Genomic DNA, 141952 nt, shown 5'->3' on the forward strand with positions numbered 1-141952 from the left:
AGAGGAAGCGAGCCCCAGACAAGCCCCCACCCCTGGCTGTGGGGACTTTGCAGCACGGCCTCTAGGCGTCAGCCCCTGCCCCCAGGGGCTCCCCGCGGCCAGGGCCAGGGCAGCCCTCAGCTCTGCACCGGGCCTGGGGGTGGGCAGCCAGAGGCTCATGCTCGAGGCCCCACACGGGCTGGAAGGACAGAGTGGGGCAGTTAAAGACCCAGGACACCCCCCAGCTGCTGAGTCCCACGCTGGGGAGCCAAGACGGGGTGCTGGGCTGCGGAGGAGCAGGGGGAAGAAAGGGGGGGAGGCGGTGCCCGCGACCTGCCAGCAGAGTCATGGGGTGACGCACTGGGCTTTACACCGGCGTGACGGCGACATGCAGAACAGCCCAGGCCTGCAGGGTGCAGCGCTGGCGGGGCCAGACACCCCGTCTCGCAAAGCACGGCCAACGCTCCTCGCGGCAGGGGGCTCAGGCCCCCCCGGCACTGGCAGCACCTCGCAGGCCGGGCTTGGGAGAACAGCCAGGCTCGAGCCATGCGGGGGCCAGGGCTGGGGTCAGCCCAGGGGAGCCTAGCTCCTGCCCCTGGCCTCAGGGTGACTAAAGAGCGGCCCTGGCCCTCCAGCACTTGGGGGAGCAGCCCCCCCTCCCCCTCGGCCATGCCAGGAGCCAGGGGCCGAGGCTGCCCCACCCAGCCTGCCTGGGAGGCCACAGACGGGCGGCACCTCAGTGGCAGGCCAGCTGCAAGGGGGCGGGAAGCTGGGACTCCAGGGCAAACAGTGCCAAGCCCCAGCCAGCTCTGCCCCGCTCCCTCTGTGGCCAGCAGGGCCAGGGGGCAAGGCGGGAGGAACTGCCCCCTCCGCGCCAGAGCTCAGCAGGGTGTTAGGAGTCATGGCTTGAGTGATCTCGTGCCCCAGGTTAATGATACACACGGGTGGGGGGCAGGGGGGACAGGGCTGTATTTACAAGGACACACAAATCCAGCATGTCAGAGCCTGCCGGTGCAGCGTGGCCACCCGCCCGGCTCCGGCCAGCTTCCCTGCAGCTCTCGCGGCCCCACTGCTGGGGGCAGGAAGCAGCGTCACCCCCAAGGCTTGCCGGCAGCGCAGGGGTGTGGGGGCAGGCAGTGCTGGGAAGGGAACGGCTCCGGCTGGAATCCTTCCCCAGGCAAGGCCCCTCCCTGCCCGGCTCCCACAGTCTGACGACACGGCCCGGTGCTGACCCAGCCGGCCGCACTGCGCCGACGGGGCTCATGGCTTCTTCACCTTCTTGATGGAGGAGGAGCTGGAAGCCGACTCCCGGCGTTTTCTCTGCTCCAGGGGAGAAGGGAAACAAAAGAGAAGCAGGGTCAGCGGGGTCGGAGCACTGAGCCCACGAGCAAACGCACCCATCTGGCTCAGAGCTGCTGCGGCCTGGGGGCTAGCCCAGTGGGAGCCACGCCATGCCACGAGCTGGGGCCCGGAGCCCCCCAGGAGAGGACGCTCTCTCCTTGAGCGCACAGCAGATCGGGCCTAGAGGCTACTGCCCAGAGCCAGACGTGAGATCACCGTTCACCGAGCCCCAGCGTGCAGCTGAGCCCACTCGTGGCAGGCAGAAAATTCCCCTCCGAAGGGACACAGGCTCCCGGCTGGCAGCCCCAACGCAGGGCATGCTGCATGACAGCAGGCACGTTCTGCGTGGTGCCCAGCCCTGTGGCCGATGCAGCCCAGACGGGAGGGAGAGGCACGCCGTATCCTGCTGAAATCAGAACTGGAGGGCACAAGTGTGTGACGGGAGAGCTGAGCGCTCAGCTACGGAGCGCTCCCAGCTGGGCAGAGGCAGTGCCGCCCACACCCGGACAGGGCCCAGTCCCCTGGGGACAGCGGGCACAAAGGCAGCTAGCGAGACTCCTGCAGTCCAGGAGCAGGGACCCGGCAGACTGCACGGAAGCCTGGTGCAGCCGGGCTCCCCCCAAAGGCCACTGCTCCTCGGGGCTACACAGGCCATGCGTGCCAGAGCTGGCGGGGAATCGCACCTGGCAGACACTCCGCCCCGAACCCCCGTGTGCGTGGGGGACTCCGCAGGGGCAGTCTGCACCGCTCAGCGTTAAAGCCACACTCATGGGGATTTCCTCAGAGACCTCGGCTCGGCTGCCTCTTAAGGCTCCATTTTCAGAGAAATACCAGGGCCCAAGAACTCGCCCAACGGCGTGAATAGAAGCCCTATAAAAAATCCAATCAAATCCTTGGCAATTGAGAGGCCCACAGGTACTTTTAAAACCAAACCCCAGCCCGCAAACAAAGGAGCCAGGGCTTGGCGGCTTCGTGGGCAGGGCATGGAATTGATGGGGAAGAGCGTGTGATCATCTGTATATGGCAAAAGACCCATCTTTCAAATGTGTCACAAATCCATATTAATCACCCTCCTCTTGCCGTCCGTGGCACGGCTCCTCCAGTTGCCTTGGGCAACATTGGGAACGGTCTGGTTAAAAAAACGGTTTACATTATAATTTACACAAGCCTACAAGTCTAGTTGCTTTGAATAGCAAGGAAGGGTTTGAAAAGGGTAAACACACAGCCTGGAATAGATGTAACGTCTATATAAATATATAACAAGGCAGATATTATAACTCCATCTGGAAAGAGAGAATGATTGATCTTAACAATGTAACTTCTAGCTTTCAAACCGGCTCAGAAAACAAGAAGTCAGCAGGAGTTCAGATAAAGGAAGCTTAAAAGTCAAATAATTCCGACTCTGAACCCGAGACTTCTTACACTCAAGGTCTTTTCCTTTCCCCATTAATGGGCTGACTTGTGAGCTCGGGAACAAAGCCAGGAATTCTGAGAGTCAACTCATTACGGATCAGTGAGTGGAGTCTGAGTCGCACAATTCAAAGCTTCTAATCTGGAGTAACTGGCTGAACTTCTGCTTGGAACTAATTTGTTCCGAGTTCGGCTCACCTTTCACCTCCCCAAGGCCTGCAGGAAAGTCCCTCCTGGGTCAGCAACGCGCTGCACTGGGGGACCCTGGTTTGGCTTTCATGGCCAGAGCTGGACGCCACCCCACCACGGAGGACAGCCAGGCTGGAGCGGTAGGGAGGACCTAAGGGATATGGCAGGGCTGCCCTGGTACCAGGCTTCCCACCAGCTTGACTCAGCGTCTCGCCACATAGCACCGTGCAGGACAGGCTGCTGCCCCTGCCCTGCCCCCCCCCCAAAGAGCAGAGCGCTCCTGCAACGTGCTCCCCTGAGCTAACCCGCAGCAGCTTCCGCTTGGCTGGCAAACTCTGACCCGGGCAGTTGCAGGGCTGGCAGGGAAGAGAGGCCAAGGACAGGCTGCTTCCCATGGGACACCAGGGCAAGACCACCCCAGCATTGTCACGTGGGTGGAGGGGTGGGACTCCCAACAGGATTCCTGCAGCCCCCTCCCCTCCCTCTGCAACGCACAGGAGAGTGGAGCCGGTGTCTCCCGGAGAGCGAAGGCCCTGCCTGGGCCAAGCTCCCACGTCTCACAGCTGAGAGCAGGGTCATGGGCAACAGTGGGGGACGGCAGCACTAGCCCCAGGGGTCCCTCAATGTAGCCAGCACTGGGCTCTCAGCCCGGTTCCCAAGCTCGGCGGCGCTGCCAGGCTCCTTGTGAACACTCAGCGCCAACAGGGGCCTTCCCAAGGCAGAAGGGTGGCCCTGGGAAGACGGTGCCAGGCTGGGAGTCAGGGCTGGGCTCTGCCACCGACCTCCTGAGCACGTCGCTCCCTGGGCCTCAGTTCCCCAAGCTGCCACATGGGGACGGTAACAAGTAGCCCCCAGGGAGGTGCTGGTTTGGGGGCTCAATCCATGCTGCGGGACCATGCCTCCCCCTGCGCTCATGCAGCCCCTTCGGAGCAGGTCCCTGATCCTGGGAAGGGCCCTCGGACGCTACTGGAATACAAACATTAGGCGATAGTAAGGCCGGCTGGTACCTGTAACACCCTCCAGCCACGCAGCAGGCCCTGCCCCAGGCTGGCTCAGCCCTTCGTCTGCCCCAGGGGCTCTGCTGGCTCTGCCTGGAGGGTGCTGTCCTGCCAGGAGCGGGAGGCTGCCCGGTGTCCCTGGCAGAGCCCGTCTGCGTGGCCAGGCTCCGGTATCTCCAGCATGGTGCCGAACCCTGCTCTGCTGGCGGCTGGTTATTCCTGTGCCCCAGCAGCCCCCGAGCACGCATGCTGCCAGGGAGTGGGCTGGCAGCGGTGGGGATGGGAGACAGACACGGGGGCAGCTCTGGTGAAGCACTGGGTGCGCCTTCGCCCAGTGCACCTGCAGCCAGCCAGCCGGCCGGGGAGCAGGAACACAAGCCTGCTCTTCCCCCAGATACCCCTCAGCTGGGATTTAATTTTTTCCCCTCCAAAGGTAGCATAAAATGGTCACAGTGTGAATGCGCTTGACCTTTTGTCTTGGACTAATCTAATTGTGTCGTCTTTGTGTAATCAGCCGGTAAAGGTCAGAGCTGTATTTAACATGGGGGGCCCTTTAGGTACCGAATTTGCCTTGCAGTGAATTAACTTGATTATATTTCTTTCAAATATGCCAGAGACCAGGTCATTTTAACCCTCTCCATGCTGCCGGCCTCGCCTCTTTGTTTGCAATTCCAGGCAGAGGCACCAAGGCAGAATATGGCTGGAGACACACAAACCCACCCACCCGCCCCCCCACTATCCGCACTCTTGTGAGGACTCCGGGGACAGCGAGTGTGCTGTGAATCTGCCTGGAATGGCTGCAGCCTCGCCCTTCCCGGACCCCAGGGAGGGTCGAGATTTCACGCTCCCGCAAAGATTGAACGCAGCCAAGAAATTCAGAAGTCTCCTCTGCAAACATGAGCCTGCCTCAGCGGAACGCTGCCTTACAACTCCAGATTGTCACGAGAGAACAGGACATTACTCAAGTCCAGATGAATGTGTCACCTCTGTCGTTGACAGATAAGGTGTTCTCAATACCCCGGACTACATTCACCATTTGGAAAAGGGAAGGGCCGGGCCGCTCCCGGGGCAGAGTATCTACAGCACTCTGTGCCCGGGGCGGGTTTCCATCAGGGAGCTTCGCCAAGTCAGACAGCGCTCGGGGCTGCACAGGGTAGGCCAGGCTTGTCCTTTGGGGGTGGGACAGCTGGGGACCCCCCAGGGACATACTGTTCACAGCTCTCCGCACTGGGGGGCAGCTGCGGGGAGACAGGGGCCACCCCATTTGCTCAGCCCCCGCCAGGGCATGCGCCTAACTTTCGGCTTTCCTGGGGCGTTTGGCACCCTGGGTCTCCTGTCCCAGCACTTTCACAGGCCCCTCCCCTCCGGTCTTCAGGCCCCTCCCTCCTGCCCGGGTGTCACTGGAGCTCACCAGCAGGCGAACTCCTCCACGGCCCACAGCTCATGTCACCAGGTCCCACTCGCCTCCCTTTGCTCCTCCTCCCTCACAGGGCTGTATCTTGCAGGGGACAGGTAGGTACCATCCTCACTCCTGCCTCTGCCAGCTCCCTGCAATGCCCCCCACGTAGGGAGCAGGAACCACTGCCGGCCCACACGTGCCACCAAGGGCAGTGCCAGGCACGGGGTGGGCACACCAAGAGCAGACTTGGAGCCTCGGCTAAAGGGAGCACTGTGCTCCCGCCAGCACTCACCCCCGGAGGGAGAGACGGCAAAGCCCCCAGCAGGGCTCAGAATGCAATCCCTGGCGCAGACCTGAGGGGGGACCCACCTCCAGACACCCCCATCTGCCTACTCACCGAGTTCGGGGTCAGTGGTGCTCCAACCACATCGATGATCTGGTCCTTAGAGTCTCCCTTGCCCTCCTCTGCGCTGAGCCCAGCCTGCCCATCTGCACGGGCCCCCTCCATGCCAACGGGGCCCAGGCTGCCCGCCTTGGCCAGCGCCTCGTGCCGGTGACGCAGCATCTGCAGCTCATACTCGCAGTTGGCAAAGGCCTGCTTGAGCTCATAGAGCAGCACCAGGTCGCTCCGCAGCTCGTTGAACATCTGCACGATCTCCTCCGTCGGCATGGGGCTGAGATCTGGGGGAGCAAAGGGAGCTCAGAGCTGGAGACCCTGGCCAATCCAGCCCTGGGAGGGGGGAGACACCCCAGATCCCATGCCCACGCCCACTGCTGGGGCCTCATTCCCAGCAGTTACCAGGGCCGGAGAGCTCTGAGGGCTCTGGCCAAGGGGTCAAAAAGCAACCTAGCCAGCTTGGGGCCCGGGAGCCTTTCCCCTCTGGGACGCTGGTTCAAACCCAACTCCAGGCAGGAGGGCTTGGCCGTGGCTTCCACCTCGGACCTGCGAGCCGAGTTTGGGTCTTGACAATACAAACCCCAGCTGGTCCCCTTGTTGGTAGAGGCCCAGGAATGATGTCCCCTCTTCCTCCAGGGCAGGACTGAGGCCATTGGCCTGGCCTGGATGCTGCCTCTGCTACTGCCCGTCACAGCCCTGTGTTAAAGCCGTGTCTCCCACATCACCACCCCATACCTAAATCCCACCCCTAGAGGGACAGGTCCCTGCTATGAAGAGCTCACGATTTCAGAAGAGCAATGCCTGAGGTGGGGGAGAAAATCCACACGCAGATCCCTCTCCACGCAGCATTGGCTGCGTGCCGGGCTCCCAACCCGGCTCCTTCCCCCGGCACCGCGCTAACCTGGCGTGTGGCCATGCCGGAGCGCACAAAGGGCAGTAGGAACACTCCTACCTTAGAGGGGGAAGGCAGAGGTGCAGAACCTCTGCCATGCACTGGCCCAGGCAGCTCCCAAGGCTACCCCGAGAGCTCAGGTGGCACGGCCGTTCTGGAGCGGGAGCCATGTTCTGCTCCAACATCACAGGCCCAGAAACAACAAGGCTCAGCCAGCTTCCAGCAGCTCCTCTGTTGCAATGGGGCCTTCGCTACCTGCCCTGAGAGACTCTGCATGCTGGGCCACTGGGCAGCAGCCAAGGACTGTCCCTGGCCATCGCTCCTTCTCCTGCCCTGAAGCTGTCTGAAGCCTGTGACCCCACCCCCAGCACCCCTCATGTCCTCTCATTCCTAGAGTACCTCACAGCCCCCCCCAGCTTTCCCTAGGTTAGCATCTGCTCTTTTAAGCCGGAAAAACAACTGACACACCTTGATTCTGTGGGCAGGATGGGGAGCTTTGTCGTGCCCCCATGGGGATTCTATACCAGCCTGGCAGCGCTAGTGTGGCATGGGGGGGACCCTGTGACAAGGGCCTTTAGCGCTGCCCATTGCCAACGCTGCTTCTGAGGCATTATGACAGGCCACAGACGACAAAGTCTGAACACTAACAATGGCTAGGCCATGTAGTTACTGAGCGTGCTCAGCGATCTCTGCCAAACCTCAGAAACTTTGCTGTTTTGGGGGGTGGAACATTGCATGCTGGGCTCCGGCATCCCTTTGAGTGCACCTGTAAATGGATTTCAGCAGCCAGGCGCAGCACAGAACTCTGTGCGCTGCGCTCCGGCCACCCCTAGTGATGAGGGCGCATTGTATGTGCCAAGCGAACGTGCCTCTCTGCTGTGAAGCACCAGAGTTCAAGAGTGAGGGACGGGTGTTTACTCGCCGCTCAGTGGTGGCCCGCCGGAGAGTCACCCAGCAGGCCAGCTACAAAACGGAGCTGCACAGCCCCAGAGGCATTCTGGACTTGCCACCAGGAGCAGTAAATTAGGAGGAAAGTAAGCTTGAAAGCGAGCCACGGCAACCCTGAACAATGCACATGCCATGGCCACTAGCACACTTAGCAGGCACGGCTGAGACTGGCCTCCTCAGGGCTGTGCTTCTGCTCTTGATGGTTAAAAAAGCCCAAAACAAGAGAGACAAAGGCCCTTTTAAACCAGTTTTCTTCTTGGAGGGAGGAAAAAAACCCTGTGCATCTTGTTCTGGCTTTTGCCCTTTTTTAAAAAAAACTAAAATATTATTTTAAAACCCATTCACATACTGTTATTTAAGAAACCGGCTGTATTACTAGGGGAAAAAATAGCCCATCTAGACTACAAAGGCTTGTGCTGTGTGTCTCTTTCTCTCTAGCATGCCCCCTTTACTCACCTACTCCTAGTTCCATCAGCATCTGCTCCAGGGCTTTAATCTTCTTCTGTCCCACCGAGCTTGGCAGTTTCATCTGGAACACAAAGGTAACAGAGCCACACAGCTCTGAGTTAGCCCTCACTCACAGCCATCTAGTTCAAAAGGCAAGAGAGCTTTTCTTTTTATAGTGCAGGGGGAAAAAAAAGAAAGGAAGCGAGAGAAAGGAAAATCAAGTGGTAGAAGAGGGAGCCAGGGGCTGAAAGTTTTCAGACTAGGTCTGAGGGCAGGTATTGAAAAGCCTGGTCGTGAGGGCTTTTATTTTCCCTTGTGTGTGTGTGCAAGACGTGCTGTTTTACAGCTTCCACATGTCACTGAATTAACAACAAAAGTTCTTCTTAGCTTCAAACCCTCTCCCGTAGCGCCTGGCCCATCAAAGGGCTCATTTACACAGCAGCTAATGTGCAATGCTGCCCTACTTTATTCGCTTTAGCTGCCTTGATTAGACTCATGCGCTAACAGACTCACTTCTCGTTGTCCCTGCTGAGCCCCAGACCTGTGGGATTCATTTACAGAGCGGGCTTTATAACAAAGGGAGAGACAGAGAGCACAGTTACTTGACTGGAGGAAGTGTGAACACACATTTACATTGGAGCTAAGGGGCTAGGGGAGTGAGAAATCATCAGATGTGAGCTATGAAAGGGAATGCAAGTGGGCCGCAGGAGGAACAATGCATACACTTAGCAGGGTCTCATCTGCATTCCCTTTGGGCTCTAGCTGCTCACACCAGACCAGCCCAAACACGCCGGGCGAGCAGGGCCGCCCAGAGGGGCCGGGGGGGGGGGGGCAAGTGGGGCAATATGCCCCAGGCCCTGGGCCCCACAGGGGCCCCCACGAGAATATAGTATTCTATAGTGTCTTCGGTGGTGGGTCCTTCAGTGCCGCCGAACACACCCAGAGGGAGTGAAGGACCTGCCACCAAAATGCCGCCAAAGACTCAGAGCACCGCCAGGTGAGTAAAAATTAAAAAGGCACTTAGTTAATTAAAGGGCCGCCAAAATTGCTTTGCCCCAGGTCCCCTGAATCCTCTGGGCAGCCCTGCAGGCAAGAACGGGATTCCAGCACCACACGCCAAGGGGCCAGCCACATTCTCAGTTGGGGGAGTTTTGCTCTCACAGAAAAGGAAGCTGAGAAGTCCATAGCACCTCCTATGCCTTGTCAATAGCTAGGTGACCAGCCAGGATGGGCACGGCCCCCACAACGCAATGCATGCTTCCCACCCAGACCACTGCGAGTTGTGTCCAGAAGGGACCAGCTACCGTGGGGACAGGGAGCTCCATCTCCATGCTCTGCCCGAGGTTGTCAACAGGCAGAATGATTCAATGATGTGCTAGGGACCATGAAATAATCAGGGCTATCAACACACACACCAGCAGGGTAGGCAGCTAGGACACTGGACTGGGGTTCACTTCCCAGACTGGGTGTGACACCTGCACCAGACTGGGTGTGACACCTATTGAGAGTCACCCGTGCCCTGGAGAATCCTTCCCTAATTTAGGGACCCACATCAGTCAGGAGTGTGGGGCTTGCAGACACTACGATGATGCGTATTGTCACATAGCAACAAGGAGGGCCACGTGCAACTGGCTGAAACAGCTCAGACCAATGCACAGGATGAAAAGTTACACGTTAACTTTAAAAAGGGGGAGGAAAGGAGGACTTGTGGCACCTTAGAGACTAACTTCATGATGAAGTGAGCTCTAGCTCATGAAAGCTTATGCTCAAATAAATTTGTTAGTCTCTAAGGTGCCACAAGTCCTCCTCTTTTTTTTTTTTTTTTTTTTTTTTGCGGATACAGACTAACACGCTGCTACTCTGAAACCTTTAAAAAGGGGAATGACACCAGGACAGGGACACTAGTTAGATGGAAATTAAATAGAGGAGTCACAGGGTAAAAAGCCTGCAAGCAGCAGGGAGACTCCGTAAAACCACCAGAGAGAGGCTCAAAATCAATTACACCCCGAATCAAAAAAAGACGGTCGAGTGCCAAAAGAACGGCACCATGGCTGAACTGCAGAGTCACGGGGGCCATTAAAGGCAAAAAGGCATCTTTTAAAATTTGGAAATCCAACCCTAGAGAAGATAATAGGAAGGAACACAACCTCTGGCAAGTACAATATAATCAGCCAGGCCAAGAAAGAATCTGAGAAGCAACTTGCTAAAGACACAGAATCTAACAGGAAACAAAAATTAAATACCTGAGAAGCAGGAAACCAGCCCAATAGGCAACGGGATCACTAGCCAACAAAGGTGCTAAAGGAGCACTCAAGGAAGAGAAGGCCATGGCAGAGAACCTAATGAATTCTTTGCAGCAGTCTTCACTACAGAGGATGTGAGGGAGATTCCAACATCGGGGCTGTCCTTATTGGGTGACAAATCTGAAGTACTGTCCCAAATTGATGTGTCATTAGAAGAAGTTTTAGAACTAACTGATAAACTAAACAGCAATAAGTCACTAGGACCAGATGGTATTCAGCCTAGAGGTCTGAAGGAACTCAGATATGAAATTGCAGAACCACTAACTGTGATATGTAACCAAATCGCTTAAATCGGACTGTACCAGATGTCTGGAGCGTAGCTAATGTAATAATGATTTTTAAAAAGGCCTCCAGAGGCAATCCTGGCAATTATAGGGCGGTAACCTTAACTTCAGTACCAGGAAAACTGGTAGAAGCTATAGTAAAGAACAGAACAATCAGACACATAGATGAACATGATTTACTGGCGAAGAGTCAACGTGGCTTTTGTAAAGGTTAGTTAGGCCTCACCAATCTTTTGGATTCTTTCAGGAAGTCAACAAGGATGTGGACAAGGGGGATCCAGTGGATATAATGTACTTGGATTTTCAGAAAGCCTTTGACAAGGTCCCTCAATAATGGCTCTTAAGAAAACTAGGTAGCCATGGGATAAGAGGGAAGGACTTCTCATGGATCAGTAACTGGATGAAAGACAGGAAACAAAAGGTAGGAAGAATTGGTCAGTTTTCACAGAGGAGAGCAGTAAATAGCAGGGTCGCCCAGGACCTGGGACCTGTGCTGTTCAATGTATTCATAAATGACCTAAAAAAAAAAAGGGGTGAACAGTGAAGTAGCAAAATTTGCAGGCGATACAAAACCATTCAAGATCGTTAAGTCCAAAGCAGACTGTGAAGAGTTACAAAGGGATCTCACAAAACTGGGTGACTGGGCAACAAAATGGCAGATGAAATTCAACATTGATAAGTGCAAAGTAATACATACAGGAAAAAAATAATGCAAAATATATATATATGATCGGTTCTAAATGAGCTGTTACCACTCAAGAAACAAAATACTGGAGTCACCATGGATAGTTCTACACAAACTTCAGCTCAGCGAGCAGCAGTGGTCAAAAACAAAATGTTAGGAACTATTAGGAAAGGGACAGAACATAAGTCAGAAAATATCACATCTCTGGAGTGCCCACACCTCAAATACTGTGTCCAGTTCTGGTTGTTGCACCCCAAAAAGGATATAGTGAAACTGGAAAAGGTCCAGAGAAGGGCAACAAAGATGATCCATCTGAGGAGAGACTAAAAGGGTTAAGGCTGTTTAGCTTAGAAAAGGGACGACTAAGGGGGGATATGACAGAGGTCTATAAAATCATGACTGGTGCAGAGAAAGTGTATAGAGAAGTGTTTTTTACCCTTTCCCACAACACAAAAACCAGGAGACACCCAATGAAATTAGCAGGCAGCAGTTTAATACGAACAAGAGAAGGACTTTTTCACACATTGCACAGCTAACCTGTGGAACTCATTGCCATGGGATGTTGCGAAGGCCAAAAGTACAACTGGGTTTTAAAGAACTGGAGAAGTTCCTGGAGGCTAGGGTCATTGATGGCTATTAGCCAAGAGGGTCAGGGATGTAACCCCATGCTCGGGATGACCCTAAGCCTCTGATTATCAGAAGCTAGGAGGGGTAGATGGGGTGGATCACTCCAGAATTGCCCTGTTCTATACACTCCCCCTGAAGCTCTGATACAGGGCACTGTTGGAGACAGGGTACTGGGCTAGATGGACCATGGTCTGACCCAGTGTGGCCGCTCTTATGTTCTTATGATCCTTCAATCATGAATCTACAGATCTGGCAGTGGGTCAGTCTGGAAGGAGGGCTCCAGCTGGGTGGCCTGGGGGCACGGGGTTTAAGGAACAGTTATATTTAACCATCTGGACGTGAACAGAACCCCAATGAAGCTTGTAGAAGACACTCAACTGGAATGAGTTGCAAACCTCAGCGAGGATAAAAAATGTAGGGGAAGGGAACCTAGAGAGGTTAGAGACAGGAAATAACAGAGTGAGCAGCTACTACATGTAAGACAAAGTAATCCACAAACCCATATCCTCTGGGAAGTGGGTATAGCCGAGACACATGCTGTGGTCAGAGAGGCCGAACACTGGACAGGAGTTTGTAGTGCTAGACGGCAGCTCAAAAGGCCAGTGTCACTTTGAGGCTGCATGCACCGAAGGGTCAGATCTCGGAGCTGGGAGGGGTCAGTTCCTCTTTCCGCAGTTCTGTGGGGTGTCCTGCAGGCCCCACGCTGCTGAAGAGACATCGGCCAATGGGAGGGAGCTCAGAAAAGAGCTACACAAATGATTAGGTAACATGAAGGAAAGGAAGATGAAAGGAGCCAAACACATCTCGTTCGTCTGGGAGACGACAAGCAGGGAACCCCACTACAGCCGGCAAGTGTGGGACTAGTCTGAAAGCCAAGGAGGGAGAGCAATTATTCAGTGTGCTTCACACAGGCCGAACAAGAAGGGACAGGGAGGGCTGGCAGACTGCCCAGCAGGAAGATGTTCCCAACCGCAGGATGGATGAAGCTGTAGAACAGAGGAAGTGGGGTATATCCCATCACTTGGGAGCTTTAAAACGAGGTGAGACAACTGGAAAACACTGTGTAGGGGCCAATCCCCCCCAGGGAGATGGGCTGGAAGATCTAAGAGGTCTTTGCGACCCCTAACTCCCATGACAGGAAGTGTTTACGAAGAACCCATCGCCAAGGAATTGCAATTCTTTCCCTCTGTTTTCTCTCTCGACACAGAGTTCTGTAGCTACGCATTTTCCACCTCATGGGAGCCCTGGGCACAAGGCCTCAGTCTCTCCTCTAAGGCCTGCACTGGGGCCACCATCTCTCTAGCCAAGACAGGACTCCTCTGCAAGCGTGCCACACTCATGCTGAGCTCCACGCCAGCTGGCTGCACTCCTGACCCAGGCAGTCCCACAGGATAGCTGTCACCGCACAGTGCAGCCCTGGCCTGGCTGGTTCTAGGGACACGCCATAAGGAGCAGGAGCTTTTCTATAAGCAGCAACCTGGTGCCCTATCAGCAGCTCCGCTGACTGTTCTGGCAAGGCCTTCGACTGTAACTACACATGCTCCTGGCCAGAGGGTGCCTGGGAGCACTCAACAGCTTCACGCTGTCAAGCTCTTCAGTCAAAGCTATTGGGGGGTTAGAGGGTGGCACCAGTGGACCCAGACCTTCCTGAAAAAGGCGCACAAGAGGAGCAGGGCTGCTTGGGTTTGCTTAGGCTAAACACACATCAATTAAGCTTCCCTTTAATTCTGGGGGAGGATCTGCTCTGTGAACAGCAAGGCTTCATCGGCGTCTCAAAGCAAGAGTATATTTTAATTTTACCATCATTAAGAAAATGTTATGATTTATGTGGCTGCTGTCAAACTAATATCTTTAAAATTTAGCTGGCTAAGCCAATTCATCTTTAAGACTGATGAAGGTTGATTGCTCTCTATGCAAAATGTATTAAAACTAAATGAGGAGTCTATTACTCACACGCCGCTGATAATCTGTTAGGTTGGCTCCGTTAGCTACGCTGTCTCCTAGCGGGGGAAAGCGCTGGTACCTGGTGTGAAGGCAAGCGGGAACACGCATGAGCCAGCTCTGGTTTGGCTTAAACAGCCGTGGATTTTAAGCAGACACTGCTTTGTGAGAGCTGCATCACCCAAAACAATCTGGAAGGCCAAAGAGAGACGGCAGCACTCCCACCAAGCGCTAGTGACCAGGAGACATGCTGAGATTGAGGACAAAAGGACAGGCGTCAGTCTGGCTCGCTGCTGAGCCTGCGGCAATAGGGTCAAACCCCGCTCCAGGTCTTGGATTTATGCCCAGTTGTGAGAGGTGCATCTTTAACCCGAATCTGCAGACCTCACGGGTCCCAGCATGCAATGCTGCATCCCGAATTGGAGAGCTGGGCTGCTTGGCTCACAGTAGAGCACTGCATGCTGGGATATGTGGCATCTGAAGATCACACCCTCTGTATTAAAGAGGAGGGTGCTGAGCGCCATTGGCAGGCCTGACCCTTGAGCTCCTGATGAGTTACCAATGTGGCCCCGGGCTGAGCAAGGCTTGGGCACCGCCCCTGCAGAACACGGACGAGAAGTATGTCCCTACTCGAGTTTAAAGGGAGAATTCCCAGAGAGCAATGACAGCTTCCTAGGTGAGTGGCAGTTGCCCTTTTCGTTCCCTCTTCAGAGGAAGCGGTTCTTGTTATTTATTATTTGTAAGGTCCCCCATCACAACAGCCGGGAATAGATTGCTCTAGTCACAAAACTGATTAGCTGGGATTTTGGAGGTTAATATATTTTGGATGCTTTCCTCCTCCGACAGCATCTCCTTATAGCTCTTTTTGCAACACAGCCCGGGCTTATAATTACACCAACATCGCTTTTGATTTAAGGACTGCAATTCTTTGTCCTTGCTATAAACAACCTGTGCTAAGCGCATGAACTGGGTGTATCAAGAGAAAAATAAATAAAGGGCAACACATCAACGTGTCACTCAAAGCCGCGCAGCTACGGTACCCACCCCTCCCAAGACAGAAACAAGGGCGCTTGGCCTGGGCCCCCAGTTGCTGAGCAGGCAATGTGCCTGGCCCTGGATCTGCCTACAGGAGGGCATGCTGGGCAGTAAGTGGGCTATGCAATGAACAGAGAGAACCAAGCTCACTTTCGTAGCCCAGGTCCTTGCTGGAGCAGTCCCTTGAGTTGGTAGGGGAGAGGCCTGTCCAAACCTGGGCACCGAAAGACTTTGACCTTGGCCTCAAAGCTGAGCACCTGAGGGCAACAGAGTCACCTGCACCTCGATTTAGGGCTGAGCCACACCTACCCAGAAACTCACTGATTCAGGCCGATTACTACGAGACCTACTGCAGATTAACAAATTTTTCCAATTAGTGATGAAACACACAAAACATGGTAACAAAGAGGCAAGGACGCAGCCTGGCAAAACAGATTCAATTCATTTGAGTTTTCTGCGTTGTTTAGTTTTCCCAATTTATGATAATACATCAGAGCAGACCAGTAAACTTCTTGGAGTATCGCTTGGAGAATAATGAAGTCTTAGTAACATGAGACCTCACCACAGAGTGCCCAGGGATTACATCGGTGCTGGGAAGTGGTTACAGACTGCTGTCTGCTTGGGGTCTGTACAGAGCATTAACAAGTTTACGGATTAACAAGGAAGGACTCAGCAAGGTCCTGCTCAGGATGATTATATCTTATTGGATGCTCTGCCATTGCCTGCTATAAACTTAGGACTTTCGTTATGAACCTGCCATTTTCAGAACCTCATAACTTTCTCAAAAACTCAACTTCTGGGGCTGAAATTTCCATGCTTGGTCTCTCACTAAAATGGTTTTGGTTTGTTTTTTAAAGTTTGAGTAGCATTTATTAAGTCATTTCACACAAGTTGTTCCCTGTTTTAATTCAATATTAGGACACACTTTTCCTCACGCTGAGTTTTGCCATTATAAACCCTCAGCATTGCTAGCCCTGAGGACTATGCCCTTCTATGCCCTTCCACCATTTTGCAAAGTAAGTTACAAGCATTTAAAGATTCAGTTGTGGCACACCGCTCCTAATGCGACAGACACCGGGCCCTCATTAGCACTGCAGGTGGCCTCCACAGGAGGTTTCAATGCAGAAAACTTTCCCGTAGCCAGCTTTTCAGTGTGAGAATGAGTTGCTGCGCGGACATCTTTCTACTCCTGCAGAGCCTGGAGTTTGCAGGAGGAGGGGACCAAAGCTGCACGAGTCCCTGCTCTTTTGTTCTGGGTGGCGTAGGAGGAGTGTAAGGGCAGCCTCTCCCATGGGGTGCAGGAGCAGGTAGCTCCCTTTCTCCCACAGCTTGAAGGAACCGCAGGAGGAACCTAGCAAATCTGGAATTTTAAACAACAGGGAAATTAAAATACAAAAATGTACAATTATGGGACGGAGCATTTAACTCAAGAAGGGAGGAAATGAAGACTGAATATGCAATCTGACCTTGGCCTCCTTGTGTGCATACATTATAAGGTTTTAATTAAACAATCACATTCTATTTCTCAAATAAAATGACACTTTTTTCCCCCGTACAGCCTCAGATCCACCATGCAGAATCCTGTCGTTCTGCCCAGTGATGTGGGTGAGCCAGAATAACAGAGTTCAGGAAGGTCATTTAAATGATGAGACAACAGCAAACATACTTGAATGTCATTTGTACTATCTGTTGGCACATAGGATAGTTTACAATTAAATTACAGTATGATCTCTCAGTAACTACGCATCAGTATTGGTGATGCTCAATACAATACCACCTGGGGTAAATAGGCTACTATTCAGTATACTAATGTTCTTAGAAACAAACTTGTGAGTGCTGATTTATGGAAATGATTATTTTACAGTTTCCTTGGCTTGAAGGTAAATTATTGCTAACTTTCAAATCAGCAGTGAAAAAGTATAAATTCTGTACACCACAAATTCTTCTAGGAAATGAAGGAAAAGGTTTTACTAGCGAGATTTCCTTTCAGAGATTGCAAAATCTTTCTCAAGGGTGAGAGACACACTCGGAACCAAGGAAAGAGGAAGTTAGCTCAGCTTCCAAACAACAGATATGGAAAAAAACAAGAAATAAAAAAATACCTTTGAGATAGATGACACTGCATTGTCCTGATACATGGTTTGAGTAACTACAATCAATTAGAAAACTGCGCTAGTGTAACTATCTCCAAAGGAAATGTTTTGTTTCAATGTACAATACTTCTGGTGACTACATTATTAACAACGGATGCTTTATAAATAATTCATAGTGTACCCCAATGGAGTAAATGGAGGGAAGAGATGTATACTACATGATGATAACTTACTGTAAGAATAAAAATATACAGTACAAGATGCTACAGACTTGTAGCAAAGGTTGAAACAAAGCAATCATTATCTGAGAAATAACGTGATCATGACACAAAAGACCAACAACAGAACAACAGGATTACGGCTGCACACTCAGCCTTAACTTGGGCAATTCTTGACTTCAACACAGGAACTGCCAGACTGGATCAGGCCAGTGATCCACTAGTCCAGTATCCTGTCTCTGACCAGGGTTCGTACCTGACGCTTCAGAGGCAGGCACAACAAATCTTGCAGTAGGATGTTATGGAATAAACGACTGATATTCTCCCTAACCATGTCAGGGACAGACCTTGCCAGTTCTAGATTGCCTGACCCTGAAGCAGAAATGTGTACATCAATTCCATGTTGTTTTAATCCTTGCTATTGTAACTCTGCATGATCTCATTATCCACATAACATTCAACCCTTTTCGTATTTCCTTTTAGCAATTTTAAATTGCCTGCCTTTCAATTTCATTGACTGTCCCCCCTTGCTCTTGTATTCTGAGCAAAGATGAACAGAAGAACTTGCTCTACCTTCTCTAGCCCATTCAATATTTTATATCCCTTTATCTATCACCTCTTAAAAAAAAAAAAAAAGAAAAACTCCCAAATTTTCCACTCCTTATTGTGACATTCAGGTACGTTTTAGATACATACAGGTATTAAGAATGCATGCACACTTCCACACATCCCTTACTAGTTATACTATATATAAATATTACTCCTGGGGGAATTCTGCATCACTGCGCATGCACAGAATTCATGTCCCCCACAGATTTCTTTGCTTCCCCACAGAAAAATGACTTTCTGACAGGGAAGCTTCAAAAGCAGTTACGCACCACTCCCTAGCAGAGCAGGTACATTGTTTCAGGCACCCAGAGCAGCTGGCAGAGACGTAAATCACCTCAGGGCTGGGAACACCCCAGCTAGTGGCTTCGACCGTGAGCCGTGATCAGCTGGGCTGGAGGCGGGAGAGGACAGGACTTCCTCTTCCCCTGCAAGGAGTGGCTGGGTCTGTGTCAGACCCACCCCCAGAAACCTCCCCCAGCTGCAGGAAGCTCAGCATCCTCCCCAGCCTCCTGCCCCCATCACTCCTCAGCTGCGTGGGGAGGGGTGACTGTATGGGGAGCTGCTCCCCCATCCACCCAAACCCTGGGCATCCAGACTTCCCATACACAGACACCCTTGCCAAGCCTCACCCCATACATCCTGAAACCCCCTTCATACCCAAACCCCACTCCATCGAATCTCAACCCCTGCATCTGGAGCCTCCTGCCTCTGGGCCCCTATTCCTGCACCCAGACCACCCCTCACTGAGCTCCCTGCACTCAACCTCCCACCCTGACGAGCTCCATCTCCCTGCACCCAGACTCACCCTGCAAAGACCTCCACACCCAGACCCCTGCACTGAGCCCCAACCACTTTCACCTGGAAGCCCCTGAACAGTCCCATCACATCTGCACCTGGAACCCCCCCTCCCAACAAGCCTCTGTGCATCCAGATCTCCCCCACACCTAGACCCCTCACAGAGCTGCCTGCACCCAGACTGTCCCACACAAAACCCTCTCACCTGGATCCCCCCACACTGAGCCCTTCCACACTTGGATCCTGCCTGGTTGAACCTACCTGCCCCACACGTGGTGCATCTGGCACAGCAGGGCAGGGTCCCAGGGCGTTTCTGGGACAGGCCCAGGCCTTGTGCTGCGTCAGGATCGGGTACAGCATCACCACTGAATCCGTGTCCCTGGGATGGGGGTGGGGGTGGGGAGGCTGCAGGGTGATCTTCCACCTTTGTATAGCCAGTGGCCTGTGCTCCCCACTGCCGTGCTGGAGCCTCTGCATTTATTTATTGACAAATAAAACTTGCAGAATTTTAAAATATTGTGCGCAGAATTTTAAATTTTTTTGGCGCAAAATGCCCTCAGGAGTAGTATAATACATCCACTGGCATATTCCACAGACATGAATTTGGATCAACCTGCATAACTTGCTCAGGCCCTCACCACTCATGGATAATGTGAATGCCACAAATTCAAACCAACACCCCATCATAGCACCAGGTCCATCCTGCATTTTTCCCCTGTAAAGAGTAATGTCTTTCCCCTAGGAAGAGTAATGCAGCATGCAGCCAGGATTTGCACCCAGTGATTTCCCTACAGGAGAGGTGCTAGGAGAAGCGACAGGAACATTTCAGCTATCTGATCCATAGGACGTTTCAGACTTGGAAACATATGCTTTCCTGCCTGATACGGATGTGCTGATTACCATCAGCTTATCTTACCAAGATGCCTCGGAGTGCAATCAATACTAAACAAATAAATTATTAATTGCGTCAAGTAATTAAATTTATCAAATCCAAATAAATATAACTGATATTTTATGTCGCTGCTTTCCAAGCTCAGGCTCTGAAGGGACTATATTGATCAAGGGTGGGGAGACAGATGTTTCACATGTTAGCAGCTGATGAGGTCTGGGTTTGCATTAATGTCATGCAAGAAGCAGAGTCAAGAGCCTCTGATGGAGAGTAAACAGGCAGCGTCTTGGCCATTTAATTGTGGGTCAGATCAAATATGAAGAATAAACATTATAAAAGACATGCATACAAACCCCCTCCCCCTGCCCCGATCTTTCACGGGAAGCCTCATTCATCTTGGAGATGTGGCAGAAACCCAACCCCTGCCCCCAAAGAAAAAAAACAACCACAGTAAATTGTAACTCATTAATCAGTGCTAAGAAAATGCTCAGCTGGCTAGTAAATATTTAAAAGCCAGTGAGGGCGAATATTTGAATCAATGGGAACTAAAGCTGTGTTCAAAGTTTTTCTTCCCCTATTTCTTTTTTAATTGGCCTGACCAGCAATTTGTCTACAAGATTCTAGTTAGCGGGTAGCAAGTCAGCTTGCTGGCTGGAAGCCTCGTTTGGAGGGAAATGCCCGGCTGTGAACTAAACGAGAGAGCTTGAGAGTCCCTCAGAGCATTCTGCGGATCTGAGCGCTCAGAGAACTCCTTTTCATCCCAGGGTTTTGCTTTGTCCCCAAAGGAGACTACACATAATTCTTTCTCTTCCAGCCAGCTGGCCCCCCTCACATACACTTAACAACAGGACAATAGCACCAACTCAGTCCCCCAGCACGTGGGACAGGGCTGTACGCTCCCACCCTTCCTCCTAGCCAGTGGCCAAGTGATCTGTTACCGCGGAGGCCCACTGCGGCATTAAAACAACAACTTGTCATTCCTAGACAAAACTGTTATCGTGGAGTTAAGGCTGAGAGCACAGATAAACAATATAGGGTAAAATACATGACAGAGATTTTGTAATTATCCCCAAACCAAGCACAATAAACCCAGGAAATTCAGAGTTAGAGGTTAAGCTTGAAAGCAATCCAAACCCTCTAAGGTATGGAAATGCAGTTACGACACCCAAACCACCTTAACTCTGCCCTGCAGCGACACCATGTAATAACCATATGATTAAAATTAAGGCTTGTTAGTGCTTTGGGGCCTGGAAAAGTGTCCAAGGATTTTTAAAGGCACATTCTAGTTTTTCTTCTCTTTTCTCTCATAGCGTCGCACCCCCAAGCCCCAGTTTCCTTCTCTCCTGTCTTCCCACTTCTCCCTGCACACGCACCCCACCCATGCCTCGTTTCCTCTGCAGCCTAAAATCCCCCTCCGAGGAATTCACAACGAATCGCCCTTTTTCAAAATGTCCACCCGGTTCCAGTTGTTCTCAATGGGACTGATGCTACAGGCTGCCCTCAGTTAGGACACCCTCTTTTAACATGACCTCGGACTCCATGCTGCCCTCATTCAGGATGGTAGCTCCAGACACCAGGAAACAGCAAGAAACTCTGTGAGGAGAAGGTGACAGGAGACCATCTCTGCCTATGGCCTCCGTCCCACTGAGAACAATAGGGGCTTGGAGCCAGTGTGAATGAAGGCAGCTTGTGGGATTCCCTGACGATTATTCTTCAGCCTCTGAGAAGGAGAAACGATCAGCTATGAAGAATAATGGCAATAAGTGAACACTGATCCTAAAACAAAAATCTTTATATGCAGGTGATGCACAAGATTTCAGTGACCTTCAACTAGATGGGAAGTTTGAAAAGTCTGTGTCATTCTATTATTACGACCACGAAAGACAAATCAAATCCAACACTGGAGACTTATGTTCTTCAAGGACCAGGTTAACATTAATTTTAAGTAACTAAACAATTAGTTTCAATTAACGGATGAATTCTCAGCAATCCGTTCTACAGCCAAAGAGTAAGTGCTGTCATTTTGAGGAGGATCGGGGCATTTTTCATACAAAACAAAGAAGTTGAACCCCTGCTCTGAGTGCAAAATTCAACTTAGCCTTAACTGTGAAGTAGCAACTGGTGCCTAATAAAACATAACATAAAAGTTACATCTGACTGTAAACAACAATACCTAGGTCTGATACAGCTCTTCTCACAGAACCCTGTAGGAGCAGCCAGGCTTACCAAGCAAGAGGACTGGGTGAAGGGAGAGACCACAGGGGAAAATCCCTTACACCCAGCCTTGCCAGTAAATACTGGAGCTTCGAGTGCTTTGTACAAACGCTGCCCCTCGCACCAGAGCGGCTGCTCCCCCTTGTCATGTTCGTGCTGTGGGGTGTGTCCAGGGCCTGGCTGAGAGCGGTGTACAGAGCAGAGAACTCAAACCCCCAGGTCAGCAGAATTTGCAATTCCACGTTCATGCTACTTAGCACTGTTACAGTGCCTTACAGGTTCAACCGCGCCGCACACGTCAGCTCGTGAATCCTCAGCCCTCCCAAGCGAGGGGGGTGAGTCCCTTAGCCCCATTTTACACATAGGAAAACTCAACCAAAGAGGTTCAAGTCAGTGGGTGAAGGCAGCAAAGGGAGTCCGTTTCAGAGCTGGAATCAGGACTCAGAAATGCCCAACTCCCACGTTCCACTCCTTCACCTCGACAGCCCTGCCCTCCCTATCCAGCTGGAGCCCACAGCACCCGTTGCCATTCACGTGGGCCTCCCATCCAGCTATTTGGCCTGAAGAAAGTGGCTGGCTCTGCCAGATGGTTCTGTCACCAACATGTTGTTGCTCAGCTTTGCTTCCAGTTAAAAAAAAAAATCCAGCCACCCCTTATTCGTTTTCAAAATCCAGCTCAATCTCCGTAAATGACTCTATTTATCTTGGTGCCGGAGAACGCATCTGCCATGTCTCCATGAATCTTCACACATGTATCGCCGCTCCAAGCCCACGTACCAGAGACTGTGACCACCCGACTGCTTTGCAAAGCTGAGGGCAGTGGCAGTTCCTCAAGAAATGGGATCCCCACAGCTTGCACGCCCCTCAGTAGCCTGACTGAGCAAAGCCACAGCTAACACACACACAGCCCATGGGCGCTGGCACAATTCCCCAGAGACTGCACTCTGCTTCCCAGTGCATTTCGTGCAGGGGCTGAACATCTCCTGACATCAAAGGAGCATCCCCTGGAGCAGACCAGAAAATTTACCAGGCTAGACAAAGTATCTGCTTGCCCACCATCACCATGACGACAATGAAGTAACTAAGGGTGTTTTTTACTTGCCTATACAAAAAGATGCTCTTTTCCCAGCAAATGGGATTTTGTAAGGCTGATATCGAGGCCCCTGAGAACAGTCAGTCACACAAGTGGGTTACCTGGATCAATACTCCCCAGTCTCATGCTAGGAGAGAGATGTCGACTCGTGCACATAAAACAAGGCCAGGGTTTATTACTTGTTCACCCTGAGGGGAAAACAGGCACCTGGAGCTTTTCAAACCAATATTTAGTGAAGTTAAAAAAAAAAAAAAACGTACCTGTGACAGACCAACGTGTGCAAGTCACAACAGGAGAATCTGCCCTTCCGGACATCTTACAGCAATGATTTAACATCTACACTCTAGAAGGCGTATTACATTTGGCTGCAGGCTCTGTTTGGGCCAGGCAGCTCCCCTTGGCTTTGCTGGGCGTGTCTGACTGCTCAGGTGACAACGACCAGTTACGAGACACCGGCAGGGTCAGGCGTTCGCATACAAGAGGGTCTTTGGCTTTCGAAAGTAAAGCAGAACTGGCCTATAGCTCAAACACAGCCAGCGTTCCTGGCTACAGCCCACACTGCTGCTGGAGACCAGACTCTGCTTATGTTAGAGGCAAGATCTTGATTTTCCACAGCTGTAAAAGTTGAACAGATAAGAGGAGAGAGACAGGGAGAAAGATATTAACAGCGGCCCCAAAGGGCCAGGGCAGCAGCCTACCCTCTGGCTCCGCAGCGTGACACCTGCAGATTTGAAGTCGGGAAACTTGATGCCAGCAGTCTCAGGAACAGCCTGAAAGAGATTGAGACAGGATGTGTTGACGGAGGAAACGCACGGGGTGACACAGAGGCTATCTGAAGGGGAAACACCATTTCCTGACACATAGCTACCTGCCAGAGCTGAGGGAAAGGAAAATCCCAAGCAAACCCCATAGAAACCACTGAGGAAAATACTCAGCTCCAAGACACCTTTGGAAAACACAAAGCCACCTTTGTGCAATGCTTTCCACTGAGTCAGCCAGTCACCAGAGAGGGCGTGAACCCCAACCAATGCACCTCCAATGGATGAATGTGGCCACATGACCAGGGTCTAATTTAAGGCCCTACTCAGCAGCTGAAGGCACTCAGCACTCACAGGATCTGGCCTTTCCACTGCAAGCCTTATGGGGCAGGAGCCAGGCATTCTATGATTTGTACAGTTCCGAGCACCCTCCTGTGGCTCCCTATATAATAAGGACTGTTCTCCTTCATTGAGGCCTGCATTTTACTACGTATTAAGTCACTCATTTACAGCTTTCCCTTTCCCTTTCTGTCCTCATGCTCTGACCACAGCTTGCCTCTCTGTATTGCTTGGAAGGTGCTCACTGATGAACAGGACACCTGATTTAGCAGGAGAGGTTTGGTTGGGTGTTTTTTTTTAAATGCAACCCTGGAGAATGCTGTGTGACTTATCAGAGCATTCAGTGAACTGCCTTTTTAAACGACAACTATGCCAATCTGAAGATATTAGTGGGAATAAAATCCCTGCAAGATCCTTTCATGTTGGGCTTTCACCCTTTCTGCCCAAATGACAAGCTCCAGAGCTGTATTCTGCTTCCCTTAAAATCCCTCTAAAGTTTCAGATGGAGAAATCTCTCTTCTCTCCCTTGAAAGTCACCAGGATATTGAGTCACTTCCATAGACAGCAGCCACATTTCTATGCTGGAGGCAACTGCATTTCACAAGCAGGTGCATGATCCCCAGACATACAATCTGCTAGGCCCTCTGGGGTGAACAAGTGCGACAGAACCACTAAGGCTCAATGGGAAATACACCTGTAGGATATGATCTGGTGGTTTGTGTGCTCTCCCTGTCAACCACGTCTCTCTCCTGCTCACTCGTATGCTCCCCCAAAGGAAGAGCCATCTCAAAGTCCTGGCTGCCCCAGCCACACAATCAGTCACGCTGCTCTCTAACCTCATTTCTCAGAGGCTCTCCAGTTTATTTTTGCTATTGTTCCTGGATTGAGACTACAATGACAGCAACTCAACTCCCCAGGTTTCCTGCTAACAGTCACCATCTGAGTCAGAACTCTGCAATGTGCTGTACAATGCATCTCACCTCTTGCCCCTGCCCGGCCAGCACAGCACCGTGCTGCATGGGCAACGGGCATGCCAGGCAGTAACGGCACTCACAGTTAGCCCTAAGCAGGGAGTATTTGACTCAATAACTGGGTGACACACAGGCCAAATAATCAATCTCTAAAGGCCCCAGGCACTGTTTCTAAATGTCGTTTCTAAATACAGGGGTGGCCAAAGTGGGCCCCAGGGGCCATACAAACCCATCGAGTTGTACCAGCCACTTTCATCTTTGGTAGGTACAGCCTACAGCTTGGATTCTGATCGGAGCACAGTGGGTGGGGGACCTGTAGTGTCCAGACCACACTCAAGACAATGTGCCCTGCTCCATTTCACACAGCGTGGCCCTCAACCAGGCACCCTGGGGCAGCGGGGATAAAACCAAGTGTCTTGCTCAGCCGATTCAGCTCTGACTGCGCTGAGTGCATAAGCAATTAACGGGGTTCTCCTGCCTCGCACGCCTGTACAAGCTGTAAACGCTTCAACCTCAATTGACTCTTTGGTAAATGATTTTCCTTTGTTGGAATGATGCTGATGCAGCTCTCGATTCAAATTCTTAGTTAAAATGCAATTTTTGTTAACGTTTCCCTGCTAGAGTTGGTAATTGACTCCTAATGGACTCTGTCATGGTTGAAATGACGCTCATGTAACAACAGAGACCGCCTCCCTGCCTGCCCTGCCACACGTACCTGGGAATGTACATGCAGCCAGACACCAATCCGCAGCCGCCACTCAGGGGGACGCAGACCAAACCAGCTGGGAGCTTTAAATGCCTTTGATGCCATTTCCCATCACCACCCCTGTTCTGCTCCCACCACTTCCGGGTTCTCTCCCCTCCAACGCAGGATGCTCAGGCAGTGGGCGAGCTGTGCTCTGCCAGCCCAGGGAAGCTCACACCACACTGCCCTGGCTTTTTGGGTCACTTTATTCATGGCCCAGAGATCCCCTTTTTGGAGCAAGAAGGTGCCTGGTGAGTAGCTGGGCAAGCACCACGAAGCAACAATAGCCAGCAGTGCCCTTCTCCTACCTGCATCCGCCCCTGCTTCAGCTAGATGAGACCAGTCCTGGCTGCGGACAGTGGGGCAGCAATTCCCAGCCATCGGGTGGCTCGGCTAGCTGGCACCATGTTCGGTGCGATTTCATAATTCAATTAACCCCTAGCATTTTACAAACATGAACTGATTTAGCATCAGGGCCCCTCCTGGGAGTAGAGTAAGTAGCATCACCCCCATCTTACCTGGGGAAACTGAGGCACAAAGAGGGGGAGCCAACTGCCCAAAGCCACAGAGCAGGTCAATGGCAGAGCTGAATTGAAACCCACAAATCTGGGCTCCCTAGTTTCTAGACCACAGTGCTACCGAAAATATACCTTTCTTTGGGCCCAGGCAGCAGCCTCCCCCTACCCAGCTGAAGCCCAGCACCTGGCACTGGCAGGACAAGACCGGTCCTGGGAGGAGAACTCAGGGAATAAACGTTACCCAGTGACAGCAAAGACAAGAAATGTTTACAGGCTTCTCTGTCTCCTTCTTCTGGGGCAGCTTCTTCTTGGGAGCCTTGCGCTCCGCTCGCCTCTGCTCGGTGGTGGTGTCGGCAGCGGTGATGAGTTTCTGCAGGTCTTGGGTTCTCTTCTCTCTCTCTTTCTTCCTGGCTTCAATTTTCCGGAGCTCCTGGATCAGATATTCCTCTTCTGCCACCTGCCGGCCAGAGCGAGGAAAGGCGGTTAGAGCAGCCGAGGTGGCAAAGCAAGGCAAGGGGGCCACCTACCGACTGCAGCTCTGCTCCCACGCCAGTCCCCACACTGGCCCTGCACACAGGTTTTAGCTTCCTTGCCTTACCCAGCCCAGGCACCCAACACTGCAATTCCAGGAGGCATTCAGGGCCCAGTGGGTGGCTGCTAGATCCCACCCTGGGCCCAAGTTACTCCCCTGACAAGCCCGATCCCTTGGTTTTCCCTTGAGGAAGAGAACTCAATGTGACACGTTCTGCAGGGCTGCTTGGTCAAACAGGGGGACGAGAGTACCGTGGGTCAGCACCCTTGGCTGCTGGAAAGGCAGCACCTTGCATCACCCCAGTGACTCCTGTTGCCCTGCACTGATGGGTGTCCGATCCAAACCCCCATGGGCCAAGGAAAAACAACAGGACTGGGATAAACGGAGGGGCAGAAAGTCGGGTGAGTAACTGGAGGGGATTGCTCTCTCTCACCAGCTCCCTGGGAACACGGAAGAGCTGTCCTGGCAGCTCCTGACCTGGAAGCACTGGGACCATCTGCAGCTAGCTACCATTAATTAGCCAAAGAGGAAGAGCGGAGTCTCATGTGCAACATTACAGTCCCCAGTGTACTCCAGCAGGACTGGCACTCCTACCAAAGAACCCAGGATTCGGCGCTCCTGCCTGCTGCCGTTACGGCTAGGTACTGCCTGCACTCCCCAGAAGTCTGAGACACCTGGGAGGAAGCCCAGCGAACACACACCCTCGAGAGAGTTCAGAGGCTGCCAGGGATCTCACTATGTTTCAGCCCTTAGACCCAGGAAAACAAGGCTCGGGCCATGGCCTGTGCTAAAGGCTGGAACCCCGTGCTGGGTATTCGGCCGCCTACTGCCTTAGAGCAGCCATTGTCAATTTGTGAGCCCCAAAGAAGCTGTTGCTAGAGATCAGAACCCCGCTTCCCTCCCTTCTCCCCAACCTTCTGCCAAATAACTGTGCCAAATCATTGCCTCACTGCGCTCGGCCTGTCTCATGCAGCCACCCGTTACTCGTCAAACACACAAGCTGTAAGCCCTTGGGGGACAGGGGCCACATCTTGGTGCAGTGTTTGTGCTGCGCCTAGCACAACGGGACCCTGAGGCATGCCTGGGGCCCGTAGGAGCTACAGTAATACAGATAAGGACTAAATCCTACAGGGCTTCCTTTGTGGCAACTGCCGCAAGGCCTTGCAGGCTGCACTGGGGAAGTATGATTGACAGTGGAGATCGTGTGGGAAGGGGAGGCCCGGCTGAGTTACCTGCTCTGGAGTCCTGTTGTACAGCCTCTCCAGCTGCTCCTTCCTACGTCTCTCATGGCCGGCATCAAAGACGGGGATTTTCAGGTCGGTGCCTGGAGCAGCGCGGACATTGGCCAGCTTGGCGCAGATGTGGTAGTACCGTTCCTTCAGGTCCTCCACTGACCTTTTCTGTGGAATATCCCACAAAACAGATAACGTTACAAAGAGGGCTGAAGGAAACCTAGCTCCCAGTCTTTGGGGGAAGGAGGCCATGCCTCCAGAAGCAAGGCTAGGGAGAAGGAATAGCAGAGCGTGGAGAGGCCCGTCCCTCCTGACTGGCCCAGTTTCTGTGAGGGTCTGTGCAGGTTGCCAACCGCTGTTATAAGCACCTTTTACTAAGTGCCTGCCACTGCTGCTGTCTCAGGGTTATAGAAAAGGGCTGGAAGTGAAGAGACCTGGGTTCCAGCCTTGACAGTCACTGACTCATGGTGTAACTGGGAGAGTGCCTGCACCGTGCCTCAGTTTCCCTATCTCTAACATGAGATGATGATACTGTTCCTCCTTTATAACGTGCTTTCAGATCCTCCAGGCAGGTACTATAGCCCTACATCGCCAGTGTTATTCCTGTCACGCTGCTCTTTCTCTCTCCTGCCAGCAAAGGCTGGCACATGCAGAGGGGGCTCAAAGCTTTCTCCTGGCGGCCCACAAGAGAAAGCCGTTCTCAGAAGCTCCTATGCAGAAAATGGGGCCTGGTGTCTGAGCTCCCAGCCACAGGCCCAGATTTCACATGGAGCACGTGATAAACGCCTTGGGGCCCCATGACAAAGAGCGCTAGTGATTCACTCTCTGTGCTGTATTGTACCGAATGAGGTCTGAACGGTGTGTGATACAGGGGTGCAAGATGCAAGTTTCCCTGGATTCCCCTGCCTGGCTGGACCCAGGGCAAGGAGAGCCCGGGCTGCCTCAACCGCCCTTTGTGCTTTGTTGTAAAGCTAATACTCTGTCCTGCTACCGCACCCTTCATCAGAGCATCTCACAGGCTGACACAAGCTTCAGAACCAGGCAGGGACTCGGTTTCCCCCAGAATGCTCCCCTACCTCAAGGGAAACAGGTTGGGCAGGAGTTAGTGGAGAGGACTAAAAGTCAGGACTCCTGGGTTCTATTCTCAGCTCGGTGACTTGCTCCTTGCTTCACAGGCCTGACAAAGACTCGCGCAAGGTCATGGCGCAAGCCAGTGGCACTTACTGGAGAAGAACCCAGGATGCTGGCCTTTCACTGAACACTAGATGATCTTCCTGCCCAGAGGTGAGACTCGAACCCATAAGTCCTGACCTCCAGGCCTCTGCACTCCCCACCAGTTCAGCCTGCCTCTCTTTCAGTGCCTGGTGAGTTGGTTTCCTGGCAGGGACAATTTTCTCAAGGGATTCTGAGTTCCTAATAAAATGCAACAGGGAACCGATGTGAGTCGTGGCGGATTTAATTATAAACAAAACGAGCAGTAATACCCTGTGCTGGAAATTCAATATTCCTCCCTGCCAATAATTCATTCTTTTCCCCTAATTAAGTTGATACAAAGGATAATTTGCTCCTCGCCACGCGGCAGGCTCAGCACACCTCCCAGCTGCGCATTCCTGGCACTCACCTTGAACTGCTGGTGGTCGTAGCGATCATGGATCACCACAAAGCGCAAGTCGAACCTGCGGGAGAGGTCGAAGAGGTGATCTGTCTCCACCTTGGTCCAGGCGTCGTCATGCAGGTACATCTGATACTCCTGCTCCGAGTACACAGGCACCTGCACCGTCTGCACAGGGCGAGAGAAGGGAGGTGGCTCACACATCGGGCTGCCCCGCCCCCAGTAGCTGGGGCCTCTCTCGAACTGCCCTACAGGCAGCAGAGATAGAGCAAACCAAAACCACAGGGCACAGATGGGCAAAGGGGTCATGAGTCTTTGCCCAACTGGTCCCCTTACCCACCCAACTGCACCTCCTGTGGACACTAACCATGACCCAAGGCAGCCATTGCCACAATGGAGCTACGGGGCCAAGTGAAAGGGGTCATGTGGGGTCCTCTGGCCCAGCCCACCAGGGTTTATTTGGTAATTATCTCTGTGCATTTCCAATGTGCCCACTGCCACCGTATCCAAGCACCAAGAGGTCCAGAAAACCTGCCCTGGCCTCCCAGCAGGGTCTCACTTCCACCAGCCCCTCACTTTCAAAGGCCCAGCCAAGGGGAAGTGTACAACCAAGAGGGACCTCTCCGAGAGGTCAAAGTCAGGGTCTCAGACATTATGCTCTGGGGATCATTCTCCTCCCAGACCAACCGTGTTCCCCATTTCACCTGCTCTCCTAGAGGGAACTACATGGCCAGGCAGTGGTCACCAGGCCCTAGCCTGGAAGCCCTGACTCAGGCTAGCCAAGGGCCTGAAAGCAAACAACCTCGTGTTTGCAGCTACCCTCCTCCCCATTCCACAAAGCCCTTCCAGCCCAGTCCTTCCTGCCTCCAGCAGCGGCACCTGGGCATTAACTGTGACCTACCAAACAAGGAATCCTCCGGTGCTGTCATATATTCCCCCCAGCAGACTGTGAGCTCCTCCTACAGGCAGCACCTGGCCCTGTATTCCCCCGGCACAAAGGTCTGAAGGTTGGATGTGGTGCAGTTATGGGCCACCAACCCAGCTGCCACTTGCTCTCTTCCCCACCAACACTGGTCCTTTGCGAGCGGACAGCTGGCCCTCACTCCTGTGTCAACCCCGAGTCCCCAGACACCGTCAGGGCAGGGAGCACAAAGCCAACACCGGGCTCAGTCCAGCCTGCTTTGCAAGGGTTGGACACTGGACGCCAGCACATCACAGGCATCACACGGATGCTCAGAGAGCAACAGAAGAGCCTGCTGAAGTCACAACACATGGTAACGCAATGGGATGAGGGTACAGCCTGCATCCTAGGGAAAAAGCTGCTCCTTTAATCCCACTCCCCTAGAGTCCAGAGGGCAACTTCCTGCTTTCGCAAAAATACCCCCCAACACATTTTAATAGACCCCAGTGCCAGGCACCTGAGCAGCACACCCTCCCCTGGAAACCCAGATCCTCTGCCAAGCCCCAGGCCAAGCATACAGAGAACCTGCCCCAGCTCCAGCCACCTCAGTGCAGCATCTCTGAGGGGCAGCCCCTTCTGCTCACGAGCGACAGGTCTGCCTGGGCACAGGGAGGCAGCCGGTCAATTGGCCGGGCCCTGGGCAAACCTCGCTGCACTCAGGAAGCATCTCTTAGCCATGGAAATCAGGGCAAGAGCACTGCCTCAGACGGCTTACAGAACACCCAGACAGTGGGATCATTTACTTGAGTCTAAAGGATACAGGGGCTGGGAATGGGTCAGAACTACCAATCCGGATCAGGCTGGGGAACGGAGGAGAAGAGATTGGCTGGCTCACCAATTTTGGAATGGGTCCCAGAGCCTCTCATCTCTAGGGGACAGCTACCCCGCGCAGGGACTGCTATTCTCTGACAGCAAGGTGTCTCTGAAACACGAGCTGCTGGCCCCACCAGAAATGGCTTGCGAGAACAGCGGACTCTCTTTTGAATTGTGAGAAGTGGGGCGGAGGTGAGGCCATGTCCTGCCTGTGTTAGCTCAGTGCCGTGCCGCAACAGGATGGTCAGCATGAGCAGGTGGCTCTGAATTTCTCAGAGCCTCCCCTGCGAGAGCGCTTTTTGGCCGGGGGATCCCAGAGCGCTTCACCACACAGATACACTCACTGAGGAAAGCCAGGCTCCAGCCTGGCATTCTGGCCCATCCATGGTACCTGCTAACACCTGGCAGGGGTATTTTGGATGTGTCAGTGGCAGAGATTATCAGTGCCCCTTGCGAGTGGGCACAATGCCAGCACCCCTCAAAGGTCGACTGTGGGTACCTGGATGTCACCTTGTGAATCGGCTTGACAGCCCTGCCAATTGCTGCCCAATCACTGAACCCTTTGCAGGTTAGGGCTCCAACATAGGAGATGCGGGTTCAAGTCCCTGCTCTGCCAGACTTCCCGTGTGATCATGGGCCAGTCACTCGGGCTCTCCGTACCTCATCTGCTGCCCTGTCTCACGGCGGTGCCGAGAGGAGAAATACATTAAAGACTGTGAGGTGCTCAAATATTATGGGAATGGGGCCACAGAAGTACCCCGGCCTACAGAAAGGTGCTGGCAAGGCAGAGCTGACAGTCCCTGGACCCTTCCTCACATTTCCCTGACTTCTTTTTCTTCTGGCTTTAGAGCTGGGAGAGGCACAGAGACTGCCCTGGTCTTGATGGCTGGTGGCCACCTCCTGGCACAGGTGTCCATGTGCTGATCTGATATCTGTTAGCAACCTGACTCCAGTGACCGTACGGGGATGCTCGTGTGCTGCCCATGGCATGCCCCGCCAGACTTGTGCTCCAGTAGATCACTGGAGGAGGCCTGGCTACAGCGTAGCAAAAGGCTGACAACACTCTGCTCTCACATCTCTCAAAGGCCCAGACAGTGCAGGACCTGTCAAGTGCTGGGCTTGGATGATGGCTGGCTGAGTGGACAGGACTGAAGTGAGATGGGAACGGCCCCTCCAGATGGCAGATGTTGTATCTGCTCCTTCAATTCAGGGGGCTGTATCTGCCCTCAGAACAAGGAGCACAAGCTTGGAGCCTTGCTGGATTTTTGGCTTCTCCTGGAGTTCCAATCAGTAGCCGCTGAGAACGAGGCTCTCTCTCCTCGCTGCAAGGTAAGAAGATTGTGATATGGACATTACCCAGGTTTGGTCACTTCCAGACTTGGTAACCACTAGGGCTACTGCTCATCTGGAACACTCTCCACTTCTGGTCACCCGTCTCAACAGAGAGACAGTGAAAGGAGATGGGGTTCAGAGGCAAGCAGCAAGAATGATTAGATGAAAAGACTATGAATGAGTAGCTCAGAGAGGAGACGAATGAGAACATAAGAATGGGCACACTGGATAGGACCAATGGTCCACCTAGCCCAGTACCCTGTCTCTCTGACAGTGACCAGTACCAGGACTTCAGGGGGAGCACACAGAACAGAGCAGCTGGAGTGGCCCACCCTTGTCTTCCACTCCCAGCTTCTGGCACTCAAAGGTTTAGGGTCCCCAGAGCTTGGGGTTGCATCCCTGACCATCTTGGCTAATGCCCACTGATGGACCCTCCATGAATTTATCTAGTTCTTTTTTTAACCCCGGTATACTTTTGACTATCACAACATCCCATAGCAATGAGTTCCACAGACTGATTGTGCACTGTGTGAAAAAGTCCTTCCTCCTACACCTGCTCCCTATTCATTGGGCGACCCCTGATTTTTGTATTGTGAGAAAGGGTAAATAACAATTCTCTATCCACTTCTTCCACACCAGTCATGATTTTATAGACATTATCACATTCCCCCTTTGTTGTCTTTTCTAAATGAACAGCCCTAATCCCTTTAGTCTCTCCTTACATGGAAGCCATTCCACACCCTTGATCATCTTTTGATCTCCTTTTTTGAAAAAGTAACAGATTTTTTAGATAAAGGAAACACAGTGGATCTAATTTACCTAGATTTCAGTAAGGCATTTGATACCGTGCCACATGGGGAATTATTAGTTAAATTGGAGAAGATGGGGATCAATATGAACATCAAAAGGTGGATAAGGAATTGGTTAAAGGGGAGACTGCAACGGGTCCTACTGAAAGGCGAACTGTCAGGTTGGAGGGAGGTTACCAGTGGAGTTCCTCAGGGATCGGTTTTGGGACCAATCTTATTTAATCTTTTTATTACTGACCTTGGCACAAAAAGTGGGAGAGTGCTAATAAAGTTTGCAGATGATACAAAGCTGGGAGGTATTGCCAATTCGGAGAAGGATCGGGATATTATACAGGAGGATCTGGATGACCTTGTAAACTGGAGTAATAGTAATAGGATGAAATTTAATAGTGAGAAGTGTAAGGTTATGCATTTAGGGATTAATAACAAGAATTTTATTTATAAGTTGGAGACGCATCAATTAGAAGTAATGGAAGAGGAGAAGGACCTTGGAGTATTGGTTGATCATAGGATGACTATGAGCTGCCAATGTGATATGGCTGTGAAAAAAGCTAATGCGGTTTTGGGATGCATCAGGAGAGGCATTTCCAGTAGGGATAAGGAGGTTTTAGTACCGTTATACAAGGCACTGGTGAGACCTCACCTAGAATACTGTGTGCAGTTCTGGTCTCCCATGTTTAAAAAGGATGAATTCAAACTGGAGCAGGTACAGAGAAGGGCTACTAGGATGATCCGAGGAATGGAAAACTTGTCTTATGAAAGGAGACTCAAGGAGCTTGGCTTGTTTAGCCTAACTAAAAGAAGGTTGAGGGGAGATATGATTGCTCTCTATAAATATATCAGAGGGATAAATATAGGAGAGGGAGAGGAATTATTTAAGCTCAGCACCAATGTGGACACAAGAACAAATGGGTATAAACTGGCCACCAGGAAGTTTAGACTTGAAATCAGACGAAGGTTTTTAACCATCAGAGGAGTGAAGTTTTGGAATAACCTTCCAAGGGAAGCAGTGGGGGCAAAAGATCTATCTGGTTTTAAGATTCTACTCGATAAGTTTATGGAGGAGATGGTATGATGGGATAATGGGATTTTGGTAAGTAATGCTCTTTAAATATTCAGGGTAAATAGGCCAAATCCCCTGAGATGGGATATTAGATGGATGGGATCTGAGTTACTATAGAAAATTCTTTCCTGGGTATCTGGCTGGTGAATCTTGCCCATATGCTTAGGGTTTAGCTGATTGCCATATTTGGGGTCGTGAAGGAATTTTCTTCCAGGGCAGATTGGAGAGGCCCTGGAGGTTTTTCGCCTTCCTCTGTAGCATGGGGCATGGTTGACTTGAGGGAAGCTTCTCTGCTCCTTGAAGTCTTTAAACCACGATTTGAGGACTTCAATAGCTCAGACATAGTTGAGGTTTTTCGTAGGAGTGGGTGGGTGAGATTCTGTGGCCTGCGCTGTGCAGGAGGTCGGACTAGATGATCAGAATGGTCCCTTCTGACCTTAGTATCTATGAATCTATGAATCTTTGTTGCCCTTCTCTAAACCTTTTCCAGTTCCACCATATCCTTTTCCAGATGGTGTGACCAGTACTAGACACAGTATTCAAGGAATGGGCGTACTATAGATTTATATCGTGTTATGATTTCTTTTGTCTTATTTTCTATCCCTTTCCTAATATTCTGTTAGCCTTCTTGACCACGGCTGCTCATTGGGGGAAGTTTTTGGAGAACTGTCCGCTGTGACTCCAAGATCTCTTTCTTGAGAGGTAACAGCCAATTTAGAACCATCAGTTTGTATGCATAGTTGGGACTACATTTTGCAATATGCATTACTTTGCACTTATCAGTGTTGAATTTCATCTGCCGTTTTGTTGCCCCATCCTCCGATTTTATGAGATCTTGAACAATTTTGTAACATTGCAAATTTTGCCACTTCACTGTTCACTCCCTGAGAGAAATACAACTTAATGACTAGGACAGAGAAGGGAGATCAGGTTTTCTATTTACCTCTCACAATGCAAGAATGAGGGGACACTCAATTAAAGGGAAAGGCAGAAAATTTCAAATGGAAAAAAAGGAAAAGCTTGCTTATCAAACAAATTAACCAACCGGTGAAACTCACGTCTATCCAGATCTCAATGATAAGAGCCTAGCAGGATTCTAAGACCCATTAAACCCATATATGGGTACTCAGAGCAGCCAGTCATGTTAGCTCAGATAAAGGTAGAGATGGAAACCCTTGTGTTTCATGGCATAAGCTGACCACTAAACGGCAGGAAGCAGGAAAAAACTTCCCTTTGGGGCAGGGACTGTCACTTACGACGCGTTTTGCCCAGCACTCAGCACAATCGGGCCCTGAATGGGTTGGCCTCTCGGTGCCTGCAGTATAAATGATAAATAATTAAAAGAACAGCAGCAGGCTATTTACAAATCTCCCACGGTAGGGGTTTTAACTCTGAAGCATCTGGCACTGCCCACTGCTGGAGACAGGACACTGAGCCGGATGGACCTGGGTCTGCTCCAGTCTGGCAATTCCCAGGGAATGCAACTGCCTGACTCCTTAGTGGGGTTTTTTTCATGGAGCTCAGCAGACTGACACAGAATCAAGAGGAGGGGATGCACTGAGATTGGAGAAGGGGCCTGGAAGCAAGTGGGGATGGAGAACCTGGTGGGAGGGAGGGAGAGAGATCAAACGAGGGCCTAAGCGGGAGGAACTGAGACTGAGGCGGTGATGAAAAGACTAAGGGGAAAGGAGACAGGCAAAAGGGGTCAAGCCTGGGGAGAAAAGGGGCAAAAGAATCTGCAGCCACTAGAGCACACTCCCCTCCAGAGCCTGGAATGGGACCCAACAATCCCGAGTCTCACCATTCCTCCGCCCTCAGCAATATCTGTGCAACGCGCTGGCAAAATGTTTTATCCCCCTCTCGTGCTGGTCCAGGTAGCAGTAGTAGGTTGCCATCCTCTATCAGTTACTCTCTTAGCTCAGTGGCAGAGGTGTGTGTGGAGGATCTAAAGGTTCCAACCCTGCTGATGACGTGTGGGGGTGTCAGTATGATACCAGGTGATGAAATTTGTTTCTTCAGTTTGCTTTTAAAAGCTAGGAAATGACACACACAAAAACAGCACTAAAAGAATATTAGGAATGCTGCCAAGTCCGGCCCGCCAAAGTTAGGAAACGCCAGAGTTCAGGTTACCTCTTATGCATATGCAGGATATAGTTTTTAATTACATGGTCACATATTATCTTTCCACAGGACCCTGCCTCATTTGGCACAGGCTGGCCCTGCCGGGGGACGAATCAGGGCTGTGCACTGAAGGAGGCTGTTGTCTGTAGGACCTGGCCCAGTTTGTTGCCGGAAAAGAAAGGATGGTCTCATGGTTAAAGGAGCTGAATGCTGCCCTGGGCAACTGGATTCTCTCCCTGCCCCTGACACAGAGTTCCTGTGTGATGTCGGGCAAGTCACTTAACCCGAACTTTTCACAGGGGTCCCTGTGTGTTCCTCATTTCTGGTGCCTGACTTGAGATTCTGGGGTCTGATTTGCAGAGGTGCGGAGCAATCAGCTGCAGCTGAGGTCCGTGGAAGCTGTGTTTGAAACATATAAAGTGCTGTATCATGTTAAATACTCTGAAAAATCAGGTCCACGCTGTCTCACATTGGGCACCCAGAATTAGTGGATACTTTTGGATTTTAACCTCTCAGTTTCCCAACTGCAAAACAGGGAAAACGCCACCCCATCACCTCAGAGGGTGTTGTGAAAATAAATTCGTTAATGTCTGTGAAATACTAAGATACTGTTGTAATGTGCAACATAGCAAAGCCCAGGAGGAAATCAGACATTCTGTCTTCAGAGCAGGGTTTGAATAGTGTGCTGTGAGTAAGGCATGGGACGACACAATGAACAGCTGCTCAGGAAATGAGCCTCGTTCACCCTGATCCTATGGGTCCTATGGAAAAAAACAGTATGTGATCATGTCACTAATGACTATCATAAGCACATGAGCAAGGGGGCCGAATTAAGGTTGCCTAGGCAATCTTAATTCTGGTATTTCCTAGCTCTTCTGTGCTTGACTTTGCAACCTTAATAATGTTCTTTTAACACTTTTTTGTGGGTTTTATATATATTTAAATAAAAACACTAACCACTGAAACACAGTCATGTCTGACACAGAAGACAGCAGCTATTTATAACAAAGCACAGCAACATTTCAAATTGGACAGTTTGCAATTAATGCCAGCTACGCTACAGACAGGAAGCAAAGTAAACTGTATTTAGTGCTCCACGTTTTCCATTTTTACCGATTTTCACCGATAAATTATCAGGTTTTTTTAATTAATGAAGTTCAATTTTTACTAATTTACATCCATTTATCAATTCACTCAATTTTTTTGGATTTTTGATTTAGTCCTGCACATGATCTAGTCCAAGAGGTGAATATAGCTGGACCGCTTGGTAACAGTGACCATAATGTAATTAAATTTAACAGCCCTGTGGTGGGGAAAACCTCACAGTGGCCCAACACAGTAGCATTTAATTTCAGAAAAGGGAACTACTCAAAAAAAAGAAGTTAGCTAAACAGAAATTAAAAGATACAGCTCCAAAAGTTGAAATCCCTGCAAGCTGCATGGAAACTTTTTAAAGACACCATAATAGAAGCTCAACTTAAATGTATACCCCAAATTACAAAACATAGTAAGAGAACCAAAACAGTGCCAGCGTGGCTAAACAACAAAGTAAAAGAAGCAGTGAGAGACAAATAGGCATGCTTTCAAAAGAGGAAGTTAAATCCTAGTGAGGAAAATAGAAAGGAGCATAAACTCTGGCAAATTAAGTGTAAAAATATAACTAGAAAGGCCAAAAAAGAATGTGAAGAACAGCTCGCCAAAGACTCAAAAAGTAATAGCAAAAATACATGTAAGTGCATCAGAAGCAGGAAGCTGCTAAGCAATCAAAGGGGCCACTGGCCGATCGAGGTGCTAAAGCAGCACTCAAGGAAGATAAGGCCATTGCGGAGAAACGAAATGGATTCTTTGCATCGGCCTTCATGGCTGAGGAGGATGTGAGGGAAATTCCCAGATCTGACCCATTCTTTTTAGGTGACAAATCTGAGGAACTGTCCTAGATTGAGGTGTCATTAGAGGAGGTTTTGGAACAAACTGATACACTAAACAGTAATAAGTTACCAGGGTATCACCCAAGAGTTCTGAATAAACTCGAATGTGAAACTGCAGAGCTACTAATTGTAGTTTGTAACCTATCACTTAAATCAGCTTCTGTACCAAATGCCTGGAGAATAGCTAATGTGATGCCAATTTTTAAAAAGGGGTCCAGAGGTGATTCTGGCAATTACAGGCCGGTAAGCCTGACTTCAGTACGGGGCAAACTGTTTGAAACTATAGTAAAGGACAAAATTGTCAGACAGATGGATGAACATAATTTGTTGGGGAAGAGTTAACATGGGTTTTGTAAAGGGAAATCATGCCTCACCAATCTACTAGAATTCTTTAAGGGGTCAACAAGCATGTGGACAAGGGGGATCCAGTGGACATAGTCTTAGACTTTCAAAAAGCCTTTGACAAGGCCCCTCACCAAAGGCTCTTAAGCAAAGTAAGCTGTCATGGGATAAGAGGGAAGGTCCTCTCAGGGATTCCTAACTGATTAAAAGATAGGAAAGAAAGGGTAGAAATAAACGGTAAATTTTCAGAATGGAGAGAGGTAAATAGCGGTGTTCCCCAGGGGTCTGTACTGGGCCCATTCCTATTCAACATATTTATACATGATCTGGAAAAAGGGGTAAACAGTGAGGTGGTAAAATTTGCAGATGATACAAAACTACTCAAGACTGTTAAGTCCCAGGCAGCTTGTGAAGAGCTACAAAAGGATCTCACAAAACTGGGTGACTGGCCAACAAAATGGCAGATGAAATTCACTGTTGATAAAAGTAAAGTAATGCACACTGGAAAACATAATCCCAACTACACATATAAAATGATGGGGTCTAAATTAGCTGTTATCACTCAAGAAAGAGATCTTGGGACTGGGAGTCATTGTGGATAGTTCTCTGAAAACATCCACTCAATGTGCAGCGGCCATCAGAAAAGGGAACAGAATGTTAGGAATCATTAAGAAAGGGATAGATAATAAGACAGAAAATATCATATTGCCTCTATATAAATCCATGGTACGCCCACATCTTGAATACTGTGTGTGGATGTGGTCGCCCCATCTCAAAAAAGATATATTGGAATTGGAAAACCTGCAAAAAAGGGCAACAAAAATGATTAGGGGTATGGAACAGCTGCCGTATGAGGAGAGATTAATAAGACAGGGACTTTTCAGTTTGGAAAAGAGACGACTAAGGGGGGATATGATAGAGATCTATAAAATCATGACTGATGTGGAGAAAGTAACTAAGTGTTATTTACTCCTTCTCATAACACAAGAACTAGGGGGCACCAAATGAAATGAATAGGCAGCAGATTTAAAACAAACAAAAGGAAGTATTTTTTCACATAATGTACAGTCAACCTGTGGAACTCTTTGCCAGAGGATGATGTGAAGGCCAAGACTATTACAGTGTTCAAAAAAGAATTAGATAAGTTCATGGAGGATAGGTCCATTAATGGCTATAAGCCAGGATGGGCAGGGATGGTATCCCTAGCCTCTGTTTGCCAGAAGCTGGGAATGGGCAACTGGGGATGGATCACTCAATGATTCCTTGTTCCGTTCATTCCCTCTGGGGCACCTGGCATTGGCCACTGTCGGCAGACAGGATACTGGGCTAGATGGACCTTTGACCTGACCCAGTATGGCCGTTCTTATGGGTACTTATTTTTGTTAAACACTAACAAATTACGCGATGGTTGTGTGCTGCGGCTCTGAGAATGAAGCAGTTCTGCAGTGTAAAACCCAGAACACACACACGGTGGAGGTCGGAAAAATCAAGCAATGTTAATATGGCACTATGATTGGCTCACAAAGAGATGCTGCCTGCCTGTCCGTTTAGTGCGGTGCTGAATTTAAACCATCAATCCTCCACAGGTAAAGATAAGGTAAAAAGACAAACATGGGGCAAAAACCACAAATCTATGCCCGAATACCAACAAGAAAATCAGTGCTTAGAACTTTCCAAGGAAAGTAAAGACAGGCGCGAAGAGGATGCATTGTGCTGCAAATACTGCAGCACTGAGGTCAGTGGTCATGCTGACAGAATAAAGGAGCATGTCAAAGTCAAAAGCAAGCAACACAAGAAGCTTAAAGAAGAAAGCAAGCTTCAGGACAAACAGTCAATATCAGGGGCTTTCACTAGGGCTTTAACAAAAGGGAGGACACAGCACGATTGTGTCAATGAATCTGTACGTGCTCTTTGTTTCACCCAGTGACCGCTGTTAATTGCAGAGGAGCCTATTGTTGACTTTATACAACAATCCTGTCCAGCTACAAAACCCTTCCTAATGCAGACAACCTCACTCGTAAGTATCTGAAAGAAAATGACAACGCGTTAGTACCTAAACCGATGGAACGACTTGATGGAAATATGCTGCCTAGTCTGATTTTTGACAAGTCTCCTTGATGCTTTGGACCTTCCGATTCTTGGCCTTTTGTTTTCAGGTTTTGATTTCAAAGCGAATAAACCCGCATTGTTTTGTGCTGACGTGACATTCATCCTCTCTGCTGACGGCCGTTTTGTCGATGCAGCAATAACTGGCACGTTTGAGATGTACCAAATAATTGGGAAAACGTGGCCACAACTAACGCAGATTCTGCTTCCTGCATAGCTAAGCTGGCACAGAGATTAATCTCCATCAGAAACTGGAGCTGCTAGGTATTACCTGTCTTCTCATCTGATTAACATTGCGCTGTCAGCAGCCACTGCTACAGAGGAAATGAAAGATGTGAAATCTTGCATCATTGGATTTGGGGCCGTTTTCAAGCATGCGAACAGGCTGAAGGCTTTGTTTTACACAGTGTGAGATGAGCGCAGAGCCGACTACTGTTTACCAACCATGGTTGTGCCACATCTGTAGATGATCTTGTACTTCCCTGACTGTCATGTAAATCATGTGTAGACTGTGCCACTGCATCTCCTAGATCAACCCAAGTTTGTTGGTTCTAAAGCAAAAACTCTGAAGAGACTGGCAAATAACCAGAATGACTATGAGATTCTGCGCAACAAGGTAATGGTCGTTGTTGAAAACTTGCAATCACTGTGTGATGCACAGAAAACATTGGAGTTTTCTCTGACTACTGCCAACACGTTTGCCAATACAGACGTTTACCGGATCATGCTAACCAAAGTCGCAATTGAATTAAGCACAAAAGCTGAAGGAGAAAGATACAGCCAGAAAACCCAGCTGTTTCTGGAAATCCTTCTGACCCCGGAATATGAGAAAACAAAAAATTATTTAAAACCTTCGACACAACACCCAGGGAGAAATGGGAGATGACCGTGGTCTGTAATCTGAACCTCAAAGCGTTTGGTGCCAAAGGTTCTTTTTGCAATGTCATCCAGGTGTTGCATCCCTTCCTCAAGGTGAGTTTTACAGCAGACTATGATTATTATGCCAGAGTGTTTCAACCATTTACCACTAAAGATGAAATTTTAAATCTGAAAGGGGAATTTACTACTCACATGAACTTGCCCATCCCTGACAATGCGAAACTGGATGTGCTGGCTTTGTGGAACAGTCATCCAGACACACTTCCCAACTTCACCAAAGTGGCATGGAGGGAGTGCACCCTCTGGTTCTACCGATGCAGAATGCTTATTTTCAAAGTTGGACTACCTCCAAGACAGCAAGAGGCTCAACACGAGAGAGGAGACTTTTGAAGACCATTACCTGAGCGTACACAAACTAGGATTTCTGGAAAAGCTACTAGCTCCGAGAGACAAAATAAGCCTTTGTACATTTAAAAAAAAAAGCTTAAATTATAGTTGTAAAATGTGGCTATTATAAAAGTTCCCCCCCCCCCGCCCCAGATTTTTTTTTATTTGTAACCCAATTTCATCCCAGTTTTAACGTTTGGAAAATAAACACTGAAAAGTTCCCAGATATTTGTAAAAAATAAAATAAAAATAGAAACTGAAAACACAGAACACTAACTGTACCGCAGCCAACCAAAACCCCAGTGGAAATTTCAGGTAGGTGGAACGTAATTATTTGTATTGGAATTTGGCAAGGAAACTGCAGCCAACACCCAAAATTTGCCACGTGATCCAGGGTGACAAGGGTAAAGACCTTGTCTTTAAGTCTCATTCAAGATATGAGCCCTCTTGCTACACAGCAGCCCCTAGATCCATGATGGGGCTCTGAGTCAGTGCTGACGCAGAGGGAACAACACTGCCCCCTACTGAATCACCCACAGCACTCCCTGTAGCACCAAGGCTGTACTGCCAAGCTCTGATCCCATTCCAAACCCACTTAGCTCGAAGGATCAGGTGAGACTGCAGCCTGAGGTCGCAGGCCAGACTGCAATTGAAAATGCTATTGCCCAATATAGCGCGAGTGCCTGTGTGGAAGGAAGGGGCTTCTCAGCCTCTCATCTGAGACACTGTGCAGAGGGTAGCTTCCTGCTGTGTAATGACAGCCAGCCTGTCCACTTCTCCCATCCCCACATGCTCCCACTTACTTTATTGAACCTGGCGAAGGGGTAATCCTTTCCCTCCTCTGCGGCCCTCCTCCAGTGGTAGAACATCGCCCCGTCTTTCCTCGCGGGGTTGGTGAAAGGCATCCACTTCCAGGGCCGTACTTTCTTGGAGCCCAGCTTTGCCTTGACTGTGCGGTAGCCCTGCGTCGTGTCACTGGGCAGCAGCGGAGGTGCATCCCTGCAGAGGAGAGAAGGCCAGGTTGAGAGAAGCAGCAGTCTGCACTGCACTCCTGTGAAGAGTCTTTGCCATGGATCCTGGCAGCGCAGTAGGTAGTGCAGGAGACCAGGGTTCAAGCCCCATTCCTGGTTTTGCACTCCCCAGGATGCAGATATCCCATACGGCTCCAGGGTGACATTCTGGCTTTGGGTCACACAACAGCATCCACCCCACAATCGCCCTGAATCAACTCAAGCTCACCACTGAGAGCTCCAAAGGGGAGTCAAAGCCACCACGGTATAAAGAGTGATGAAGGTGCAGAGCCTGCTAGCAAGGTGAGATTCATGTGTGTCAATGGAAAATCACATGCCTGGACTTGGAGATGGAACAAACAGCATGGAGGCGTTTGAAAGGAAGAGCTGTCTGGAAAGCAGACAGTGCTAGAGACCTCTGGGCCGATAGCACAGTCCATAGCAAATGCCATATTTGGGATTAGGAAGGAATTTTCCCCTTGGTCACATTGGAAGAAACCCTGAGTGGGTTTCGCCTTCCTCTGCAGCATGGGGCATGGGTCACTTACAGGTTTAAACTAGAGTAAATGGGGGATTCTCCATAACTTGAAGTCTTTAAATCATGAATTGAGGATGTCAGTAACTTAGCCAAAAGTTAAGGGTCTGTTACAGGAATGAGGTTCTGTGCAATGAGCAATGTGCGGAAGGTCAGGCTAGATCATGATGGTCCCTTCTGATCTTAAAGTCTATGAGTTTGCAGCGTAACACTTGCGGAAACAAAAGCAGTTGTTGCTCCCGGTGGCACATACAGGGGAATTAGATACAAAAGGGCATATATGCTGCCCCAGGTGATGTAGCTCTGGAGTGACTGCACTTTTCTCATCACATGCACAGAGCAGAGCCTCCCCATTCTGGAATGAGAAAGAAAATATAAACAAGAGAAACAAAAATGATAAAAAGCCTAGAGTAGATGAGATTGAAGGTGCTAAATTTTAGGGGCTGGATTGTCAAAGATTCCAAGTATGACTAGGTCAGGCAATGACAGACTGGAGCCATTGGTGGGTGCCAGTTCTCCCATGAAACTGTGCAGAACACTAACCAGAGACGCTTACTTTTTATCGGAGTAGAGAAGTGCATAAACCTCTCGGTGCATCCCCTCCGGCCTCTTAAATGTCAGCGTCTCAGATGATTTCTTGGATTTTTTCTGAAACATAAGATTTTGGTTATAGATTGAGAGATTAAGGCAGAAGAGACCATTAGATCACACAGACTGACTTCTTCTATATATCACCAGCTATTATATTTCACCCAGTTATCCCTGTATGGAACCCAATAACTTGTGTTTGGCTTCCAGAAAGGTATCCCGTCTTGATTTGAAAGCATCAGGAGATGGGAAATCCACCACTTCCCTTGGTAGTCTGTTCCAGTGGTTTAATCACCCTCACTGTTAAAAATGTGTGCCTTATTTCTCACTGAATTTGTCTGGCTTCCACTTCCAGCCGTTGGTCCTTGTTCGGCCTTTCTCTGCTAGATTAAAGAGCCTTTTACTACCTGGAATTTTCTCGCCAGGAAGGTGCTTATATACTGTAATCATGTCACCTCTCATCTTCTTCTTCATAAACTAAACAGACTGAGCTCTTAAAGTCTCTCACAGAAAGGCATTTTCTCCTGCCCTCAAATAATTTTTGTTGCTCTTTTCTGCACCCTCTCCAGTTTTTCAATATCTTTTTTAAAATGTGGACACTAGAACTGGACCCAGTATTCCTGTATCGATCTCACCAGTGCCATCTACAGACATAAAGTCACCTCCCTACTCCTCCAGCTAGCACTTTTTGAATATTGGGACATTAGAGCTCTTCTACTCTTCTGGAGTTATCCCAGTATTCCAAGAATTATAAAAATGAACATCAGTGAGCCAGAGATCTCCTCAAGACAACTCTTTTAGGACTCTTGGTTGCAAAGCATCTAGGCCTCTTGATTTTTTAAGTATTTATTTCTAGGAGATATTGTTTAACACCCTCCTTAGTTACTAAGGTATTGGAAACTACTTCATTGTCATGCATCTTTTCAAACCCAGAATAGAAATATTTATTGGACACTTCTACCTTTTCTGCATCATTAACAGTTTTACATCTCCACCTAGTAATGGGCCTATACCATTCTTGGAATTTCTTTTGTTACTAATATACTTTAAAAACTCTTTATTTTCCTTAGCCCTGCCAGCTGTGGAGTTTTCCCTTATGACTTTAGCTTCCCTTATCAATTTTCTACTTTTGATAGCTTCCTAACTTATATTGATTATCTATTTCCCTTTTACTCCATTTGTCATATGTTGCTTCCCCCCGACTGCTGCCTTCACTCTTTCATGGAGCTAGGATGGGATTTTAATCAGTTGTCCTCTTTCTTGATTGTGGCTTTTTGGCCATCTAATACACTGCTTTTAAAACTCCCAATTTTAATTTAAATTTTTCTGTCTACATATTTCCTCTGAATCAATTTTTCTCATATTTTTCCTCAGCTTTGGGAAATTAACCCTTTGGAAGCACCAAGCACGCACATTACTGGTTGGTGCTGTCCTCTATTTGCTCATATTGAATGTAATCATGTCGTGGTCACTGGTCCCTAGGCAAACACCAACTTCCAGCCCATTGATAAATTCATCTTTATCTGTCATAATGATGTCTAACATAGAGTTACCTCAAGTTACTTTTGAATTAGAAAATTATCATCTATAATTTTTGGAAACACTAGTGGTGTTTTACTACTGGCTGCATAAGACCTCTAAAGTGTGTCTCTCAAACTGAAGTCCCCCATAACACTATTTATCTTTCCACACATTACAGACAGGTGTTTAAAGAGTAACTCATTCTGGTCTCTGGTTTCCACTGGTGGCATATAACAGATCCACATCAATACCCTGTCCCTGGCTTTGTTAGTTAGCACATTGATCCTTATGCATTCAAGATCCTGTGGGTCTGAGTTATCCATAACTTTCAAACAAGTAATAGGGTCTTTAAGGCAGAGCACCACCCCACAACTCTTTTATCCACTCTGTCCTTCATGCACAGGTCATAGCTAGTAATTTTAACACTCCAATCATGCACATTCTCTCACCAGTTTTCAGTAATGCCAGTTATATTAGTCTTTGCACTGATGAGAAGGCAGCCCCAGGGAGCTGCACTTCTGTGTGGAGATAGACATTTCAATGGAGAGGAAACAGTGGCTGGGGAGTGCTTTGAGTGTGATGGCATTTTATTATTATATAGTTTCATCTCAAATTGGACAGTCTGGGACCTATGCTATAGTCTTGATTCTCTTGGATCTGGAGTTCCTGTCCATCTCTCTGTTTATATTGTCCCATCCCCATAGCATCTAAGCACAACAATGCCCCTGTGAAGTATGGAAGAAATATTATACCCATTTAACAGGTGGGAAACTGGGGTACAGCGCAAATATAGATAAGGTCTAAATGACTTGCCTGAGGTCACAGACAAATCCTGTGGTCAAGCCAGAGACATAGCTCTGGGTCTCCCAAGTCCCATTTTCAACTCCTTAACCCCAAAGCCATCCCTTCTTGAGTTTGCCAGACATCTGGCATTTGACTGTTTAGATTTCTGACAAAATGTTTGGATTCTGTGAACACAACCCTCCAGAACACAAGGAGATGGGTAAATGAAGATACAGGGAAGCCAGGAAATGGACGTACATGTAAGATGCCATATACTCCATGGAAATGCCCAAAGTCAACAACTATAATAGTAAGAAATATTTGTTTTTCTCCAGTCTCATTCAGTTATAGTCATTTGAGATGACACTTGTGAGAACAGTAGGTAAAAAGTTTTCAGACACAAGTGTGATTTTCAAGTCGGTGCCTAGGGTAAAGAGTTCAGGCCCATAACCCAGTACCTTATCAGAATTGATGATGTCCTTCTTATTGATGGTTCCCGTGTTCTCTGACTCCACACCCCCCAGCTCCAGAATATCCCGCACATCTGCGCCTGTCGCCATCTTGCTCTCTGGAGGCAGAAACACAGTGGTCAAAACAAGAGCCCTATGAACAGGCATCCACAGGGCATATATGCAGATTGTCCTCTGTAAAATGAACCACTTTGCTCATCCCTCTCCAATGTCCAGCAGCCCTTGCCCGTCCTCCCCACAGGGCAAACAGACCAAGTCATTCATCCTCGTTCAGCAGACATTTTATTTGATTCTAAAATGGACTTTGTTCTTCAAATGCTTAGCAATAGAAAATGATGGGTACCAATGAGGGGTAGCTGTTCCTGGAAGAGAACATAGACATCACCATACTGGCTCACACCAAGATATTTCTAGCCCATTAACCCATCTCTGAAAATGGCCCAGCACTAGATGCTTCAGATATCTTTAAAATGGCCAAATTATTTTGACACGGAGGACAGAGGTCAAGTCTAAAACTACTGACAAGATGAGGGAAAAAATGACTTTTCCAACACAAAATAATGCAAAATTTACCAAATATTTTCAACTTTATATGTACTGCACCAACAGAGATGCAGCCACCTCTGGGGTGGCACCCACCGTCACACAATGAAGAAGGGGACATTTCTAGCCAAATGCTCTCTCACTATCATGACAGTGACCCCACTGGACCTTTAGCATCCACACAGAGCAGAGAAGACCAGCATTTGTAAGATCTTATCCAAATCTCCACACACAATAAAGTGCCTGGAATTCTACTTATTTATTGTGGATCCAGGGCTGTTGAGATTTGAACCAGTGGTTCCAGAGAGACTAGCCACCTTAAACATGATGGTTAAACTGCTAAAACATCCCCGCCTAGATCTTCATCTCCTAAGAGTATAAAAGATTCCCACAGATGACTGTTCATCCGTTCACCCAGCCAGCTGAGAGAGGACGACTTTTATAAGAGCACATTCCTCACAGGCACCAGTACGGCTGCGCTGCTTTCCCATGGGCTCAGTAAAAGAAACTTTTAAAAGAAGGAAAATCCTGATAAGTGAGAAGCTGCCACTTGCCCAAATGGGATGGGGTGTGAAAATCAGTCCTGTTACCTGCCTGGATCCCAGACTTCCACTCTGTACAGACCCCCTCCCACTGCAAAGGCTACTAGTGCTGGCTTCTCCTTGGGATTTACCGACAGGAGAAAACGCAAAATGACACCTCAGTCAGAGCCAGGGGTAAAACTGGCCGGGATTTCCTAGGGTGCTGAGATGGTGATGAAGGCCCGTTGGGTCCTGGTGGATCCATTTGCAAATCACAATGGGATGTTTTTCTAACAGATCTGCTCCGGGAATTCTTGGGGGCAGCTCTCTGGCCTGTGCTATACAGGGGTCAGACGTGAGGATCAGAATGGTCCTTTCTGACCTTGCATCTGTGACCTCTCAGGCCACCCACCTGGATACAGATTCCCCAGGGCCCTCTAATCCCTGCCCCACCTCAGGAGCCACCTAGAGCAAACCCTCTCAATCCCTGCCCAGAGACCCTATGTCCAGCCCCACCATCCAGAACCCCAACCCCATCCTCAGACCCCCCCAGCCCTTCCATCCAGGACCCCGACCCCATCCTCAGACCCCCCCAGCCCCACCCCCGAGGACCCCGACCCCATCCTCAGACCCCCCCAGCCCCCAGGACCCCGACCCCATCCTCAGACCCCCCCAGCCCATCCCCCAGGACCCCGACCCCATCCTGAGACCCCCCAGCCCATCCCCCAGGACCCCGACCCCATCCTCAGACCCCCCCAGCCCCCAGGACCCCGACCCCATCCTCAGACCCCCCCAGCCCATCCCCCAGGACCCCGACCCCATCCTCAGACCCCCCCAGCCCATCCCCCCAGGACCCCGACCCCATCCTCAGACCCCCCCCAGCCCATCCCCCAGGACCCCGACCCCATCCTCAGACCCCCCCAGCCCCACCCCCCAGGACCCCGACCCCATCCTCAGACCCCCCCCAGCCCCACTCTCCCACCTGGGCCGGTGCCACCCGAAGCAGCGGAGCCGGGGCTGGTGTCACAGCGAATCGGGTCCGACCAGAGGCACTTCCGGTCTCCGCCGCCACAGACCGGAAGTGCCCGGACCGTGAGCGGCACGTAACGCGGCGTCCGGCCTCTTCGGAGCCTGGGCCGGGCCCCTGAGTCCCGGGGCCGGGGTACGGGGGGGCGGGGCTGTCCCGATCCCGATCCCGATCCCGATCCCGGGGGCTCCCGCGGCGGCTGTTGGGGTCACAGGAGCCCCCCGAGCAGCCGGGTCCCCCCAGCCCCAGCCCCAGCCCCAGCCCCGGGCTCACTCCGGCCTCTGCAGGAAGCGGGGGGCGTTGGGGTCACGAGCCGCCCGGCCCCCGTCAGGGCTGCCCGCGGTGGCCGGGGCCCGGTGGAGGGAGTCCGGGGCACCCCAGAGACTCCCGGGTTTATTCGGGCAGAAGCTGCCGTGGGTAAAACCCCCCCCTTCTCCGGAGGCCTGGCCAGCAGCGACCGGGTCGTAGCGGGGTCCGGGCCGCTGGAAGCGCCGCCCCGAGGGGAGCAGCCGCAGCCCTGGGGGGGAGCCTGGGACGGGGCCGGGCCCCCGCCCTCCTGGCACCGGGACGAAGCCTCCTGCCCCGTCTGCCGGCCCAGGGAATGAGCGGCTCAGCGCCCGCGGCCTCTCCTGACCGCCGGGGCGCCCTTGCCCTTCCCCCCTCGGGCCCGTGGGCGCAGCTTCTGAGGAGGAGCCCCTCGCACCCACTGCTGCCCCGGCCCGCCTCTGCTGCCCCCCTGCCCCTGCACACGCCTCCCTGCTTTCCGTCACCCCCTCCACGCCCTGAGCCCCCCAGTCTCCGCTCCCCGGTGGCCAAGCGCAGCAGAAGGAGTTAAGGGAACTAGCCTGGGCTTAAATTTTCATAGAGTCTTTCCTGGAGCCCCCATGGCTCTCTCCTCCCCCGTGCTATAAAAGCTCCGGTTGGGCTGAGAATATTTCCCGGGGCTCCATTCCAGACAGCTCTGGCCGAATTTAGGCCCTGGAACTCGCCCTGTAGGAAGCCACATGAGGTTTCGTTAGCACCATTCGCTGATTCCATGTTTTAGGAATAGTGGCAGCGCCATCAGAGGCTCCGGTCTGCAGGGGTCCCTGGGAAATGTGACCCTTGGGTGTTACTTCACTTATTGCTGCTGTCTGCCTGGTCTTCTCATCGCTAACCATGGCACAGCCAGCGCCATGTGTGAGAGAGGCCCTCTCTTTGGTCGGGTCTTTGTGTAGTTAGACCAGTAGATTATACCAGCAAAGCGCTCCTAGTGTGGACACAGCTGTTACCAACAAAAGTGTGCATTGGGTGGGATAGGTTATTCTGGACCCACCTGCAGCGTGGTCCACACTTAGAAGTTTTGCCAACATAACTGTTGGGGGGAATCAAACCCCTACCTGACTTAGGCTATGCTTGCAAAAGCCCCAGTGTAGGTGCAGTTATATTGGGTGGGGGAATCCTTTTGTAGGTATGGGTTGTTTCATTTGAGGAACTGGTAAAAGCACAGTTTGGGGCCAGTGTAAGCTTTGTCCACACTAGGGGCTATTGCCAGCTTAGTTCTGTCAGTCACAAATTACACCTCATCATATCCCTGACCTACATAGCTATGAAGGCAAAAGCTTGTAGTGAAGGGCCAAACTCTCTTAATTCTGATGCAGGAAGACACCGATACAGCTAGGAGGAATTAGAGGGGGAATGAAGGCAGCTGTGTGTGTGTGTGTGTATATATATATATATATATATATATATAAACAATTGGAGAAAAGGGGAAGTTGATAATAATTAATATTAAACCAGAAGCTAAGAATTTCAGAAAATTGATAAGGGAAGCCACAGGACCCAAGGAGAAATCTATGGCCAGCAGAGTTAAGGACAGTCAGAAAGAGTTTTTAAAACATATTAGGAACAAAAAGAATCCTGACAATGGTATTGGTCCATTAGTAGATGGAAATTGTAGAATTATTGATAATAATGTAGAAAAAGCAGAAGTGTTCTATTCTGTATTCAGGGAGAAAACAGATGATATTGTTTCACCATGTGGTGATGACAATACTCTTTCCCTTCCACTAGTATCTCTGGAGGGTGTTAAACCGCCGCTACTAAAGTTAGACATTTTTAAATCAGCAGGTCCAGCTAACTTGCATCCAAGAGTTTTTAAAGAGTTGGCTGAGATATTCCCTGGACTACTAATGTTGATTTTCAACAAGCCTTGGAGCCCTGGGGAAGTTCCAGAAGACTGGAAGACAGTTGATGTTGTGCCATTTTTTAAAAAAGGGTAAACAGGATGAGCCAGCTAATTATAGGCCTACCAGCCTGACATAAATTCCTGGCAAGACAATGGAGCAGCAAATACAGGACTTGATTAATAAATAATTAAAGGAGAGTAATGCTATTAATGCCAGTCAACATGGGTTTATGGAAAACAGATCCTGTCAAATATTTTTATGAGATTGCAAGTTTGTTTGAAAAAGATAATAGTCTTAATGTAATATAATTTGACTGCTGTAAGGCATTTGACTTCATACTGTGCCATATTTTAATTAAAAATCTAGAAGGATATAAAATGAACATTGCACACATTAAGTGGATTAAAACTGGCTAACTGATAGGTCTCAATATGTAACTAAAGGAGAATTGTGAGTGAGCAGGTCTCTTTCCTTTGGAGTCTGCAGGGATCTGTTCTTGGCATTATGCTATTTAACATTTTTATCGATGACCTTGAAGAAAACATAAAATCGTCACTCAAAAAGTTTACAAATGACACAACAATTGGGGGAGCATTAAACAATGAAGAGGACAGGTCACTGATTCACAGATAAATTGGGAACAAGTAAACAATATGCCTTTAATATGGCTAAATGTGAATGTATACAACTAGGAACAAAGGGGAAAAAGGATGAGCCAGGTAATTATAGGCCATGCTTACAGGATGGGGGACTCCCTCCTGGGAAGCAGTGACTCTGAAAAAGATTTGTGGGTTGTGGTGGATAATCCACTGAACATGAGAAACCAGTGTGATGCCATGGCCAAAAAAACTAATGCAATCCTGCGATGCATAAAAAGGAATCTCAAGTAGGTGCAGAGAGTTATTTTACCTCTGTATTTGGCACTGGTGCAACTGCTGCTGGAATAGTTTGTCCAGTTCTGGTGCCCACATTTCAAGAAGCATGTTGATAAATTGGAGAGGGGGATGCCAGCATAGAATCATGGAGATGTAGGGCTGGAAGGAACCTCAACAGGTTATATAGCACAGCCCACTGTGCTGAGGCAGGACCAAACAAACCTAGACCCACCTTGACAGGGGTTTGTCCAACCTGTTCTTAAAAACCTCCAGCGATGACGATTTCACGACCTCCCTTGGAAGCCTGTCCCAGAGCGTAACTCCCCTGAGAACTAGAAAGAGTTTCTGAATCCTAATATCTGACCTAAATCTCCCATGCTGCAGGTGAAGCCATCACTTTTTGTCCTACCTCCAGTAGACATGGAGAACAATCTGTCACTGTGCTCTTTCTGGCAGCCCTTAACGTATCAGAAGACTGTCAGGTCCCTCCCACCCCCTCAGTTTTCTATTCTCAAGACTAACCAGGCCCCATGTTTTTAACCTTTCCTTGTAGATCAAGTTTTCCAAACCTTTGATCATTTTTGTTGCTCTGATCTGGGCTCTCCAATTTATCCACATCTTTCATGAAGTGCAGAGCCCAGAACTGAACACAGTGCTCCAGCCGAGTCTTCACCGTGTCATGTAGAATGGGACAATTACATCCCGTGTCTTACATACAACACTCCTTTTAACACACCCCAAGATGAGATTAGCCTTTTTCGCAACTGCATCTCATTGTTGACTCATATTCAATTTGTGATCCACTATCACCTCAGATCCTTTTCAGCAATATGTAAGAACGGTCACACTGGGTCAGATCAATGGTCCATCTAGCCCAGTATCCTGTCTTCTGACAGTGGCCAATGCTGGTAATGAACAGAACAGGGAATCATCAAGTGACCCATATCCTGTTGCCCATTTCTAGATTCTGGCAAACAGAGGCTTACGGACACCATCCCTGCCCAGCCTGGCTAATAGCCATTGGTGGATCTACCCTACGTGAATTTATCTAATTCTTTTTTGAATCCTGTTATATAGTCTTGGCCTTCACAACATCCTCTGGTAAAGAGTTCCATGGGTTGACTGTGCGTTGTGTGAAGAAATACTTCCTTTTGTATGTTTTAAACCTGCTGCCCATTAATTTGGTGACCCCTCGATCTTGTGTTATGAGAAGGAGTAAATAACACTTCCTTATTTCCTTTCTCCACCCCATTTAAGAGACCACTATCATATCCCCCCTTAGTCATCTCTTTTCCAAGCTGAAAAGCACTACCACCTACCCAGTGATTCCCCATTTTGTAGTTGTGCATTTTATTTTTTCTTCCCATGTGTTGTACTTTGCACTTGTCTTTATTTAATTTCATCTTGTTGATTTCCAGTTCTCCAGTTTATCAAGGTTGTTTTGAATTTTTATCCTGGCCTCGAAAGTGCTTTCAGGCCATCCCAGTTTGGTGTCATCTGCAAATGTTGTACGCATACGTGCCACACCATTATCTAAATAATTAATGAAAATGTGGAGGTGTACCAGACCCAGACTAACCCCTGCAGGAGCTTCCTAAAAAACATACCCCCCCAATTAGACAGTGAACCATTGATAACTACTCTGAGTATGTTCTCTGTGTGTGTGTGTATATAAATCTCTCCTCTGTTTTTTCCACCAAATGCATCCGATGAAGTGAGCTGTAGCTCACAAAAGCTTATGCTCTAATAAATTTGTTAGTCTCTAAGGTGCCACAAGTATTCCTTTTCTTTTTACTCTGAGTATGGTCTTTCAACCAATTTTGCACCCAACTTTATAGTAATTTCATCTAGACCACATTTTTCTAGTTTGCTTATGAGAATGTCATGTGGGACTGTGTTAAAAGCATTGCTGAAATCAAGATAGCTCACAACTACAGCTTCCCCCGTATCCACTAGGTCAGTAACACTGTCAAACAAGGATATTAGGTTGGTTTGGCAGGATTTGTTCTTGACTCATAATAGTCATGCTGGCTATTCCTTATACATCTAGTATCCCTAGGCACTTGCAAATTGTTTCATAATTTCTTTCCAGGTATTGAAGTTTGCCTGACCGGTCTATAATTCCCCAAGTCCTTTTTAAAGATAGGCACAATGTTTGCCCTTCTCCAGTCCTCTGGGATCTCACCTGTCTGCTATGAGTTCTTTCAAAGATAGTTGCTAATGTTCTGAAATTGTTTCAGCTATTTCCTTGCATACCCTGGAATGAATTTCATCAGGCCCTTCCAACTTGAATACAGCTGTTATCTAACTATTCATTAACATGTTCTTTCCCTATTGTGGCTTGCATTCCTTCCCCCTTGATGTTAATATTAATTGTGTTAAAGTACCTGGTCACAATTTACCTTTTTAGTGAAGATTGAAGCAAAATGGGCGTTAAACACCCCAGCCTTCTTGATATCATCCATTGTTAGCTCTCCTTCTCTCCTAAGTAGAAGACCTACACCTTCCTTTGTCTTGGTCTGGCTTCTAATGTATTTATAAATAAGCCTTTTCTTATGGCTTTTTTATGACCCTTGCCAGGGGTAACTCATTTTCGGCCTTAGTCTGGCTGATTTTGTCCCTACATGCTTGTGCTGTTCTTTTGTACTATTCTCTAGCAATTAGTCTATGTTTATACTTTCAGTAGGGTTCCTTTTGATTTTTTTTCAGGTCATTAAAGAGCTCCTAATGGGGCCTTTTACTATTCTTCCTATCTTTCCTTTGCATGGGATAGTTTACTGTTACATCTTTAATATTGTCTCCCTGAGAAACTGCCAGATCTCCTTTATCCCTAAGAATTTCTTCCCATGGGACCTGAGCTACCAATTCGTGGAGTTGGTTAAAAGCTGCTTATTAGACATCAGCTGCCCTACTCTGCAGCTCTCTCTCCTTTCTTTCCTTAGGATCATGAAATGTCTCATGTCATGGTCACTGTCACCCAAATTTCCTTCAAACTTCAGATTCACCACTAATCCCTCCTTGTTGGTCAGAAACAAGTCTAAATTGGCTGCTCCCTGGTTACTTCTTCACCGCCGGAACCCAACCATTCCAACACATTCCAAAAACATACTGACATTCCACGTTTTGCCATTTTGCTTCACCAGCAGATGTCTGGGTAAAGTCCTCCCGTTCCTACCAGAGACTTTCAACTGGTCTGCCTCTCCCATCCTGCTGGATCTCAGAACAAGTGCATACAGTCTCAATGCATAATTCAACACCTCTCCCTGGCATTCCTTAACAAGCTGTACCCCTCCATACCAACATTCCAGTCATGAAGCTGATCCCATGAAATCTCTGTGATGCCAGTTAGGTCATAATTTATATTATGGACTAATTCATCCAGTTCTTCCTGAGTATTCGCCATACTGCTTGTGTTTGTCTGTAGACATCTAAGATGTTAAGCAGATTCTAACAAGTTTCCCGCTTTTTGCTTCTACGACTCTGTTGTAATTTTCCATTTCCCCCTCCCCCAACATTCAGCCCTCTGTTAAGGTCACCTTTTTTTTTTTTTAAATAGACCTACATGTGGGTTTTTGTCATCTGTCCCCTTTGACCCTAGTTTAATTTCCTCCTTTTAGCACATAGTACAGTTGTGGGGTGGATTTTTCCATACTCCTGACCAATATATATGTGCGGGGGAAACTTTGCAGCATAGACCCGACCTTCAGTTGTAAGCTGCTTGGGGCAAGGCTGGTCTTTGTGTTCTGTGTTTGTACAGCCCCTGGCATAATGGGGTCCTGGTCCAACCATCGGGCTCCTAAGCACTGGGGCAATACAGATAACAACAATGATAAATCCAGATAGGCCAATGGTGTCAGTTGCCTGGACCCCGGGCTGCTCCTGACCCCTGTGGCATTTCAGGCTGCAGATTCCCAGCTCTTGCTTTGAAAATGGATGTTTCCATCCAGCCTTTGCCGTTTCAAGGTGGGGGAGGGGAGACTTTCAAAATGTGAAATGAATGTAACTAGCCCAGTGGTGTTTGCCTGAGTCTGCAGCCAGCCTGGGAAAAGATTCTACAGGCTGAACTGCCCTGCTCGTGAGTGGTTTTCCTGGGGTGCCCAATGGTGACATTTCAGCATTAACTGCTTCATTGCTGAGCCTTCAGCAGATGGAAAAGGTGGGGGTTAAGCCCCCAGTGGAAGTGAGGGTGGAATTTAGGAGTTCGTTACTGCAGGAAGGCACAGGAGAAGAAACAGGGAGAGAGGATGGGGAAAGACGAGAAACAAAGGGCCAGGCAGAGGATGCCCCTGAAGTTGAGCAGAGTTGCACTGTCAAGGCCCTGGTACTTCGTGCATCAATAAGGGAGCTGCTCTGCCCTGGAAGCAGACGGGGGCCCCAGGTGTGCACCCCACACTGTATTTAAACCTGCATTCAGGTGAGCTGGCCCCGCCCCTCAGGCCTGCAGTGCTGTGGTTCACACTGCTACTTAGTTCAAGCTGCTTTTCATTCATGGCTTGATTGAATCACTTCAAGCTAAACCGGGCAGGTGCTTTGAAATCCCCATGGCTGCTGGGCTGCCATTGTATGACACCCCTGTGGAATTAACCAGTTTCTGTCCCACTGATTGACTCAGTGCCAGCAGGGGCTGGCTGATTGCTTCACAGCTAGGGCCTGTTTGGGGGACAACCAGGCCTGTGCGGGGTCCTTGCCTGCCCTCTGTTCCACAGGGCACCCAACTGACTCAAGCCATGCAGCTGCCACTGCTTCCTGGGCCTGGCAGGGCCTGGCCTGGCCCTACTCTGCACAAAAGGCCCCTGCAACTCTCAGCCGAGGCGGCAGGTTCTGGAGCAGCTTTGTTTAAATGAGAAGATCGTAGAATCGTAGGCCTGGCAGGGACCTCGAGAGGTCATCTGGTCCAGTCCCCTGCACTCACGGCAGGACTCAGACTCAGGTGTTTGTCTAACCTGGTCTTCAAAACCTTCAGTGATGGAGATTCCACCACCTCCCTCAGTAATTTGTTCCAGTGCTTCACCACCCTGAGTGAAAAGGAGGACTTGTGGCACCTTAGAGACTAACAAATTTATTTGAGCATAAGCTTTCATGAGAGGAAGTTTTTCCTAATGTCCAACCTAAACCTCCCTTGCTGCAATTTAAGCCCATTGCTTCTTGTCCTATCCTCAGGGGTTAAGGAGAACAATTTACTGCCCTCCTCCTTATAACCTTTTATGTACTTGAAAACTGATATCATGTCCCCTCTAAGTCTTCTCTTCTCCAGACTAAACAAACCAATTTTTCAATCTTCCCTCATAGCTCATGTTTTCTAGACTTTTAATCATTTTTGTTGCTCTGGACTCTCTCCAATTTGTCCACATCCTTCCTGAAATGTGGCGCCCAGAACTGGACACAATACTCCAGTTGAGGCCAAATCGGTGCGGAGTGGAGCGGAAGAATTGCGTCTTGTATCTTGCCCTGGGTTGGTGGCTTGAATGCTATCCTCCACGTAAATCATCAATGGTTTAGATAATGGCATGGAGTGTGCCCATAAAGTTTGATACCAAGCTGGGAGCAGTTGTAAGTGCTTTGGTGGATAGGATTATAATTCAAAATGATCTGGACAAACTGGAGAAATGGTCTAAAGTAAAGAGGATGAAATTCAATATGGACAAATGCAAAGTCCTCCACTTAGGAAGGAACAGTTAGTTTCACAAATACAAAATGGAAACTGACTGCCTAGGAAGGAGTACTGTGGAAAGGGATCTAGGGGTCATAGTGGATCACAAGCTAAATATGAGTCAACAGTGTAACACTGTTGCAAAAAAAGCAAACATCATTCTGGGATGTGTTAGCAGGAGTATGTAAGCAAGACACGGGAAGTAACTCTTCCGCACTACTCCGCACTGTTTAGGCCTCAGCTGGAATATTGTGTCCAGTTCTGAGCGCCACATTTCAGGAAGGATGGGGACAAATTGGAGAAAGTCCAGAGAAAAGCAACAAAAATGATTAATTTCAGAGTAGCAGCCTTATTAGTTTGTATTCGCAAAAAGAAAAGGAGTACTTGTGGCACCTTAGCGACTAAAAAATTTATTTGAGCATAAGCTTTCGTAAGCTACAGCTCACTTCATCAGATCTCTGATGAAGTGAGCTGTAGCTCACAAAAGCTTATGCTCAAATAAATTTGTTAGTCTCTAAGGTGCCACAAGTACTCCTTTTCTTTTTAAAAATGATTAAAGGTCTAGAAAACATGAGCTATGAGGGAAGATTGAAACAAGTGAGCTTGTGTAGTCTGGAGAAGAGAAGACAGAGGGAGACATGCTACCAGATGAAGGGGTTTAGGTGCAGCTCCTCAAAGGGAAATCAACTGGAGTTAGGTTTCAGAGTGGTAGTCAGCTAAACCCCTGTGGGGATCTGGGCCTTACTGAACTGAATATCAAAGTGCAAACCTCAGTCAGCACACCAGCCCTTTGAACAGATTTAATAATTTTATTAAGATGATGAAGTAAAAAGAAAACGGTACAGAGTTTAAGCATAGAAGTTTCTGGTTATCAGGGAATACTGTACAGATTATCAAGGGATGCGAAATTCGGTTTAGGAACGAGTGGCATTAGGAATACATAATCTGCAATCTCCCCGATTGGGGGTAAAAGGTTAACGGGTCAATGTACAGACATTGAGATATGGGGGTATGTTGTTCATATAATGGCTATGTTCAGGTGTGGAGTCTAATGAGTGGATACGATGATGAGGATGGATTTACCCTCATTTGGTGGGATTTAATGTTCAGTGAGTTTATGGTTCCAGTTCATATGGTCCAGTGGAAAAAGTCTCTCAGTCCCTTTCCCATAGTTGATGCACAATGTCGTACCGGCTCACACCTCCTGCTCTAATGAATCTGTTAGTCTCTAAGGTGCCACAAGTACTCCTTTTCTTTTTGCGAATACAGACTGACACGGCTGCTACTCTGAAACCTCCTGGTACTGTCGGTGGCCGGTGATGTGTTCAATGTAGATGTCCCTGGACCATGGGATGGTGTCCGAGACCATGAGGCACCACATGAGCCGTGCGTAGCTATTACATTCCAGGTCCCTTACACTGCCCCTAGCTGCCAGGTTTTGTGGTGGCCCCACAAATGTGTATCACAGAAGGTGGAGAGGCATTGTGGACTTGTGGGATAAACACATTAGCTGGAGGTTTCTGCTAAAATAGCAGCAGTGAAACACTTCACAGCCTGTTGAGATAAAGGGGGCAATTAGCACCCCAGGTGTTAGTTCTGGCTCTGTGGACACCACAGCACTGCTTTGTGCTTGGGTCATCTTAGAAGGCAGGTTTTTAAAACAAAAGCCAAGGTTTCCCTGCAGTTTCCCCAGGCCTGGAATTGTGGGCTTCAGGGCACCCTGATACAGACCATGTCTCCAAATACTCAGGTCTCAGAGTAGCAGCCATGTTAGTCTGTATTCGCAAAAAAGAAAAGGAGGACTTGGGGCACCTTAGAGACTAACAAATTTATTTGAGCATAAGCTTTCGTGAGCTACAGCTCACTTCATAGGATGCGTTCGATGGAAAATACTGAATATGCATCCGATGAAGTGAGCTGTAGCTCATGAAAGCTTATGCTCAAATAAATTTGTTAGTCTCTAAGGTGCCACAAGTCCTCCTTTTCTTTTTCCAAATACTCAGGCAAGCTGGGTCATTGTCCAGCCTCAGGTCCCCAGTTCGAACCCCACTGGAGGAGCCCTTATCTGAATTGTTGACACTGATGTGACACTCCTCACTGTGTGGGGGGGGGCTATCTGATCTGGGTGGCCCGGGAGCATAGCAGCCAGGAGACTCAGGCCCACCTCTGCTCTTGAATTTGGGGTCCTTACAGCACTTTTGCTCTGAGTCACCAGGCTGTTACATTTTTTGGTTGCCTAGCAAAAGGGGCGGGTAAAAGGATCTGGGGGACAATGAAGGGTCCTTGTAAATGCTACCCCCCCAAGTGAACTTGACCTAATCCCATTAACCCCATTACCTCCCCCCTCTCTTTCAAGGGGCTTGCAGGGTCTCTTGGGAGGCCAAGTGCATTTTGGGGTGGAGGTGGGGGTCCTGGCATGGTTACCCATGTTGGAAAACACCCACATATGCATGCATGCACACACGTATGTGCATACACCCAGGTACACGTACACACACACACACACACACACTTCAGGTATCGTTCACCTGCCCTGATGGTTGTGGGTCCACTGCAGGAAGTGGCTTTGGTGCTGCCTGTCCAGTGCACCCATACCCTAGGCCATTCCCAGCCTCACCCATGGCACAATCATCTCCCAAGCAGCCCCTCTGCTCACCCATCCCAGCTGTCCTCATGATGATGATGCCCAGGGGGTCCCACCGCTGCCCAGCCCCCTGCAAGGCGAAGGTCCTTGCCACGTGTTTTCCAGCCGCCTATCCTGCCCCACTGCAGCCCTTGTTCTCTGCCATTGCAGTCAGCTAAGCCCATCTCCCATCCGCCCCACGGCATTCCCCACGGGACGCCTGGCCCCCAGGTGTCCAGCCCTGCTCCCCCGCTCCCATTGCTGGGCCAGGCTGTGCGCCATCTCTCCAGCCCAGATGGCACTGTCCAGAACCCACCTGGGCATTCCCCCCTCCCCCAGAATCCGGGGCTGAGTCCTCAGCTGGGGCTCCCCCTTGCCATTGCCACCACAGGTCTGCCCTGGCTGTGCCGGACCTGAAGGGTGAGTCGCAGGGGGAATGGAGATGGGGGCAGAGCCCCAGGGTGACAATCCCTGGACTGCGCAGGCCCCAGCTCTGGGTCGTTCCCTGTGTTCTGACCCTGAACGCCCAGCCCTGGGCTGCACCCCTGAGAGCCAGCACCTCACCCCCTGGGTGCCTGGCCATGTATGTTGCAGGCTGGGTCTGCAACTGGAGCCGTCCCCACCAGGAGGAAGCTGTGATGGGCAGAGATTCCCCCTCCCTCGCTCTGTGGGGCTGGGGTGACTCCGGAGTAGGGCATGTGTGTCTGATCTGGAGCAGTCCACGGCTCAGCCCAGGACAGACCTGCTATGCATGGTCTCTGCAGCCACCTTCTTCCATCCTGGCCCTGCCCCATCACTGCCAGTTCCCCACTGGGAGCTGAGGGCTCCCAGCCCTTGCCAGTCTGGCTCCGGCCCCTCCCCAAGTGGGTGAGACCCTCCCCTCTGAGGATGTGCTCGACACATCAGGTCAGACGCTCTGCTGAAGGGCTCCCGGGGCGAGCAAGCCAACCAGCCTGAGCCACCCTCCCTGGGCACCCTTCCCCCATCACCGCTGCCCCCTCCCCATGCCAGCACTCGACTCTGCTGCAAGGCAGCAAAAGGCATGGCAAGAGCCTGCCTACCTGGGCACCCATTAAGACACTGCTCCCCGGGTGTGTTGGACAAACAGGCACCCAGTGTCCCTGTGGTGGCAACCTCCATTTCACTGCCCCACTGAAAGGGGGCATCGTCCCTGCCGACTGACGGGGGTGAGGGGAAGAACTTGAAGGGAAGGTGAACGCTGGAGGGATCTGTAGGGTCTTTGGGCCATATCTGCGTAAGCCCCCTTCCCCTTCACAGGGGCCAGCCACAGGACTGGACTCCCCAACCTTCCGCACATAGGCAATTCCCTTGGCTGGCAGCAGTACTAGGCAGTTACCCTCTGGGTACCAGCCACTACAGAGGGGTACAGCCCTCTGCAAGGGTGGTGCAGCCTCCCTAGGGATTTTCAGCAAGGCCTCCCCACTGGTGCTGCTGCTGGTTCTGCTGCCCCAGGGGGAGCCCAGGATGGACTGGGCCCTGGCAGCTTCTGGCGTTTTCACCCCGTGACAGTTAGATCAGCAGAGGACTGGGGAGAGGAAGGGGGTTCCCATCAGCTCGGGCTTCTGTTTTCCTGCTAAGCTCTGTTCCTTCTGCAGCTGCACCCTGCCTGTGTACGTTGCCTGCCTCTCCCGTCCTGTCTGACACCTCTCTGGGACAGGGACCGGTTCTGCTAAATTGCACATGCAACGCCCAGCACAAGGGGGCCTGAGCTTTGACTAGGACTCCCGGTGTTGTCAATTCCCCCAATTTTATCACAAGTCTGGAAATAGTTGGTGTTTTTCTGCAAGGCCCAGCTCCTGGAGTCCTGGGATTTTGTGAGAATCTCAAAAAAAACCCAAAAGGGGAGGGGTAAGTTTCTAGCCCTTGTCTCTGCTGAGAAAAGCTGTAAGATGTGACCCCAGTGCAAATTGGGCCTGTCTCGTGGTCTCTGACTGCTTAGGCACTGCTGGGTTCCTGGGCATGGTTGTGAGATGGCCTGTAATTAACACTTGGAGTGGGTGGGGCTGTAGAAGGAGCTCGGCCCTTGGCTGGGAAGCTGGCTCAGTTCTGCAAAATCACCCGGCACGTTTCCCAGCCCACTCACAAGATCGACTTGTCCGTCCTGGTTACCTCCAGGGGTTGGTGCTGCTGACAAACCTAACCATGCTCACCCCCTGGGAAGATAGATGTGGGGGGGACTGTGCACCATTTCCAACGCCCCCTAAGCAGGAAGGTGCTGAGATCCACATCCCCCCACCCTGGGGGACTGTTTCTGGAGTCAACTGCAGTCCGGACTGAAAGGGAATTGCGTCTCTGTCCTAATCTCCAGCCCTCTCGACTGCGTGATGATCCTACAGCAACCAGCTAAGCCTGAAACCACGGCCTTCCCTCCAGCCTGTCACGGGGTTACCTCCTCGGGCCTGCCTGGTGCCCTGCGCTGGCATCTGGCACAGGCAACCCTGCAGCCACACAGACTACTGTGAAACGATTGGTATGTCTGGCCAGGACACTTCCTGCCTTTGAGAGACACTCACGTGGCGCCGAGAGAGAAGGTGCTTCCAGAGGGCTGGCACCACTGTGCGTGGCTAACAGGTGGCTGGCCGGGTATATGAGCGTGCATGCATATATCTCTTCCTGGGTTAGTCCCACAGCCACGTAGGGGGCTGGAAATACCCCAGGAGGGGCAGCGCCTCCTGTGGGTTAGCTCTGCCTGATATGCCAATACCCAGGCCCTAAGAGCTCAGAAGAACAGAACATTTCTGTAGTTCTTTGTTGCCAAGCTCCCAGATTTGCACAGACTTTGCTCGCTGCTGAAATGCAGCCACTTCTGGAGTGGAGCTCAGCAGCTGCTAAACTGCCTGGCAGTGAAGACTCACTCCCTGACTGCCAACAGGAAGTGCAGGGGGAAAAGGGATTATCCATATTACAACCTGGCCAGGTCCCTGCATAGCCTGCTCTCCCCCCACACACCCTACCTCCCCCCCGGCACAGAATCGAATGACCAGGGAATTGGTTTTAGAGCTCCTGCAAAGAAGCATCTCTTTCGTAGTGCCCCCTTTGCACCCCATGCTGCACTGAGGTCAGTACTGACTCTGCAGGGAGAGCATCCCTTACAGAGCCCCTACACAGCTCCCTCACCCCCACACCCCCTAGCACCCTGCTGGGACATTGGATCCAGCATTGACTCAGTGGGGACAGCACCGTGCCCACCCGGCAGCCCTTGGCTTCCCCCAGGGCATCTCCCTATCCCTGTACAAACCAGGCCAGGCCTCCTGTGCTGTGAGATCCAACAGTTATTAGGCCAAGGAGGTGTCACTTCTTTCACCTCCACACACACACACTCTATTCACCGGGCCCTGGGAGAGACAAGTCTCTCCCCCAGGCCCTGGTGTGAGCGCGCACCTGTGGACCTCTGCCTTCCTAGCGGAGGCAGGAGGAGGTTATCTGGGGCCCAGCGACGGACAAACCCTCAGTGTGTGACTAAGATGCGATAGGGCCAGGTGCAAACTCCGATCAGGGAGTGTGAGGCTGAGAGTTATCGCTCCCCTGGTGGACTCAGGTGCCCAAAGCCAAATGTTTCCTAAGGGTGAGGCAGCTCCTGTGTGCGTTATCACGATGTCCCATTCACCGCCGTATCAGGGACACCGGGAAATGGATGGCAAAATGATTGCCAGGAACAGCCCCGCTCTCTGCAGCGCTGCGGAAGACAACTCCCATGGGGCATTCCTCCACAGGATCCCTACCAGGAGCCGGACCCCCCGAGCCTGCGCTCCTGCCTCGTTCCCCACAGCACCCCCTGCTGGGCGAGGCTGGCACTGGGGCAGCTGGGATCTGCCCCCAACGCCAGCCAGCACCCCTGCCCCGGTCTCTACAGCACCCCCTGCTGGGAGAGGCCAGGGCTGGAGTAGCTGGGATCTGTGCCACCAGCCAGTGCTCCTGCCCCGCTCCCCACAGCACTGCCCCCTGCTGGGAGAGGCTGGGACTGGGGCAGCCAGGAGCTCTCCCACTGCCGGGGCTCTCAAGCCCTGTCTTAGAGAGGAGGCGCTTGCCATCGGTCCAGTGGGGCACGGGAAGCACATTGCTCCAGGGAACAATGGAAGGCACTTCACAGCCTGCGTGGAGACCCTATAACAAGTTGGGGAGCCAGGATCCATTTGGGCCTCAGCTCTCAGATTCTTCCCTCAGCCCTTTGGCTGGGGATCTCGCTTTCCAGCTATACCCCAAAGCACCCAGGTCTGGGCCTAGATGAGAGCAGCCTGGGCAGTGGAGCGTCCTGGCGGCTGTTGGAATCAGCTGCAGGGGAGCTCCCATGCCAGGGGGACACGCCAGACAAGAATCCCTGACAGGCGACCTGGGCAGCTCTGCCCTTCAGCCAGCGTCAGGGCTGGCGCTGCCCTTAGCGCATGGCAGGTGCAGTGCAGAGAGGCAAAGGGGCACATGCTTTGTCGGGAGCGATCCGGCCATTGACAGAGCTGCCGCGAGGGGCCCAGGGCACTGGGGCTGGGTTGTGGGGCTGTCCCTTTTGGGCGTTGCTTGGGATCCACTCCAGACTTGCTGCTCCTGATGCCCAGCCCGGCCGGGGGATGGGTGGTGGTTCTCACTGCAGATGCCCACATCAAACCAGCCCCATTGGTGCAAGCCAGCCCCATGTCAGCAGAGAGGCCAAACCTTTTGTGGGCCCTGGCGCTGGATCTCCCCACCCTGGTACCTCCAGAGCCACATGGGGTGCAGGGCCCAGAGCCTGTGGGAGGTGACCCCAGCTCCACGGTCTCTAGGGCTGTGCATCTGGAGCCTTTTCACAGGCCTATGGCCCCCTGGAGCAAAGCGAGAGCTATGGGAGGGGTTTCTAGCCAAGCCTCCTCTGCGGGCTGCGGCTAGTGCGTCACTGCCCTTGGGGCAGTCTCTGGCACTGCCGAGAGGTGGGGGCATCAGTCGGGGAGGAGGAGTCGCTGGGCCGCAGACAGGCCCAGACTCAGCAGGAGCAGTGCTTCCAGGTGACGGCCCTGAGGCTCGCGGGCGCGTGGAGGAGACCAGCCACAAAGGGGCCTGATTTCCCTGCTGAGAGCTCAGCAGCCACGTGTGGCTGGCCCCTATGGACAGCTGCCAACACAAACATACACACACCCTGCTTCCTGCACGCCTGCCCCCCCCCACACCCTGCTTCCTGCACGCCTGCTCACACACCCAGAGCTCCAGCACCGCAGAAGGGCTCCTAGCCCAGCTGACACGGCTGCTGCTCCCCTCTCACCGCCTCTAGGCCACTCTCTGCAGCAGGCTTGTTTTCCTTTGATCAGCCCCAGCTTCACATCAAGTTCCTCGGTGTGGGGGGGTGCAGTTTGCTCTTGTTGCCCATGGGCCCAAATGATGGGCCATCGAATGACTTGAACAAGGGCCTGGGACTCAGGGCTCCTGGCTTCTAGCCCTAGAAGAAACTATGTGACTCTGGGCAAGTCACTATCCCCCATGCCTCAGTTTCTCTGGCTGTAAAATGAGGATTACGACATTTGCCCCGCACAGGGAGGAGTTCTGAGACTGAGGTGTAAGGGGTGAGAGAATTGCCAAAGATGGTTACAGCTCCCCGGACAACTAGCCAGGGGATATGGCAGATTCACCACCCCACAGCCAGACCCGCGCAGCTCAGCCAGTTGGGATGGGGGACTTGCTGGGCTGGATTATGCAGATCAAGCTCCATATTCAGTGTCCCTTCTGGCCTGAGAAGCTCTGAAGTACCTGCCCGGTGGCCTTGCACTCCAGAGCGTGAAGGGAGAAACAGCAGCAGGGCTCCCCTTCACCCAGCTATGTCTGCTCGGGCTGGAGCGGTTCTGCTAATGATGCACAGGACGGATGAAATCCCAGCTGCCCCCCGGTGCCTGGGCAGGCTCTGGGGGGCCTACCCGATGCCCTCCATCAAGCAGAACCGCCCCTGAGACGCCCAAAGTTGCTGAGTAAAAAGGTTTCATTGTCCTGGCAGTCTGGAGGGGCTGCACACAGGCCTGGGTGGAGAGTGTAGCACCTTCCTTTTGTCTTTGTGGAATTTCATTGTGTTGTCTACAGCCCGGTTCAAAATCCCTCTGAACTTTAGCTCCTCCAAAGTGTTAGCAACCCCCCCGAAGCTTCGTGTTCTCTGCAAACTTAATCAGTTCTCTCTATTCCTACATCCAGCTTGTTAACAATTTTCAGAGTAGCAGCCGTGTTAGTCTGTATTTGCAAAAAGAAAAGGAGGACTTGTGGCACCTTAGAGACTAACAAATTTATTAGAGCATAAGCTTTCGTGAGCTACAGCTCACTTCATCGGATGCATTTGGTGGAAAAAACTTGTTAACACTGTTAGACACCGATCCAGAACAGATTCCTGGGAAACCCCGCTGCAGACTTCCCTCCAATACGACATCATCCTGTTAATAGTGACTCTTATTGGGTTAAAAGAAAAGGAGGACTTGTGGCACCTTAGAGACTAACAAATTTATTTGAGCATAAGCTTTCGTGAGCTACAGTGTATTCAGTGAACGCATCTGATGAAGTGAGCTGTAGCTCATGAAAGCTTATGCTCAAATAAATTTGTTAGTCTTAGTGGGTTGTTTCTCTCCGGCCAGCCCCCTAAACCAGACTTTGCTGGGCAGTTCATTAACAGACTGAGGAGTCCAGGGCTGGTGGGGCTGACGCCTGGATTCCCCCCGCCCCAGCTGAGACCCTTGGTCGAAAGAGGCAGGGGCTCTGGGGGGAAGCAAGGTGCGCACAGCCCTCCTCACTCTGCTGGACTGCTGCAGGCATCCCTCAGCCCGTCCCCTCAGCACCAGGTAAGACTCAAATTGGCTCTGGGTGTTGTAGTAGGTTGTCAGCTGAGCCGTTGGCACGAATGGCAGAGCTGGGGGAGTTCTCACGGGGACAGCAGCCTGTTCAGTCCCTGCTGGTGCTCATTGGCAAAGGGGGCAGCCCGTGGGCCGCGTTTTCCACCAAGCTCCTTATTCTGTTTCCTTCTGGGAGGTAACAGGCCAGGTCTGATTCCTTCACAGCCCCTCTGGGCTGAGAGACCTGCTGCAAAATGGGAGCCCGGCGGTGGAAAGACAGACCAGGGACATGCGATTTCTGGGCAGGAGCTGGGCCGGCCCAGCCAGACTGGGACATGGTTTGGGGATTGCACTGTCTGCCTACCCTATCACAGACCCTCAGCCCCCTGCACCCCCCCCCATTCACCCATCTCCTCTCTCACTGTGTCACCCCCAAGATTCCACCATGGGCTTCCCATCTCCTCTGCTCCAGCTGCTGGCTTTAGGGCAACAAACGCTGTATCTAGCCTGGTGCTGACTCAGCCAAAGGGGACGTGCCACAGGAACATATGGGATCCTTCCCCGTCTCCCTGAGACCTGAGTCCCCCTGCAGATCTGGGGGGTGGGGGAAGAGCTTACAAATGTTACCGAAGCAGCTCAGTGAAACTGCAGCTTTGCTGCTTTCTGGGACTGGCTCCTAAGCAGTGGGTTTTATTAGTGAATTACACCTTAACCCTAGTGTTACAGTCTCAGGAGTGCCCCACCTGAGCAGGCACTGTACACGCACCAAGGAAGAGCTGACCATCTGACTAGCCAGAGCAGGGTTATCCAGTGTCTCGCCCCAGGACCTCCTGAGCCTCAGCCACAGACAGTTTCACCTCATAAAGATTTTGACCCGAAACTGCAAAGTCAAATATCCCCGAGAAAGACCCCAAGCTCCAGAAGGAAGCTTCAGCAGCCTCAGCATGTGTGGCATGAGCTTGCCCCCTCACCTGCAGCCCATTCTGGGCTCAAGCCCAGCAGCTGCACGTAGCTACTGGGGGGGCCTTGCTCTGTGGCTAGAGACAGGCTGGCAGGCTCCAGGGTGGTGGGGCTGGCTCCGACCTCCACATCTCCCACTGGCTGCCCCCCTTGGAAGGCTCCTCTCCCAGCTGTTTTGGTGTCATGAATGCCACGGGAACAAACCTGCCAGTGTCTGTGGGCAGCTCACCCTGCAAACGAAGGGCTAAGTGGCAGGCAGGAAAAAGTCTGAGCCTTGCACTGCGCTTCCCTCCCCCGCACTGCCTGGCAGGGCCATGGGATGATGAAAGGGGGCCTGGAACTGGTTTTTCCCTCCCTGCAGGGTTCAGCTCTGAGCTCACCAGGGAAGGTGAGCTGTCACTTTGGCTTGGCAGGTGACTAGGAAGGCTGGGACAGCAAGCACCAGACCCAGCCACTCCAATGTTACAGGAAGGCTGTAGAAACCCAGTTTACACAGCCACCCACAAGCACGCACCCATACCTTTTCCTCTGGAAATAAACCCCAGAGCCAGGGATTACACACACACACACACACCTGGCTTCGCCAGCCTGACTCACCACTTAGTCAAACAGCCCACACCTTCCCTGTAAGTCAGCAGCTTGACATTTCTGAACAAGTCACTGGAGAATTTCACCAGTTCTGGAGGTTTCCCCTGGAGCCCGGCTCCTTGCCAGAGTGGCCAGCAGAGGCGGGGCAGGTGCCCCCCCCCCACCAGAGCCAGGCCCACTAGATCACCCTGGCCCACATTTGGGGTCTCTGCAGCAGGGAACCTGCATCCACTAAGAGAGGGGAAGCTGGGAGCCTCAGGAAGCATATGCCCTGGCTGTCCCTTAGCACAGAAATGCCCCCCCATTTTAGGTGCCCCCTCAGGGCTGTAAGCAGTGAGGCAGAATGGAACCCCAGGGTGTGGGAGGATTCGCAGGCAGGACAAATCCCCAGCCCCCCAAAGCTAAATGAATGTCCTGGAGTCCCCTGTACCTGCCCCTGCTTCCCCCCCCCATCCAGCTATCCTGGCACTGCCATTTCTAGCTGACACCCTGGAACAGTCACTCAGAAGCCTGAGACACTCCCCTCCCCCCCCCCACACTGGGCAGCACAGGGGCAGATCCTTGGTGGGCTAGGAAGGACCCAATGCTCCCAGCCACTAGGCTGACAGTGGGAGATGGGCAGCTCTTTAGGGCACAGCTGGGCCAGCCCTACAGGCTGTGACCAGCTCATCCCCTGTGCTACAGAGCTCAGCCCAGTCGAGTTTCCAGGGGCCGGAACTCACAAAGCAGCCAACCTTGCAGGACTTACCTCTGCAAGGAGCTGGATTTTACCTGTCAGGTCTGTGCAAGCCCCAGTCTTCGGAGCAGTGCATGTATCACAGGAGGGATGGAGACAGACCTGCTAACTGGGCCTGGGACCTGCCAACAAGCCAGTGCTTAGTCACCACCTATTAATTCTTAAGGAAACCTCAACACCTGAGTGGAGTGAAGTTGCCTGGTAGCTTGGCTGGGGTGTTCCATTGAGCCACACACCTGGCATGGACACAGGAGCTCTGGCAGGGGGAAGTGGGTAGAGAAAAGGACAAGCAGTCAAATCTCCTTGGTTCAGTTCCTCTTTGGCACTGACTTGCCATGAACAGGTCACTTCACCTCTGTGCCTTCATTTCCACATTTGTAGAATGGGGAAACCGTGGCACAGGGTGGGGAAATAAATGACTCCTTAATGCTTGTTCCAAGTGCTGGCACTCTTGGAAGATGCTGAGACAAGGCAAAGGCCATTGCCACAGATTCCTTCATGGCTATTTTAAATAGAAATGAACCTCAATGCAGATAGTATTTACAAACAGTAAACCCTGCCATCTGCTTCTCGCTCCTGGGGAGAGTTTCAAAGTAAACTCTGCAGGCTTCTGCTGTTGAGGTGTATTTATTTATTTTTACATCAGATCACAATACCGCAATGGTTTGCATATAAAGAAAAGTAACATTTCAAAGTGGGGGAAGAGCTAGCGTGCCCAAGCAGAGAAATGTTAATTGACAATATACACAGACAGGAACATGCTCTTCTCAGAGCTGGGAGTCTCAGCTGGAAGACAAGTTCTATAAAACCCAGGTAGTCTATATCCCTGCTCTTTTCCAACTCAGTGAACTTTGCAGAAGCTGCATATTGAGACTCCTTGGCCTTCTCTTTTAGAAAGAAGGTTTCAAGTACAGCAGAGACCTGGGAATTCATAGATGGACAAAATTCCTTGTTCTTTTTAAAGAAATAAGAGTTTTAGAAAGCAGCTTGGAAAGGGGGCTGCAGCAGTACCTGGTTTCCTGCTCACCCTTCAGCAGAAGGGGAACAAACAAAAATACACAGTTAAAAATGACAAGACAAATCCAGACCCGACATTGCAAATATGAATGTTTTTGAGAGATGCAGCCGATTTGTACAGGCATGGGAGCAGGCTGCTGACTGTGTCCCCATGGGGCAGGGGTTGTCTTGGGGCTATGGCAATTCCAGTAGGGTTTGGAACGTTCCCTGGACAGGTATAAGGTAGATCCCTGTCCTTGTGCTGCTCAGCAGTATTCAAAATCCTGAAGTCAGGCTCCCAAACAATCACAAGATTGCTTCACATGGCATGAGATTTTATAGCATGGGTCATTCTTTCCACACGCCAGTCACATTTTGGATTAGAAATCCACTTTACAAAAAAAGTGGCAGTGAGCAATCTGGGATTCTAGCCGCTGGGCCTTGAACATGCAGATACGTCACAGAAATGGGCAGCAGAGTTACTGCCAACACACGTTTGGGAAGGGATCCCGCTTCAGGGCATAAACCAGTCCCACTGACTGGGTGGGGAGCAGAGCATGGCAGGACACCAGAGCAGATGGCCCAGGAGTCCGACCTATGCTGGCAATTCCTGTCTTCCTTCGAAGAAGGCTTTAAAAGGTGCTAGAAGTCTACAGAAGCTGGCTTGTTTATTTGAGCTCGATTTTCTTTTTACAAAACGTGTCAGTCCCACTTTAACCCAGATCCATGCCAATGTTGCCCAGTTACTTTACATTACATCATTAAAAAAAATATATCAAACTGGAACAAATGTATAAGCTTAAAAATCTCTTTAAAAAGCCTCAACTCATTCTGTAGAGTATTATACACCCTGGGCTCTACACTTCCGCAGCCAGAATCCTGGGTAGCTATTTCTATCGACATGGCTGTGGAAGATCCAGCTGGTTTTACCTTTAAATACTGAGTGTTTGCTCTTTTCCAGACCTCGCTAGCGACATAAATTAGTGGCATCAATAAGAAAATATTGTGGCTTCATAAATAGAGTTCAGTCTCTCCCCGCCCCGTGGTGGATCCCCAGAGGCGTCTCTGTCCATTACATGTGTCTCTTCATGTGCAGTGCCAGGTGGTCCGACCTGGAGAAGGCCCGCTCGCACAGGTGGCACTGGAAGGGCCGGTGGCCAGTGTGTTTGCGGTAGTGACGGGTCAGCTCATCTGAGCGGGCGAACTTCCAGCCACAGCCATCCCAGTTGCAGTGGTAGGGCTTCTCCCCTGGGCAGAGACCAGAACAGCATTAGCTTGCCAGCCCAGGAGCCTGCTCCCAACCCCCCTGCGCTTTCCAGCAGCCGCTCCATCTCCTTGTCTGCAAACAGGGCCCGGTGCACGCAGCGGGGCGCTTCCAGCTGCAACCGCAGCCAACGAGGCACCGGTTCCCGGGCGTTCCCTCCCCAGTTTAAGGGACACAATTCTGGCACTTTCACCCATCACTATTTCGTCCCCCCTCCCCGCCCCAGGGCCCGCTCCTCCCCTCCCCCCGTACTGCCCGTCCCCCGGGCCCGCTCCTGCAAAATCTCCGCCAGCCGCGCCTCAAGCAATCCAGGGGAGTAACTAGGCTGGGGTGAGGAATCCGACGGCGGGGGTCGGGCCCAGCCCCTCTACTCTACGTTGCCAGCTTCCCGTCCTCTTCCCTCTGTCCCAGGGCTCCTGCCGGGCTTGGGAAGTCCTACAGCCCCCAAAGGAGCGACTTACTCCCGCCCCCGTCCCGCGGTGCGCCCCAGGAGCGCGGTGCGGGGGGGGCAGGAGCCGTGCGCCCCCAGGAGCGCCAGCCTTACCGGTGTGTGTCCGCATATGCGCCTTCAGGTGCGAGCTCTTGGTGTAGGTCTTGCCGCAGCCCGGGAATTCACAGTTGTGGGTGGCCGTGCGCTTCCTGGCCCAGGACCGCCGGCCCCGCTTGGGCTTGCAGTCCTCGGGGGGCGCCCCGGCGGGGAAGTAATCCAGCACGGGCGAGTTGGGGGGCGTCACCAGCATCCCGTGCAGGCCGGGGTGCGCCCTCAGCGGCTCCCGGAACACGCTGAAGTGTCCATGGAACTGGGCCGGCCCGTGGGCGGCGAAGTGGGCCGGGTAGTGCTGCGGGGGCAGCGGGTAGTGCTGGGTGCCCAGGTGCGGGTGCAGGTCGCCCAGCAGAGGGCACTCCCCCGCCGGCCCCATCTCCTCGGGGGGGCCCATCCTAGGTTGGGGGAAGCCCGGGTGTGGGGGGTAGAGCTGCTCGTGCGGGGGCATCAGGAGGGGCTTGTGGTCCATGGCGCCTGGCCCCAGGCACTCGCCCGCCATGCCCAGCATACAGGCCTGCTCCTCCGGCTGCTCCTTCTTGATCCGGGCCGCCAGCTGCGGCGCCCGGTGGTCAGCGGGCAGCGGCCGGACCATGGCCGGGTGGCCCAGCCCGCCCGGGACTCGCAGCTCCGTGTACTCCCGCCGCTGCAGCTCGCAGTGGCCCGGCAGGTCGGCGGTGAGCAGCTCGGCCATGTAGCTGCGGTTGTCGGGGTAGGGGGCCCCGAACTTGTTGCCGGGCGGATAGGAGCAGTCGCCGTCGGTGCAGCAGCTCTCCGGGGTGTCGGGAAGGGGGTAGGCAGGGCCCGCCTGCTGCGGGCTGCTGGTGTGGGCCAGGATGAAATCCAAGTCCACGAACTTGCCCAGGTCGTCCTCCTCCCTCTTGATCCCGGCGGGGCCGCCCTCCATGGCGGCGAAGCGGGGCTGCAGGGCGGGGAGACGGGGAGTCAGGGGCCGGGCGCCCCAGAGCCGGAGGAGACGCTCACCCCCAAACCAGCCGAACGGGTTGCGCTCGCTGGCGAGCAGCCCCCGGAAGGGCAGGGCAGGGCGCGCCTGTGACTCCAGGCTCCCTCGAGCGGGGTCAGCTGGAGCCACCCCCCCGGGGGTCCTGGGCCATCCAGGGTCCCCCCCAGCCGCTGCCTCGTGGGAGCCCAGCTCCCGAGCCCAAATCTGCCCAGCGCCCAAACGAGTGACTGACTCCCATCCCCGGCCGCCCCCCCGCCAGCGCACCTGACAGCCCCCCCACCCCGCAGCGGGCCCCGGGCCCCCAGCCCGGCCGCCCCCCGCGTTCTGCACAGCCCTGGAGTTGCTGGAGACCCTACAAAAACTTCCCTGGCACCGCTCCCAACCCTGCGGGGAGTGGCGGTACCTCGGTCTCTACACCCCCCCCCCCGCCGCGACCCCGCCTGGCAGCGCCCTCCGGGCACCTACGTGGAGCAGCGGTGCCCGCTTCTCCTCCTCGGGCAGCAGGCTGGCGAAGGAGGCGATGGGCGGCAGCGCAGCTTCCCGCACGGCCCCGGCCATAGCGCGCTGGGGAGCGCTGGGCTCCCTCCCGGGCGGCTGGGCGCTCTCCCGGACAGCCCCGGTCTAGCGCCGCCCGGCCCGCTCCCCAGCTGTTAACATCCCCAGCGCGCCCTGATTGGCCCGCCCCTGCTTGGCTACTCGCAGCCCTCCGCCGCCGATTGGCCACAGCGGCGGCGGACACGCCCCCCCGCTCCTTAGGCCCCGCCCTGTGGATGTGCTCAGAGCCTGGTGCGAAAAGACGCCCCAAGTCGGGCAGCCCGTGGGGCGGGGGAGACTCGGGGCTCGGCCCGGCCCCGGGCTGCGGTGCTGAGCTCCTGCCCCCCGCCCCGTCTTCTCCCTGGATCCGCGCCCCGGGCCCGCTCGCATGGCGGGCTGAGCCCGAGGCGGGAGCGGGGGAGCCGGGAGGAAAGTTGCTCCCAGCCGGGGGCCGGGGAGCGGGGGGTTCAGGGCTCGGTGTGGGTCCCCGGGCGTGTGGACCGGAGCGTGCCCTGTATGGCCAGTGCAGTGCCGGTGACTGTCAGGAGTCCACTGCCCTGGTGAGGCCCCACTTCACCCGTGGGCCCTGTGCCCACACTGGGCTCCTCCCCAGGCTGAGAACTGCCTGAGTGTAGACACAGGGCCCGAGTCCCGAGCTCAGCAGGATCTGCAGCTGGTGGCCCAGGATAGCCTGGCCTGGGGCTGCTGGCAGGCGGGGTTTCTGTCCCTCAGGAACAAAACACCCCCAGCAACACACCTGACAGCCCAGAGAGGAGGGGCAAAGGGGAGACTGCAGCGCACCACGGAAACTTCGGGGTATCTGTGAAGCCAGGTGCAGGTTACACTGACCCCTGAAGAGACCTTCAGCCAGTACAGACCGGCCAGCTTGTGAGGACAGGCCCAGCCAAGCCCTCACTGGGAAGACACAGCCTCCAACACCTTCCTTTCTTGGTTTGAGTTGGGCTGGCCTCCCTCCAGCCAATACCAGGAATGGCTTTTTGACTGTTGAGCTTGCCTAGAAGCGATAAGGTTTATCTCCCCAAGCCTCTTCTGCTCTGGGGCTTTCCATCTCTCCCTACCTTTCGAAGAACTTGGGGTTGAGTCCTCTGCTATTCAGAAGCCAGAAGACTATTTAGACAGCAATAATAAGGCTACCCACAAAGGTAAATGCGCACACAGCTTCTCTGCCCTGGACCCTAAGCTACACTACCAGTTGCTTTCATCACTTGACTTTAATTATAAGGGTGGAGCACTGCAATAAATGAGTGCAGTAATCCAAAGGGAAAACAACTATGCAAATCTTTCCCCTTTTACCAAGAACACGTGGACTCATTTCCAAAGCAGGCACTGGCCTGGACATCAGCTGGCTGCTTGTTATTTCAGAATCCTGTTTTGTTATCTAGAATAAATTCCACCCACTGAGCTAAAAACTGGAAAGTCCTTCTCCGTGGAGCATTAGCTTCGGCATTTGAAGGGCCACGCATGCTCCAGCATGGGGCGCGAGGGCGTTTCTCCCGACCCGCGTGGCTGCATAGTTCTGTGACCGGCTGCTAATCCTTTTATTATGAAGTATTATTTGTACAGGACACAAATATGGTGGCCGCTGCTGCCCCAAGATCTTACAGAGAACAAGACAAAATGTCCTGGAGCCAGAGGAAAGAGCAGTCTCTGCTTACACTTGGGTTGTCCTCTTTTCCCTCTGTTTGAATAGCTCAGGGATTCTCAAACTGGGGGTCAGGACCCCTCAGGAGGTCACAAGGTTATGAACTGGGGGGTTGCGAGCTGTCAGCCTCCACACCAAACCCCACTTCACTTTCAGCATTTATAATAATGTTAAATATAAAAAAAGTGTTTTTAATTTATAAGGGGGGATCACTTGCTGTGTGAAAGGGCTCACCAGTACAAAAGTTTGAGAACCACTGGAATAGATTCAGACCTGCAATATTGCTTCATTTTCAGAGAGAGAGGAAGAGCCGCCAGATGGGACTCATATCTATTGCCGGTGGTCTTGGTGTGTGGAATATTTCCCAGGCGGTTGGTATTCGTCCTGCTCGGTGTGCATTGAGAGGCCCAGCGTGAGATCAGGGCCCCATTGTGCTAGGTGCTGGAGAGCCCCAAATGCAGCCTCAGAGAGCTTATCATTTGGACAGGAAGCTTTATCCCCTTGGCACAGCTGGGGACGGGATCAGTGACTCACCTGCTGTCACACCAGGAGTCTGTGAGAGCCGGGACTTTGAACCAAGAAGGCTTGTCCAAGGCCTCCACCAGTGGAGAGAGACCAGCCTCCCTTTAAATTCGTCTCACAGACCCTCTATAGTGGACGCTTTGACTTGTGAGTGAGAAAGAGCTGGTGGGACCCGGCTGCAGATCAGCTCAGGTCCCAGCACAGGTGGGCCCCTGTGAGTCCCTGAAGTAGGTGCTACCCTAATGTGTGTAAAAAGAAAAGGAGTACTTGTGGCACCTTAGAGACTAACAAATTTATTAGAGCATAAGCTTTCGTGAGCTACAGCTCACTTCATCGGATCTAATGCATCCGATGAAGTGAGCTGTAGCTCACGAAAGCTTATGCTCTAATAAATTTGTTAGTCTCTAAGGTGCCACAAGTACTCCTTTTCTTTTTGCGAATACAGACTAACACGGCTGCTACTCTGAAACCTAATGTGTGTGGGTTTCAGATGGGCCCAGCTGGGCAGGAGGTATGTAACCAGCCCTCTGTTTACAGAAGCCCAAGGGCTCCATTTGGGAAACGAGAATGATCTCTCCAGCCACTAAAAGAGGCTGTAAAGAAGGGGGCATTAGACAAGATCAAACAGGAGGGTAAAGTGGAGGGATGAATGAGGCGGTGGGGGGTGGAGAAGAAAGGGTTAAAGATTAGCTCTGCTCCTGGCAAACCTGGAAGAGCAGCTGGAAGAGGAAAGCTGGGGGCTGCTGCACAGAGGGGCGCTGGCACCGGTGGGCATTGCGCTAGCAACCGGCTGGTGCCAGGGGCTGCACAGTGCCCGGGTGCTTGGCAAGAGACAGGCCTCATTTACAAGTGAACCAGGCAAAGGAGGCCTCAGCCCCATCTGACATGCTAGGAAAGTGAGGTACAGGGAAGTTCAGTGACTTGCCCAAGGTCGCCTGGGAAGTCTGTGGCATAGCTGGGGACTGGCGCCAGCCCATGACCCACCACAGTGACTTAGCCTCACACTTGGCTCCCTTGCCAGGGCGCAGCCCCTTCAGGAGTCCTTTACCCCCTGGGCCCCAGGGTGGAAAGTGGGGCAGCCTAACTAAGCCCCTGTGCCCCATTTCCTGCAGCAAGCATTTGGGTTACAAATACTGCTGCCCAAGGGGCCACGTTTGCCATCTCCCATGGGGCTAGAACCAACCTGTCCCTTGGGCTTATTTTCTGCTAACCAGGAGGAACTGGGGAGCCCCTGAGTGGCAGCATGGCTGGGAACTGCCCCAGCATCTGCCTTGGTCTTGGCAGGATGGGGGCGTGGGGCAGGGAAGCCACTGCCCTAGGGGAAGATGCTCTGTTCTAATAGGACTGATCCAGGGTGGGGTAAGACTAAGAGCATCAAACACGTCCCCAGTCCTGGGCCAGCCCAGCAGCACCTGGTGTCAGGGAAAGCTCCTGCCCACAAGAGGGATCCACCATCTTCCACAAAGGGGGAGATACGCCAGGCTGCTTGAACCAGAGGCAGAAAGGTGGCTGCAAACACCCATGGCTTTGGGGTTGGCTGAGAGTCTCTGGGGGATAAGATAAGATAGTTATGGGGATGGATGGAGGGGTGGATAGACAGACAGCCTCTGCTGGTGGAGATCTCCTCCCTCCATGTATGGGGGTGAAGGGATGGGTGGATTGGACAGACAGACTGGTGGTGGGGAGCTCCTCCATCCATGTATGGTGATGGACGGACAGACTGATGGCAGGGAGGGGATGGACGGACAGAGGAAGGAATGGATGGACAGGCTGGCAGCAGAAGGGGATGGAGGGATGGATGGACAGGCTGGCAGTAGGAAAGGGATGGATGGATAGATGGAGGAAGGATGGATGGACGAACTGGTGGGGAGGGGGTGGATGGACAGACGGGCGATGGGGAGGGGATGAAGGGATGAACGGACAGATGGAGAGTGGATGGATGGACAGACTGGTGGCAGGGAGGGAATGGAGGGAGGATGGACAGACGGAAGAGGGATAGACAGACAGATGGAGGGAGGATGGACAGATGGAGGAGAGAGGGAGGACGGACAGATGGAGGGTGGATGGACAGACTGAGGGATGGATGGAGAGACGGAGGAGAGGGGCTGGATGGACAGACAGAGGGATGGACAGACAGGCTGGTGGCGGGAGAGGATAGAGGGTGGACGGACAGGCGGAGGGATGGACAGACAGGCTGGCAGCAGGAGGGGATGGAGTGTGGACGGACAGATGGAGGGATGGACGGAGAGACGGAGGAGAGGGGCTGGATGGACAGACAGAGGGATGGACGGACAGGCTGGCGGCAGGAGGGGATGGAGGGTAGATGGACAGATGGAGGAGAGGAGCTGGATGGACAGACAGAGGGATGGACGACAGGCTGGCGGCGGGAGAGGATAGAGGGTGGACGGACAGGCGGAGGGATGGACAGACAGGCTGGCGGCGGGAGGGGATGGAGGGTGGACAGAGAGACGGAGGGATGGACAGACAGACGGAGGAGAGGGGCTGGACGGACAGACAGAGGGATGGACGGACAGGCTGGCGGCGGGGAGCTCCCCACCCTCGAAGCTGAGACGCCCCCTCCTCCCGCCGCTCCCCCGGGAGCTGAGCCCGATCCCCGGGGAGCTCCGGGTCAAGTCCCGGGGCCCCGCAGCCCGGCCCGCCGCAGAGCAAAGCGGAACTCCAGGGAGATTCAGCCCAGCCCGGAGCCACCGGCTCTTATCGGCTCCCGGCAGCTTTCCCCCCGCTGCCGGGACAAACACAATGTTATCAGGCCAGGCGAGATTCGCTCTCTGCGGCTCCAGCGCGGGGCCCCCCGGCTGCGCCCTCCGCCGGGCCGCTGGGACCGCGGGGGGCGCCCCAGGAACCGGCCCCTCGGCCAGGTGTCGGGCCGCCTGCCCCAGGGGGTTCGCGGCCGGGGCTGGGCGATCACAGCCTTTGCTATACCCGGGCACAGACTATTCAACCCACCCCGGGCACGCCGCGCCAGGGACGCCCTGCCAGCCACTCCCCAGTGCTGCCGGCGGGACTCCAGGCCACTGGAAAGCGGGGTGCCCCTCACCCCGCGCAGGGAACCCCCCACACGCCGGGGCTGGTTTATTTATTTTGATGCCAAGACCTTTTCTCCTCGGTGGCCTTTAGATTTGTTGTTAATGGACAGGAACTTCCCGGGAGGGCCCGATGTGAACAAATCTTGTCCCTCTCCTGACTGGGGAGGGGCGGGGGCCGGTGCCTGAGCTCCAGGAGCCTTTTCCGGGAGAGAAGCGCCTCAGAGGCCGGTTGTTCTGGGCAGCCCCTTCCCGTGCAAACCAAGTGTGCACAAGGCTCCTGGGGACCCCAGGCACCGGCGTCTGGGGACCCTCAGCCCTGCAAACCGCACTATCAGCTCCTCATCTTGGTATTTAATGTTTTCTTAATTAAATGAAGAAATACCCAGACATGATCTTGTTAATAATCATTAGCATTTACACCTAAAGTTGCATCTTCTCCGCCTGGGCCAACAGTCATTTACCCAACTCCCTTGTGAGGGATCCAAAGCATTTATAAGAATTGAGACCAGAAATATCGGGCTCAGACATCTTTCCTTCTCCTCCTCCTATGGCTCAGACCTTCAGGGTTATTTTCTAGGACTAAGAAGAGCTATTGCTCTTTGCAAGAAAAACTTAACACAAGAAAAACTAGTGCACAGATTCTCCTCCTATGTACACACACAGACACACAACAGCCTGTTATGCGCTTGCGCATGCACACACACACACTTTAAATTTAGCTCATTTCAAGGAGACATCAATGGTGTGACAAGCGATGGAAGTGTTGCGAAACATGCACAAACTCACTCACACAACTGTGCACATAAGTGCACACTCATGCACACACGTGTACACACACACAGATGCGTCCTCCCCTCTAGGCTGCCTGCTCCCCTCAGGGGTGGTTCTGCTTTGATCTCTGTCTGGCCCTGCTTGCACAAGTTCTGCCCTCCTCGCTCAGGCTGGAGGCTGGTTTGTTGTGGGGCTCTCTCGGCCCTTCGCCTTTCTCTTTTATACCCGTTATTTTTAACTCTGCCTACGCAAATCCCAGATCCGGAATGAGCAGCAGCCCAGGGCCAAGGGGAAATGGACTTGGTGCAAATTTCCTGCCCTTTTTACCTCTCTTCCTTTATTACACGCTAACGACAACGTTTTTTTCCCCGCTTAACTTTCACTGTTACAGGAAAACTGAAAGCAGCAGGCTGTGTGCGAGCAAGCAGGAGGGCCCAGGTGGCACTGATGGACAGGAGGTTACGCCAGTCATGCCAGGTTTTGATGGCTCAAGGGGACCAGTGGATGTTTTACATGGGTGAGACCAGGGCCCTGCTGGGAGAAGCAGGGGGAGTGGACATTCTCAGCTGCAACAGGTACAACCAACCTCCCCACCACCACACACACAAACACCCAGCAACACTCACACCCAGCCTCCCCACGCATGGCATCCCAGGCCCAAAGACTCTCGCATGTCCATCGTACGGGAATGCACACAGGGACGTGCTCAGGCTCATGCCTGTGAACAGAAACATACATGCTCACCTGCAAACACATGGCCTCCTCTCGCATTCCTTGTACATTCAGACCCCCCAGTGAAGGCTCATCTGACACATACCAAGGAACACGCAGGGTTTAGTAATGATTAGCATTGCAGCCAGGCATGATCCAAGCATCACTGGGCTGGGAGCTGCATAGACAGAGTGAGGGACAATGTCCAACCTCACTGTCCCAACAGAGCCCAGGTTTGTCACGGTGACACCTGAAAGGTTTTGAGGGAAAATGGGACACGTGCTCTTTTCTGTTTCTTTATGATGAACAGCACTGCCAACCCCAAATGTTCAAAAATCACAAGATCAGCTTTAAAATCATGAGATGATGTCAGAGTAGTAGGTTTGGTTTCTTTTTATTTGCCTTCTGCTTTTGGAGCTTTTAGGGTGCACTGGGGTCACCTTTTGAGGCTTTCTCCACAGCCACAAGTGCTAGAAGTGTACTTTTCCTTTAAGAATGAAGGCTGAAATCGTCATGTACCCACGTGACTCCAGGAGCTGGGGCTTAAAGGAAACCAATAATTATCAGGCAACTCATGACAAAATCATGAGAGTTGGCACCACGGGAGGAATAGAAAAGGCTGGGAAGAGGGGGGATTTTTCCAGCTTTTTTCCCAGCCTTATGATCCAGTCTCCCTGGGTTTTGTTGGTATATACATATATATATATGCAGAGGTATATACTGGGCACTCTTTCATCCCGTGCACAGGGAAGGGCTGGGAACCTTTAACAAAGATGCTCTTTCTCCCAGACATTTATTAGGCATTATAGTTAAAGAGGATTTACCAAAAACAAAGGGTTTTAAACAGTCCAACTAAAGTGCCAGTCTCCTCTCCACAGTTCAGTCGCTTGTCCCTTGTGTTATTTATAACTTGACTCTTTCTCCAGGTACCATAGTGTCTTCCAGGGTAGATAAGACCTGATTTGTAATGTAAAAAACAAGCCGGAAAGAATACTTACCAAATTAACACCAAACCCATTGCCCCTTCCAGGCCTCCTTCCTATGGGAACAAAAAGGGGAACAGCCCAGTTCTTCAAAGGCATTTAGGCTCCTAAACTCCAAAACCCGGTTTAGGTGCCTTTCGCTTCAGGGCACAGTGAACATCCCATCCTTTCATGCAAGCGTTTGCCGAGGGGCTTGGAGTGCTGCCTGTTTGCTTTGGGAAATGTCGTCTTGATTTTCAAATAGTGGGTGTGATACTGGACAACATAGACAGGCTCTGTGATGCTGCACTGGCTGCATTTAGAAAAGTAATATCTAGCCAAGAGCATGTAGCGTGCTGCAGCTGTGTCAGTCCCGGAACATTAGCGAGACCAGGGCGTGCGGGGAAAGGCTGTATCTTTTATTGGACCAACTTTGGTTGGGGAGAGAGACCAGTTTTCAAGCTTCTGCAGCTTCTGCAGTCAAGAGCTCTCTCTACTATAAACAACGGTGAAATTCAGCCCTGTGTAGTCAGTGAGGGCTCATCTGCATGTGGAAATGGACCAGAACAGCTAATGCAGAATCAGTCACTTGATACAGGAATGGCTGGTGTGCTTCCAAAAAGGATAATGATTCTGGAATAACATCACTTTTACTCTGGAATAGAGTGTCCACACCAAGATCTATTCCGAATAGCTGTTCTGGTCAGTTTCCCCATGTAGACAAACCCTTATGTGTTATTAACGCCCATTGAGCAGTGCCTACGTCCTGTGCTGACTCTGAAACATGATAGGAAGAGTTAGACACTATTGCGCAAAGACATTCTGTGGGTAGGAGCTTTGAGCTGACCGGATTTTTTGTAACCCTGTATCTCCTTATTTGTCATTGTATTATAAACACTGTGTCAAATCGGTGTGTGCGCATGCTGTGTGTAGCATACAGACAATTAAAGAAATCACCCAACACACTAATGGTACATCATACCCATATGCACACCCACACAGAACACCCATACAATCAGCGTACAATCAGCCCCATGCAACATGTTGCTGCTATGATGGTAATGAAAGACAACAGACACATAACACACTTGGATACCCTGTAGCGACACACTGCATACAGACAGACATGCAATACACACATTTATCCACACACTGCATCCACATGTGCACCAGACACAGGGCACACACTCAACCTCACAAAAGCACACTGAAATTTGAAAGGTCCATTCTTGGGAGCAAGCTGCTTTCATGTGGCTTTACATAAAGCTTTCTCATTATGTTCCAGGAAGTGGCATTTAATTATCCAGCTTTCATATTAGTAAATAGGCTTGCGACACATCACAAAAGGGACTTTTTTCCTAAAGCCTGCTCACGTACTGCCCCGATTAGCTACTCTCCTGGGGACGCCAGTTCCAAAATAGACCCGCTTACTTGTTAGAAATAATAAAATGGGGATAAATTAGGAATAGAGATAATATGATTTCAAGACCAATTCCTCCTTTTGTTCTGTGCCTCCCGCAGCTACAGCGTTCAGAGTGGAGGTTTGTTTCTTATTGGCACTTGCCTCCTTTGGAAATGACCTTCTCTGATGAAACAGTTTGTGATGTGAGTTCCTCAGGACGGCGTCTCTGCAGGGACTTTGGGGAGAGGACCTCAGAGTGCTCCATTCCTCGAACTGGGCTTCACTGGATCATCCATATAAACCATGTGCATCCGTTTGCTAATTAGCACCTTTCTTTGCAGGGGATGACTGAGGGCCTTCGGTTTCACACTGGTTCACATTCTGAGCTTCCCCCTCACACACACTCTGGATTTATACTGGGGTGAGTGAAAGCAGGATCTAACCTACTGGGTGCAAAGGAGTCAGGAAGCAGGTGTAACCAGCAAACCCAATGAGCAGTCAGAGGGGAAGGGTGGTTCGCCACCACCCTGCCCTTCTCACCCGGGCAGAGTGAGCACAAAAGGCCAGCACAGGAGCATGGCGGTCTGGGACACCCTCCCTGCACTGGTGAAAGTGACCACACAGAGTGTAGGGCAGTGGCACATCGGGCCGTGGGTGTGCAAAGCCAGCGGCGTCTCTGCCACATTCAGCCTGGTGGCAATGCCCAGAGACCAGTGGCCGTGGCCTCTCACTCCAGGGCTGGATTTGGCCCTCGGGGGGGCAGCCCACACTTACTCCAGGCAACTGCTGGCTGGACTCATTTTATCCACACACCTTGGGCCAGAGTCATCTTGGATCCAAGTGTAGCGAAGCCTTCGCCCTGCCGCTGCTCTCACGCAAACCCACGGGAGGCTGGAGTGACACCTCTGGAGCCCATGGAGTTACACCATTGTCACTTGGGATTTACAGCCGCCTGAGCGAGAGCGGAACTGGGCTCCGCGGAGCCACACGAGTCATGATTTGGGCCCTAATTATTTCCCCAAAGCAGCCTCAAGAGCCAGCGTGGTTTTTCAGAGAATCTTCCCTCCCCCTGCTTTCCTCTAGTAGCCAGAGAGCGGAGCGGTGTGTGTTTGGGTTGTGTGTGTCTTCCAACCGCAACAAATATTTCATTCAATTTCTCTAACCCCCTTGGCTGTGGTATTTAAACAGCAGGCGTGGTCCTGGCACTCCTCGCCAAAACCAACACTCGCTTCAGACCAGATAACCCTGCAAGCAAACAAGCCACCGAGGCCATGCCAAGCTGCAGCGGAAACCTGATGGGGCAGCTGCCATGGGGCAGAGAGGGGCAGAACCACCTGAGCCTGCCTGGGGACGGGATTGGGGGAGAGTGGCCAGATAGCAGGTGTGACAAATTGGGACCCTTTTTTGGTGGGGGGTACAGTGGCTTATGTAAGACAAAGCCCCTAATATCACGACTGTCAATATAGCGTAGACTGGGGCCTAAGAGCAGGCAGAAGCAGAACAGGGTAATGACTGGGTGCTGCACAAGGTCGTTGAAGAGCTGGTGTGTTTTCAAGAGCTCCTCAAAGCAAGTGCTGCAGAACAAAAAGTGAAAATGAAACCTCCTTGTCAGTGTGGAGGAGTCTGGCATTTCGGGCAGAACATTATTTTATTATTATTGTTAATAATCAGTTATTGTTGACTAGCGCTGGTTGACATTTTTTGGTCAAAAAGTTGTAGGCTTTTTAAATTGAAAATGGCTTTTCCATCACGCCAAACGTTGTTGATTTTTGCTTTTGCTTTAATTTTTATGTTTTTTTCCATGACAATTTTCAAAATGAATATTTGTGTTTCGTTAAAAAAAATGTCGTTTTAGGTTTTATTTTTCAAGGTGTTTTTGTTCTCTCCCCCCTCCCCCCATTATTTCTCCTTGTTTTGATTCCCCCCCACCCCGAAAAAGAGCGGGGAAATAAAAGTGAGAAAAAGTGAGAAGATGGAGAAACCATCTTCCAACCCCTGGGGTTTTTAAAGTCCAATCTGCAAATAAACACATTTTATTTCATTTCATTTCAAACTTTTGTAATCAAAAAAATGAAAAGATTGGTGACATAAGCTGAGTGAGATGGCAGCCATTACATTCTTTTTAAATTGGTCGTAGAAATGGAATTCTATTTTGGACCAAACTGCTTAATGATGATGACCAATCAGTGTATCCCATGCGTTTGTGGTCACGCCCAGAGCACCTCCCTGCCATACATGGTGAGACAGTGCCTGCTCCGATGAGCTCACAATCTAAGGATGGACAGATGGCCAAACAGGCCAGAGAAGAGGGATTCTCTATCCCAGCCACCCAGACAGTACAGCAGAAGCAGGAGGTGAAGGTGAAGAGGAGCAGTGCTCTGCAGGTGAAGTAACTTCCAGAGCTTTCCATTGCAATATGGAAGCAATGGTGCAAAGCAGGTAGCTGAGATCAAATCAAGGTTTTGCCAGTCCCCAGCATGGCCACACGCCCCACGCAGATTGCTCGCTCTGAAGACAGATTTTTTTCTTTTTGGTCAAGTTCAAAACCCGTGTGCCTCAAATGACATCACTGAGGCACATTGCCAGCAGTAGCGTGAAGTGTATTGGGGGATATTTATAAACCTGGCCATGCTTGTTCCTTCCCAGGTGTTTGCAGAAGTTGCACCTACCATCACCAAGTTAAACACCCTGCACAGATTAGATCTGGGGAGTCCCAGACCATGCAAACAAGACGCTTGGCTGGAGCAAATCTCCCAGGGCCACTCTTGAGCCAGGGGAGTTAGAGAAAGTGGAAGCAGGTTCCTTATCTGGATGTTATCTCTGTCCTGTCCCGAAGCTCTCTAGAGCTTTCTCTGGGGGATAAAGGAAGAAGCAGGTTTCCAGGAAGAGTATTAACTCAGGCATTCCAGGCATTTTCACGCTCACGGATCCCAGGAGCACTATGGCCGACGCTGGTGATCTCACAATACTCAGTGTTTGCATAAAGCCCCAGAGACAAGTGATGTAGGGGAGAATCTTGGCTTTCATTGTTTTCCAAAAGTAACTTTCCAGCCCTTATAGCTGTGGAGAAAAGCTTCCAAACATGACTCACGTGTGAGCCAATAGGTCAGAGAGCAGCAGACAGAAAGAATAGATAGTCTTTACAAAATCTCATGATTTTGAGGCTAATCTCAGGATTTCTGACCCTTTCGGGTTGGTGGTACTGCCTAGGACCAATGCTACACTCAGCAAGGAATGCAGCCCCCACCCCAGGGATGAATGTGATTGCTTTTTCACAATCCCATAGAACAGCTGTAAGAGACCTACCCACTTCGGGGGAGGTGGTAGGTGAATGGACTAAACTGCAACCTGGCCAGGCTGCTGGGACTGACGCTGCTTCTCTGGTAGGAATGATTTCATGGGGATTATTTCACATCGGCACCTAGAGTCACAGTGCACAGAGGTATTGTCACTGGTGCATCGGCTCAGATCCTCAGCTCAGGGAAATCAATGTGGCCCCATTGCAGACAACTAAGCTACACCAGTGTACACCAGCTGAGGATCTGTCCCAATACATTATACTGTATTTTTTGACACTGAGTGTTTTTAATTATTGTTAGAGTGTTTCTATCACAAATAAACAAGTCATGGTCCTTATCTGACCCCATCACTTCAGCATGTGAGCACCTCACAATCTTGAGGCAGGGTGGTGTTATTATCCTCCTTGTACAGATAGGAGCTGAGAAACATGGAGTCTGTGGCAAAGCAGGGAATTGAACTCAGGTCTAGAGGGGAAGTGACGACAGCTAAAAAACATAAAATAAATTAATGTAGCAAATGAAAGAAAGGTGAAATTGCCATAATGAATGTAAATCAGATGCTAGGAATTGTAGAACATTGATAAAGGAAGCAAAAGTACACAACCAGAACTCTATGGTCAGCAGAGTTAAGGAAAGTAAGAATAGGTTTCAGAGTAGCAGCCGTGTTAGTCTGTATTCGCAAAAAAGAAAAGGAGGACTTGTGGCACCTTAGAGACTAACAAATTTATTTGAGCATAAGCTTTCGTGAGCTACAGCTCACTTCATCGGATGCATTCATGGAAAATACAGTGGAGAGATTTATATACACACACAGAGAACATGAAACATGTATGATAAAACCCATTGTTTCATGTTCTCTGTGTGTGTATATAAATCTCCCCACTGTATTTTCCACCGAATGCATCCGATGCAGTGAGCTGTAGCTCACGAAAGCTTATGCTCAAATAAATTTGTTAGTCTCTAAGGTGCCACAAGTCCTCCTTTTCTTTTTTGGAAAGTAAGAATGAGATTTTTTAAATATATTAGGGAAGAATCCTGACAACAGTATTGGTCCATTTCTAGATGGAAATGGTAAAATTAACAATACCAATGCAGGAAAGGCAGAAGTGTCCAATAAATATTTCTGTTTTGTATTTGGGAAAACACAATGTAGTCATATAATATAATAACACTCTTTTCATTCATTAATATTTCAGGGGGGTGTTAAATAGAAGCTACTAAAGTTAGACATTTTTAAAATCAGCAGGTCCAGATAACTTGCACCCATGAGTTTTAAAAGAGCTGACTGAAGAGGTTGCTGGAATATTGATGTTGATTTTGAATACATCTTGACACACTGGGGAAGTTCCAGAAGACTGGAAGAAAGTTAATGTTGGGTAAATGGGATGGCATGAGTAATTACAGGCCTGTCATTCTGACATTAATTCTGGGCAAGATAATGTAGCAGCTGATATGGACTCAATTAATACAGAATTACAGGAGGGTAATGTCATTAATCTCAATCCACATGGATTTATGGGAAATTGATCCTGTCAAACTAACTTACTATCTTTTTTGGTGAGATAACAAGTTTGGTTGATAAAGGTAACGGTGCTGATGTAATAGACTCAGACTTCTGTTAGGTGTTTGATTTGGTACCACACAATGGCTTGATTAAAACCTTGCACGATATAAACTTGGCACGCCCCGCATTCAATGGATTCAAACCGGCTAACTGTTAGCTCTCAAAATGAGCAGGAGCCTTTCCAGTGAGATGCCCCCGGGATCTGGTCTTGGCCCTATGCTGCTACACATTTTTACCAGTCACCCAGAAGAAAAATCACTGGTCAAGTTTGCAGATGGCACAAAACCTTGGGGAGTGGGAACCGGAGAAGAGGCTGGGTCGGTGACACAGAGCGATCTGGATCCTCGGTAAGCTGGGCTCAGGCAAACACTATGTGTTTTAATATGTCTACATGTATCCATCTAGGAACAGAGGATGCATGCCGTACGTACAGGAGGGGAAGCAGTGACTCTGAAAAAGATTTGGGGGTCAGGGCGGATAATCCACAGAACAGGAGCTCCCCGTGGGAGGCTGTGGCCCAAAGTGCTGATGCCATCCAGGGGTGCATAAACAGGGGAATCTCAGGGAGGAACAGAGAGGTTATTTTATCTCTGTATCTGGCCCGGCTGCAACTGCTGCTGGGATCCTGTGTCCAGGGCTGGTGTCCACGATTCAAAAAGGAGGTTGATAAATGTGGGAGGGGTCAGAGAAGAGCCTTGACAATGATTAAAGGGTTAGAAAACCTGCCTCACAGTGATCACCTCAAAGAACTCCGTCTATTTAGTTTAACAAAGAGAAGGTTAAGGGGCGACGTCTGTACATCCCCACATAGGGTTCAGATAGTTGATAATCCAGCAGAGGAAGGTCTAGCACGAGCCAGTGGCTGGGAGCTGAAGCCAGACAAATTCAGACTGGGAATAAGGCATCGGTTTTTAACAGTGTGGGTTATTAACTGACAATTTGTAACTCAAGGCTGGATATTTCTCTAACAGCTCTGCTTGGGGTGGGGAGTGCAGGGGGTGCAGGTCTCTGGCCTGTGCTATACAGGAGGTCAGACCAGCTGATCTCCATGGTCCCTTCTGGCCTTGGGATCTATGAGTTCTGGGTTGGTGCCCTACCCACTGGGCAATCCTCCCTCACTGAAAGGAACCTAAATATTCCAGCTGTTTGGCTGCTGGGTCTGCGCCCCAGCCAGCATGGCATTGCAGGAGGAACCACCGGGAGGGCTGGGAATAAGCAGAGGTAGGAGGGCAAGATAATAGCATTTCGCCTCCCTAAGAGGCAGCCTGGCTTAGTGGATAGAGCACTGACCTGGGCAGTCACCCAGCAGGTCAGTGGCAGAGCCCAGAAGCAGAGCCAGAGCTCCTGGACCACAGTCCTGTGCTCTGGCCACTGGGCCACACTATTCCTCCATTTGCTCACACTGTGGGGGGAGGGCCTTTGGCTCAGGGTTTGGGCTTGGGCCCCTTCCCGTTCTGATCCCTTGGGGACCATGATAAAGCATGAGAGATGCAGCAATGCAGGGCCACAAGACAGCAGCTGCAGTGGAACACTTCCTGTGGGGTGTCAGCACCCCTTTACATCTGGCTCCAGAACCCAGCCGGGGGAAAAGGGCCTTTCCCGAGCCCATGCTTGTCCCCGTGCTGCATGCAGGGATCTCAGCCCAGCATTGTGGACAGACACAGGCCGAGCCGCTGGGCCAGGGCTCCCAGACTCTGCTCAATGCTCCTGCAAAGCCCCAGCTAGCCCAGAGAGCGCAGCTGGTGACTAGCGCGGTATCCAGCCAGCCAGGTTCTCATCCCGCATCCATCCCCGTGGCATTGGCACACACTGCGGCCTAAATGTGCAACCCCTTGTGGCCTGGCTGGCCCAGCAGGGCCTGCGTCCTCACCCTGCGGGGTTAGTGTTCAGTGGTAAATATGGCAGCCAAGGGTCCAGGCTGGCTAGGCCTGGTCTCCCCGTGCCCAAGCCCCCCTCTGGCATGTGCTCTCTGGGTAGGGGCTGGGCTCCTCCTCGCCCAGCCTGTGGCAGGACGTCCCTGCGTGCCTTGCCCCGTGTGTGCTGCGTGCACCCCTGGCCAGCCTGGCTGTGCTGGTGCTGTATGGAAGGGCTGCCCCTGCTCCAAAGCTCACACCTGGCAGTCAGGGAGTGCCATGAGACAGGTCACAGTGTAGCTGGAGTGCAGGTAAGTCAGGTGAGCCCATGGCAATGGGTCGGGGTGTAGCTGGGGTGTAGCTGAGTCAGGGTGAGCGCCATGGCAATGGGTCAGACTGTAGCTGGGTATAGCAGGGTCAGGTGAGCGCCATGACAATGGGTCGGGGTGTAGCTGGGGTGTAGCTGAGTCAGGGTGAGCACCATGGCAATGGGTCGGACTGCAGCTGAGCCAGGGTGAGCGCCAAGTCTGGATGCGTGCACGGGGGATGGATGAGTCTGGGGCAGGTGCACCATTGGCAGGTGCACCCAGCCCCCCCAGTCCAGACGTAGCTTCTACTAGCAAACATGGCTCTAGCAGCGCCCACGCTGGCACACAGGGCGCATGCGGCTCCATGCACCGCTCCTCACGAAACGCCCAGGCCAGCACACAGGGCACATGCGACTCCATGCACCGTTCCTCACGAAACGCCCAGGCCGGCACACAGGGTGCATGCGACTCCATGCACCGCTCCTTACGCAGCGCCCAGGCCGGCACACAGGTCGCACACCTGCCCAGGACACAGCAGCAGGTCCTGGGATTCTTTTCTGGCCTCCGCCAGGGCAGGCAGCCCCTGTCCTACCCTCACACTTGGGTAGCGTGTAGAAACGGGACAGCATTGCACATGTCCTTCCCCACCCCTTAGCCCCAAAACATCTGCTGGTGTGGTGGAGCAGGGCAATCACCTAGCACCTAGCCAGCAGCGTGCTGCATGCATCAGGGCAGGGAGCAACCCAGGTATCAGTTTAGGGGGGTCCTTGGCAGTGCACAGGGACTATTTTAAAACCCACTGAAGGGACAACCCTTGCCTGATCTCACGGGTGTGTGTCAGGATCACAGGGAAGCAGCCCTGACTCCAGGCAGTGTCCAGAACAGCAGCTCCCTCTTTCTGTCTCCATGGTCCTTGCTTTCCTCGGCCCCCGAGGCTCCCCAGCTCGTCCACCCCATGCACCCGCGAGAAGCCAGCTGGCTTCGTCCATGCTCCCTGGAGCCCAGGCTGAGCCGCTGCTGGCACTTGTCCCGTATGGAAAGGAAAATAAGGGTCGGATGTTGCCTCCCCAGCTGGGAGAGGAAAATCTTTCCAGCAAAACACGTTTTTTCTTCCTTACCCAATGGAACCAGCACTGGACCCCCCACCCCACCCTGCTGCCCTTCTGGTCCCAGCCAGCTGAGCGATTTTCCAGCCAGATCAAAGCAAACCAGCACATTGTTTCAGAGCCCCCTTGTGACCTGGTACCTGCACATCTGTCCCCGCTCGTGCCTCGCTGCTATGGAAAGAGGCAGGAGCCGCTTTCCAGACTGGCTCCCACTTTTCAAGTCCAGCTGGAAGAGGTGTGGGATGGCTGGGGATGGCTGTCATTAGGTACTATCAGTTACGTACGTTACAGAAGCACCAGTTGGGATCAGGCTCCCACTGCACTGGGTGCTGCACGGACACACACTGAGTCTGAGACCACCCTTGCCTCCAAGGTCTGGCAGTCTAATTAGACACACACAGGATCATCCTCCCCATGTGTAACATGGGGAACTAAGACCCAAGGAGATCAAGTGACATGCCCAGGGTCACACAGTGAGCAGTAGCACAGCCAGGAATGGAACTGAAATCCCAGCCAGCGCCTTAGCAATTACATTACCCTTCCTCTCCAGCTTTAGTGGGTACAGCTGGGTTCCCCCACCTCTGCCCGCTGCTGGTGTGCCCCCCCGTGGGCAGATTCTTCTCTGCGGGCCACCCAGCCCCTGGCCTCTGTGCCTAGGCTGCCATGAGGGGGACCCCTGTGTTGTTGTTCTGTGACGTGTGCACCGGCCCACGGAGAAGGGGATAGAGACTCACCAAACTCATTTTGCACAGAGCCATTGGCCAGCTCCCGGGCGTGTCTCCTACAGGTGCAGTGGATCTGGTGCTGCAAACCGCAGCCGGCACCGTTTCGGAGCCCAGGGCAGAGCTTGGCTCCGATGTCAGGCCACTGGTTCTTGGGGTAGGCAGCTAGACCAGGCTTGCCGGCTGTAGTTACAGCTCACGCAGTCCTGCCACACCGCACAGCTGGTGCATTCTGGGAAATGCTGTCAGATAGCCCCGCGGGTGGCCACGCGTGGGGAGGACTGTGTGTGTCTGTCCCGCCAAACAATGCCCTTTGAAATGAGACCGGAGAGGAACTCATCACCCAGGCATGGCTCTGGGCCCCTCTGGCCTGCAGAAGGGCTGTGTGCAAGCCACGTTGTGAACGGAAAGCAACCATCGCCCCGAAACTGGGCTCCCATCTCCCTGTGCCGTGCCTCCGCCCTGCTCCAGCAGTGTTGGGAGCCAGCCGCTACACGCCCATCACCTGGCCCACTGCCCCTTGGCATGGGGGTGTGGCTGGGGGACAGGGGAGCCCTCGGTTTCTGGAGGAGGGGAGAACTAGGGCCTGGCTGGAGGACACTTCAAAGGGCACGGCTGGTAAACAGCCAGTACTTCCCGGCCCTCCCTATGGCTCTGTCCTTAAAGGCTTGGGGCAAGTCAGGGCTGTTAGGGGCCTTAATGGAGAGCCATTGTCTGGCTGCTCGCTGCTGTGTGATCTCCCTGTGGGGAGCGAGGCTCTGATGGAGAGACAGGAATGCCTGCTATGGAGAGCAGCTACCTGGCTGCTGCCTGGTGCTCTGGGGATGAGATCTGGGGCCAGGCACGTCCCTGTGGGCAGCAGGTGCTTCAGCTGGGATCACGGGGAACCCACGAAAAATGGACAGAGCCCAGCCTGGCCCCAAGCCCTGACCTGAGCTCCAGAGGAGCCTGGATCCAGGTAACCACTCAGGACGGACCCCGTCCCCCTCCTGCTGCATGCTGCAAGCAACTCTCCCGCCCCCGCCCCGCCGGGTTTGCCATGCTGCCAGCCTGGGCTCGGGCAGTGTCCGATCTCTCTACCCCCGGCTGGGGAACGCCTCACCCGCCCCGTGCCCACGTCCACTCTGCACCAGCTCTGGGCTTGAGCAACCTAGCCACGTTAGCAAAGCAGCCAGCGAGCGGGAGCAGTGGGGGACCTCTGGCCCAGGGAGGGCAACCTGCCCCGCAGCCCGCCTGCTCTCACCAGGCGTCTCTGCTGACCTGGGAAGCAATGACCCACCCAGCAGGTGCCCGACAGCTGCTGCGGTGTCACGGCTGCCACCCCAGAACCAGCGCATCATGGAGGCCATGGCCCAGAAGCCGCCTCGGCTCTCCCGAGGGTGCTGGAATGTGCTGTGCCCCCCTGCGGTGGGGAGCCTTCCCCTCCAGGCTGACAGCAGGAGTGGAGCTGAGGCTGGAACAGCTACCCCCCCCAGCCATCCACGAAATCGAGTATCTTCCCCCTCTTCGTGCTGGCAGCAGGCAGGGGCTGGGCGTATCTGGCCCCCCACAAGCCCTGGAGGGACCCCACAGGATGAGAGGGGAGCTGGCTCGCCATGGTCCATGCCAGTCCTGGGCTTCTGTGGGGCTAATGACAGGGCCCATTATCACCAGCCAGGCCTGGGGCCTCTGTCACCCCCGGAGCTGGGCCAAGAACCCCTCACTCATTCGAGACACAGCTGCCTTCTGCGGCTTCCTGGTCACAGCACCAGCCAAGGTCCCTTCAAACAGCCTGGCCTGGCCCCCCTCACGCAACCTGGCCTGGCCCCCCTGCACCCACCTGGCCCCCCTCAAACAGCCTGGCCTGGCCCCCCTCACGCAACCTGGCCTGGCCCTCCTGCACCCACCTGGCCCCTCTCAAATGGCCTGGCCTGGCCCCCCTCAAATGGCCTGACCTGGCCTCCCACACACAACCTGGCCTGGCCCCCCTGCGCCCACCTGGCCCCCCTCAAACGGCCTGGTCTCTGGTGATTTTCACTGTTCCTTTCCCAGCAGCGGGTGCCCAGGGAGGGGACAGCCCAAGTGCCCAGGCCAGTGCTGCTCCTGCCCTGCCAATGACACATCCCAGCCAATTAATATCCTGGGCCTGTTGCTTTAATCAGAGGCTTCCCTCAGCCGGGCCTAATGAAGGGGAAAATCATCATCACCAATAATAACCCGGATTTCACAGTCCCTGCAGCCCGGGAGCTGGGAGAAGGGAGTTACACACCCAGGGCTGCAAGCAGGATCGCAGACTGCCTTGCAATCACCGTGCGAGTGTATGTGTGTGCAGGCGAGAAAGCGTTCAGTGTGGCATTCTGTGTGTGTCCCCGGTGTGCGTGCACACGTGTGCGGCCATGACTGTGACCTGGTGCTCCCCACCCTCACAGGCTAGATGCAGAGCTGGCTGCTTAGCCCAAAGGCCCTCGGGCCAGGAACCCCCTTGCTGTTCTGTGTTTGTACAGTGCCTAGCGCAGTGGGGTTCTGGGCTGTGACTGGGGCACCTCAGCACTACAGTAGTACAGCTAATTAATAATAATAATTAATAACTTCCCCCAGATGAGCTCTTGACTGGATTGTCCAGGGCTCTGTGGGCTCTGCTGTGAAAAGGGACCATCTCCTTGGCCTACCCTAGGCAGTGGCCTACCCGACAGGTAGGCCAGGCAGGGCAGGGCTTCTCAGCCTGGCAACCCCATCTCCAAGGACAAAGCGTTCCTGCCCCCCTGGCATTTCCTCTGGGGATGTGACAGATCTCAGCACTAGCCCTGCTGCCCCTTTGCAGCAACGGGTGCATGTGTTTCCAGAAGGCTGGGCTCAGCAGGGTCTCGGTGTGCGGCAGGGAAGAGACGGAGATTCTGTGCTTTAGATCATAATGCAATTTTCAACCCCCGACAACCGCACCCAGTTGCCTTTCGTGGCCCCTACTGGGGTCTGCACCTGCAGCTGACAAACACTGGGCTACAGTCGCTCCCTTCTGGGCCCCAGGTCCATCCACCCTGGCTGGCAGTGAACAGAGGCTGCGTGCTGGCCTGTGACTGAAGCTAAGGTTGGTTTCTGGTTAAGCCAGGGCTGCGACTCAAGAGCTCTGCCCGTGCCTCTCTGAGTGGCCTGGGCAAGTTCCCTAACCAAACGGGGCCGCAGTCCAGCTAAGGATGGTCATAGAAGCAGATAGACAGATCTATCCAGCTAGGCACCTGCTGGATCAGCTCTAGGCCTGGCTTTCCCAGAATGGGCACCACTGTACTAAAGTGCGTGTTTTAATCGGTTTAGTTAAACTGGTGCAAACTGGGCACTTTGCAGTCGAGTCAGCCCTGGCTCATATCAGTCCAACATGTTTTGGGGAGCTGGAGCCGTGGGACTCGAGTGCTGCTTTGAACTAAACAGCTCTAGGCCAGGTTTCCACTGAACGAAGAGCTTCCATGCAGGGGTAGCACCAATTTAGCAAGAGCAGTTCGGGCCGTGGGTCAGGACAAAGCAGTGTGAGTCTCCCCCACAGGCCAGGGGTCAGCCCCACAGGGCAAGCGCACTCATCCCAAGTGCCACCGTACTGGAAACATCTAGGGGTTCTCCCAGGGCACAGGTAATCCCCTCTCCAAGAGCCGCTAGCCAGGGCCATGCGGGACTTCTTCCATCAGCCTGGCGCTGTCTGCACTGGGGTGACGTCGGCTTAACTACCTCGCCTGGGGGGACGGGTTCAGGCCTGCACAGACCCCGTTTCTGGGCCCAGTTCTCCTTGCCCGCTACTAGCGCAGTTCTGTAGACTGAGGCCGGCTCTCCACTAGAACACTTGGTCCGTTCAACTGCGTCCCTCAGGGATCTGAAAAATCCATACCCGGTTGGGGTTGTGAAACCAACCGCAGTCCCCATGTAGACAGGGCTAGTCTTTCGGGTCGGTGGATTACCTACACCAAGGAGACCCCCCCTTGGAAACAGGGCTGTGTCTTTTCAAAGCATTTGTATGGCTTTAGGGGGAATCTTCCTTGTTATAGTTTGGCCTTTGGTGCAGTTTGGTCCATTTCAAAGGCAAAAAAAAAAAAGTGCCCATTAGGAACATAGTTTTAAATGCGCCTCCAGGGCGGAAGCCATCTCTGAGCTGGAGACTTTTATCTGTATCCACAGAGAGGGTGACTCCGCAGGCCTGCGGGAAATTAACACAATTGACCCTTAGTGAAGGATAAAGATCTCAGTGGAAGGACAGAAACACAGGCCTGACGAGCAGAGACAAGACTTCATTCCCCTTTCTGAGCTCACATTCCCTAATGACCCAATTCTCTCAATGAAGGGGTTTATTTGGTGGAATTCAAACAATGCTGATGTCCCGCTCTTGAGAGATCAATGAACATTTTAAGGAGCCACTCGCACCTCATGGAAACCTTTTTGCAGGGAGACAATTGTTTCTCCAGGCCCTGATGTGAGGGTTCTCCCCAGCAAGTTCACACCTGCACGAGCTATTTGCATAGAAAATGGGATTTGCGCTCCTTAGCAGTTCATCTGCTCCCCTAGGTCTCTGGCTGCTGGAGTGTGAATTCTCTCCTTGTGAGATGCTAACCCTGATAACAATCGAGCCTGGGACAGGAATGGAAAATGAAGAAACCTTCAAGGGGGAGTTCGGCCACAGCCCAAAGTTGTGAACGAAACCTAACTGGTTCCCTGATTTTACGGGATGGGGGGAGAGGATCCACAATGCAAAGCCAGTTACTTTGGGTGCAAGGCGACCCTTCCCGTGCAGGGCGGAGAGCTCAGTGCTAAGCACCAGACATGGCCAAGAGAACCAAACCGAAGGGAAACTGAGTGGAAACAGAAAGGGAAACTCACCAGGTTTCGCAAAAAGAAAAGGAGTACTTGTGGCACCTTAGAGACTAACAAATTTATTGGAGCATAAGCTTTCGTGAGCTACAGCTCACTTCATCGGATGAAGTGAGCTGTAGCTCATGAAGCTTATGCTCTAATAAATTTGTTAGTCTCTAAGGTGCCACAAGTACTCCTTTTCTTTTTGCGAATACAGACTAACACGGCTGCTACTCTGAAATCTGTCACCAGGTTTCGTGCCCCTGGCTGAGCCAGGGGCAGGCAGCTGGACTGCGGAAGGGGGAAGGGCAGTGAGAGGGTAACCACTCGCCTCCTCTCCAGTGTCACTGGCCACATGGGAAAGGATGAATCTTTCCAAGGGGTCAGATTCTGGTTTCAGTTACACTAGTGCAAATCCAGACCAACCCCACCGAATCAGTGCAGTGGCTCCAGATTTACACAGGTGGAACTAAAAAAAAGAAAAGGAGGACTTGTGGCACCTTAGGACTAACAAATTTATTTGAGCATAAGCTTTCGTGAGCTACTGCTCACTTCATCGGATGCTCACGAAAGCCTATGCTCAAATGAATTTGTTAGTCTCTAAGGTGCCACAAGTGCTCCTTTTCTTTTTGCGAATACAGACTAACACGGCTGCTACTCTGAAACCTGTTATTATACAGGTGGAACTGAGGGCAGAATTTGGCCCACCTTTTTAACTTCTGTGCCCATTTAAATAACAGAGCTCCTGGGTTCAGCTCTTCAAAGGTATTCAGGGGCCTACCTCCCATAGGCATTTGAGGAGCTGGGCCAGGGCTCCTGGAAGCAGGATCAGCCACGCTAACATGCTATCTCTGACGCTGGAGACAGAGGTTGCTTCTCCAGGTATGTTGCATGACTCACTGGGCAGCACTGCATCCCCCCGTCCCCCGTAGTCTTGCTGCCAGCCCCAGTGTGACTGCTGCTAATGGCCTCCCCTCCTGTGTGCCAGAATCCCTGCTCATTACCCAGTGAGAACTGGAAGGGAAGAGGGAGCTGAGGCCTGGCTCTGTTTCTGCGCAAGATCTGCTAGAGATACTGCTGCTATTTCACACTACCCCGCCCTTTTTCTAATGCAGCCCTGGTAACTGTTGCTCTGGCCTCCTGCAGCAGGGAGTTCCAGAGGTTACCTACATGAAGTATTGACATGTTTCTGTTTGCTGCCATTCACAGCAAGGGAGCAAGGTCCTTGAGAACCTCTGCATGAGACACCTCAGAATCTCATGGCTTTTAATGACCCATCTCTTCTCCAAACGAATGGCCTGGTGCTACCGGGAGTTGAGTGCTCAGTAGGTCAAACACTCAGCACCTTGCAGGCTTGGCACCCAAACAATCCTGGATTTCACAATTTCTCATCCTGGCCATATTTTTAACCAACTTCTCTGCGCTTCTCTGGTCACATTCCAGGCTCAGCTGTTCCCCGACATGCCATGTCATTGTTTGGTGCAGTTTCCTGACGAGATGTTCTGTGTTGTTATTATTTTATCCTGGTCTATTATACCCGAGCAACCCAGTGGTTTCATTAATGGTTGCAGTTTCCTACCCAACCACTGCATCCAGTGCTTTGAGCTTTGTGCGCTGCTGGGACTCTTGCAGATGCCCTGGGAACGGTGCACAGCAAAACTCAGGTCAGCCCTGATCTGCATGCACAGGGGTAAGAGGCGAGGGCCAGGAGAAAGTCTGTCAACATGCTGCAGAGGTACAAACTGCCTCCACCAACACCTACCCATTAGGAGAGGAAACAACAGGGGTAGCTGGCAGCCAGGGCAGGGGCTGCTTGCAAACAGCATGAGTAATGTTCCTCATTCATAACAACGTCCAAAATGCATCCGATGAAGTGAGCTGTAGCTCACGAAAGCTTATGCTCTAATAAATTTGTTAGTCTCTAAGGTGCCACAAGTCCTCCTTTTCTTTTTGCGAATACAGACTAACACGGCTGCTACTCTGAAACGTCCAAAAGGAAACTCATTGCAGCCTGGCCCAGATTCCACGGTGCAGCAGGGAATGGACAATCCAATTCCCTTATGCAAACTGTGCCCAGGGAAGGAGCAGTGAGGCTGGAAGATGGGGAGACAGAGGAGCCTCTCTGGCAGGCAGGAGAGGGGGTGATGCGTCCACTTTGCTGTAACACTTGGCGAGGCAGCATCCTGACGGTGAAGGAAGGATGGGCCTGGAGTCGGAGAGAAGGAAATGGAGTCAGCCCAAGGCGGGACGACTTCAGGATCTCCAGGCCCAGGGACACATCAGCAGGTTGGCCCGGGGTGCGACCCTGCTGCAGCACCTGCCAATCCCTGTGCCGCCAGCTGGGAGTTCTCCAGTCCCAGCAAAGGACATGTCGCGGCGTGGCCACGGCGCTGTATCCCCAGGTCCCTTGCCTCCAAGGCCACATCTGCACTAGAGGCATTACCTCAGGTTCATTAGCTGCCCAATGACTGTCTGCACTACTTGTCCACACCAGACTGTCACAGCACTCCCCTTAGCACATGTGAGCGCCCCCCGCCCACCTCACACCCTCCAGCCAGGGAGAGCCATGGCCTGCCCCACCTGGCCAGAGATCAGTAGCGTGAACCGTGGCCCCCTGCAGGGTCATGGGGCGTGGGAACTGCGCCCTGGGATATGCAACACCCGCAAAGGGTTAATTGCCTCGCAGGCATCACTAGGTCATAGGGGACCATGGAGGGCCAATGGCAGCTTGTTCTAATGATGTGTGCTTCTCAGCAGTGTTCCCATGGGTGGATTGTGTTACACTGGATTGTCTTAAACTCAGTGGGTGGGATTCTGAGCTGGCCCCTCCCCCTCTGGGTGAAATGCACTGCGGAGCCCCGCCCCGGGCGGGGTTAATCTGGCATCGCAAGTTTGGGTGTGTGCCTGGTTTGTTTATGGCCTCTGAAATCCCAGTGAATGTTGGTCGCACCGTGGCTGTTCGACGCCACTGTGACTGATGCGGGCGTGCACGGTGCACCAGCAGCATGCTGCACTGGGTGTCCTGCGGCAGCGTACCTGGTGAGCGCGTTTACACCAGGGAGGGGTGGTGCTCCAGGGGCAGCATCTGGCACGGTTTGGCACGGTCGAGGCTCCGGCGTTGCTACGTGAGACACTAGCCAGGGGGCCATGCTGGCCCCTGGGGATGTTAGCAGAGGGGTGAGAACAGCGGCCGCTTCTGCCCCAGCTTGTGGGGCTGGGCGCCTGCCCCGCCCTGCCCATTTCTCCCCTCTGGTCTCAGCAGGGGCCTGCAGCCTGCTAGGCTGGCCAGGGTTCATGCTCGGTGCAGCTCAGCGCGTGACTCCCTGTCCTCCTGCCGGGCTGGTTCTCGGGCCCGGCACACATTGCGTGACTGATGCGCGGCTCTGGGCCCGCGAGGCTGGCTGCGGGGTTTCCCTGGAGGAATGTTCCAAAGCGGGGCAGGGCTCCAGGGAACGGGGTGCTCTGCCATGGCCTGACGGCTCCCACCCTCTGGCGGACCCAGGTCTTGACACTCCCTTCTGCTTCCCATGGGTCATGCCGGTTTGTGTGAGCTGCTCACATGTGTGTGGATTCCTCCCCTTTCCCTGCTGACCCCATATGGGCCCCAGCCCAGCAGCCACTCCTGGCCCATGCCATGGGGACGGTGGTTCAAGGGGAGTTGGCACCCCGTCCTTCTATCTGTCCGTCGCCAGGGGCTCTAGGCATTGTCTGTAGGTTACAGACAACAGGACCGGGCGTCGCTTTGGAAGGGGCAATGAAATTCTCCATCTTGCTCTTTTGGTCCTATGGGACCAGCCTTGTAGAGACGCCTGGACCCTCTGTCTGGGGGCAGCCAGCCCCTGCCAGCCCAAGGCCGGGACAGGGGTGTCTGGTGCAGCATTCCCGAGCGCGCTGGGCTGAATTGTGTGGTCTGGGGCCCCTGCCCCGAGTCCCACGCCCTGGGCGCACCCGGAGAAGGCCCTGCTGCCGGCTCGCTGGATCTCACAGCTGCACGGAGTGGGGAGGCTCCAGGCGGTGCAGTGGTGCTCCGGGTGCTCCGGGCGAGTGCAGGGCGGCTGCCAGGCCAGGCGGTGACTCAAGCCCCAATCTGACAGAACAGGTCTGGGGCTGGAGTGCTCACCTGCCCCCGCACGTGATGGGAGCAGCTCCCGCCCAGTCACTGCCTTCCCCAGCCTGCAGCTCCGGTGCCCGGCCCAGCCAGAGCCAGGGCCTGGTGCTGGCCAGGGTGCAGGGAAAAGGGGCCAGCAGCCCATGGAAAGGGGGTCCTGTGTGCAGGGGCTGGGTGATCTCTGCGCAGCTCCCTTGGGGGTGAGCTCCTGGCACAGACTAGAGAGCTGTCCATGGGGCCTAGAGGGGACAGCACACGGGGAGCACACGCAAGTGCAAGGCATGTCCAGGGAGCGTGTTGAAGCAGCTGGCGGGGCAGTCGGGTAGTTTTGCTTCAGAGGGAGGGAAGTGAGGACTCTGGGTGAGTCTCTGGGGCAATGCACCTGCCTGGCTCACCCCATTCCCTGCCCTGGGCTCTTCTCTGTCTGGTCCCGGGCAGTGCCAGGGAGATCCCCTTCAGGAACAACTCCTCCCCTCCAGTCCCTGCTCTGCTTTGCCAGCCTGTACAGCCAGTCCTGCCATGCTGCCTGCTCTGGGCGAGCCCCTTGCCCTGTGCCTAGGCTGTGGGGATGGGAGAGGGCAGTTTTCATTCACTCAGACCCCCTCACCAGGGTCCTCAATCAGACTCCTCCCCGTGGGCCACAGGCAAGGCACAAGTGTGTCTCCTGGGACCAGCAAGGGCTCTTCCATTTGGGCAAGCTGGCCCTTGGGAGCCCTGGGTTCAATTCTGGGGTTCCTGAGGCTATCGCCCTAAGGCAGGTTCTCCTGGCTCATCTCTGACCCCTCTCCAATTATCACCATCCTTCCTGAATCGTGGGCACCAGAACTGGACACAGGATTCCAGCAGCCACTGCCCTAGTGCCAAATACAGAGGAAAAGTAACCTCTCTTCTCCTACTCGAGATTCCCTTGTTTATGCACCCCAGGGTCCCATTCGCTCTTCTGGCCACAGCATCCCACTGGGAGCTCACGTTCTGCCGATTGCCCACCACGACCCCCAAATCGTTTTCAGAGTCACTGTTTACCAAGTGAGAGCCCCCCCATCCTGTGCGAATGGCCGGCACGCTCTGTTCCTGGATGGATACATTTACATGCAGCCCTATCAAAACGCAGACTGTTTGCTTGCGCCCAGCTTACAGAGTGATCCAGATGGTTCTGTATCAGTGACCTGTTCACTATTTACCTCTCCCCCAGTCTTTGTCTTCTTGCCAAACTGGCTTGGTAATTAATTATTATTATTATTATTCATTGTTTATATTACTATAGCACCTACGAGTCCCAGCCCAGGACGCCATGGTGCTAGGCCCTGTACAAACAAGGAACAAGTAACGATTTAATCTGTTCTTCCTTTGCAGCGTTCATTGATAGAAATGTTAAATAGTGCAGGGCCAAGAACCGCTCCCCGCTGGAACCGCGCCTGCTCAGTGATGATTCCCTGGGCACAATTATAATCACAATTCCAGTTAGCCAGCATTTAATCCATTGACTGTGTGCCTCACTCACGTGGTATCAGCCTAGGGTTTAATCAGCACGGTGTGCAGCACCACACCAAACACCCTACAGCAGTCTTCATCTATTCCATCGCCACTATTCCCTTTGTCAGCCACGCTTGTGATCTCTTCAAAACACAACATCCAACAGGGTCTATTTTCCAGAAAGCCCGGCTGGTCTCAAGCCCTTACTTCCTCCTGCCATGGGGCCACAGCGATTTAGGGGAGTTAGGTGCACAGCCTGAGTGCCCCATTAATGTACTTAATAGCCATTAATGGACTTAACTTCCATGAATTTATGTAAAAGAGAACTAGATAAATCCATGGAGGTTAAATCCATTAATGGCTATTAGCCAGGCTGGGTAAGGAATGGTGTCCCTAGCCTCTGTTTGTCAGAGGGTGGAGATGGATGGCAGGAGAGAGATCACTTGATCATTACCTGTTAGGTTCACTCCCTCTGGCCCACCTATCATTGGCCACTGTTGGAAGACAGGATACTGGGCTGGATGGACCTTTGGTCTAACCCAGTATGGCCATTCTTATGTTCTTATGTGTGTGCATGGACATGTGTGTACACAAATATACCCATGAGGCACATCCACCTGGAGTAGATACAGAAATCACACACACACATATTATGCATGTTGATTACTTTACTTCGGATACTATAATTACGTGTAAGTGTGCACAGATCCATCCTTATGGCACAAGCAGGACTTCAGGGGTCTGTTCCCTGCTTTGCAACTGTTTTACTGGGCTACTGTGAGTAAGTCATGATCCTGCTCCGTGCCTCAGATTCCCCACCTGTAAAATGGGGATGAGAAGACTGACCTAGTGCAAAGGGTTAATTCAGCAATGTCTGCAAAGCACTCAGGTGCTTGGCTAGAGATGGGCATTACTAGTAGCTTTATAACACAAAGTGCATCGGCTGAAAGAGATTAGATTCAAGTGCTGGGGGAAGGTTCCTCCAGTCTCACCCCCTTGGGGCTCTGTGCTGCCCTTAACGGCCTTGTGAACCCCATGGGGTGCAGAAGCAAGTCCTTTCCAGAGGGTTGTTTCTTGTCTAGTCTCTTCCCCATAATCCCTCTGGGGTTTGTTTGGGGGAAACAACACCTGTGAAGCCGCAGGGCAGCGCGGCTCGGTATTGGTAGGTGCCAGATGCAGAGCACAGAGCCCACCAGCACTGGGCCAGCAGCCTGCACACAGCCCTTCTGCTATAAGGGTGTTGGTTTTTGTTACATGGGGACCAGTTCAAGGAGAGCTAAGGTGCCACAAGTACTCCTTTTCTTTTTTGCGAATACAGACTAACACGGCTGCTACTCTGAAACCACCAGCCACTGAAACACATGGTACTTATGTGACAGCTGCCCTGGGGGGGGACTGACCCAGCGACCTCGAGATCTGCAAGCCTGTGTCCCTGCAGCCTGAGCTAAAGCACCAGACCCCCCGACTAGCCGACTGGCTCCCAATAACAGTCTCGCTTCCTCTGTGGCACATGCACGGAGGGGGGACGCATAACACACGGCGCAGAGGTTGCATTTGCTCAGCCTTTGAGGGAATGATGCTATGGAGCACTAACGAGGGAACAGATTCTGTGGGTGAAATCCCATCCAGCCCCCCAGGCCAGCTCTGCCCCTTGTCTGACGTCCAGGCAGCGAGCAAATGCAGGAACGCAAAGGAGTAACACTGGCTCCCTCTAGCTGAGCCTGCTTTGCCCAGAGAGACCCCCAGCAAGCACCTGGTCCTTGCAGGGCATGGGGCAGGCCAGCACTTGGATCCTGAACCAAGCCCTAATGCCACAGGGTCAAGGGCAGTGTCGCCTCTGCCAGCCCCAGGGATTTACCTGCGGGACCCTGCTGCGGGGAGCCTGCGGGATCAACTCTGCACCCGCTGCACTGGCCTCCCGCGAGGTGTGCAGCCTGCCAGGGGTCCAGAAGGATTCCCCAGGATCATCTGGCCCTGACTACTACCCCGTGCTGCCCATGCAGGGGGCACCAAGGGCACTGCAGATCAGCCGTGACTAGAGGGCTCTGGGAGTCAGGCTGAAGCTGCTGGGGGGGGCAGGTGGTGCTCTCATCCGTCCTTGGGGTGAAGGGTAGGGGCCCGGGCAGAGACAGACACATCCCAGAGGTGAATGCCTGGCTGTGCAGATGGTGTCGCCAGGAGGGCTTCACTTTCCTTGACCATGGGGAGCTGTTCCAGGAAGGACTGCAGAGCAGAGATGGGGTCACCTATCGAGGAAGTGGAGGAGTATTTGCGGATACAGACTGGCTAGCTGAGTGAGGTGGGCTGTAAGCTCGGTTCAATGGGGGCAGGAGACAAAAGCCCACAGGTGAGTCCAAACCATGGTGACCTGGGCGAAGGGTCAGAATCTGGGGGGAACATGGGCAGCAGGGACAAAGGAGAGACAAGAGGAAATACAGAGTGGAAAGCTAATGAACATCTGAGCTGTCTGTACGCTAATGCAAGCAGTGCGGGGAGCAAACAGGAAGAACTAGAAATACTAGTGAATAATCACAATTACAACATAATTGGCATCACAGAAACTTGGTGGGATAATTCATGACAGCTATACTTGTATAGAGGAATACAGCCTGTTCAGGAAAGACAGGCAAGGAGAAAAGGGAGGAGGCACTGCCCTGTATCTGAAAGACGTCTATACTTGCACTGAGTTTGAGATAGAAGAGGGAGGCAGCCCTGTTGAAAGTCTCTGGGTTAGGATAACGGGTAAAAACCAAGGGTGATGCCATGGTCGGGGTCTACTACAGACCACCTAACCGGGAAGAAGAGGTGGGTGAGGCTTTTTTTAAACAACTAATAAAATCATCCAAAGTGCAAGACTTGGTGGTGATGGGAGACTTCAACTCCCCATCTGCTGGGAAAATAACCCAGCAGGGCACAGATTCTCCAGCAAGTTCTTGGAGTGCTCTGGAGACCAAAGGTGGAGAAAGCGACTAGAGAAGAGGCTATTTTGGCTTTGATTCTGACAAACAGGGAGGAACTAGTTGAGCATTTGAAGGTAGAAGGCAGCTTGGGTGAAAGTGATGATGCAATTATAGAGTTCATGATTCTAAGGGATGGTATGAGGGAAAACAGCAGAATAAAGACAATGGATTTCAAGAAGGCAGACTAGCAAACTCAGGGAGTTGGTCGACAAAATCCCGTGGGAAGGCAGTCTGAGGGGAAAAGAGTTCAGGAGAGTTGGCAGTTTTTTGAAGAGAGATTATTACAGACACAAGAGCAGAGTACCCCAGTGCATAGGAAGGAAGAATGGCAAGAGACCACCCTGGCTTAACCAGGGGATCTACAACAACCTGAAACTCAAAAATGAGTCCTACAAAAAGTGGAAACTAGGTCAGATTACAAAGGATGAATATCAAAAAACAACACGAGCATGTAGGGACAAAATTATAAAGGCCATGGCACAAAATGAGCGAGGGACATAAAAGGTAATAAGGAAACATTCAACAAATATATGAGAAGCAAGAGGAAGACCCAGGGCAGGGTCATAGGAACATAAGAATGGCCATACAGGGTCAGACCAAAGGTCCATCCAGCCCAATATCCTGTCTACCAAGAGTGGCCAATGCCAGGTGCCCCAGAGGGAGTGAACCTAACAGGTAATGATCAGTGATCTCTCTCCTGCTATCCATCTCCACCCTCTGACAAACAGAGGCTAGGGACACCATTCCTTACCCATCCTGGCTAATAGCCATTAATGGATTTAACCTCCATGAATTTATCCAGTTCTCTTTTAAACCCTGTTATAGTCCTAGCCTTCACAACCTCCTCAGGCAAGGCGTTCCAGGCAAGGTTGACTGTGCACTGAGTGAAGAAGAACTTCCTTTTATTTGTTTTAAACCTGATACCCATTAATTTCAGTTGGTGGCCCCTAGTTCTTATATTATGGGAACAAGTAAATAACTTTTCCTTATTCACTTTCTCCACACCACTCACGATTTTATAGACCTCTATCAATCCCCCTTTAGTCTCCTCTTTTCCAAGCTGAAAAGTCCTCGCCTCTTTAATCTCTCCTCATATGGGACCCATTCCAAACCCCTAATCATTTTAGTTGCCCTTTTCTGAACCTTTTCTAACGCTAGTATATCTTTTTTGAGATGAGGAGACCACATCCGCAAGCAGTATTCAAGCTGTGGGCGTACCATGGATTTATATAAGGGCAATAAGATCTTCTCCATCTTCAACCCTTTTTTAATGATTCCTAACATCCTGTTTGCTTTTTTTGACTGCCGCTGCACACTGCGTGGACGTCTTCATCACCGATGACGCCAAGATCTCTTTCCTGATTATATGTAGCTAAATTAGCCCCCATCCTATTGTATGTATAGTTGGGGTTATTTTTTCCAATGTGCAGTACTTTACATTTATCAACATTAAATTGCCCCATTTTGTTGCCCAGTCACTTAGTTTTGTGAGATCTTTTTGAAGTTCTTCACAGTCTGCTTTGGTTTTAACTATCTTGAGCAGTTTAGTATCATCTGCAAACTTTGCCACCTCACTTTTTGCCACCTCACTTTTTGCCACCTAACTGTTTTCTCCAGATCATTTATGAAGAAGTTGAACAGGATTGACCCTTGGGGAACATCACTAGTTACCCCTCTCCATTCTGAAAACTGACCATTTATTCCTGCCCTTTGTTCCCTGTCTTTTAACCAGTTCTGAATCTATGAAAGGATCTTCCTGCTTATCCCATGACAACTTAATTTACATATGAGCCGTTGGTGAGGGACCTTGTCAAAGGCTTTCTGGAAATCTAAGTACACTATGTCCACCGGATCCCCCCTGTCCACATGTTTGTTGACCCCCTCAAAGAACTCTAATAGATTAGTAAGACATGAACTCCCTTTACAGAAACCATGTTGACTTTGGAACAACAATTTATGTTCTTCTGTGTGTCTGAGATTTTTATTTTTTACTATTGTTTCAACTAATTTGCCCGGTACTGATGGTAGACTTACTGGTCTGTAATTGCCACAATCACTTCTAGAGCCCTTCTTAAATATTGGTGTGACATTAGCTATCTTCCAGTCATTGGGTACAGTAGCTGATTTAAAGGACAGGTTACAAACCATAGTTAATAGTTCTGCAATTTCACATTTGAGTTCTTTCAGAACTCTTGGGTGAATGCCATCAGGTCCCGGTAACTTGTTACTGTTAAGTTTCTCAATTAATTCCAAAACCTCCTGTAATGACACTTCAATCTGTGACAATTCCTCAGATTTGTCACCTACAAAGGACGGCTCAGGTTTGGGAATCTCTCTAACATCCGCAGCCATGAAGACTGAAGCAAAGAATTAATTTAGTTTCTCTGCGATGACTTTATTGTCTTTAAGTGCTTCTTTTGTATCTCGATTGTCCAGGGGCCCCACTGGTTGTTTAGCAGGCTTCCTGCTTCTGATGTACTTAAAAACATTTTGTTATTACCTTTTGAGTTTTGGCTAGCTGTTTTTCAAACTCCTTTTTGGCTTTTCTTATTACATTTTTACATTTAATTTGGAGTGTTTATGCTCCTTTCTATTTACCTCACTAGGATTTGACTTCCACTTTTTAAAAGATGCCTTTTTATCTCTCACTGCTTCTTTTACATGGTTGTTAAGCCACGGTGGATCTTTTTTAGTTCTTTTACTGTGTTTTCTAATTTGGGGTATACATTTAAATTGAGCCTCTATTATGGTGTCTTTGAAAAGTGTCCATGCAGCTTGCAGGGATTTCACTCTAGTCACTGTACCTTTTAATTTCTGTTTAACTAACCTCCTCATTTTTGCATAGTTCTCCTTTCTGAAATTAAATGCCACGGTGTTGGGCTGTTGAGGTGTTCTTCCTACCACAGGAATGTTAAATGTTGTTATATTATGGTCACTGTTTCCAAGCGGTCCTGTTATTAGTTACCTCTTGGACCAGATCCTGGACTCCACTCAGGACTAAATCGAGAATTGTTTCTCCCCTTGTGGGTTCCTGTACCAGCTGCTCCAAGAAGCAGTCATTTAAAGTATCAAGAAATTTTGTCTCTGCATTTCATCCCGAGGTGACATGTACCCAGTCAGTATGGAGATAATTGAAATCCCCCACTATTATTGAATTCTTTATTTTGATAACCTCTCTAATCTCCCTGATTATTTCATCATCACTATCACTGTCCTGGTCAGGTGGTCAATAATAGATCCCTACTGTTATATTCTTATTCGAGCATGGAATTACTATCCATAGAGATTCTATGGAACATATGGATTCATTTAAAATGTTTATTTCATTTGATTCTACATTTTCTTTCACATATAGTGCCACTCTCGCCCTCCCCAACGTGACCTGTTCTGTCCTTCCAATATATTTTGTACCCCGAAATGATTGTGTCCCATTGATTGTCCTCACTCCACCAGGTTTCTGTGATGCCTATTACATCAATATCTTCCTTTAATACAAGACACTCTAGTTCACCCATCTTATTGGTTGGCCCGATACACAATGAGGAGGGAAAGACAATAACAGAAAATACAGAAATGGCCAAAATGTTAAATGCCTCTTTTGTTTCAGGTTTCAGAGTAGCAGCCGTATTCGCAAAAAGAAAAGGAGTACTTGTGGCACCTTAGAGACTAACAAATTTATTAGAGCATAAGCTTTCGTGAGCTACAGCTCACTTCATCGGATGCATTGGTGGAATGCATCCGATGAAGTGAGCTGTAGCTCACGAAAGCTTATGCTCTAATAAATTTGTTAGTCTCTAAGGTGCCACAAGTACTCCTTTTCTTTTGTTTCAGTTTTCACCAGAGAGGTCAACAGTGATCAGACAACTAACTAGTGAACATCAGTGTAAATGGGGTGGGATTTCAGACTAAAATAGGAAAATAACAAGTTGAGAATTGCTCAGACAAGTTAGATGTCTTCAAGTCAGCAGGGCCTGATGAAATACACCTTAGAACATTTAAGGAACTGGCTGAAGAGTTCTCTGAGCTGCCATTAGCAATTATCTCTGAGAATGTGTGGAGGATGTGAGAGATCCCAGAGGACTGGGAAAGAGCAAATATAGTAATGTCTATAAAAAGGAGAATAAGGACAACCCAGGAAATTACAGACCCGTCAACTTAACTTTGGTACCTGGAAGGATAATGGAGCAAGTAATCAAACAATCAATTTGTGTAAGCACCTAGAAGAAAATTCAGTGATAAGTAACAGTCAAGAACAAATCATCTCAAACCAGCCTAATAGTGTTCTTTGACAGGGAAACAAGCCTTGTGCATGGGGGAGGCAGTATATGTGGTATATCTCAATGTTGGTATGGCTCATGACCTTCTCGCAAACAAACTAGAGAAATATAGCCCAGATGAACCTACTGGTGCATGCATAACTGCCTGGAAAACAGTACTCAAAGAGTTCACAGTCATGCTGGCAGGGCATAATGAGTGGGGTCCCGCAAGGTTCAGTTCTGGGTCCGGTTTTGTGGAAGATACCAAGCTGGGAGGGGTTGCAAGCACTTTGGATGACAGAATTAGAATGTAGCATGATCTTGACAAACTGGAGACATTGTCTGAGGATATGTCTACACTACAAAATTCTGTCGACCTAAATGACTTTGGTATAGAGCCAGCGCAGTTATTAAATTGCTTTGTGTGTTCACACTATGCTCCTTGTGTCGGCGGTGTGTGTCCTCATCAGGAGCGCTTGGACCGATTGTACTATCAGTGCAGGGCATTGTGGGATGGCTTCTGAATGCCAATAACAGTTAATGTAAGCAGTGATGTCTACACTGATACGGCGTCGACCTAACTACATTGACCTGGATTCTACACCGCTCACAGAGGTGGTGTTATTAAATCAGCATCATGGGGCAGTAATATTGGTGGGAGCAAAATTTGAGCATAGACACTTACAGAGTGAGGCTGACATAAGCTGCCTTGCATTGACCTAACTCAGGTTTGAATTAAATAGGATGAAATTCAATAAGGACAAATGCAAAGTCCTCCACTCAGGAAGGAACAGTCTGTTTCACAAATACAAAATGGGAACTGACTGCCCAGAAGGAGTACTGCGGAAAGGGATCTGGAGTCATAGTGGACCACAAGCTAAATATGAGTCAACAATGTAACGCTGTTGCAAAAAAAGTGAACATCATTCTGGGATCTATTAGCAGGAGTGTTATAAGCAAGACAAGAGAAGTAATTCTTCTGCTCTACTCTGCAACTGATACAGCCTCAACTTGAGTAGTGTGTCTGGTTCTGGGCACAACACTTCAGGAAAGATGTGGACAAACTGTAGAAAGTCCAGAGAAGAGCAACAAAAATGATTAAGGGTCTAGAAAACCTGACCTATGAAGGAAGATTAAAAAATTGGGTTTGTTTAGTCTGGAGAAGAGAAGACTGGGGCGGACACATGATAGCAGTTTTCAAGTACATAAAGGTTGTTATAAGGAGGAGAAAGATAAATGTTCTTGTTGATCTCTGAGGATAGGACAAGAAGCATGGGTTTAAATTGCAGCAAGAGCGGTTTAGGTTGGACATTAGGAAAAACTTCCTAACTGTCAAGGTGGTTCAGCACTGGAATAAATTGCCTAGGAAGGTGTGGAATCTCCATCATTGGAGGTGTTAAGAGCAGGCTGGACCAAACACCTGCCAGGGATGGTCTAGATCATACTTAGTCCTGCCTCACTGCAGGTAGCTGGACTAGATGACCTCTCGAGGTCCCTTCCAGTCCTGTGATTCTAGGGTCTATAGAATAGCCATACTGGGTCAGATCATGGCCCATCTAGCCATTGTCTCTCTGGCAGTGGCCAGTGCCAGGGTTTCAGAAGGAATGAAAGAGCAGAGTAATTCTATAACTTATTCATCTTGTCATTCACTGCCAGCTTCTGGCCAGGAGAGATTTAGGGACACCATGGCATTGAGTCCCTGCCCATCCTGGCTATAGCATTGATGGACCTTTCCTCCATTAACTTATCTAGTTCTTTTTTTAACCCAATTTTGACCATCACCACATCCCTGGCAAAGAGTTCACAGGTTGACTCATGTGTTTATGTGAAGCAGTTACTTCCTTTGTTTGTTTGTCAACCTGCTATCTAGTATTTCATTGGGCGAGATCCCTGTTCTTGTGTATGTGAAAGGTAAATACCACTCCCTTATTCATGTTCTCCACACCAGTCATGATTTATAGACCTCTAACATATCCCCCCCGTCTCGTTTTCAGAAATTGAACAGTCCTTGTTTCTTTTAATCTCCGCTCCTACTGATCGCTGTTCCAGACCCCTGTTCCTTTTGTTCCCATTCTCTGTACTTTTTCCAATTCTAATATATCTTTTTTGAGAACTGCACATAGTATTCAAGGTGTGGGCGTACCATGAATTTATATAGTGGTGTTATGATACTTTCTGTCTTATTATCTATCCCTTTCCCAGTGGTTCCTAAAACATTGTTATCTTTTTTGACTGCCACTGCACACTGAGTGGATGTTTTCAGAGAACTATCCACAATGACTCCAAGATCTCTTTTTTGAGTTGTAACAGCTAATTTAGACCCCATCATTTTGTAGGTATAGTTGGGATTATGTTTGCCAATGTGCATTATTTTGCATTTATCAACACTGAATTTCACCTGCCATTTTGTTGCCCAGTCACCCAGTTTTGTGAGATCTTTTGTGAGTAGCTCTTTGCAGTCAGCTTCAGACTTAACTATCCTGATTAATTTTGTATCATTTGCCAATTTTGCCACCTCACTGTTCACCCCCTTTTCCAGATCAGTTATGAACAAGTTGTACAGCACTGGTCCCAGAACAGATCCTTGGCAGACCCACCTATTTACTTCTCTCCATTGTGAAAACTGACCATTTATTCCTACCCTTTGTTTCCTGTCTTTTAACCAGTTACTGATCCATGAAAGGACCTTCCCTCTTATTCCACATCTGTTTACTTTGCTTAAGAGCCTTTGGTGAGGGACCTTGTCAAAGGATTTCAGAAAGTCCAAGTACACTATATCCACTGGATCACCTTTGTCCACATGTTTTTTGATCCGCTCAAAGAATTCTAGTAGATTGGTGAGGCATGATTTCCCTTTACAAAAACCATGTTGACTCTTCCCCAACAAATCGTGTTCATCCATGCATCTGGTAATTCTGTTCTTTACTACACTTTCAGCCAATTTTCCTTGTTCTGAAGTTAGGCTTACTGGGTTGTAATTGCCAGGATTGTCTCTCTAGAGCCTTTCTTTAAAAATTGGTATCACATTAGCTATCCTTCACTCATCTGGTACAGAAGCTGATTTAAGCAATTGGTTACATACCATAGTTAGTAGTTCTGCAATTTCATATTAGAGTTCCTTCACAACTCGTGGGTGAATACCATCTGGTCCTGGTGACTTCTTATTGTTTAATTTATCAATTTGCTCCAAAACTTTCTTGACACCTCCATCTGGGGCAGTTCCTCAGATTTGTCACCTAAAAAGAATGGCTCAGGTCTGGGAACCTCCATCCGCTCCTCTGCTGTGAAGACCGATGCGAACAATTGATTTACCCTCTCTGAAACAGCCTTGTCTTCCTTGAGTGCTCTGTTAGCACCTCGATCACCAGGTAGTCACACTAATTGTTTGAAAGAAAAGGAGGACTTGTGGCACCTTAGAGACTAACAAATTTATTTGAGCATAAGCTTTCGTGAGCTACAGCTCACTTCATCGGATGGGAGGCTATCTGCTTCTGATGGACTTTTTTGTTTTTGTGTCTTTTGCTAGTTGCTCTTAAAATTCTTTTTTGGCCTGCCTCATTATCCTTTTACACTTGACTTGCCAGAATTCATGCTCCTTTCTATTTTCCTCAGCAGGATTTGACTTCCCGTTTTTAAAGGATGCCTTTTTGCCTCCAATCACCTCTTTTACTATGTTGTTTAGTCATGGTGGCATTTTTTTTGATACTCTACTGTTTGTTTGTTTTTTTATTTGGGGTATACAGTTAGTCTGAGCCTCTACTGTGGTGTTTTTAGTTTGTTTCCATGCAGCTTGCAGACATTGCACTGTTGTGACTGTTCCTTTTTACTTTCCATTTAATTAGCTTCCTAATTTTTGTGTAGTTCTCCTTTTTGAAGTTAAATGCTACTGTGGTCAGCTACTTTGGTATTTTCCACTTATAAATTAAATTTCTGTTAAATTTCATTACATTATGGTCACTATTATCAAGGGGTCCAGCTATATTCACCTCTTGGACCAGATCCTGTGCTCCACTTAGGACTGAATCAAGAGTTGCCTCTCCCCTTGTGGTTCCAGGACTAGCTGCTCCAAGAAGCAGTCATTAATGGTGTCTAGAAATGTTATCTGTGCATCACATCCTTCAATGGCATGTACCCAGTTAATATGAGTTGAAATCTCCCATTATTATTGGGTTTTCTGTTTTTGTAGCCTCGCTAATCTCCCTGAGCATTTCACAGTCACTGGCACCATCCTGGTCAGGTGGTCGGTAGTATATTCCTACTGCTAGACTCTTATTATTCAAGTATGAAATTTCTATCCACAGAGATTCTGTGGTACAGTTTGATCCATTTAATTTTTACTGTGTTTGACTCTATGCTGTCTCTCACATATAGTGCCACTCCCCTCCTCAGCACGACCCACTCTGTCATCCATATATTTTTTGAACCCTAGTGTTACTGTGTCCCACTGATTAGCATTGTTCCACCAAGCTTCTGAGAGACTATTTTATCATCATCCTCATTTGATGCCTAGCACTCACGTTCACCCATTGTAGGATTTAGAATTCAAGTATTTTCATACAAGCACTTATACAATTTGTCAATAGATAGTTGTCTGTCCTCATGTCTGGCTAGGTGTCAGAAGAGATTCACAACCTTCGCACTGGGCAGGCAGTTCACCAGACGGTTCTCCCAGTCATCACAAACCCACCTGTATTTCTAATGATCAAATCCCCCATTACTATAACCTCTCTTATCCTAATAACTGGGGTCCCCCCCCCAGGAGGGGTACCCTCAGTGCGAGAGGATACCATGACATCACCTGGAAGGAGGGTCCCAACTATGGATTGTTTCCCTCCGCTCTAGTTTGATGTTCTCCTTCCCTGAGACTTTCATCGCCCTTAGCAGGTTGTCAGAGAGGGGGTGCACATGCGTGGGTGGTGACACCAACCTGGTAGATCCAGAATGCCATGTGCACATGATGCTTGCTCCGTGGTGGAGGTACATCCCATGTCCAGACCCTGAACACTGCATGCAGGCATGTGTTCTGTGCTGGTGACACATGTTGTGTGACAATGGTGCAGGCAGCATGGATGTCCTGGTGGCTGCATGCAGCATGCGGACAATGTGTGCCGTGTGGTGCTGGTACACACTGTGTGAGGAGGCATGCTGGCTCTGGACGCCATGGATAGCTCATGGATAGCGCTGTGGGGACAGTGCGCCCTGGGAGTGCAGATCAAGCTGAGGGGGGTGGAAGGTTCATTCTGGGTGTGGTGGTGGCCCTGGGCTGGAATCGCTGGCAGTGACAAAAGTGCAACACATAGGCAGGGGGCAGATCTCAGCTTCTTTACCATGATCCTGCCAGAGGCTTATGACAGTCAGACGTGTTTCTTAGAGACATGCTGTAGCTCAGCCAGGTTCTGGGGTGGATGTGGGAGTCATGGGGAGGGTCTCTGGCCTGGGGGAGGTAGGAGAACTGCCCGGTTGACCCCAATGGTCCCTTCTGGCCTTAAGACCTCTGAAATCTCAGTCGCAGTCGATCCCCCGTTGCACGGCAGGGCTGGGAAACACAGCATCCAGGGGCTGCGGCTATTACACCTTCGCTTCCAAAAATACCAAATGCACATCAGTGTAACCCCAGCCACAGACAGAAGACCCGCAATGAATCCATCGGCTGACATAGCACTCAGAGCAGGGGAGATGGCTGCCATGCCAGGACCTACTATATCCGTACTTCTGCAGCTATCTGAGCACACACCACAGACTGGTCACTGCACAGCTCCTTTCCCAGTGGCCTGTCTGGCCCCCGAGGGGGATCCATAGCCTGGGGCCTTCTGATTCGGCCAGTGCATGAGCACTGCCAGCAGCAGGCGGGTGCCCTTAGAAGCAGAGAACCAGGGTAACCAGTGAGGTGGCAAAGTCTGCAGATGAAATGGTATAACTCAAGATAATTAAGCCCAAAGCTGACTGCGAAGGGATCTCATATGACTGGGTGACTGGGCAACAAAACGACTGATTAAATTCAAGGTTGATAAGTGCAAAGTAATGCTAAACAAATACTTTGCCTCAGTCTTTAATAAGGCTAAAGAGGATCTTGGGGATAATGGTAGCATGACAAATGGGAATGAGGATATAGAGGTAGATATTACCATATCTGAGGTAGAAGTGAAACTCAAACAGCTTAATGGGACTAAATCGGGGGGCCCAGATAACCTTCATCCAAGAATATTAAAGGAATTGGCACCTGAAATTGCAAGCCCATTAGCAAGAATTTTTAATGAATCTGTAAACTCAGGAGTTGTACCGAATGATTGGAGAATTGCTAATATAGTTCCTATTTTTAAGAAAAAAAAAAAGTGATCCGGGTAACTACAGGCCAGTTAGTTTGACATCTGTAGTATGCAAGGTCCTGGAAAAAATTTTGAAGGAGAAATTAGTTAAGGACATTGAAGTCAATGGTAAATGGGACAAAATACAACATGGTTTTACAAAAGGTAGATCATGCCAAACCAACTTAATCTCCTTTTTTTAAAAGGTAACAGATTTTTTAGATAAAGGAAATGCAGTGGATCTAATTTACCTAGATTTCAGTAAGGCATTTGATACCGTGCCACATGGGCAATTATTAGTTAAATTGGAGAAGATGGGGATCAATATGAACATCAAAAGGTGGATAAGGAATTGGTTAAAGGGGAGACTACAACGGGTCCTACTGAAAGGCGAACTGTCAGGTTGGAGGGAGGTTACCAGTGGAGTTCCTCAGGGATCGGTTTTGGGACCAATCTTATTTAATCTTTTTATTACTGACCATGGCACAAAAAGTGGGAGTGTGCTAATAAAGTTTGCAGATGATACAAAGCTGGGAGGTATTGCCAATTCGGAGAAGGATCGGGATATTATACAGGAGGATCTGGATGACCTTGTAAACTGGAGTAATAGTAATAGGATGAAATTTAATTGTGAGAAGTGTAAGGTTATGCATTTAGGGATTAATAACAAGAATTTTAGTTATAAGTTGGGGACGCATCAATTAGAAGTAACAGAAGAGGAGAAGGACCTTGGAATATTGGTTGATCATAGGATGACTATGAGCTGCCAATGTGATATGGCTGTGAAAAAAGCTAATGCGGTTTTGGGATGCATCAGGAGAGGCATTTCCAGTAGGGATAAGGAGGTTTTAGTACCATTATACAAGGCACTGGTGAGACCTCACCTAGAATACTGTGTGCAGTTCTGGTCTCCCATGTTTAAAAAGGATGAATTCAAACTGGAGCAGGTACAGAGAAGGGCTACTAGGATGATCCGAGGAATGGAAAACTTGTCTTATGAAAGAAGACTTATGGAGCTTGGCTCGTTTAGCCTAACTAAAAGAAGGTTGAGGGGAGATATGATTGCTCTCTATAAATATATCAGAGGGATAAATATAGGAGAGGGAGAGGAATTATTTAAGCTCAGCACCAATGTGGACACAAGAACAAATGGGTATAAACTGGCCACCAGGAAGTTTAGACTTGAAATCAGACGAAGGTTTTTAACCATCAGAGGAGTGAAGTTTTGGAATAGCCTTCCAAGGGAAGCAGTGGGGGCAAAAGATCTATCTGGTTTTAAGACTCTACTTGATAAGTTTATGGAGGAGATGGTATGATGGGATAATGGGATTTTGGTAAATAATTGCTCTTTAAATATTCAGGGTAAATAGGCCAAATCCCCTGAGATGGAATATTAGATGGATGGGATCTGAGTTACCCAAGAAAGAATTTTCTGTAGTATCTGGCTGGTGAATCTTGCCCATATGCTCAGGGTTTAGCTGATTGCCATATTTGGGGTCGGGAAGGAATTTTCCTCCAGGGCAGATTGGAGAGGCCCTGGAGGTTTTTCGCCTTCCTCTGTAGCATGGGGCATGGTTGACTTGAGGGAGGCTTCTCTGCTCCTTGAAGTCTTTAAACCACGATTTGAGGACTTCAATAGCTCAGACATACTTGAGGTTTTTCGTAGGAGTGGGTGGGTGAGATTCTGTGGCCTGCGCTGTGCAGGAGGTCGGACTAGATGATCAGAATGGTCCCTTCTGACCTTAGTATCTATGAATCTATGAATGCTCAGTGGAAAAAAATAACCCCAATTATACATACTAAATGATGGGGTCTAAATTAGCTGTTACCACTTAAGAAAGAGATCTTGGAGTTATTGTGGGTAGTTCTCTGAAAACATCCACTCAGTGTGCAGCGGCCGTCAAAAAAGTGAACAATGTTGGGAATCATTAAGAAAGGGATGGATAACAGTAAACATCATATTGCCTCTCTATAAATCCATGATACCCCCACACCATGAATACTGCGTGCAGATGTGGTCACCCCATCTCCAAAAGAATCTGTTGGACTTGGAAAAGGTTCAGAGAAGGGCAAAAATATGATGAAAGGTGAAGAAGTTCTGTATGAGGAGAGGTTAATAAAACTGGGACTTTTCAGCGTGGAAAAGAGACGAATGAGGGGGAGACGATGGAGGTCTGTAAAATCACGAATGGGGGGGAGAAAGCGAATCAGGAAGTGTGATTTACCCCTTCACATAACACAAGAACTAGGGGTGACCCAATGAAATTAACAGGCAGCAGGTTTAAAACAAACAAACAGAAGTATTAATTCACACAATGCACAGCCAACCTGTGGAACTCTTTGCCAGAGGATGCGAAAACCAAAAATATTACTAAGTTCAAAAAAGAATTAGATAAGTTCATGGAGGACAGGTCCATCAATGCTATTAGCCAGGATGGTCAGGGAGGCAACCCCATGCTCTGGGTGTCCCTAGCCTCTGTTTGCCAGAAGCTGGGAATGGGCGACAGGGGATGGATCACTTGATGATTCCCTGTTCTGTTCATTCCCTCTGGGGCACCTGGCACTGGCCACTGTCAGCAGACAGGATACTGGACTAGAAGGACATTTAGCCTGACCCAGTGTGGCCGTTCTTATGTTCTTATAGTCTTATGATCTGTGATGGGGCCATTGGGATGGCTGTGGCATGTGGCCTGAGTGTAGTGAGTGTAGCTGTGACCTGGGCAGATGGCCAGAGGCTTTCCGTTTGGGACTGAACGTTCTCTCCCAGTTGTGACGGGGGTAACCATTTGGCATCCTTGTCCAGCGATTTCTTCTATGCTAGGTTCCTTCAACAGAGGTTTCTTTTAGAACTACTCCAGACAAATAGTCCATAACACAGGAAGCCTGTTTCAAGTTGGCACTAAGGGTCATGTCCATCTGCCCATAAGTCTCTGACCAGTGGATGCCAGTAAAGCGCCATGGGATGTGCTGTGTTGCTCTAACATTGTGCTAGGAGGGGCCTTTTTTTTTTTTATCAGAACCTTTGTTATTCATACTGATTTTCTGCTAGCTCTCTTGCCTGCACCTCCCAAGGCTTGAGAGCACAGATATCAAAGAGTATTGCTGAAATGAGCCACTCATGAGTTGTGGGTCATTATCTGCTATTAAGATCTGCACTCTCACAGTCTACAATTTGCAGCCTGTAATTATAGGGTTACTCAATGTGTTGTGCAACAACTCAATTTACAAAACTCTCTGAGTAATAGCCCACTAATAAGGGGGAATCTCTCCCATTTAACTCAGATCGGGCCTATATCAGCCTTGGACCAAAAGCAGTCAGGAATCTCCCCACGGTTTCTCTGGTTCTTGTGTATTCTGGTTCCTCTGATGATTGCAGGGTTCATACTTGGATACCAACACTGTGAACGCAGCATTCCTGCCTGGCCAGGACAGAACATCCCAAGCTCTGTTCTTACACTTCCAAAGACCCAGAAGGGCACTGCGGGTTATGACCTCACGTTGGCTGGAACTGTGACACAATCCTCTTTGCACAGGTTCCCGCCCCATGCAGCCACTCCATCTCTCTAGTCCCAGGAAATGCTTCCACTGGAAGGTGCTACAGCTTTTCCTGCCAACCATCCACCTCTCGCCCGCTCTCGGAAAGCTGAGTCATGGGTATTTTCATTTGAGCCTCTCACCTTTTGTTCCAGAAATGACTAGCACTTGAGTCATATTTAACTTCTCTTCCTGCAGTCCCCTGCTTTCACTATTTATAGGTGTTCTTGAAGCAGTGTCTCTGCTTCATGGAGCTTCTTACCAGGCCTGTATTTCACCTTTAATAAGGACTTTTGCAATGTCATCATCATTTTCAGAAGATTCAGCTGCATTTTGCACAATATCACATGGCTTCCAAGGGTTTTACCTTGGCAGATTTCTGCCCATAAATGTATTTATGGCAACGGAACACAATAGCTGGCATTGCTTTTTCTATCAGGGCATAGTTCTTTACGGCGGTAGCGGTGCTCTGGCACCATTCGCAGGGAGGCAGCCCGGAGACCGTGTGCACTTGCATCAGCTGAGGCCCAGCTCTGCTAAGAGATTCGGGTGCCCAACTCCCATTGGCATCTAGTGACCTGTGGGGATCTGAGTCTGAGAACCTCGTCTCTGACAGCCTCCAAATGTGGCCTTGTGACACCTTTAGCTCATTCCCAAAGGCTCTTGCGAATGCTCTTACTGCCATTCTGCCTGTCCTCAAGCCGCACCTCACCGTGGCAAAAGCCGGGTGAATTTGCTGAGCCGTATCACCATGCACATGGCGCTCCCCTTTTGGGAGGGAATTTCCTCTGTGCAATGGCCTCCACCTCTCTTAGGTCTGGCTGAACCCATCTGTGGCTGATTAAGTGTCCTGTGTAACTACTCTGAACTGGGCTTGGTCAGTTCTTTCCTTTGCCACAATGCAGAGCATTTGGGGCCATTCTCACCTCCAGCAATTACTCACCTCCCATCCACATCCTCCAGGATCAAAGAGGTGATGATTTGGTGCTGAAGCAATCATGGCATTGGTTAGGCAGCTGGCCTGTTGAGAACAATGCCTTTCACCCTGACAGTATTGCCCCATTGGTTCCTTGCACTCCTCTGTCCCTCTCTAACTTTCTCTTGTCTTATGCTTGGATGGACTGCTCTCTAGGGCAGGGCCAGTCTTTTTGTCCTATATTTGTACAGCGCCTGGTGCTCCTGGAATACAAATCAGAAATCACAATAAGATCCCAAAGGGCAGCTGCTCTTGCATTTCAAAGTCTAGACTTGACCTCCTAAGCTGTTCTCATGGGGGAGTGCTCACGCTGATGGCCGTATTCAAATTATTTGGCTCTGTAATTTAACGTTCATAATTAATTATAATTACAGACCATCATCATTAATTATTGTTATTATTCCATCCACTCGGGCTCTGCTCTTTGTCTCCCTCTCAGCACTAGTGCTTTTTTGTTTTTGTTTTTAAACAGCTGAGTAGAGGAAATGAAACAGTTTTTCAGTGTCAAAAGTTCTGACGTATTCGTAACATCCATTGATTTGGTTTCGTCACCAACGAGGCACTACTGATGCGACCCCAGCAAGCTGCAGTCTTGCTCCCATTGAAAACAAGCCTCCTGCATGGCTGGGGTCATGGGCGGGGCTGGCCTTTCCAGGAGGTTGGTAGAGCTGAGGTCGAAGGAAGAAACGCAAGAGGCTGATCATGACGGAGGACGGAAGATGCTATTTTGAGGGATTTAAGAACCCTTATTCCTCCCACAGTGGCTTGGGCCGGAGGAAGAAGCCTTGCAAAGGACCGTGCAAGATGGACGTCCAATCTGTGCTCACCACTGTTGCAGCATAGCCGTGTGAATCTGCTGCCACTGCTGTGGAGTGTTAATGGAACTGTTCCTGATGCACATCTCACTGGGGCCCATGTCCATGCTGCAGATCACCCTTCTTGCATCCCATGCCGTCAATGCATTGGCAAGTCCTTTGGGATATCTTTGGCACCCGACTCAGAAGACAAGTTCTACATCATCTGCTTTGGGAGCTTGCTCCTCGAGGCAAGCTCCCTGCGAGTTCACTCTCTACTGAGAGGCCTCAGTCTTTATACAGCCATGCCAGTGCGGCTGGCCACGTGGGTTTATTTTGTGCCCACCCTGCAAAAGAAGCTTAGCTTTTAATGTTAACCCTGCATGGCCACTCCTCCTTTGCTGGCATTACATTTCCAATCTCTTCTTTGAGATTTTCCTTTTTATTCCAATAGCTCCCTTGTCACAAAGCAACTTCGTGGAGGAACTTGCTTTGTAAATATTAAAAGATGTAAGAACATAAGAACAGCCACTCTGGGTCAGACCCGTGGTCCATCTGGCCCAGTCTCTGACAGTGGCCAATGCCACGTGCTTCCAAGGGAAGGAACAGAACAGGGCAGTTATTGAGTGATCCATCCCCTGTTGTCCACTCCCAGCTTCTGGCAGTCAGAGGTGTAGGGACACCCAGAGCATGGGGTTACATCCCTGACCATCTTGGCTAATAGCCATTGATGGACCTATCCTCCATGAATTTAGCTAATTCTTCTTTGAACCAGTTATAGTTTTGGTCTTCACAAAACCCCCTGGCAAGGAGTTCCACAGGTTGACTGTGCACTGTGTAAAGAAGTACTTCCTTATACACGTTTTAAAACAGCTGCCTATTAATTTCATTGGGTGACACCTGGTTCTTGTGTTATGTGAAGTGGCAAATAACACTTCCCTTTTCACTTTCTCCACACCAGTCATGACTTTATAGACTTCCATTGTATCCCCCTTTAGTCATCTCTTTTCCAAGCTAAAAAGTTCCAGTCTTATTAATCTCTCCTTATACGGAAGCTGTTCCATATCCCTAATAGTTTTTGTTGCCCTTCTCTGTCCTTTTTCCAATTCTAATATATCTTTTCTGAGATGGGGCAACCAGATCTGCCTGTGGTATTCCAGGTGTGGGCGTACCCTGGATGTGTATAGTGCCACTATGATATTTTTTGTCTTATTATCTATCCATGTCCTAATGGTTCCCAACATTCTGTTCGCTTTTTGACGGCCGCTGCACATTGAGTGGATGTTTTCAGAGAACTACCCACAATGGCTCCAAGATTTCTTTCTTGAGTGGTAACAGCTAATTTAGACCCCATCATTGTATAGGGTATAGTTGGGATTATGTTTTCCAATGTGCATTACTTTGCATTTATCAACAGTGAATTTCATCTGCCATTTTGTTGCCCAGTCACCCAGTTTTGCAAGATCCTTTCATAGCTCTTCACAGTCTGCTTGGGACTTGACTATCTTGAGTAGTTTTGTATCGTCTGCAAATTTTGCCACCTCCTTGTTTACCCCTTTTTCCAGATCATTTATGAATATGTTAAATATTCATAAATAAATATGGGCCCAGTACAGACCCCTGGGGGACACCACTGTTTACCTCTCTCCATTCTGAAAACTGGCCATTTATTCCTACCCTTTGTTTCCTGTCTTTTAACCAGTTACTGATCCAGGAGAGGACCTTCCCTCTTATCCCATGACAGCTTAGCTTGCTTAAGTCTTTGGTGTGGGAACTTGTCAAAGGCTTTCTGAAAGTCCAAGTACCCTATATCCACTAGATCACCCTTGTCCAAGAATTCTAGTAGATTGGTGAGGCACAATTTCCCTATACAAAAGCTGTGTTGACTCTTCCCCAGTAAATTGTGTTCATCTATGTGTGTCTGATAATTCTGTTCTTTACTATAGTTTCAACCAATTTGCCTGGTACTGAAGTTAGACTTATGAGCCTGTTATTGCCAGGATTGTCTCTGGAGCCCTTTTTAAAAGATTGGTTTCACGTTAGCTATCCTCCAGTCGTATAACACATCACAAAAATGTCTGGTTCTGCATTATCATCAGAGCTTGGTCTTTCCCAGCTGTGTTTTGCTTTTGTGTGTTTTTTTTTTTTTTTTAAAGTTTGCACTGCAGGAGGGGGTGACAAACTTTTGCAATCTAGTTGCCTTTATTGCATGGATGATGTCCCAGCACTCTGCCCCAGACACTTTGCATCGTGGTGCTGTTGCCTCCACATTTCTGGCACCCAAATCTGGTCTCTGCCTGTTGTTTGCTCTTGAATCTCTCTTTCTGTCTTTTTGTAATTAGATGCACTTTGGTTCTTTCACTTCTTGTTAACTCTTTGCTTCGGGAAGCAGAGTTTTCACTAGCTGCTCAATGGGCCCCTTGGCAGCCAGCTTAGTGTAAAAAGTACGGCTTGCCCAAGTGATGTTCTTGGGTGGATCAAAGAATTCTTGACATTTCTGAAGAACTTTGGCTAACAGTTTTTGGTCCCCTCCAAGGTGAAAGACTGGAATAGCAGAGGGCTGAAGTCAAAGTTAGGGCACTGGAAGAGCGGTAAGGGGAGGATCCCCACACTGAAAGAGAGGAAAGATAGGAGAGGAGAAGGGAAGGTCGGAACTGAGGGGCACCGGCAAAGCTGTGGAGCCCAGGGCCGGGGCTGCAGGTCGGGACTGAGGGGCACCGGCAGAGCTGTGTGTGGGGTGCCCAGCACTGGGAGACCAGGGGGCTGCAAATCAGGCCCGGAAGCTGTGGGGTGTGTGTGTGTGAGTGGAGTTCATGGAAACACACGGCTGTGATTCCTTCTCCCCATCCCCCATCCCTCTCTCGTCTGGCTTCCTGCTCAGAGAGCGGCTGATTTGGGGGTAGTGTGATGTCACTCCAAGGAGCCGGGTGCCACCGGGCCCAGGGCTGGCCTGGTGCCAGCAGCCTGGGATTTATGAATGGAGAGACATGCCCTGCGTGTGCGGACTCTGCCGTAGGAGAGCTGGCCAGCAGCTGGTCACCTCTGCCACAGTCACCTAGGCCTGGCCTTGCCTGCCCACTCCCAGCCCAGCTAATCGGACCCTGCTGGGCGCAGATTAGCAAGGCCAGCCCCATACTGATAAGGTGTCCAGGGAGTTCCCTGCCCTATTTAGTTGCTATGGATTCGCAGGTTCCAAACATCCCAGGCGTCAGTGCGGCTGGGAAGCTGCCAGCTTTCCCCATCACCCCTTCCCCTATGGGCAGTTGTGCCTTGTCTTCAGAATAGCCACCTGTGGAACTTCCTGCAGCAGGACCCTTGCAGCCCTGGAGCTACAGAAGGAGCGAGCAGGAGGCCCGTGCTCCCCACCTGCCCCATGTATTGCAGCTGGTGAACACAGCCAAACAGCCCCATGATTTGCCCCCTTGGATCACTCAGGCCTTTCTCTCAGCTGCTCACTGGGGTCCAGGATAGTGTGGGAAGGGGGCTGCAGGTGGCAGAGAGGTGAACGGGGCTGATTGCCAGCCATGCCCTCAGACCTCAGCTCCAGGGTGGGCGGGCGGGCGGCTGAACCCCACTCACCCTGAGTGCCCAACGGCTGCAGAACAGGGTGAGCTGCACCCGACCCGGCTGCTCCGAGTCACCCACCAACGCAGGGAATTAGAGCTTCCTGGCACCCCTCCGACCCAGCCCACAGCTCCTCTGCCAGCTGCAGCGGTGTGGGCCCGGCCCTGCCTGGGCCTCACGTGGCCCATCAGTCGTGCTGCATTTTCCACATTCCTCCTGCCGTTGAGTCACCAGGGCTCCCGTGCCAAGCTGGCTGTTTACCTGGCTCGGCTGGCCGGGAGAGCTGGTTGGCCCGGCTGCCCCCTCACACACTACCACTTCCTCCCGTCCCTGCTGGGCATGGAGCTGGCCTGGCATCTCGAGAGGCCTTTGGGGTGCCCTCGGACACTGTCCTGGCTCTGTGCTGCCCACTAGTGGGTCAGGACCCATGGCCTGTGGGGATGTGGAGTTGTAGCAGTGGCCAGCAGGAGCCCACTGGCCCCTCCCCAGCAACAAGCCACCCCTGTGTGCACCGATCGGTACAGGAGACGTAAGCCTCCAAGGGAAGCTGTGCAGAGAGGCCTGTGCCAGCCCCTCCGACAGCCGAACGCCTGGGTTCTCTGAGGCACCCCAGGGGGACTCCTGCCAGGCCCCAGGGCTGGGTCTCCCCACACTGCACTGGGCTGGTGTTGCCTGGCCATGCCAGAGAGCTGCCAGCAGCGCTGTCATAGCTGTGCTGGTTGCTCACTGGCACAGAACTCCTGCCAGCAGCTCCATGGCACCCTGGGGCTCGGCAAGGCTGCCCTAGGGCCAGAGAGCAAGGCCCGGGCACCGCTCCTGGAGCTCAACACAGCAACAGCGAAAGGTGAGATTCACCCCCGGCTCCCCCAGCCACATGTGTGACAGAGAGTGCACAGGTGCATGCCAGAGCGGGAGACTGTGTGCGGCCCCCCAGAGTGCCCCGTGGCTCAGCGGGGCTGGCTGTACCTGGTCGCACACAGGGGACCCGGCCAAGCAGGGCAGGGCAGGTCACGGCTGCAGTGAGCGGACTGATGCCAGCTGCTGCTCTGCCCCAGAGAGCCAGCCTGACCCCCGGGCTCCCAGCTCTCCAGGATCGCTGGGTTTCACTTCAGTGGATCCGCGGACGCCCCCCGCTCCAGCGCCAAGAGCAAAGCCGGCACCTGGCAATGGAGAGCAGGGCTGAAGGTGCAGCGCAGAGCCGGCTCAGCCCCCCATGGCCTGAGCTGCTGTGTGTGCACCTGTGTGTGTGTGCATGTGTGCGTGTGTTTGTGTGTGCATTTCTGTGCATGTACATGCATGTGTATGTGTCTATGCACGTGTGTGTGCACAAGTGAATGTGCGAGTGACTGTGAGTGTGCAAATAGTGAGGTGTGTACACACACGTGATTTGCAGAGGCGAATAACAAGTGTGTGTATGTGGCTGCGTGTGCCAGGTGAGCAGATGCAGGAGCCTGGTTGGATGCAGCCATGGGAATCCCCCAACAGGGAGGTGCCAGGGCTGGTTCCCAGTTCCCACCCCTGGCATGAATCAGGAGGGACCCCAGTGCAGGGAGGGGACAGGCCAGCCCACCCCATTGGGCTCCTGGGACAGAAGCCCAATGCACCCCCGACAGAGCTGCTGGGCTGGAGTCAGCAGGACGGGGGCTGGCCCCTGAGTCCCCTCCCCCCACCCCGTCCACAACTCCCGCAGACACACGTGTGGCCGGAACCTCCTAGGAAGCTCACGTGCCTCCCGGCCCTGCCCCCGGCCCAGCCTGCTGGCCAAGTCATGTCAGATCTTGCCACGGTTTCCTGGCTGCCAGCTCAGCCGCTGCCTCTTCCTCATCCAGCCGGGCCGGTTCCCCAGCTGCCAGGGCTGGCTCCCTGCTCTGCCCCCTTCCCCAGTCCCGCCCCGACGGCCTCCAGTCCACTGTGCTTCAGGCTGCCACACACGGTCTCTGCGGCTCAGCCCCTGTCGCTCCCATTGGGTCTGGCACCACCATGTAGGGGCCTCCCAGGGGCTCCCTCTGCCGTTTGCCCGCAGGGGACCTGCCAGCCTGCTGTGCCAGCGGGACCCTGCCTGCGACAGTGGCACCCTGGGTAACACGCCGGGTGAGGGGAGATGGGCAGGAGGCAGTTCCACCCCAGCTCAGCTTCCCCTGGCCCCAGCGCCGGCAGCACCCGAGGGGGCAGGCCGGCCCCCCAACGACGGGACAGCAGCAGCAGGGCCATTGGCACGGGTCCCAGCCCGCTGCTCTGAGTCACGGCAGAACCCAGGGTGCCGAGGGAAACCAGCCGCCTCTCCCGGCTCCGCACGTCAGGCCTGGGCAGGCTGCCAGGTGCATTATTCATGGAGCGCTTCTCTGCCGTCAACGCAGAGTCCCTGCTGCAAGCCCCGGGGAGCAGGGAGAGCCCCAGAGGGACATTCCTGGAGTCCTGGGCAGGGCCAGCCTCAGGGCAAACGGCACCCTCAGCGAACTTGTATTTTGGCACCCTGGCCCCTGCTGCCTCCCCAGGCTCCTCCCCCTGCATTGTCCCTGGCCGCTGCTGCCTCCCCAGGCTCCTCCCCCTGCATTGTCCCTGGCCCCTGCTGCCTCCCCACCACTTGGCCCGAGCTCCATTCCATGGCCTCGCACCCAGGCCCGCCCTGCCCTGCCCTTGACTCCTGACCATGGTGCCCCCGACCACGGGGACCTGGGCGATCGCCTACCTGTAAGACCGGCTGGGGACAGATCTACAAAGGGAGGGCACTGGCTGTCCCCCTCCTAGGAGCTCTGGGAGTGGGGAGACGGGGTGTGTCTTGTTATAATGGGTGGGGTCTGGACAGCACAGGGGCCTGCTGGGGATCATGGAGAGATCCCGCTCTCCGTCAGTGCACTCAGTGGGAGGGACGTCCTGGCCGTTCCTCCGGGCCTGGGAGCAGAGTTGGGCTGTGCCTGCGACACTGATACACAAATCAGCCCTATGCAAAATCAGGGCAGCTCTCCCAGAGGCAGGACGCTGCTTTGCTGACAGGTCTCCAAAAGGGGAACCACTGTCCGCTGGGGGGGCTCCCCTGGGGGCCCTGAGGGCTCTTCTCCGCCCAGTGCTTGGCACTAGTTTTTACAATGGTCTGGAAGAAAATATCCCACTTGCAGACTTGGCGGAGTGGTGACTAAGGCTGGAGCCCAGCACTTCGACAGAGCATCTGAATCACTTGGCGACGGGGGGTCACGAGGACAATGTGCTTTTTAGCAAAGCCAAATGCAAGGTCCTACCCCTAGGACCAAAGATTGCAGGCCACGCTCCTGGACTTGGCAAGCAGCAACGCTGCGAAGGACTCCTGGGTCGGGCGACACTAACCGAATCAGAGCTGGGGCTCGGGGAGAGTAAGGAGCAGCCGGGCACCGGCATCAACACTGTCTTCAGCACAGCGTCCTGCTCTGGCTCAGAGAAGAGCTACGAGAACGACTCGTGGCCTGGAAACCTGCCTCGTGGGATACAGGTGGAGTTTACCCAGCAGCAGCTCGGCGGGGACTGGATGGCTGCCTGCCTGGGAGGGGCTTTCCGGTAGCGGGGGTCTTCAGGCTAACAGACGAAGAACTGACAGGATCCAAGGGCTGCAGCTGGAGCCAGACAAATTCAGACTAGAAATGCCATTTTCCCCCCCGATGCGGAGAATTAACCGCTGGAACAGCTGCGGCCGGGGTGATGCGGCCGGCTTTGAACCAAGCCTGGGGCCTCTTTCTCAAAGATCTGCTCCGGCTCAAAGAGAAGTTACAGGCCTGCACAGGTGGACCTGGGTGCCGAGCTCTGGCCTGGGTTACGCAGGAGGGCTGAGTGCATGATCCCCATGGTTCTTTCGGGCCCTGCACACTATGACGTCTCTGCTAGAGGGGAGAGGGCTGGGGCCAGCTTCCGTGGGAAAGCCAAGTGCTCGCTCGGCAGGTGGAACAGAACCTGGGCCGGACATTCTGCAGCTGTGTGAATGGACGCTGGACGCAACCACAGGCCCTTCAGAATGCATGTGCGTGTATGTGCGTGTGTATGCGTGTTTGTGTATGCATGTGTGTGCGTGTAGATGCGTGTGGGTGCGTGTGACAGACAGAGAGGAGGGTGCAGACCTATACGAGCTGCTCTCTTTTAACAAACCACCCAAGAATGCCACTGGCAAGGCAGACAGTGCTGGCTGGAAACCCAGAGGCTGCTGCGGGGCTCTGCGGATCCTCAGGCTTTCAGCCACGCGCAGCGGGGCCGCCTACCTAGGGAGGGTTGGCTTTGCCCCCCGGCAGGGCTCTGGGCCATGGCGGCGCTGGGCCTTCTCACAGTGCGGCTGCTCAGAGACGGTGTAAACCCTTGGGCAGACAGACAATTCCAAGAGCAGGCTGGGACCCCGAAGAGCCTGGAGAGCCGGGGCTTGGGCAGGCATGCGGGAGCCAGAGCCAGTGGGAGGGGTTCCCTCTGGGGCGCAGGGGGCAGACCAGAGCAGTGCAGCCGGAAAGGCGCCACTGGCAAAGGCGCCAGCTGCTGAGGAGGAGTGAGCGGGTAGGTGCTCAGCCCCACAGAGCTGCTGGCACGGACGAGGCAAACCGCGGTCGGGGCTGGCTCAGAGACAGGGTCATGCGTTGGAGGGTCAGGCCCTGCGGCCCCACCCTGGGTACGGCTCTGCTGCTTCCATTGCCCGATCACAAGGCTGATGGACCCGCCCTGGCGTGGGGAGAGCTGCATTTCCCCGCTAGCCCCACTGCAGACATCCCGTAGGCCTTAACCTGCCCGCCGTCCTCCACTGCTGGGCCGTGTGCTTAGCCGTGTGGGCACGGCCAGGCGAGAGCTTAGCTTCCTCTCCAGACTCTGGTTCACCCCGGCCACGGGGCCATGAGTGTGATGGGCTGGCTCACGCTGGAGCACGGGCGCCCGGGACTCAGGCACTCCAGCCTGGGCTGATCTCGGACAAGGAGAGCAGCGGGCAGCGCCGCTCACTGCAGAACAAGAAACTTCCGCTCCCAGTTGGAGAAGCTGCAGCATCACCAATGTGAGCACGGGGCAGCTGCTGCGGGGCCGGCCGCCCCAGAATCAGCTGGAGCCTTTTCTGAGGGCATGGAAATAAACTGTTCCCTTCAGCTTCTCCACCAGACAGGGCTCCTCACACCACAACGTAGCTTCTATCTGGCTGGCTGGGTGGTATGCTGCCCCCTCCCTGTAGTATGGCACTGAAATCACGGTAGAGTCTGCTCTGGCTCTGCCCTGCCCTGCCCTGCCCCATGCAACAGGCACTGAAATGCACCATGCTGTCTGCAGCACAAGCACTGCCCCGCCCCGTGCAATGGGCACTGAAATGCACTGGGGTGTCTGCACGAGCACTGCCCCGCCCTGTGCAATGGGCACTGAAATGCACTGGGGTGTCTGCACGAGCACTGCCCCACCCTGTGAAATGGGCATTGAAATGCACTGGGGTGTCTGCACGAGCACTGCCCCGCCCTGTGCAATGGGCACTGAAATGCACTGGGGTGTCTGCACGAGCACTGCCCCGCCCTGTGAAATGGGCATTGAAATGCACTGGGGAGTCGGCACGAGCGCTGCCCCGCCCTGTGCAATGGGCACTGAAATGCACTGGGGTGTCTGCGCTGGCTCTGCCCTGCCTCTGCCACGGGCACTGGAATGCACCAACCTCAGCCCCATGGTTTCCAAACCCAGGCGAGGAGCCAGCTGCCCATGGAAACATCCCTGTGTCCCGCGGGCTCTGCATCGGCTGTTGACAGACTGGGATGCCATTGGCTACAGAGCAAGTTTCCTTCACAGTCAGCGACCTGGAGACCTGGGCCTGGCTCTCTTCCCAAAGCCCAGCGCAAACTTAGCTTTGATGCGGGGCCCATCGCTGTGTGCGAGCTGCACCGTTTCCTTCCAGCCACCCACCTGCACGCTGCCATCTCTGACCTGCCGGGAGCGGCATGGGCAGCAAGTCCAGGGGGAGACAAGCAGGGTCCGCGGCTGAGCGCTGCCCGCAGAGCGGATTATCGCCTGCCATGGAAACCTCCCTGCCATTGCTACAGTTGGGCACTACAGCCCCACGGCTGTGCCAACATAGCCTTAGACTCCTCACAAGGGGGGAGACACAGGAATGCGCTCCCCTTCGCCCTGCTTCAGCAACCTCTGTGCTAGGGGCTGTATCGGGCAGCTGGGCACGGACCAGCCCCGACGCCAGGCTGAACTGGTTTAATGAAGCTGATGCTAACGCATGTGTAGACAAGGGCTCAGGAAAGCACAGGGCGATGGAGCAGCTTGGATTGGAGCCGATTAGAGCAGCCTGTGAGCAGGGGAACGTCACACCAGTTTGCAAGCAAGTGCAGCCAAACCAAAGCTACTTTTAAAGCAAAATCAGAGCAACCACCGGGGCAGAGAGGGGGGTTTGAACCAGTTTAAAGAAATCGGTGTCAGTTCACACCCTTCACACAACTGGTATGATTTGCTAGTGTAGATAGGCCCTTAGAAATGCAGCCCTAGAGACCTGACGGGATCAGATTTGAATAGGTTAAAAAGAGGGTTTCAGAAGCGCTGACGTTATTTAGGCTGATGGGCCTGTTGACTTTCCAGCGCAGTTGGTGCACCTGCCCGATCTGCCTGCCTCAGGCCCTTTGGAGAATCCACCCCTTGCTGATTAGCTGGGCTTGGAGGCTGTGATGTTAGTTTGGATCCGTTGGGATCCGATTAGATGAGATCAGACAGAGTCACAAAACCAGGGTAGGCTGGGTTACCGTGGATGACACGGGTGTGTGCACATCGCATGGTCTGCGGCAGTGGGCGCGTGTTTGCATGAGCATGGGTGATTCTCTGCGTGTGCTGCACAAGTGGAGCTATGGGCACATGTGTCGTTTATGCGTATCATGCAGGTTGGCTTTTCTGCTGCTGCGTCTCCAGGGTGACCTCACACAGGAGAAGAACAGTGACCTTCATGCTTCAGGGCACCAGGTGACAGCTGTAGAGGGGGTCAGGAAGGCTGCTTTCCCCAGGTACAGGACTGCACAGCTGGTTGGGCCACAAGGGGAAGGGTGCTCGCCTTCTCATGAAGACACAGATCCCCGCCACTGACAGAGCAGGACTCAGGACTGGACACTGGCAATTTGTCTAGGGAGCAAGCCAGAGAGCCTGGCGTGCTATTGGGGTTCACATCCAGCTGGCAGCACACACTGGATGCCGGCTGTGCTGGGCATGGGGTCATTCCTCCCTCGTGGGGTGGGCGGCTCCTTCACTTCTCTGGGACTGTCACTCCATCCCCGGCAGAAAACACCATGGGCAACAGAATTGCCACACGATGGCCAGGACACTGGCTCCTATGATGCCGCACCCTTTGTGCCAGCTGCCCGATGCACCCCTGAGGCCTGCCAGCCTGGTCCTGGCCACCAACATTGGCTGCCCTTCCCCTGCAGTCATCTCATAGTCAACCAGGGCTTCTTCTTTAGATCCAAAGTGATTCTGTTCAATGGGGATCCCAGCTCTGCCCCCCCACCTTTGCCCTAGCCAGCTCCCCACCTGACAGCCTGTAACTACCCCCTGGCCTGGCCCAGGCTGTTGCAGGGTTACTGAATTGCCATGTACCCAGGTCTGTGCCAGTTTATTAGCTGGCACCCACATGAAATCCAGGCCTCTCTCCCGGAGCAGGACCGATGGCAAAGGCAGCCAGCTGGCTGGACCAGCCTGAGAGCTCCGGGGCTGCCTGCTGCTCTCACCGGGCTGCCTGGTGTTCTGTCTGGAGCCGGAGTGGCTCAATCAGCCCCTTGTTCCCTGGTCAAGCCTCTCCCCGAATACGAGGCCCTGGCTCTCTGGAGAAGCAGCGAGATGCTCTAGCAGGGATTCCTCTGCGCTGGGCTGATTGCTGGGTCCCGCGCCTTGGAGGAAAGGTCTGAAAAAGCAGCACCCAGCATAAGAGAGCTGCTTGGTGCAAGGACAGGGGGGAACCTACCAGCGAACTTGCCCCCTCTCGTGGGAAAGACACCGTCACCGGGGCCCAGCTCTGGGTCTCTTGCAGCCTACTCCACGGGGCTGTGTCCAGACTGGCTCCCCCAGGCGGTTAGCAGTCAGACAGCTCCACCGCCAGCTGAGGACCCCCCATGAGGCGCAGGGGCTGGTACCGGCCCCGTGGTGCCGACAAGGACACCAGGGCACCAGGCAGGGTTGAGGTGCCTAGATGGGGAGCCGTGGCTGCTCAGGCCAGAAAGGACTGCAATGCCCAGTCTAGCTGCTCTGCACGGCCCAGGTCCCCAGCAATTCCTGCCCTGGGCCCTGGGGCTGCGAACCAGAGCGTGTCTCCTGGGAACACAGCCACCCTCTCCCAGGGACAGGGGACCCAGCACCCCATCCTCATTGCTGCAGAGCCGGGGGCCCAGCCAAGAGCAGCTTCTCGTACTGTAAATAAACTGCCCCATTGCCCTCCCTCGTCATATGAGCAGAGCCAGGACACGGCTGGGCCCCAGGGCTGTGTTCAGGCCGCTAAGCCACACTGTCAAGAGATGGCACCTTTATCGTTCCCTTCCCCCAACCCCTGGCCAGGACTCCGCCAGCCCCGACCTGCAGGAAGGTTGGGGGCTGACCTGAGCTCACTGGGTGTAGAGGCCTGTCTGGCTAATGGGCTGCAGCCCCCGTCTGGGAACGCTCTGATTTCGGGGTCAGGGCAGTTTTGTCGAGGTTGGTGCAGTGTTCTCCTGGGATTTGAGGGTGAGTGGGGAGCCAGGGGTCAGGATTGAGAGATACCGGGGCTTGTTCCTGGCATGATCCCAGCATTGGGGCTCTGGGAAGGTAATGGGGGGGGCTGCTTGGAGAAGGGACGAGAGCTGCCACTTGTGAGGTACAAAACCCTGGCACATCTGGGAGGATCCCGAGCAGGGCAGCGCTGGGGGGTGGCTTGCGGGTGCTATAGTCAAAATTTGCCTTAGCCCCCCGTAGCCACCCCTCCCAGTGCCAAAATGTTATGCAGAAGTAAGGGTAGCAGGGTATAGTATTGCCACCCTTACTTCTCCGCTGCTACTGGCGGGGGCGCTGCCTTCCGAGCTGGGCGGCCAGAGAGCAGCAGCTGAAGGCAGCGCCCCCGCCAGCAGCAATGCAGAACTGCAGGAGTAAGGGCAGTGGGTGCCCACAAGGTGTATAGCACAGGCTCCCCCCCTCATTTTCTGTCTAGTCCCCTCAGCCCCCATCCCAGGAAGAGGCTGGTGCCGCCCCTGATCCCGAGTCCAGAACAGTGGCCAGTTGCCCGTGTGCACTGAGTGCCCAGGCCGATTTCCCAGGCCAGCCACCTTATAAAGGGACAAGCCAGATGGGGCAGCCCTGGAAGGGGCAGGGGCAGGGGCAGGGGCAGGGGCAGGGGCACTTTGGACCCGGGGAAGATGAGGGGAATTGCTGGGCCAGGCCCCAGGTGTGCAGCTACCTGGCTAGAGAGCTGCTCAGCGGGAACCCAACGGGCATGTGCTGCCGAGTGCTAGCCCATTATCCACTCAAGAGGGTGCCCCACAATCACCCCACTGTGTCCAGCCTGCCCAGCCCTGCCACTCACCTCTCCCAGCAAGGCAGAGAATGACAGGACGGGGGGCTGAATTAACCTGGGCATTTATGTGCGGCCTCTCAAACACCTCTAGCCTCAGCTGGATTCAGGGGGCTGGTGGGAATTAGCAAGGGGCCCAGAACATATGTTGCCCCCTACTCCAGCCCCCAAATAAAAACAATGAACTCAATGGAGCTGCAAAATCTGCACTCAGCAATCAACAGCTAAGAGGGGGATAACAAATGCTAGGTGCCAGCTGTGGGGCAACATAGCCCTGCCGGGGCGGGGGGCCCTGGGGACTTGTGGGGTCCGAGGCATTTTGTGATGTTGTTCCTGACAGATCTTGTCAGCCTGAGGGAAAATCATGAACAGGATGTTAGGAACCGTTAGGAAGGGTTAGAAAATAAGAGAAAATATCATGTTGCCTCTATAGAAATCCATGGTACGCCCACATCTGGAATACTGCGTTCAGATGTGGTCGCCCCATCTCAGTAAAGATCTACTGGAATTGGAAAAGGTTCAGAAAAGGGCAACAAAAATGATGAGGGGTGTGGAACGGCTGCCGTATGAGGCGAGATTAATAAAACTGGGACTTTTCAGCTTGGAAAAGAAACAGCCAAAGGGGGATACAATGGAGATCTATAAAATCATGACGGGTGGGGAGAAAGTGAATAAGGAAGTGTTATTTACTCCTTCTCATAACACAAGAACCAGGGGCTACCAAATGAAATTAATAGGCAGCAGATTTAAAACAAACAAAGGAAGTATATCTTCACACAACACAGTCAACCTGTGGAACTCCTTGCCAGAGGACGTTGTGAAGGCCAAGACTATAACAGGGTTCAGAAAGCACTAGATAAATTCATGGAGGATAGGTCATCAATGGCTATTAGCCAGGCTGGGCAGGGATGGTGTCCCTAGACTCTGTTTGCCAGGAGCTGGGAATGGGCGAGATGGGATGGATCACTGGGTGATTTCCTGTTCTGTTCATTTCCTCTGGGGCACCTGGCACTGCCCACTGTCAGCAGACAGGAAACTGGGCTAGATGGACCTTTGGTCTGACCCAGTCTGGCCGTTCTTACGTTCTTTTCAAGCCCACTCTGCACTCACCCAGCAGCAGCAGTTCCTGTCCCGGGGGAAGGGCCCAGCTGCCGACTACGAGTATTGCAACATGGTGCAGGAGGTCGTGTGACGCTGTGACCTCGAGCCCCACGTCACAATATCACTCGCTTGAATATGGCCCAGCCGCTGTCCATCACGCTGCAGCCCCGTGTGCCCTGTCCTAGCACCTGGAGCCAGAGCCGGAGCCAGTCTCACAGCACAGGAGCCACTGGGGCTGGTTTGCTCTCCAGCCCCTGGGCGCTGGCACCACCCGTGACCCTTCCCCCCAGCTGCAAACCCCAGCTCTGCCACCAGTTCCACAGATTAATTCTGGGATCCGTGAGCCATGTGCCCAGCACTTATGTGTTGCCCGGTGCCTGGTCTGCCCCTTCTTCACCCGCTGTGGGGCAGGGGGGAGGTGAGGCCCTCTCCCCTCTGTGTCCCAGACAGGGTTCTCTGCACCTCTGCCCTCCCCCTGCTCATCTGGCTCCTCGCTCAGTGACATCCCTCTGGTCCCACGGGCTGGGGCAGTTCCCTGCCCAGCTAATCACAGGGCCCATTAACGAGACCCCTGGTTCCCCCCACTCTTCCGAGCCTAAGGAGGATCCCAAGGGGGATGGGCAATGGCTGGCAATCCAATTAACCTGGCGGCTAAATGACAGGTTGCAGCGCGGCGGGACCCTGCCCTACCTGTCCTGGCTGCAGGTGGGAGCCTATAAAAGCCCCGGCCCCTGCTGAGCCCTGCACTAGCCCAGGGTCAGGCCCCTGCTGAGTCCCGCAGGCCACGGGCCAAGGCAGGTTTGTGATGCTGAACCTTGCTGGGCAGCAGGAATCCTGGCTTCCCCGCTCTGCTGGGGCTGGCTGGAGAGAGGAGGGTCTGGCAGTGCCCCGGGGGGGACCCCAGGGAGGGATCAGGGCAGGCCAAAAGGTCCGGCAGGCAGCAGGGTCCCCAGCATGTCGGATGCAACTAGCTGGTCAGGATCTGAAAGCTGGGCACAGTGAGGTCCAGGGGGAGATCCTGCCCCAAGCCATGTATGGACCACATCTTCTTTGCCCAAAAGGGGTTTCAGCTGGCACATGATGCCCAGCCGTGGGAGATGAGGCACTGGCAGCTGTCTCCACAGGGAACAAGGTGAGACAGCACTCCCCTCCCCGCCCCCGACCCCACCTAGCTCCATTGCAGCGACGTTACTGAGCCCTGTCCGTTCGGGGATCTCACCACTCGCAATGAGGGCCAACACCCCGAGCTGCGGTGGTGACGACAAAGCCCCGGGGCCTGGTTTGGAGCTGGGAGCAGAACCCAGGAGTCCCTGCACCCAGCCCTGTGTGCAGCTCCCCTCCCATTGCAGCGGGCCTGTGAGATCCCCGGACGATGCTGCTTGCGAGGAGACAGAGATGAGAAAGGGCAGAGGGCCCGGGACGCTGGGGGAGTCTTTGCAGGGATGAGAAGGCAAGAGAGGCAAAGCCCGGGGCTGACGTGTGTTAACGAATCGCTGATGTCAGTGACCCGTGGGCAGTCACAACTCTTCCAGCCTGGCCCCAGCCTTGTGCTCGTGGCTGAGACAGACCCAGGGCTTCCCCCAACAGCTCCGCCCGGGAGCCCTTGGCCCCTGTTCCCCTGGACACAGGTGCCCCAGACCTGCTGTGGGGTCCAGGCCCAGGTCAGTGCTGGCCTTGATCTGCTCCCCCCAAGAAACCTGCCTGGTGCCAGGTCTGAGCTGTGTGTCCAAGGGGAGAGCAGGTGCAGGCGTGGCTAGAGCGGGCTGTGACATGGAGACCTGCTGGCCCTTCCAGCCAGCCACTGCAGCCCGCCGGTCCCTTTGGCCTGCCTTGATCCCTTCCTGGGCTCCCCCGGGGCACTGCCAGACCCTCCTCTCTCCAGCCGGCCCCAGCAGAGCGGGCAAGCCGGGATTCCTGCTGCCCAGCAAGGTTCAGCATCACAAACCTGCCTTGGCCCGTGGCCTGCGGGACTCAGCAGGGGCCTGACCCTGGGCTAGTGCAGGGCTCAGCAGGGGCCGGGGCTTTTATAGGCTCCCACCTGCAGCCAGGACAGGTAGGGCAGGGTCCCGCCGCGCTGCAACCTGTCATTTAGCCGCCAGGTTAATTGGATTGCCAGCCATTGCCCATCCCCCTTGGGATCCTCCTTAGGCTCGGAAGAGCAGGGGGAACCAGGGGCCTCATTAATGGGCCCTGTGATTAGCTGGGCAGGGAACTGCCCCAGCCCTTGGGACTGGCAGGACTTTTCTGTGTAATGACAGGCTGCAGGAGGCCTTTGCTTCTGCCTTCCCCACCCGGCCCCCCTGCAGAGAGGTGCTTTTGTGTCACTGCTATGAAGGGCCCGAAATTATAGATAACAACCTGCTCCCTGCCCGGGGCTGGGAACGCACCCAGACACCTGCAAGCGACACAGTCCTGGGAAAAAGAAAAGGAGGACTTGTGGCAGCTTAGAGACTAACAAATTTATTTGAGCATAAGCTTTTGTGAATGCATCCGATGAAGTGAGCTGTAGCTCACGAAAGCTTATGCTCAAATAAATTTGTTAGTCTCTAAGGTGCCACAAGTCCTCCTTTTCTTTTTGCGAATACAGACTAACACGCTGCTACTCTGAGTCCTGGGAAACTAACTGACACCTCCCGGGCCTCTGGGATTGAGCTCTGCTTTGTATTCCTCTCACCTGGACCCAGGAGAAAGAAGAGAAAAGAGGAGGTAGAAGGGGTGTATGGAATAGATAGATAGATAGATAGATAGATAGATAGATGGGGTGTATGGGAATAGACAGACAGGCAGACAGGGTATATGGGGATAGACAGACAGATCCTGCCTCTCCTATAGATCCATTGGACCCAGCGTGCCGTAGGCGCTGTGTGGCTCCCAGGGCCTCTCAGAGACGAGTTTGCTCCTCTCCCCTGTGTAGGATTCAGAGACGTGGGAGCCCTGGCTGCATCCACCTGCTCTTTCTGAGCCACCTTCCGTTCCCCACAAGCCCCTTCTTTGCGTTGCCCAAGAACCACGGGCCCAGCCCGGGACTCCCACACTGGCATGCGCCTTGGTGCAGACAGGACCCCACTTCTCAAAGAGCTGGGGAGGGGCCCCAGGCCGAGGCCCCTCCCGGCTCGATGCCCAGGTCTGTCCAAGTGACACATTCCACAAGCAGAAATGTCAATTGGTGCATCTCACGGCCTCCACCGACTCCACCAGGGCACCCGTCCTGACCTCCCCTGCCACGCGGGGCCTGACCCTGGCAAAGGAACCCTGGGACAGTCCATAGCAGCCGGACGGTCGCTAGCGAGGCTGGGAGCCCAGCTACCCGTAGAGGGAGCACAGGACGGTCCCTCTTCGCCCTGTTGCCCTCACCCACCCTGCGCATGGGCAAGGGCGTCCCTGACAGAAGAGGCACGTGACGGGGTTAGCTGGAGTGCAGCTTTCCTGAGCTCCCACAGCCAGAAATAACTCCAGCGTGGCCAGGCGGGGCCCCGGGCGGGTCGGTTTGTTTTATGGTGATTCCCTGGGGGGACCTGGACTGCTGCCAAGCCCGCAGCGGCAGGGGGGGTGTGCCTTGCAGAGGTCACTGCTGGACGCTGTGTTTTCCATCAAGAGGAAAGGGCTTGGTTCCCAGCGCCTGACTGGAGGGGAGCTTCGCCAGCCAGCACGCGGAGGGGCCCCGGGCCAGCGCCGCTCTGCTGAGACCCCGGGACTCGAGGCTGAATGGCCCCGCTGGAGCCGGAGCAGATCCCCACAGTCCCTCGCCCACCCTGCACATCTGCCCTGCCCTGGGAACCTGGCTGCCTGGCCTAGCTTGCCAGTTCCCGGAGGGCAGGGCCAGGGCCACCAGGAACATGGAGGGAGCCAGCATTGGAGGCAACATGGTCGGGAACCCGAAGCTCCCTTTAAAAGCCTTCTCTTATTCCCAGCCCACTGGGCGAGCTCCTTCCAGCCCGGCCCCCAGAGTGCTGCGGGCGCCAAGCGGGCACCTGCTAAGTGTCTGGCTGCGCCACAAGCGCTTCGGGGCAGGGACTCTCATGTTTTGTGCATACGTGTGCATGTGTGCGCGCGTGCGTGTGTGTGCATGTGTATGCATGTGCGTGTGTGTATGCATGTGCGTGTGCATGTGTGTTCAACGCCCAGTGGGCCCTGTTCTCCAGGGGGCTGCTCTGAACTGTGCTCAACAACTCAACTCATTTGTTTCAGGAATATCGCCAGGCTGGGCATGGAAAAACAGAGCCACCAGCCCCCCGTGTCCCGAGCGTTCAGCTCCCAGGAGCTGGGGCTGCTACACAGGGAGCTTGACAGCTCCTGGCACAGACATGCAGACGCTGCACCCCGCCCAGGCCCGAGGGGGCAGCTGAGCCCTGGGGCGGGTCTGGCTGGGTTTGCTGCTCCTCACCGCCAGGGGCCTGTCTCCCGTCTCCCAGCGCGTGTCCCGGGCTGCCCTTGCTCAGGCACCTCCCTGGGAAGTTCTCCCCTCTCTCAGACTGCTCATGAGAGAGCAGAGGGCTCAGGCTGCCTGTGGCCCAAAGAGCTGATCGTGCCCCGGGGTGGCACGGCTCCCAGCAGGGGAAGCCCAGCACAAAGAGAGCAGGTAACTGGGGCTGGGGGAAATGAGGTCACCACAGCTAGGGTGACCAGATGTTCCAATTTTATAGGGACAGTCCCGATTTTTGGGTCTTTTTCTTATATAGGCTCCTATTACCCCCCATCCCCGTCCCGATTTTTCACAGTTGCTGTCTGGTCACCCTAACCATGACGCGCCCAGGGTCGCGGTCCTGAAATCTGAGGGTCTCATGTTCCAACAGAATGGCCCAGTGTCCAGACGGGGGGCTCCTGCCATCCAGAGTCGGGGGCCCCGCACCTCCCGGGGGCCTGAGTTCCCTCAGGGGGCTCTGCTGGGGAAGCTTTTCTTCAGCCCCACCCCCAGAAATCTGGTGCGCTCAGCACAGAGGGGGCAGCTATCCGCCCTGCACCCCAGAGGCAGCTGGATTTCCGTGGTGGCTGCAGAGAGGGCCCATTGCCCACGCAGCCGCACCAGAGCCAAGGGGGTGGCCCCGGGGCTCGCATGCCCTACTGGTGTGAGCTGGCACAGGGCCACCGCGCCCATGGAACTCGGTCTGGTTGCACCAGCTGGGACTCCGGCCAGGGCTCTGCCATGGGCACGTGACCCGCAGGCCTTTATTGTCGTGACTGGGTTTGTTCCCCTCCCACAACGCTGTCCCGCAGGCCAATCAGCAGGGGCTGGGCGGGGCACCCCGGGCCTGCCCCACGCCCGCGACCTGCCATCCTGCCTGGCACTCCACAAACATTCCCTTGCTAAGGCCACAGTAAATATTATGGCAGGACAAACAGTGACTCAGTTCCCCTTTGTTCCAGGGGCTTGTTCTGCTGCTGTTTAATGACCCTCCAACTGTGTACCCGGGAGCTACTCGTTAACCGGGAGCTGCAGAGGGAGAGGGGTGGGCAGCATGCCAGCCGGGAAGTTTGCCAGTGCAGGGCAGGGGCTGCAAGCAAACAATGACAACTTTTAGCCGGTGCTAGTGCCTTTACTGAGGGGTTGGCCCCCATATAGCCCCTTTGGGGGGCCAGGAATCCGGAGGGGCCAGCCCTGCTCCCGGCACGTCAGCGGGGCAGCCTCCCGGCCTCATTCCCCAGCAGCCCCGGTCTCCCACCCAGGCCAGCTGGGGGCACATGGGAGACTCAGGAGCAAGGTGCGTCAATTTCATCCAACACGGAAACAATCGAACGGTTGCTGAGCGCAGAAAGCCGGGGCCGTCAGGCAGGCAGACAGACAGACAGACATGCCCGCACCCCACATCCAGGGCCTGTCTGACCTGCACACGGTCAATGTCCTGAGCGGATTCCATACAAAATAAACTTGGAGCAACATCTCACACGTGGACCAGGCCCCTGCCCCTCGTCTACTATCTGGGCCCTAAGCTCCTGGGGTCTGGGTCTCTGTCCAGCTCTCGATCAATAACCGCCCAGCTGGGGGCACGCTCCCCACGGCTCCAGCAGCCTCTCGCCGACCTCAGCCTGGGACAAGACGCTGACGCAGGGAATCTGCAGCATTGTGTTTCTGGGTCAGCTTTTCCCCTCCTTAGCAAAGGCCTCGGTCCCCAGCCAGTAATTCCAGGCCGGGAGGAAGGGACGGAGGGTGGGAGGGGTTTCCGAGCGCTCTCGGGGTGCCACGTTTCAGCCAGCGGAGGCTCGCTTGGCCAGGTCCAGCAGAACCCTGGCACGGTGCGGGGGGGATCCACGGAGCAGGGCGTGAGGCCCAGCAAGAGGACACTGGAGGAGCTGAGGGTCAGGACTCACGGGGCTCTGGCACCAGACACGGTGCCTGCCCCAGCCCTGCGAGACCCCATGTGAACGCTTCACTGGGGACTTACCCCTCTGCAGTTGGGTGTCAGCGGACGTGTGAACAGCGACTGGGTCCTGTGTTGCTGGGAAACTGGCCTGGCCCCTCCCTGGGCCGGGCCTGGACCAACTGTCCCAAATTCACCTGCTAACCTTTACAGTGAAACAAAACGCTGGGCTTGCCCAGCCCGGCCCCACGGGGCAGGGACTTCCCCATATCCCCCCATTCGCACCTCCTGTCCCAGGGATGGGCCGAGCTCTCGCAGGGCTGATCTCTAGAGCCCGGCTAGGCACAGACTCCCCCCGCCCCACAGCTCCAGCTCCAATAATTCCCCAGGAACCCCGAGCCCCTTGCCCAGGGCTTTTGGGGCTGAGTGTGGCACATGCCAAG

General features: G+C 52.1%; 2 protein-coding genes and 2 long non-coding RNA genes across 9 annotated transcripts; 1 reads left to right on the forward strand and 3 right to left on the reverse strand.

The window, feature by feature from the left end:
• Positions 1-934: 934 nt before the first annotated feature.
• Positions 935-49386, reverse strand: DMAP1 (DNA methyltransferase 1 associated protein 1). Of its 2 annotated transcripts, none has more exons than XM_038414542.2 (11): positions 49188-49386; positions 47130-47239; positions 44336-44427; positions 43038-43233; positions 29503-29661; positions 27882-28049; positions 26389-26574; positions 23485-23556; positions 8010-8082; positions 5714-5997; positions 935-1299 (listed from the first exon to the last, which is right to left on the reverse strand). In XM_038414542.2, exons 2-11 carry the CDS (start codon positions 47229-47231, stop codon positions 1240-1242), a joined length of 1392 nt encoding a protein of 463 aa, XP_038270470.1. In that variant the 5' UTR covers positions 47232-47239; positions 49188-49386; the 3' UTR covers positions 935-1239. The 2 variants fall into 2 exon arrangements, with proteins under 2 accessions (XP_038270470.1, XP_043346516.1); XM_043490581.1 differs by lacking the exon at positions 49188-49386 and adding an exon at positions 48384-48406.
• Positions 49387-59074: 9688 nt separating this feature from the next.
• On the reverse strand, positions 59075-69987 carry LOC122455462. Its single transcript, XR_006273678.1, has 3 exons — positions 69633-69987; positions 59220-59479; positions 59075-59126 (listed from the first exon to the last, which is right to left on the reverse strand). It is a non-coding gene; the product is annotated as an uncharacterized LOC122455462 (long non-coding RNA).
• Positions 69988-70236: 249 nt separating this feature from the next.
• KLF18 (Kruppel like factor 18) lies at positions 70237-74047 on the reverse strand. The gene is made up of 3 exons (XM_038413944.2): positions 73851-74047; positions 72425-73343; positions 70237-71864 (listed from the first exon to the last, which is right to left on the reverse strand). The coding sequence occupies exons 1-3, from the start codon at positions 73941-73943 to the stop codon at positions 71689-71691; spliced, it is 1188 nt and encodes a 395-aa protein (XP_038269872.1). The 5' UTR covers positions 73944-74047; the 3' UTR covers positions 70237-71688.
• A 134-nt stretch (positions 74048-74181) lies between these two features.
• Positions 74182-86633, forward strand: LOC119860350. Of its 5 annotated transcripts, none has more exons than XR_006273677.1 (4): positions 74182-75082; positions 75879-76331; positions 80314-80497; positions 83117-86633. It is a non-coding gene; the product is annotated as an uncharacterized LOC119860350 (long non-coding RNA). The 5 variants fall into 5 exon arrangements; XR_005294506.2 differs by having other exon boundaries at positions 75879-76318; XR_005294505.2 differs by having other exon boundaries at positions 75879-76308.
• The last annotated feature ends 55319 nt before the right edge of the window (positions 86634-141952 follow it).

This window comes from Dermochelys coriacea, chromosome 8, assembly GCF_009764565.3.
Source record: "Dermochelys coriacea isolate rDerCor1 chromosome 8, rDerCor1.pri.v4, whole genome shotgun sequence".
NCBI classification, from domain to species: Eukaryota; Metazoa; Chordata; order Testudines; family Dermochelyidae; genus Dermochelys; species Dermochelys coriacea.

What these genes read in the sequence shown, in the direction of transcription:
- DMAP1 (XM_038414542.2), bottom strand. Translation starts at nt 47,231, where the DNA reads ATGGCGACAGGCGCAGATGTGCGGGATATTCTGGAGCTGGGGGGTGTG. An exon ending in GCTGATGGAACTAGGAGTAG is followed by an intron (nt 5,998 to 8,009) that starts GTGAGTAAAGGG and finishes TTGCTCCCCCAG; the next exon opens with ATCTCAGCCCCATGCCGACG. An exon ending in CACCACTGACCCCGAACTCG is followed by an intron (nt 1,300 to 5,713) that starts GTGAGTAGGCAG and finishes CCCCTGGAGCAG; the next exon opens with AGAAAACGCCGGGAGTCGGC.
- KLF18 (XM_038413944.2), bottom strand. Translation starts at nt 73,943, where the DNA reads ATGGCCGGGGCCGTGCGGGAAGCTGCGCTGCCGCCCATCGCCTCCTTC. An exon ending in AGCGGGCACCGCTGCTCCAC is followed by an intron (nt 73,344 to 73,850) that starts GTAGGTGCCCGG and finishes CCCGCCCTGCAG; the next exon opens with CCCCGCTTCGCCGCCATGGA. An exon ending in GCATATGCGGACACACACCG is followed by an intron (nt 71,865 to 72,424) that starts GTAAGGCTGGCG and finishes GTCTCTGCCCAG; the next exon opens with GGGAGAAGCCCTACCACTGC.